Source organism: Cygnus atratus, chromosome 2, assembly GCF_013377495.2.
Source record: "Cygnus atratus isolate AKBS03 ecotype Queensland, Australia chromosome 2, CAtr_DNAZoo_HiC_assembly, whole genome shotgun sequence".
NCBI lineage: Eukaryota > Metazoa > Chordata > Aves > Anseriformes > Anatidae > Cygnus > Cygnus atratus.
The window spans coordinates 33,476,696-33,620,874 of NC_066363.1; the positions used below are offsets into that span (position 1 = coordinate 33,476,696).

Genomic DNA, 144,179 nt, shown 5'->3' on the forward strand with positions numbered 1-144,179 from the left:
CATTTCAAAATGTTTGATATATAATGTTGTCTTACAATTATAGTTAAAATAATTCCTTATAAGTATACTCATCCATTGTACGTATATTTGGTAGAACAGAATATTTATTACTGTTCTTTCCAGAGATGCTTTTTTGTTGTTTTCAAGATTATGGTGACAATTCATAGCTATAAATAACTGTAAACTTGGGAAAGGGTGTTTGTTCTGGAGGATTTAATCTTCTTTTAATATAAATTCAAACAAAGCGGTACCCTATCACGTTACTTGGCTTGGCACAGCTGCCTGCTGACTCGAGCACCCAGCTGTCTTCAGCACAGGCTCTGGTCCAGCGCATAGGATGCTTTATGCATCTGCATTAAACAGCGTTCACAGAGAAGTGAGGAGCAGCACAGAGCTGTCCAACTTCCAGGTGAGTGCCCCGGCTGCTGGAACACTTCCTCAGACTTGTTCCTGCTCCACCTGGCATTTTTGGCAGAAAAGCAGCCAGAGCTGCAGCACTGTAGAGCAGGGCACTGTCCTGGGGTCTAGGGGCTGCTGATTAAATCCCCCTGAGGTGGGGATGCTGCTGAACCCAGGTGTGCCCCCACACAGGTGTGTGCCCCAGCTCTGCAATGTGAGCAGTGGAAGAGGGAGGCAGCCCTGACATCAGCTGCAGGTTTCATGGTGTCTCTTCTCTGCCACTGATCCAAACAAACACCATCACAAGCAGGATTTAATCACCCCAGACAAGCTACCTTACCAACACACTTGTTCAATTCTGTCTGCTGACTGAGCTTCATTTGAATATTATTATTATTCGCTACTGGATGACCAATTATTATTTCTACACTTACACCCTCCCTCCAAAAAAATGCTCGGATCAGCTGGTTCTCCTAGATGTATCCCTGCCATTTACCTGTGGTTCTGACACCTGTGTGTACCCACAAGCCTTGCTGGGTTTGCAGAGGTGCAAACAATTTAGAGATGGGCTCAGCAGCCCTGTGGGTGGCTTTGTTGGCTTGTGGGAGCTTAGGCCTGTTCTTTTTGGTAGTGCAGTAAATGCAAGGAGCGTGTACTTTGGGTAAGGTGTTATTTTTACAGGCAAATTTTCTGAAACAGACCCAAATCTTAGCATTGTTATTATTTAAATAATTATTATTTAGGAAAGTATATAAATTTACTTTATATACTGTGTGTATGCATGTTGATTTTTCTTGCAAATATGTGACAATCTAGGTAATTAAAGATCCGGAAGAATGGGTGTAAACTAGATTTGAACTAAATGAATGGCACAGGTTTAATTCATGCAGAAGCCTTGCAAATTTTTTAATGTTTTTAGGGTAAGAATACTTGCAGTACTGTAATATCCAAAGCAAACCTTCCCATGTCCTCGCACAGTCAGGATTCACTATAATGTACCTCTAAACGTCATCACTCCTTGTAAAATCCCTTATGATTCACACTAAATTCCTGCTAATCCTTGCACAAAGCTACAAAGCTTCTTCAGAAGGAGGTGAATGGTAGCAGGGACATACTGCTTTTTTTTTTTCTTTTCTTTTTTTCTTTTTTTCTGTGGGTACAGGATGCTCTGAAGTCCTTGACTGTGGGAGCTGTGGTTTCAAGTCACCCTTTCTTGGGGCTGTATGCAGTTTTTCTGGTTTTGCCTTTATCTCAGGAAAGGATTCCCTGCATACTTGGCATATAAATGGAAATGTTGCTGAGAATGCTTGAGTAACGGCTTTAAACTGCTAGTTGAAGTGTAGCAATTATCATATTTACATAGATTGTAAAATGGTTGAGGTTGATCTGGTTTTGAGGCAGTGATTCCTTCCTTAGTGACTTGACTGACTTGGTGCAAAAGCAGCCTTTGTAGTGCACTTCTGAGCAATCATTCTGCACAGTGAGCTTGTTGACTTTCCAGGTAAAGCATAGCCAACAAGAGTTAGATTTCAAGCCTGAGCCACTCTTACTCATTCATCTATGCAGGCTGAGTGTTGACAGAAGACGTAAAAGTACAAGAGTAAGCAACAATAATTGTGTTGTTTTTACTGTCATTGCTAAAATATTTTTTAAGTCTCTTCAGAAAGTGTTTACCTTTAGATTTTACAGTATTAATCTGGGGCTGCTCCAAACAATAGCTGTCAGTGTGAAGTTAATTTGTTTGTCAGAAGCTTCAAGGTTCACGCTGTTCAAGGTATGATATTTGAATAGTGTCAAGATATTTCTAAGAATAAGTTTTATATACTTCTGAACAGGCAATGTGCTGTATGTTTGGTTAATATGTGGCTAGACTTGCCTGAAATCCAGAACACAGCAATGATTTTGTTTGTGATGGGACTGGGGATTTTGACCCTGAGGTGGACAAAAGGAAGTTCAGCCTTCAGGGTACAAATATGGACTTCTCAGATTGATTGTCTTAAGTGGACTTCTGAAGTGCGTATTTTAAATGCATATCACAGCCTGTGACAGAATTAAAACTGAATTTCCCTACTGGCTATGGAGAAGTGCATGTAGTTCATCCTGCCATGTTTAGTCCCATCTATTTTGAGTATATGCATGCAGTTTTCCTGCAGTGAGGTTTTGTTTGTTTGTTTTTAAAGCACATTAGAAGAAAGGTAGAAGACTCAAACAAGTTGGTTTGATAAGCCCTTCCATATTTGCTGGTTTTTATTTAAATGTCTACTTCAGCAACTGGTACTTATCTCCCCACCCCAAGTGACTTACAAAAAAAGAGATGCAGCCAAACAGTAAAGAAAAGAAAATATGACTACTTTCTCAGAGGTGATCAACATTTAACACGTTTAACAAAAGAACAAGGATAGCTTTACTAGTACATGTTCCTATTTGTGCTTTGATGTCCTTTAGCAGAAGGTGCTGGAACTCTCCCTTCACAGCTAGCATGAGAATGCATTAATATGCTCCTGTTTTTTTCCTGCTCTGTTATTATTTTTCCAAAAGTGCTCATCTGTGGATGTGGTTAATTACTTTAAGTATTAAGAAAGTACAGCTGTGATATAGAAAAGGACTGTTGTTCTGTTGCTTAGAACATGTGGTAGATGCAGATTCTTAAGATAATCTAATTAAATGTAACAATGAGTTAGTCAAAACATACTGTTTACTTAGTGAGTTGGCAAAGTATTTGAGTAGCTTACGTTTGATGCTCATAATATCCTGCTTAATGATAACATGCAGAGATAGTTGGGACTTGTTAAAACTTGTTGAGAAGGTCTTTGTTTAACAGAAGATTTAACAGTAGCAACATAAAAGTAAAGAGTAGTCTAAACTGGCATAGATGGCTATTCCTCTTAACAAGCTTCCTGAACAAAATATTGTAATAAGTTTCTTTCCTTGAATATCTATATCCTTGGTACACAGGTCTTGATCTTGCATTGTAAGGTAAAAATAATCTGAAATGTTAAGTAAATGTTTCAGTTATTAACTCAGTTTCTGTAAATAATAATCACTTAGATAACTGATCATTGCTCATTGGTTACAATAGGGAAGGAAAGAAGGTCAAAGAGTTGTAGGTCCCATGTCCTGCTCTAAACCCCAGGGTAACAGAAGAGCCATGACTCTCTTCATCCTCACCATTTCCACATGTGGAACTCCCTCATGTCCACAGCCTGTCCTATTTTTTTGCCCTCCTTCTGTATCATTTAGAGCTTGGGAAGAGAAAATGTTCTCAGAGGTGTTGTGGTCACTTTGTTTTGAGCAAGAAATAACATAAGGTGTCTGGTTTTTTTCAAATACAGTCAAGAAAACAGTTTTGTAAGGCCTTTCACAGGTTGTTTTATTGATCTGATACCTCTTGTCTCTCATGAGTGAGCCATCTTGACAACTGCTGATGTGCAACTACCAGATGAAGGGGTAGGACACCTTTAGTGTGGTTTTATTTTTCACGATTCCTGGGGATTTTTCAACACTTACAGGATTCCTCGTGGTAGACAATTCAGAAACACATGGCGTGCATTAATAAGCTACTTATAAACTGTTTTCGGTTATTTTTATCTACTTCATCTGAGGAACAGGAAATTAGCTTGCAAACCATTTAAGTTAATATATTCACAAGTTCACAATTCAAGTTTCAGGTTTTTCAGAGAGAAGTAGGTTTCTGGTGATGTACTTCACAAGAAGGGGATCACCTATCTTTAAAGAAAATACTGTATGTTGCACAAAAAATGTGTTTTGTTTAAGTACTTGCCCCTTCTGGAGATACCTTTGAAGTTTCCAGACTGGGTCAATGCTAGATAAGCTCACAAGGTAGAGTTAAATGCTCACATTCTCCCACAAATTAAGCGTGTTACCTTCACATCACAAAGTATTCCACTGTTTCAGGGAAGAACTCAAATATATACCTCAGCCTAGCCTCTGTATTTTCCTTCCTCCTTTCTTTCAAGTCATAATAGGAAAAGATTAATGAGAAGTATTTTTGCCTCAATATTTTCCTTGGGCAAGCAGGGAGGGAAATAGCTCTGTATCTGTGGTCTCTGGTGGTTATGCTTTAGAGGAATAGCAGATCTATATGTGTAAATTTCTAATTTTGTTTTCTTGGCACCATTAAGGGCATGATGACCCTTGAAGAAGACATTATCATGACATTATCTTTCTAACAATCTGACAGAAACAAGCGATAAGCAATGTTATATAAAATACAATTCGTGTGCTTCCTGAAAAGAATCATGGAGACTATGCTAATATATCCAAACGTCCTCCTGTAGTCATCTTGTGTTCATTTAGAGAGATGTTTTTAATGTTATAGGAGTTAGAAGATGATTATTTTGGATGTAAAACCAAAACCCTGGATCTTGACAGATGTCTTGTCTCAGTTCTTTGTGTAGGATTTCATGACTGCTCAGGTTTAGAATCTGTGTTCAAGGATAGTACTTATTTAGATAAAACTATTTTTAATTTATTAATAAAAAAAAATGTATTGCTTAAATTACAGTTTCTATCTAGGTAAGCTATTTGTGAATTGAATGCCTTGGAATATTAAGTACTTTGGTAGTACATCACAAGTGTACATAAACTTTAAGAATATGCCTTCAATTGAAGCTGGAAACTACAAGGGCACTATGGTTCTTTTGGAATAAATGTAATTTTTGTGAAGTATCTCATCTGCACAATCTGAGTCCTCAAAGTCTGTTTGCATTTTATGATGTTCAGAACACAGGTTCTTTCCAGGAGCCATAGCTAATTAAAATTATATATATATATATATATATATATATAATATTTGATAATTTGAAGAAACAGAGATTTCCTGTTCACCAGCATTCTGTATTTGCACTTGACTGCACAAGACATGGAGAATCTTATGGATATCAGATGCACCCAGGCTCTTCCATCAGCAATGTGGTGTACAGTTAATTGGGTAGCTAAAACATATTTCTGTGGTGGTATATATTATTCTAAAGCAGGAATAAATAAAATGTAAGATGGAGAAAGTTGATTAGAAACAGTTTTTCAAGATACAGATTAGGATTTGTCATATGCAGAGCCTGAGTCAATGATATCAAATTATTAAGAACAAGGCAAGCATGTAAGATGTTCAAACAGGCAGTCATTTTGAAAGACACAAGGAGAAATCTTACATATCTATTATTGCCCGTGATAAGGCCTCCAACAAAGTATTGTGTCCAGGTGTAAGCATTACATTTTAAGAAAGATGATCCCTCAATAGTTATTGAGGATAAAGAAGAAAAGGCTCAGAACAGACATAAATCTTTGAAGACATTAAAGATTTCTGCATACAGGAAGGAAATAGGCTGTTCCCTACATCCAGAATATAATGAGCTTAATCCAAAGTGCAGAAAGTTCAAGTGTAATAAATGAGAAAACTGCTTTATGGGAAGAATAATGAATCACTAGATTGCTAGGGGAAGTGACATGCTCTTCATTTCTGAAAACCTTTCAGGGAGGGTTAAAAAAACTTCTTTTGGAAATGGAACAGGTATAGCAGACATTGTCTTGGAGCAGGAACACAGACTTAATTACTCTTAAAGTCCCTTTTAGACGTGCACATCTATGACATTTTATACATAACACTCAAACTGTTTCAAATTATTGCAAATTAGTTAATATATTAAGCATAAGACATTAATAATTAATACTTAACTAATAGCTTTGATTAAATGAATTTTCCTTAGGTTGTCACTTTGGCATTCTTGGCAATTAACTGAGTATCTTGCATTAAACACTGGCGTTTCTTCTGTTTCTTTCCAAACTTCCTCACTGAATTCAGATAATACAAACAGTATCAAATCTCTTTCAAAAGGCAGATAACTTCTCCTAGCTTTAAACGTTGCAAGGAGAATGGAAAATGACTTATCCTCAGAAAATTCACTTCTGCTTACCTCTTGGTAATTTATTTACAGCAATAGACTTCTTCCAAAAAAAAAAAAAAAAAGGCATTGAAATAAAATTAAGACTTTGAATTTGCATGAGACTGCATGAAGAAACTAATGACATCTGAAAGAATATATCTGGAAAGAAGGAAGAAAATAAACAATTTAGAAACATGCAATGTGGTATTTAGAAAACATCTACAGTACAGAGTCCATGCCTGGATCTAGAAAACCTAGTTCCATACATTCTAGGATCTAAATCAAACTATCATACTTTAGATGAATTCTAGAATTCATCTGCATAGCAAAATTTAAGAGGAAATTTGGAAATATGTGGTCTGTTTCTCATCACTTGATACATACTGATAGTATAGCTTGGTACAATTCCAGTCCTTGTACTTGAAAAGCATTTTGAATGGGACTTCAAGGTGGGGGAAGAGTATTGCAGAGAGAACTCTCTAATAATTGCTTTTTCTTTTCTTCTTTATTTTCTTTTTAAGATTTTAACCTTCTTTGGAAGCCTTCCAAAGAAATAAATAAATAAAAATAAAATAAAATGGATAATTGCAAATATTTATGTGATGAACACATTAAAAAGGTATGCACAATGAAAAAATAAAAGCTGATTTTCTTGTTAATTCATAATGGTTTCATTTCTGTTCTACGAATAAACATGTGGAAGAAAGAGATGAAATAATTAACAAAAATATGTCAATTGCTTAAGGAAAATTTGAATGGTCTGTACAGCTAAAGGAATGAATAGAGACATCTTGGTCCTACTTCTCGTCCATGTCTCACCGGTAAGTGTTCATAATCACTGATTTAGTGGAAAGTTAATAGCTTTTAAATAAGACATAATTAATTACTGAAAAAGTGTGATCTGCACAGTATGGCCCTCTTACACAAGTGCATTTATACACTCGTTGTGCATGTGTACAGCTCAAGTTTATTGGTATATTCTGTTTCTGCAGCACTCTCGGAATTGCTTGTTAACATCTGTAAGAGATTTCCTTGATCGTTGTTTGGATGAGTCGATAACTAGCAAACCCAGGAATTTCTCTGTCCCAGGACAACACTACTATATGCCACGTAAACAGTATGATTGTGTTAATGCTTTCAAAGATACTTGTGTGGGAGCTAGATATCCAACTTACTTGAAAATTGTGTCCTGTCTCTCCTTCCTTTCCTGATCCTTCACCAAACATGATTTTAGGTTGGAGCGCAAAGGATGAACAGCTCCTGTAGCAGAGTTAGACCAACCTGAACTAAATTGGGTAATAACCATTCCACCTGCTGATGACCAGAGTATTTTAATGACTTTGTATCTGAGATTAAATACAAAGTAAACAAAATGTCTTTGTGTTGAGACTTCTGGCAGGATAAATGTGAGATTAACAGTTTATTTGCTTCTTCCAGCTAGTGGCTGTATTGAGAGAAGTGAAATACCTCAGATGTTGAAGCAACCCAATATTCCAGATTCTACTTTAGCTCCGTATGAGGGAAAGGAACACTTTTGCAAAGGTTTATGACTGGGGGATATGTTAGCAATGTGGGATGTATTTTTGTTTTTTTCTGCTCCCCACCCTCCCTGCCCTGTTGCAACTTGCATGTGTGTGAGCACATGCACAGCTCTAACTATCCCACTGTTTCGCTTGTTCAGAGGAAATACCACATCCTTGCCAAACAGAATCCTATCTGCAGCTTACCTTTCAGCTTACAATACTGGCCACAGACAAGTGTGAAGTACCTGGGGGCACTGCCAACCTGGTTCTTCCAGGCTGTGGATCCACTTGTCTTCCTCTAGCATGCCCTGCACCCAGCCTCCTGTTCTGTGTCGGTGAATTCAGGGACCATAGTTTCACTTGGGTACTGTTCAAGTGTGAAAGGACCTCTCTCAAATAGTTGTCTTGCTAAGCAAAGCATATAACGTTATGTGTGGGACATTCAAGGGATTTCATCCTGTGCATGTCTCTCCTGTGAACAGTTTGTTGGAAACCTTGAACCTGTTGCTCAGCTGTACAATAGACTAATGCAGACTGCTTTGGAGGTAGAATATCCCCTGATTGAAACAGAGCTGGGAACTATTGATGACCAGCTGAAAGAAGCAGAATATGCACATGGCAGGTGGAAACCTGCTGGGAATGTATCTAATGCGAAAACATTAGGGTGTGATTTGCAGAGAGTTCAACAGCCAAAGGACAACACTAGAACCAATCCACCAGGTTATGAATGCTTGAATGGAGCATGTACTCTTTTTCAGGAATGGTAAAAAAGCAGCTCTACTATACCTGGATGACAAAGGAGAAAAAATTGCTAAAATATACAAAATGCTGCTAAATGACATCTACTAATATATGCTTCTACTAATATCTACTATCCGTCTCGTAGAGGTAATGGCCAAGTGAGCTGTACTTTGATTTGGGTGTTAAATATTTGACTACTACTACTCTTATCATTTCTATGTTTTTATTTAGTTATCTGTGTAATTACACAAGCTATGTAAAAGTTCTTTAAGACTCACATTTGAAGACAAATAGGAAGAAGGGAAGAATTTTAGCAAAATTTGAAAAGTGCATTAATTGAAAAGTGCATTTTAAGTTGGTAGATTGGGAATGACTGGCAAGCTGAGATCATTGTACTGCTGCTGTGCTATTTATGTGCCCCTAAGTATGTTGTTCCCATGATCCCCATAGATAAAAATCATTTCTGCATCTGGAGAAGTCATCCAGAAACACTTTTTTTGTACTGGATATATTGTAAAATAATCTTGATTTGCAATTTCACTATTGCTTGCTTATATGATTATAATATATATATGATTAATTAAAAATATACATAAAATTTATTTATAAATGCTATGTCCAATTATAATATCCTTAAACAATGGCTTCTGTGCTACATAACTACTAGTGATACAGTAAACCTGAATCAAAGAACTTGAAAGAGATGTGAATGCAGAAGCAGGATTTTGACTCCTTGCCCCTTTTTGCAAAATTTTCTTGAGGGACCTGTTTTTGTTTCTATTGCAATAATTTTATGTTTGTTATCAACATTAATCTTAGTATCTAAAGAATATGCTTTAGTTCAGATTCAGATCTTATTTTGTATTATTGCCTTTATTTATACTATTGAGATTTATTTAAGAAGGAAATCAAAATAAGGGTTTCTTTTTAATGCTTAGTTAAATATAACAAAGGTTAGTACTGGAATGCAGTACAAACGTGCAGAGGCATTCTTATAGAATGTGTAATATCAAAGCTGCTGTATTGTATGACAGCATTGTACCAGCTTTTTACCAATCTCAGTGCAAGAGATACTTCACCCTTGTACAGTTTTGCTAGTATAAATATGATTACAAGGAGGTTCAAGAGTCTTCTACACTACAGATACAAGAACTATTATTGTTGTTTTGTACTATACATCAACTTTATAAAATAGTATAAAAACAAGGAAGCTTACTGAATGAAGGCATACATTAACACAACCATAAAATAAAATGCTTTTTTAATTGTGAGAAGGCTTGTTTGTTTCCTTATTCAGGGAAATTTAAAGCTCTTCAAAGCAGATTCTTCCTCAGCCTCTAGGAAAAGTTACATTGATGACATTGTGATTGATGGCTTGTATAACACTCTAATGCAGTCTTCAGACTTCTTTTTGGAGAACACAGAAGAAAGTTTGAAGCCAGTTCCAGTTTCTCAAGCACAAATGATCCTTAATGCCACAGAGATTCAATTTAAATCTTCTCTAGATAAAGAGGCTGGTGATGGCTTTCATGACCTTTGATGAACTCCTGGGTGATATTTTCTGAATGTCTGCCCAAATGAAAAGGTTAGCAGACCACCTGAAAATAGAATATTATCAGGTTCAGTTTCTTCTCTTATGCTTGAATCCAATTAATTGTAAATGGCAAGAAGTTTATTTTTAGTTACAAACTCATTTAATAACATCTTGAAATCCAGAGCCTCATGTGTTTTCTCAGTTGCACAGTTTATAGAAGTGTAGTCCCACTAATTTCCAAAGGATTACTCATGCTTTCACACAGTTCTGCAACTGTGAGCAGCAGAATGAAGTTGTCCTTTTTATGCAAGCCTGATTTAAATTTGCTGAATATTTCTCTCTGTCTGTGCTTTGAGATTCTATCTTGGATGTCATACTGAATTCTGTAGCCTGCATGTAATGGAAACTTAATATTTTAGGAAGATGAGTAAGGGAATATCTGCTAGACTGATAATCAGAATTATATATAGCCCATTTAGCTTTGAGTAACTTGAAAAAGATATGTAGAATCATTGAATGTCTTGAGTTGGCAGGGACCTTAAAGACCATCTACTTCCAACCCCCCTGCCATGGGCAGGGACAGCTCCCACTAGAGTAGGTTGCCCAAAGCCCGATCCAACTTGGCTTTGAACACTTCCAGGGATGGGACATCCACAGCTTTTCTGGGCAGCCTGTTCCAGTGCCACACCACTCTCTGAATAAAGAATTGTTATTAATACAGGAATCTGCAAAATTTTGTTTCTTTTACTTGTAGTCTGAAATAAGTGCTTCAGTGTTGAAAAGAAATACAGTTGCTCAAGAAAGTGTGGGATATGAATGGTTATATTAATGTAAATATGTTTTTGGAAAGGTACTAAAAGAAAAAGGAAAGGTTAAAATATATTCTGAATGTTATGTTCTTAATTTGATCCTAGAAGTGCTTATAGTATTGATTTATTTTTTTTTTTTAAGTTTTTAATATGTAATAATTTCATATTCCTTTTGTTTTTGAAATTATAGCTGCTATGTTTTAGGAAAACCAGATTAAAATATTTCTATTCTCAGGTTAACAAATTTCAGGATAATCCCAAATAAAAACAACTTTTGCAGTTTTACTTTAAGCTTATTTAATACCGATAGTTTGCTGGCATAATTAAAATCAGTGAGTAAAACTTCAGGAAGTTCCACTTCAGAACTGAGAAAAATGTAAAAGGCTACAAGCAAAGCCAATTCACCAATGGTTATATCTCAGATTCTGAATCCAGAAAAAGGTTGTATGGGAAATCAGCCTTCTGAAGTTCTATTTACATCAAAATGTTGGTTTTCATGGGCAAGGTTAGAAATATATACACTACTTTTTGTGTGTGTGTGCGCGCTTGTGGGTAATATTTGTATTGCCATGAAGAGAGAATGGGGCAGTTTCCCTCACATCTCCCAGCTACCTCATATGGGTGTGTTTAATAAGTATTCATACGTGTACCTTTATGGCACTATCAGAAACTGAAGTATGAAACAGTTTAAATGCTTAGCTTTTGGCTTGGATTTTGAGAAGATGGATCATTTTGTGTGCTTTCTAGGTAGTAGTGATATAGGGTTGGAAACAAGTAATAAGGTCCAGAAGGCATTTCTGCATGCTAGGCCTTCCCCCTGCATCTATCTATCTGTTATAGCAGATATATATAGCCGAAGCTTGTTTGTACCAAATGTTGTTGACACTTTTATCTGTACTTTCTGTTTCAGAGCATCACTGATGATTGGACTAAAACCCAGTGGAGACAGATTAATGGGGAACAGATGGATGTAGAGCTCAGAAGGTTTGCCAAGGCAGGTTCCATAGCTGTCTGCTTGTACAATTTATCTCTCTTGGTGCCACCCCTTCCTCACTCTTCCCACCCACTTTGATATTTCAGTGGATTTGTTGCTCATGTCCAAACTGAATGTTCTGGAACATGTTTTGGTTTGGGGCTTCCCTTTAAAACTTTATTCTTCTGGCTGAGTTTCCAATCCATGCGGAGGAAGATGGTAAATCCATGTTGTCACTTTTCTGAATAGTGGAGGTGTGTGGACAAATAATGAAAGAATAATAAATGACCAGATGAAAGTCATTATTTTTAGAGACAAATGGAATTTGCAGAGGTTTATCTGCTCTACTCTTAGACATAGCTCCAGAGTAGTTGGATTAGCTTCATAGCTTCAGCAAAGACACTCATTTTTTTAAAGAAAAGGCACTTTGTTTGAAGTATTTGCAATGTGTTGTTGGTAGTAGTCTTACAGAAGAAAGTTCCAATGGGACAGGGGAAGAATGAAATAAAAATAAGAACAGAAGCACCCCAGATGATTTGGAGGACACTAAAGGAGTAGCTGTAATCCACAGACAATATTAAACTTGAGTACTGAATTAAGAAAGTCTTGAACCTAATGGGTATGTTTCTCCTTATTCATGTATGTATTTCACTCAGAAATATAGGTTTCATTACATGATACCAGGAGTAATATGCTGTGGTAGGGGTAATAAAAGCAAGGACAAGACTGAGACCACTGTGTTGACCTTCTGCTTTCACATCATTCACTATGGCATATATGCCAGATCATGGAATAGGGAAGATGCTGATCATTGCCACTGCTGGTCCTAGGCTGATCGTTTGTGTCATGTTCATCACACTCAGGTGTACACAGAACTCTCCCTTATATCCAGAACTGCTATTCACAGAGGGTTATTAAATTTATGGATACTTTTATCTGCAGTGATATAATAAGAACATCGTTTAAGTTGTTGGAGCTGCAATGGAGTAAATGGCTCTGATCCAACTGGAATTATAAAATCATTGTGTTAATAGTTGTTATTTATTATTTAAAGTATCATACTGGAAAGTAAATTTTCAGAGCTTTTACTTTATCTACTGACCCCAATAAAATCTTCCACAGACTTATGCTGTCCCAAACATCTGCATATGAAACAGGAAAATAGAGCTTTCTGACAAATCTCATCATTTTTTCTTAGTTATCAACAAGGTAGTTTTCTTAGTAATCAACAGTAGAAACAAAAATCTCTTTACCTTGAGGGTGGCCAAACAGAGGAACAGGCTCCCTAGAGAGGTGGTTGATGCCCCAGGCCTGTCAGTGTTCAAGAGGCATTTGGACAATGCCCTCAATAACATGGTTTAACTTTTGGTTAGTCGTGGTCAGGCAGTTATACTATGTGATCTTTCAACTAGTCTATCCTAAGCTGGCTGTTAATAACAAGTAATTATTGTAGCCATTTTTATCCTATTCCATAGGAAATATATTCTTTGGATAATAAGGTTTGTGTCTGGGATGCATGCAGAGGCTTGGAGTTAAAGGTGAAGAATCTGATATCCTTGAGGGGAATATTGGAGCAGCAAAATTCTGCAGTCAGAGAGACATGATACCAGGTCAAGAAAGTGATGGGAGTAAGTATTCAGTTAAAGAGACCCCAGTAATGGTCTTTCATAGTCTACATATCAATGCAAAAGTACACTCAAGCATGTGGTAGTGCTGCTGCTGCCAATCATTCGATGTGGAAGTGGAACAGTGATTCAGGGTTCAGACAGAGCCATCTCAAGTATTGAGAAGAGAATCTGTGGTCTCTGTTCAGACAAAAGGACCCGACTCCCTGGGGGCACTCCCTGGGGGCATACCTGGCTTGCTAAATTAGAGGTTTGTTCAGTAGGTGTCTCTCTCCCTGCTGAGTTTAAGAGCAGCACTAAGCATAAAGAGTTCTCTGTTTTGTCTGAGACAGGAAATACTTACAAGTAATAGTTCATATTAAATATTTAGAAGAAAAGTAAGCAATGTGGCTAGAAACTTTCCTGGATAGCAAAGAGAAGGTTTCTTGATAATGACCAGAGGAAATGAGGGGCAGAGTAAAAATGGAAAGAAAGGAAATAAATAAGCCACCTGAAGCATCAGCCTACTAGTAAATTCTTTAGGAATTAGTTTGTAGGGAGTCTGACAGAGGTACTGTAGTTGTTTCCAGATTTTTTGCAGAAATCAGCCGAATGTGGGCTGTCTTGGAATTTTCTTATGGAGAACATCACAGGAACAGAGCTCCTTTAATAAAGTCAATTGAACAGCTGCTTGAAACTCTAGATAAAAAACAAGTAAGAGCTTAATAGAAATACTATTAGTATATCATTATTAGTTGCTCCTTTGATATGCTTGGTTAGTTAAAAACTTTTTAATGAATCTTTGTTAGTGAGTTACATTTTCTCAAGATGTTAGTCCTGTGAAATTATATGCATGCTATGTAACTGTACATATTCTAAGAAAATTCCTGTCTTGATGTAGGAGTTAATGAAATTACAGCTTTCTAAACTTATGTTTCCTTAGATTTTTTTTATCATTCGATAATATGCTGTCCATGTGCAGCATTTAAAAATGTGTTCTGTTATGATATAGAGTAATAACAAGAGAATTTATTAAACTCACCCTAGCCCTATTTCCTCTGATAAATTATTTTGATTAGTGCATTTTTTGAATTTTTTTTGTCTTTCTAGGTTCAGCTACAAACAATACTGAAAAGTAAATACGTGGTGTATTTCATTGAACAAATGAAAGGTTGACAAAATAAATTAAATGTGGCAGATTCTGTCATTTCCATTTGGATGGAAGTTCAATACACATGGGCTCATCTAGAAAGTATTTTCATTGTCTCTGATGATATCAGAAGCCATTTGCCTGAAGATGTACATAGACTTGACAAAATCAATACAGGCTTCAGAGTAAGTAGAGTGAGTGTGTTATGTTCATTTTTGTCTTGTATTTGAATTATATAGAGTGAGCAATTAAGCAGATATTTTTAAACAATACTATGTTGACAGTTTAGTTTGAGAATTTCTTTGATAGGTTTGTTTCTAACCCATTGAGTTAATGTTATTGCAGAAAGTATACTTAGGTGTAGTCTGCATTCTGTATTATTAAAATTAAAGTATTTATTTGCCTTGTTTTCCTTTCACATGGACTGGCATGCAGATTGGCACATTATCACAAACCTCAGTAGTGGAAAAAGTTCTGTGGATGGTTCTTTCACATGACTTTAATATCTTCTTTTAGTTACCCTTTGTTAGCTTTTTAATCTCCTGGAGTTGCACAGAGATATGATACTTCTCAGTTAAGGAAATCCTTTCTGTGAAACTTCATATAATTTATGACAGTGATAGGTGAAATATAAGGTTATGATATATTGTTTATTAATGACCAAAAATGACAGCAGATCAGCCTAAGCATTTTCACTTACACAAAATATCAGGTCTTAATTGTTCATTCTGACCAAACAAAAAAAGTCACTGAACCCTTGATGAGTAAAGAGAGTAACTTGCATTATGAACATACCTATAATTCAGTCTAAATATGTCAGGGAAAATTCTGAGGTCTCACTTTTCACTACATGTGTTTCTGAAAAGCTAAGTTATGATAATGATCATTTCATAGGTTCTACATTTAAAACTTCAAATAAATTTCTAATTGTTTAAATCTGCAGCATAAGCAATATGGGCTGCAACATGTCTAACTATACACACAAAAAAACCCTACATTCACACCTTTTGCATTAGTTGAAAACCTTGTTAAGAATGATGAAATTAGTCATAGCATTTAACATGCATGCTTTTCTTCATGATGCATATTGAAGAAGGCATGGGTCTTTCACATATAAGCAGAATTGTCATACAAGTTAATGTTTTTGGTGTAATCTGTCATTTTGTTAGAAGAGATCTAACAGTATAATCAAAGCAGTGTTTGTTTTTCTTCAATGGCTGTTCAAAGAAGAACTCAGTTGCCTGAGTTCCTTTTTCATTTTCTTCATGTTCAGTGTAAACATTGTGAAAATAAATGGTTGTGGATTTTCTTCTTTTGTCATTTAAAAAAAAAAAAAGAATCTTAAGCTGGTGAGGTTCCTTCTTCCACTTCCTTTCCCCTGTGCTTTCTTTGTCCCATTATACTAAATGGTATGAAATCGAAAAATGTGAGGGGAGTTCCACCTGTTGTAACTAATTTCCTCACAATTCTGTACAGGAATGACACAACAAAAACAAAAATGTGATAGAAGTTACCACCAAGCCATAGATGTATGAAAAATTGAAGATTTGCAGCACAGGTAAAATTTCCAGTATGACCATGAGTTGGAAATACAGTTCTGGAACAGTCGGGAAATGAGGGGTGTCAAGTCATGCTTGATTTTTGTACAGTTTTGAAATTATATGATAATATTTTTGTTGTTCGTTGCTATTTGAGGTACTGGACTTGTACAGTTTTTTGTATGATTAATTATATTTGAGGTATTATTTTGTTATTTATGAATTGCATGATGTAAAACTTTTTCAAATGTCTTAAAAATATTTTCAGTTTTTATCAAATTTATTTTCTCCCTACACACAAACTTGTAGCTGGGAGTCTTTATTTCCCACTTTCAGCAGATTTGTCATGCACAAATAATTGTGGTGTTTGTCTTATTTCCCCTGCAGATAGGCATGTAATTGAGCATTTTGAAGCTTAATACTTCTAGTGTCAATACCAGCATTTATTTTTGTGTTTGTTATTCTTTATACATGAAAATGTATCTTAGGAGTCACTTCACTCTCTCATTACAGTGGTTCATTGGGTTTTGCTTTTCCAAAAATTTCTTTTGTCTATAAATATCTGTCCTGTCAAAAAGAAATCTTCTTGTTTCTTGTTTCCTAAGGCTGGACACTTTGGAAGAGTTGAAGAGGAGTTTCCATGTAGCCAAATGTACTTTCTCAGAGACTTCTCTGGTAGCATTCCGTTCTCATAGACTTCTTGGTCTGAAGGCATGAAAAGAGCTGTTTTGAAAATATGTAAAGTTTGCCACTTTCCAGCTGTTTCTTACAGCTGGATCCATTGTTGGTACTTAAAAGTAGACTGCATTGTTCTGTTTTACTGTTTCGTCTGATTTCCTCCTTAACTGGAAGAGAATTCTTGGTTTTAGGGTGGTTGAAGTCAAGTATCATTAAAATTTCTGTTGTCATTCAGACTTCCTCTTTGGGAAAAAGCTCTGGGTGGATATTTAGAAACCAAGGACATAGCATTTCCTCACTTCTATTTTGTTTCTTCAACAGACTTGCTAGCTATTCTTCCAATAAGAACACAGGTGGAACAGGTAAAATTCTTTGCATATTTTTGTACTTCATGTTGTCTATAGAAGGATATATTTCCAGGTAATGATGTGAGAAGATAGTATCATAGTACCTCACCTTTATTTTTGAATGTTGAGTGTTAATTTACTTATACAAAATATTCACATTTCTGAAGTAACGCAGTAACCATTTCCTGACAGCTAGGACAGGTACAAGGTCTTCATCAAGGAGAGATTAAACAATCATTCTGAGATATTAGAAATCCTGTGCTGTCTCTTACTGGAAATTTAGCTGTGTATGATTTGAATTTGTATGGATCATAACTTTGCAGGAATTAGAAATGGAAAAGGCCAATAAGATCATCAAATCAATTCTGCTTCTGGTGCTGACTGATCAAATTTCAGAAATGTTATGCATAGTGGTGATAAGTAAGACTGAGAGATCCATGGTCTTTGTTACATTGTTAATGGCTTTACTGCTGACCATTAATGTAAGCAATGTTTTTGTAGCTATCCTTGTTTTCTCCCCTTCAACAATAATCTGTTAGATTTTGTGACACTTTGAGACCAATTTGTATTAAAACACAGGCATTTTTCATTTCAGAAGCTCTATACTCTACATGCCAGATATATCTACGTGCCAGATGATACTCCTGGCCTCAGTGATGATCCAGCTATGGCCATTAATTCTCTGAGTACTAGAGCTATTGGTGTCTCAGGCAAAGTTTTTTTTAGGAGGGATGAGACATGTAACAGAAGAACTGATATTTTCCCAGAGGATGAATTATTTGATAGGCCTGAATATTGAACCTTTTTGGACATGATCGTAGATTCTCCCATCTGCTTTACCTAACTAAATCTTAGTGACTTGTTTCATCCATTAATTGCTCTATGTTACATATAAGAAGAGCAGCCGGACAATCTTTTGTTCTACTTGTCAGGAATAGACCATGCCAGTGTGTAGACAGTGATCTTCAAAATCTATGGTCTTTGGAGAGGTGTGTTGTTACATTTAGACCTAAATCAACGTTTTTTTGTGAAATAATCACTAACCATAATTAATAACAATTTCAAGACATCTCGGTTTCATATTGAGCTTAGAATTTCAGTCTCTTTGACAACTGACAATAGTGTCATTAACTCTATTCACTACTTGCTCTGTGAGCGTTTCCACCCAGCTTTTCCCATAAAAACCTCTTATATAGTAATCATGCAACAGTCAGTGTTGCCGTGTCAGGCTGTGCCACCAGAGGAATCAGAAATACTCTTCTTATTTTTTTCATTGCCGTAAGTGTTCTAATGTTATCAAAATACCATTTAAAAAAAAATCTATTGTTTTTAAAACTTACAATTGAAATGCTGTTAATCACCCCACCATTTGGTGCATTTTATTTGTTACAATTAATTGAATGTAAAGAAACATTTTCAAGAGGATGTAGAGGAATCTACAAATACTGCCCTTGGAATGTACAGCAGAGAAAAAGGGGCATGTTCCTTTCCACGAAGAGTGTGGTTGCAGTGGTCAGGTACATTGAGTTATATGAAATTTAGTTCATGGATTTTCCCTTCTTTGGTATGTTAATTAAATAGACACTTAGACTGGCATAAAATGTCACTTTTTAAAACAGAAACTTTAAAAAAAAATCATAACAAAAAATTACAAATATCTTTTCCAAATTTCAAAATATTGTTATCATTATTACATTGCTCAGAGCTGCCTAATAAACTAATAACTTAATAAATAATCTAGTTGCCCTTTGTGTGGAAGCTTATAAAGAAGTGTAGAGAGTTAAGCGTTTAGGAACAATCAAAAAAGAAAAATTGTGCTGAAAGCCACAGAACATTGAATCCATACTAATAGTTCATACTAATGAACCCTATAGTTAAATGTTATGTTCCTCATACTTCTCTCTTCTGCATTTCCATAACAATTTCAGTTCTCCTCCTCTCTAATCCTTTAAGGCACACCTCTCCAGACCTCAAGCTCTCTCCCATGTCCCCTATCAGCTGAACATGGGTTTAGCTCTTTTTGAGCCTCATGTTTGCTAATTGGCCAGCCAGTATGCATACTAACTGGGTAGTGGTAGGTCAGAAAGAACAGATCAGCAGCTTCTGAGACAATAACTTATTGTTCTCACAACAGTGCTGAATGGATAAGCATTCACATTGCATAAAATTGATGTTGCATGTAGTTCTAATGATTGATTGTCTCAGCAGGGAAGCCACAGATTGAATGGGCAAATATATGCAGCTTGCCTCTTAGAGATAGTTTCTCCAAGACACAGCTACGTTTGAGTGCCTGGAGACATAGGAAAGACTGTATTGTCTGTGTTTACTCTGTCTCTGCAGAACAGAAAAACTTCAGGCTTTTATATTTGGAGCTCTAAGACAGCAGGTCTGTGTGCTTCAGTCAAATGGATATGTAAAGCAAAACAATATCTGGTATCCCAGTAATTGGGAAAGGCTCCTCAGAATTAAATCCTACTGAAGAAGCAGTGTGGAAAGAGAAAATGGGGAAAAAAAAGAAGAAAAGCAAACAAACAGAAAAACTCTCACTTCAAGCTTGTAAAGAATGTTGATATGAAGAAAATCTTTTGTAAGGATTAAAGAGATGAGCTTCCTATTTTGTTAATATAAAACATAGCACTTATGCTATGTGAGTAGATTTATGCTTTTTTTTTTTTTTTTCCAAAGGTAGAGTTTTGGTTGCAACACCTTGGTGAAACTGCATGCAAAAACAGTGCATCTCTTCGTCAGGAAGGTGATAGTGGCCTATGAAGAAAAGCAGAGAGAACTTCTTGACTACTCAGGCTAGGTTGCACTTACCTGTTCAAAAATCTGGTGGGTTTGGGATGTAGAAATGGCATTCACTAGGCTGGAAGAGGGTTTGGAATCAGCTCTGAAGGATTACCACAAGAAATAGTTATTGATATCTTCTTTTTGCTTAATTCAGGGAAAATTAACACAGTGTGAAAATGGTCTCATAAAAAGATATTAGTGGCATATTTAATAATTTTAGTCTTATAGTAAATTAACTGCTACTAGCATCTACGGGGAGGGGAAAAAAAAAAAGAAAGAAAGAAAGAAAAAGAAATAGGCCTTTTGCTTCAGTTTTTGTCATCTCATGGGCCTTTTGAGTACATCTTGGTTACTGGGTTTTCCATGGGACCATTCGGAACTGAGATGAATGGTAAAAGCAAAGACTACCAGAGTTCATCCATGTTAGTGTAGCAAGAACAAAGTATGAAAGCAGTATAGATATAAATATTAAACCCATGTATTTGTTTAAGGAAGCAGAAACTGTTGTCTTTCTTTGAGTCAAACCAAACAGTTTACTTCTAATATTATTTATTTTAGTCCTGCTTCAGAAGAATAGCTTCTGCTGTTTGAATTTTGTTTCACCTTTGCTTACCTCTGCTTCCTTTGAATACTTAAGTAGTCTGGTTTTCTTTTCCAACTTAGAAAATCTGCCACATTGGAAATACAAATCAGAAAGACACCTGTAAGGAGAGGAAAATCTGATAGAGGTATCTAAAATTATCCCTATAATAGAGGAGATGGACAAAGATTCATCTTTTGTTCAGTGTCTCTAATATAAATGTAAATAGGCACTACCTGAAACTATTAGGCAGCAGTTTTTGTTTTCTTTTTTTTTTTAAAGAAACACCTTCACACAGTGTGCAGTTTAAAATACAGAACAGTTGGCTACAGAATGACACAAGTATAAAAAAGGGTCAAATAAAGGGTTAGTCATATTTCAGTTCAGTTCATGGCTATTAAATATGATGATAAAATTGGTAGAGTGGTTTGTGGGGTGTGTTTTTTTTCCACTGGTTTGAGTTTGGACAGTTTTTGTTTGTTTTTGTATGTGTTTGTTTTGTTTTTGTTGTTGTTTTGTTTTAGTAAATCCTGTCTGATGTGTCTGTGGTATATTATGGCATATATTCCCAGGATATCCATCTCCTGGGCTTGCTTTTTTTATGTTTCTTTTCAAAAATAATTTCTGCTAGCTTCTATGAAAGACAAAGGGTGATCCACAATGAACCTTTGTGTGATGCAGCAAGGCTATGTTTCTGTGGTTGCTGCTGGTTCTGTGACTTCAAGCAGAGCACAGCACTGTCTCACATTGTCTCTGCTTCCTGACTGGATGTAGTCTGAGCTGGGGACTCTAGGACTTGTTCTGTTTTAAAAAAGGTGGGCAAGGAATGATAATCTGGACCTCCGTGCAGATGACATCTTCCTGCCATAAAGAAATGGAACTGTGGTGTCTTTAAAACAAACAAATAAAAAACAGATACCTTTTGGAATACTAGACAATTTCAGTCTAAGTGTCGCTACTGATACATCCTTTATAATTGCATTGGTACTTCCATCATGATATGATACAGAAAAATAAGAAGCCCAATGAAATTATCTGCTGGTTTTATTTTTGTAAGCATTTTCAAAATCTTTTAGGATTTAGACTAAGATTCTTAAGTAACTAATTTTCTGTAACTTGGTCCTGACAGGAGCTTGGGTATACTTTGAATTCAATTGCATCTCAGCAGAACTTCTGTTGGTGGTGGCAGTACAAGTAAAGATGATTCAGAATGCAATTAGGGACAAGAAAAAGTATTTTTTTTCACTGCTTTTTTTTCTTTTGTCCTTTACAGACCATGAATATTAAATCAGTAAAATCTTGCAAATTTCATCTGAAGTCTTTTGTAAATGCATTAAGGGAGTAGAGAATAACATTAAATCACTCGTGTAATATACTACGTCAACATAACTTCCTCTTCAAGATGTAGTAATAAATGAGTAACCTCCTGGCCCTACAGGAATGCAATTAAAGTTTTGCTGTTGAAATTCTGGTCTTGTTCAAGTCCCGCCATGTGAAATCATAGCACAGTATGGGTCAGAAATTTGTTGGGGTTCATTTTTTCAAGAAGTCTCAGGTTCCAGGGTTTTCCAGTGTTTTTGAGACAGGCCTTTTGTTTCCACTGTACCACATCATTCTCCTTCCTCTGTTTCTTTTCTGCAGTGCTGTCTCCTGGCCTTTTCAAGACCACCTCATCCCTGTCAGTCTCAGTCCTGTTTTATTGGCAGGCTCAGAGAGTTTATGGACTTGTGCTCTATGCTTGCTTTCATCTTCAGTTCTGGCAGCTGCCTTGGCTGTATTGAGTGAGTGTACCTCTGTCCTGTACCATGTGAAGAACTGACCTCATTATATTTTCCTCAGAGAAGCAGCCATCAGAATTTTCCTTTTTTACTCTTGTTCTTTGCATTTATAATGCATGTTTTAAAAGTTAGTTCCTTCTATATACATATTTCAGCTGTAGGCACTCTTTGTTGCCCTAACTGTACAAACTTTTCTATCCAAATTATATGCTGGACAGTAGAAAGACAGGTTACTAAAAGCCGGTGCCCACCAGAGAATTGCCACTATGCTTCCTCTGCTAGCATAAACTTTCCTAAGCGTTTGCTTTTGGCCCTTGTGAGACATGACCTGGGGAAAGATGAATCTTTGTCGTCTGATGACTGGTTTTGTATTATGCACTTGTTTACATCTAATCCAACAGTAAATATATGTATGTATATATATATATGTAAAGGTAACAAAGATTTTCTTTAGGTAAAACATTACACTGAAATCATCAGTTAGAACATTTATCACTGTGAACCCAGGATATGCATATGCCTGTGAGCACTAAAATATACATACACACACAAGAATGTTTGCTGTCTAGTGGTAGGGATAGATTCCATAGATGGGAATCCTTACAGCTGGTTTAACCTAGTAAATTAATTACTTGTGTAAGTGCCTAGCTATCACATTCTGCCATTAGCACAGGTATGCCTGCACAGATGTTTTGTGACTACCAGTTCCAAGTGAAGCTGTACACTTTCCTAGTAAGCTACTGAATGTGTGATTGGCGAGAAGCTGTGAAAAGTATGGTACACAGCAAACAATTTCATATGCTTTTGGACACTGCAGGACAGCCTGTTATCTCTTTCTTAAAGTACATATTTATGCCTTATATCTTAATGCCAGTCTCTCAAGGAAAAAAGTTCAGATTTTAAAAGATCTGACTATGTTTTGCATGTTGCACTCAGTGAGTTAATATCAAAATGGTGTTCTGGGACTGAATTAATGATGCCAATTTATTCCAACAAAGTGTTGGAGCTGTGCTTTAAACTATGTGATGATGGTCTTTGAGCTTGCTTAAAAAGAAGTTGTAACTTGCCTTGTTACTTGAAATCTATGCTCTTGCCTTACTTTTCACTGATTTAACCAAGAATTGAGAACAATTTGATTCACTGAATTGATTTCTCAACATATTGAAGTTCAATAGGGCAAGCTGCAAGGCATTGTCAGGCTGTCTGGAGAGGCGTGAGTATAGACTTGATATCTGGGATTGCTTTTCTGAGCAGTAAACCCCTTTGATTTTTAAAAGATAGAAACCTAGGGCAGAACTGGGCCTCACATTGGTGCTTCTGTGAGCAAGCTAAAATGGACGCTACTTTCTTATCTATTAAAATAGACCAACATTTTGGTATTTGTATTATTTTTGCTTTACCTATAACACCATACTCCTTTGTGCTTTTACAGCAGAAAGACACAGAAGTCTGCTAAAGTTGGAAAGCTGTTTGCTCAGGCACATCTCCTCTCACCAACCAAACATCCAGCTTCAGATGGCAGGGCTGGGCGGCAGCAGCAATTAGCTTTCTTGTTCTTTGGACCTAAATTTATAACAAGCAGGAAGCAACATCTGCTTATAAGGAGGAGGTTAGGATTTGAATTCATCTGCCTCTGCAAAGACAGTCGCTAGAGAGGTTTCCATCAGTCCTCTCTTTATCCCAAGCAAGGTGGGGCAAAGCTCTGCTCCTAGCAAAAGGATTGCTTTTTCTTCAAATGCTCTTGTACTCATTTTCTGAGGTGAAATCTTCCTAATCCAGACGACCTTCATGTCGTGAACCTTGGGGAATCTTTCCCCAGCTGTAACAGGGTGCAAGAGACAGCAACATAGATGTAGCAGTAGCTGGGCTCTGAAGGATGCAGCTAGCATGCAGCATTGCTATGGCATTCTGAGTAAGGCCAGTTGTAAACTGGTCTTATAAGACCCTAAAGTTGGGTCTTAGCAAAGATTGGAGGGACAATATCTTTCCCCACAAGTGCTTTTAGTGAATTATATCATTAGAGTTGTATTTTTGTTCCAGAAGTTTGAACTAATGGTTAAATTAAGGGGAGAAAAAAAAATAAATAAAAAAGGAAGAAACAAACAAACACTGGAACCTCCAAAGGCAAACACAACCTTGTATAAGAGCATTAAACAACCCCCAAAATCCAAGTCCTTTAAAAAAAAAAATAAAAAAATGGCCATTTCAGCAATGGCAGGGTGTAGCATCTGACTTCCAGACCCTGCACAGCTCCTGGCAATATCTTTTGGTCCTTCACGGCAAGTGACACTGCAGCAGACTGCCTGCTTGAAGTATCCCTAGTACCTGTCTTGCAAGCCCTGCATTTCTCAGCTGCCTCCTTTGTGTACAGCAATGTTACTGAATGCTAACAATCAACGGTTCCTAATTAGCTCTTTTTGCTTTAAAGTAAGGTCCTTGTTAGCTTTGACTGACACTCTTAATTGTGACTCTCTTGAGCTCTGTTTTTAAAAATGTTTGCACACATCAGTCATTTGATTTAAGTGACTTATTCTTACCATGTTTAAGTACTAATCTGTGTATCTGGATTATGGGGTTTGTTTTCTTCCTTAGACCCTGTGCCATGGTTGTCCCTGACATTGAACTGATCTGTGAAATTTTGTTGGTTGTTGAAGGGTTTATTGATGTGTGCTTGTTAGCCAGCAAGTTTAGCACCTTGTATACTCTCTGCAGGGAACTGTTCTCTAAACAGGTGAGGGTCTCTTTGGGCTTCTGGGTTTGCTACGTGTTAATTAACACATATTCACTTGGAAACAGTGCAGCTGGACATTGTATAATAATTGTTGTGGTTTTCTTATTTTATTTTAATTATATGGTCTTTTTATTTTTAAGACACTTTAAATCACATGCCCATCCCTACTTTATCGTCAGATATGAATTTATAATAAAGTGCCCTTTTCTCTGATCTTGGTACATTTGTAATGCATTAATTTCATGTTTAAAAATTTGTAAATTGCTGCCTAGTACCTGGGATGGCTGAACTAAATTGTGTTGTTGTTTTTGTATTAGAAAAAAAAAATACCTCTTGGAGAAGAGAAAAACTTTAAAGCAGGGTAGGAATTATTATGAATAACAATTTATTCTGTTTGGGTGAATGTTTGTTTAAACGTTTGCCAGTGAATACAGTGGAGGATTGTTCAAAAAAAAAAAAAAAAAAAAAAAAGAAAAGAAAAGAAAGCAGTGCTAAGTAATTATTATCCTAGGAAGAATTTATATTCAGAATAGCTATCCTAAAAATCTACATTTTTTTTAAGCCCTTCCCTCACCATATGTTTCTAAGCTGTTTTTAGGCTGAATAGCTACCTGTGTCTCTTGTCCTTTAATTTTGGTGTTTGATGTAAAATATGTTGCTAGTCTACCCAGTCTTCTCTTTTGGAAACAGAAAAGTACTGTTAACATCAGGTCAAATTAGATGTTTGGCAGCAATTTTTCTGCTTGCCTTGTTTCATCATGGAGGCATAGTACTACTGAATACAATACTTTAAAATATAGTGGAAGATATATGAGGATGTAGTTAAATACAGCCTGTGAGTAAGTGCTGCAAATGACTAATATAAAGGACAGCTTCCCAAGAAAACTTGGTATTTGACATCATTTCTTCATAGTTCCTACCCACAGCTTACCCCTGTGATAGAAAAATAACAGACATCGAAGTGACCTGAACCCAAGGATTAATAAGTTATTGAGTTTTTTAGAGTGCACCCTGACATTTTAAACTTGAGCCAAGTAAATGCTCAATCTGCGAGAAGAGGAAGGAGACATATTGCATCTGTGCTGGAAGAACAGTGTGGGGCCTCCTCCTGAAATCCATCCCTCCAGAGGAGTCAGCTCCTTGTGGTTGTAAATAATGTCTATTAGTGTGAGATTGTCACTGGAGGAATCAAGGTGGAAATGGATCCAAAAGTTCATGACATCACATTCTCAAAGTATCATCCTGGACATTTTACTTCTGGTGCAAATCTGGTGCCATGTAAAGATAGATGGGATATTAACAATTTGATAGATATACATATTTCACCCCTTTTATGCTTTTACTTTGCTAGACTTCCAACACTGGCATAAAAACACTGCAAGGCTACAGCATAAACAGGGAACAAAAAGGAACAAAAAAAAAACCTTTAAACTTAGTGTTTTCTTATACATTAACACTTGGTTTATTTTCCTGTACTAACAAAATTCATTAAAATATTTTCCCAGGACCACTGTGACTGGGGACTTCGTGCTATCAAATCAGTTCTGGTAGCTGCTGGCTTACTGAAATGGAGAAACAAGAACAGACCTGAGGATCAGGTACAACCTTCATTTAAAAGCGTACAGGAGTAGGAGCTGTTCCTGGTGTTCTCTCTTTGAATAAAACCAGAATCCTAAAAAGAGAAGGGTTTAACACTCTTGTGATCTGTGGCTTCCCATCCTTTTCCAGGTGCTTTTGTGAGCCTTAAGAGACTTCAATTTGCTTAAAATAGTGACAGATGATATCCCAATTTTCATGGGCCTGATCAGTGACCTGTTTCCAGCTCTGGATGTTCCAGGGATAAGGAACCTGTAATTTGAACAGATGGTTAAACAATTTACCCTGGAGCTTGACTTGTAGCCTGAAAAGAGCTTTATTCTCCAAGTAAAAGAATTCATTGCCTTTAATTATTCCCCTTAAGAGTTTCAATCAAAATAATTGCAAATGGGTTGTATTAGACATGAAGGTTATTTTTGAGTATGTTACACTATTGATAAGGCATCCTCAAATTCTCAGTATTTCAAAGGCATTTTGTCATGGCAGTACAGGAACTCAGTATGATAAATATATCCATAAGGAAAATATATCTTTTCAAAAAGGCTGTCTCCACTGACAAGCATGTTTGTTTACAGCACCAAGTTCTTGTACACAGTAGCTTAGCAAATGTTGGTGACTATTTATAGGGGGGGAAGGAAGAAAAAAAAAGAAAAAGAAAAAATATAAATATGAAGATATAGATTTGGAATGTGTGATTACCTGTGGTTTTTTTCATGTGTGTTCTGCTATTTCTGTATAATACAATGCATAATTAAGAGTAAGAACTCTATGCTTACTGAAAACATGCATGTGATTTTATATTCATAAGTATTACTCATCTATAAGCTAAACTGAAACGCTAATTTTAATTTAAATTACAGACGGGTTGAAAAGGTGAAACTTAGAGATATTGAAACACTGTTTTGGTACAGACCAAATAAACTGTGGTTATTTGGACTACTAAGGAAATACTTTCCCACTGTCCTTCAAACACCATCTACATCTGAGGTGTACAATAACACACTGCTATCCTTTATTAGGCTTTTTTGGAAACTGTAATAACCAAGCAGGTTAAATGTGACTGTCCTCAGGATTTATAAGGGACTTTCTGCTCCAGTCTATATTGTTCCTTTATCCTGACAACAGGGACAAAAGACAATAAGTTATACCTTGAAGTATTGTGAACTTTCCAATCAGTCTTCTTTAGGGTGTTCTGATTTCTGCTAACTGGGCGAATCAGATAACCACTGAGGAACGTGAACTCACTCCTATTATACTTCAGAAAGTCAGTGTGGATGCGCTTCACTAAGACAGAAATTTATAAGCAGCCAGACTCTTTCCATTCTGCTTCTCACAGAACTAATTCTTTGGAAGAAATATTACTTTAGTGGGCTGATATTATATTTTACCAAATTATACGTACACAACTGTTCTAACTTTGGAATGCACTCTACTGAAGTGATCCTCTAAAGTGATGGCAAATTTGTGGTAACTCTTCTGTATCCCTGGTTTGGCACAATATTGGAGTGTATAGGTGTATAGCAAAATGATAAGATTTGTTCTCACTCATTGAAGTAACTACGTTTATTAAAAAAAAAAAAAGAAAAAAAAAGCCAGTTATCTTCCCATTTTGTGGAAGGCAAATGATGTTGCTTGATGCAACATCGCTATGGCAGAGATAAGTGCTGAGAAGGTCTAAGTTCCTATTTCCTGTTAAAGGGAATAGGAAGGAGAGGAGAGAGAACTTTTGTGCATAATTCCCTCTCTTTGTTAAGAGGACAACAGGAGAGCAAAGGGTCTCACTGTATCCCTCCTGTGTGGTAGGCTGTTCAGCTGGAAGAGCAACTGGCAGTGTGTCACTCCATGTTTGCTGCTGGAAATGCAGGGACTGGAAAGAGCAAGGTACCTGCCGACCTACACAGTGGGTTTTTGATTTCACATTGCAAAGAAATTGCCTTGGTTCTTGCAGAAAACATTCTGCGGCATCATGATCTTTGTTTTAGGCTGTTGCATGGTAACATGCTGTTCAGGCCATCCAGTCAGCCACGTGGTGTGCAATGGCAAAACTCAAATGTACAATTTGCTCATAACATTTTATATGTTGTTTGCAAATACCAAAGGAAAATTAATAGTGGCAGCAAGTAATGAGCATGCTATTTGACAGATAGACTAAGTAATACATTGTTCTGGAAGGAGAAGCAGGATGATTTAATTAGACTTCTAGACAGAAATAGTGGAATATTTTGACACAACACTAGACAAGTATTTCTTATAGTGCCTATTTCTTATAATGCCAATTCTATAATGCCTATTTCTTATAATGCCTATTCCTGTTACAAAATTTTGGCCGGTATGAGGTTTTCTTCACTTTTCAACATTTTCTATTAGAGAAGATAGACTGTGGAGTGCAGCTGTATCAGAATGGGATTCTCCCTTGCTGTCATGGAATCACAGAATCATTCTGGTTGGAAAAGACCTCTGAAATCACCTGGTTCAACCTTTAATCTAGTACTGACAAGTCCACCACTAAACCATGCTACTAAGTTCTACATCTACGTGTTTAGACTTAATGGAAATCAGGTTTAATGTCATTAGGCTTAATGGAAATTTGGGGCTAAACTAGCACAGAGGCATGAGTAAATGAAGGTGAACAGTTGACTGAGTGTAGGCATTTGCAGTCAGATACCCAGTTTAGAAAGGAACGCGGAAATTCCTACTGTGTCAAAATTAACACTAATGCGCAGCCTCTCCATCTCCTTTAGGTGCTGAAAACTGCATTACACCTACGTGAACACGCAACAAAAGTCCATTTGGAATGGCCTCAACCCAAAAGCTCTGACAGCTGATGAACTGTTTGGTTTTATACACAGTGCAACACAAGAGTAAAAAGATCACAGAATCACAGAATTGAAGGGGTTGGAAGGGACCTCGAAAGATCATCGGGTCCAACCCCCCTGCCAAAGCAGGTTCCTTAGAGCAGGCTGCCCAGGTAGGCGTCCAAACAGGCCTTGAATATCTCCAGAGGAGGAGACTCCACAACCTCCCTGGGCAAATGGCACATGTCCTTCTTATTAGGACCTGTTCCTAGAAACATAGTTCTCTATCAAAAATAGGCAATGCCAGAATTCAAGAAGGTGTTAGAGACTGAATTATTGTGTTGGCTTTTTTTCTGTGTTTTAATGCAATATGATGTGAATGCAGAGCACTGGTAATTGTGGAAAGACTGGAGACAGGACAGGATGCTAGTAGACAGAAAAGTACTAAACTGAATGATGCTGATTCAGCTGCCAAAGAGGGTGAGTTATTTTCTCTCCAGACCCATGAAGCCTTCTGTATCTCACCAATATTATTAAGACTAATGACATACTCTCCTGTAGCCAAAACAGAGATAGGTCCTTATTATATAAAATTGTCCTGGTTTCAGTTAGGATAGAGTTAATTTTCCTCCTAGTAGCTGGTAGGGTGCTATGTTTTGGATCAGGATGAGAAGAGTGTTGATAACACCCTGATGTTTTAATTGTTGCAGAGCAGTGCTTACGCTAAGCCAAGGACTTTTCAGCTTCTCGCTCTGTCCTGCCAGCGGGCAGGCTGGGGGGTGCAGCAGGAGCTGGGAGGGGACAGACCCAGGACAGCTGACCCAAACTGGCCAAAGGGGTATTCCATACCATCTGACACCACGCTAAACAATATATAGGGGTGGCTAGCCAGGGTGGGGGGCCGGCTGCTCAGGGATAGGCTGGGCATCGGTCAGCAGGTGGTGAGCAATTGCATTGTGCATCACTTGTTTCGTATACATTATTAGTAGTAGTACTGTTATCATTATTATTGTTATTATTTTCCTGTCTTAATAAACTGTCTTTATCTCAACTCAGAGGCTTCACTTTCCCGTTTTTCTCCCCCATCCCAGAGAGGGAGGGGGGAGGGTGAGCAAACGGCTGTGTGGTGTTTAGCTGCTGGCTGGATTAAACCACAACAAAAATGCAGTTATTCTGCTGTATCAAGAGTTCACTGAAAATATTTTTTATTTTACTATGAATAACCATTTACTAAGCAAAGCATGGTTTTCTTATGCTACACAAACTTCTTGTTTCAGTGATGCATTAGGAATCCTGAAGTTCTAATTGCTGTACGGTGCTATTATTCAAGCACTAAAGTGATGAGATTTTGTTGAAATACAATTTATAGTGGAAATTATATTCTGCTGTCTTTTCTTCTGAGAGAGCAAACTAATATTAACCATGAGGGGTCAAAATGGTTAGTTTTGGATGGGGATGTAAATTCCATGTGGATTGAGTCACTTAATACTGTTATAGCTGATAACAAGGTGAGTAACTGGGAAGCAAGTGCACTAGATTCTTCTCTACCTGTTTTCCCCTTTATTTTTCTGAAGACAGTTTTTTCTTCCATTCCTTTCATTTCGTTTGGTTTTCACTATTAGTAAGTGATGCTTTGGCATCTGAGTAATACATTGCTTGCCTCTATGTACAAGAAAAAGTCTTGAAGTTTCCTACATATACTGTAAGGCTCATTGTGCCTCCTAGTGTATAAATTGATGTAATTCAAGTTGTCAATCACAAGATTATTGAAACCAGCATTTGGGAAACCTTCCAGTAAAACAGATGTGAGATTTCATGGATTAAGTCCTCACATCACTGTAGCAAGGAAGGCTAGCATTAGGAAATCTAAGTCAGTTTAAGAACTAACAGTAGTATCTAGACTTTTTATTCTCTTCTCATTAGTTACACAGTGAAACCAATTTTGTTGTATGGTCAAAATGCTGCAATGTAATTAAATCCAAATCTAAAATCTAAATGTAACTTTCGAATGATGATTGTAGTTTGGTCCATTCTGTTAAGTTTTCCTCTTTTAAGAACTTAAGCCCATCTCCATGTGGTGACCTTCTCAGGTTACTCTGAAAGGTGCCTGTCTGGGGCTATCTGCATAGCCTGACTTTAGCTAATGAACAGAAAGTGTCATTTCCAAGGGAAGTTTTGGAGCACCCAAATTTAGGCTCCTCCTCTCAATCATTTTCTGTTTCTTTTTATTGACATTGAGAAAGATTTAGCTTCTCCTGCTTTTAGCAGCCTTCAGGAGTACTCTCATTGGTGAAGCAGGCTAGTCTCCTTTGTTTTTTGAATTGTTTAAACTGTGGAAAAACACAAGATCAAGTAAAACCTTTTGAACTTGTTCTCCTCTGTGTTTCTGAAGCAAAAACCATAGCCGTGTTTGAACAAACTTTATTTAGCTGCATTTGAGATGTACTGATTCTTTCCAGGTTCTGACCCTTACAAGCAATGAACATGTGCTGGAGACTCCATCGATGCAGCTACTGTTTGAGGTGCACCATTTAAAAGCTGCAGCCACAGCTACAGGATACAGAGCTGGCCTCCTGTCTGAACACAAGGACCTGGGCTGGAATCCGTGAGTATCTGATGACATTAATTAACATTTTTAAGATACATCCTGAAGATTAATGGGAGTAGACGTTATTATTATTTTACTATGATAATAGGGGGGATGAATTAGTTGATGGGTTGTGTAAGTTGTTAAATACAATTTGGAAGATTTCAGCATAAGTGTTTTATTTTTCCCTCTTATCCTGAGTGCTCAGTAAGTAAATAAATTGGCTAGTGTTTCCTGTCTCTTTTAATAATAGTTGCAATCTTTGATACTGTTAAGGACATTTTGGTTTACATCGGCTTGGTTTTCTTTACCTCCTACCCCTTTTGATTGCAGTACTACTCTTTTGACTTTTTGTATGTGTGTTTTATTCAAATTAATCACAACAACAATTTTTTTAAAGAACATGGGTCTCCATGTATAAAAGGGAATTTAGTTGTTAAAAGCACAATACATTAATTTAAGCAGTCCAGTGTGATCTTTTCCTTTTGTCTTTTGTTGAGCTAAACCAAAACAGTTGTACAAATTTTAGTAAAAAGGGAGCTGAATATTTTCAATCAGTGTTTTTATTTTCAAGCAGCATTACTGCAGTTTCATGACAAAATTTGATTTTTCAGCACTCCAATACGTCATCAACGTATCATCAATTTTAGTTCTAGCCATCCATTTTTAGAGTAGTGTGTCAGGATAACTGGAGAAGCCTTCAGTGCACACATTTCCCAGAGAAGTCTTGTCAGCAGGAGAATTTAATTAAACAGCTTGAGTTGCTTCAAGCTGCCCACCTAGGGGGGTCAGGATCAGAAGGCTGGTATGGACATGGAGAAGCAATATGATCTCTCACAGCAAACAGGAGTGTAGAGATGGAAACAGTAGGCAACAAACTGTTCAAGCAGAATAGCTGTGAATGAGTAAATAATTGGTTTAGGCAGTGTTTGACTAATACTGTGTGAGCACAAGTAGGGGATAAAATTGCCTAATCCTTTAGAATAGAGACAGTAAGGCATGTGGCTGCTAACCCGATAACCCGAAGCATATGTTATAGTTAGCATAACGAAAAGGACTTTTAGGCCTTTGATTGTGATAGGACCTAGCAGATGAGAAGAGTTACATTTTTATTACAATTGTCTTCAACTGTACTCAGCCAGACTTTTCAGCTAGTCTGGGTTTTATAGGAATTATAGGAAATATATATAGACTGTAGATGTCTGCAGTGCAAGTCATGTTGAATTTGGGTGTCACATAATCATTGGTCTTGGGTACTACTTACACACTGGTATTTTAAGTATTTTTTTCTAAAACCACAGAAAAAAATATGGAATCCTTGGTCCCACCTGCTTTTTGTTGTCTGGCCCCCTGAAAGTAGGAGCAAACCATCATCTGGTTCCTTCTCCCTGCTCTCCCTAGAATAAAGGATGTAGCCCAGGAAAATGGGTATAACTATATGCCAGTATACTCAGCTGTCAAAGTAGCTCTCAGAAATACAGTAGGATGGTGACATTCACAAGAACAAATAAAAATAGTGTAAGACTGGTGACACCTATGTGTCACAAACTACTGCACTGGGTGTGCATTTAGTTAAAGGTGGTTACATACAGTTTTCAAAATTCAACAAATCAATTTACATTTCAAATCCGCAGGGAAGAAATTTTGTTTTTCAAATTCTCCCTCATTAAATTGGAAAACAACCTTTTGTTTGTTTGTTTGTTTTGAAAGTATGTTGCCAGCTGGATAGAATAAAGGATACACCAATCCAAAAAGGCTAACAGGACTGTTCTCTTTGGTAAATATGTGCCTCCTTACTTGGAACAACTCAAAACAAACTCTAAAACTGTTGCTCCTATTCCTGAAAATATTATGGTACATATAGGCATTAGGATTAAAGCTATTTATTTTTTAAGGAACAGTATTTCTGAAAACATCCATTTCTGAAAACGGTATTTCTGAAACATCCATTGAGCACGTGGCCCTATGCAGAATAAAATAAAGCTTTATTTATTTATTATTATTATTATTATTTAAAATTACTATAAATATGATAGGTATGTGAGGTGAAGCTTAGAGACTCAGTACTGAAGTATGGCACATACTTGTGAGTGGAGAATTAGAAAGTGTCCTGGTTTCAGTTAGGACAGAGTTAATTTTCCTCCTAGTAGCTGGCAGGGTGCTATGTTTTGGATTAGAATGAGAAGAGCGCTGATAACATGCTGATGTTTTAATTGTTGTAGAGCAGTGCTTACACCAAGCCAAGGACTTTTCAGCCTCTCTCTGTCCTGCTACCAAGCAGGCTAGGGATGCAGCAGGAGCTGGGAGGGGACAGACCCAGGACAGCTGACCCAAACTGACCAAAGGGGTATTCCATACCATCTGACGTCATGCTGAACAATATATAGGGGTGGCTAGCCGGGGTGGAGGGGGGGGCCGGCTGCTCGGGGATAGGCTGGGCATCGGTCAACGGGTGGTGAGCAATTGCATTGTGCATCACTTATTTCGTACACATTATTACTATTAATACTATTATTATTATTATTGTTGTTATTCTTTTCCCTGTCTTAATAAACTGTCTTTATCTCAACTCACAGACTTCACTTTCCCGTTTCTCTCCCCCATCCCGGAGAGGGAGGGGGGAGGGTGAGCGAACGGCTGTGTGGTGTTTGGCTGCCAGCCGGGCTAAACCACAACAGAAAGCATGAACTATTAGTAAAAAAATTTAATTGCCTCATGGGGCATTTAGTTAGTTTTGCTCTTTTTTCAGTATGATTCACATTCAGTATTCTCAAGTGCTTTACAGTGTTTTGATTACATTATTTTTTAGGTCTTTTTAAATGCTTAGATAAGTAGGAATTTTCCTTGGGGGGATTAAAAGTTGATGGATATAGAAACAGAGAGCTGCTGATCAGAAGACGTTATCCATTATTGACTATCCTGAAATAAGATTTTTTTGTTGTAGTATAATATTTGGTAGGAAAATATAGGGCTTGGAAAAGAAAGCTGTATAAGGCAGCGAAGGTTTTAGGTGCTCAGAGTAAGTAAGTAAAGTTAAACTGTTGCCAACTGCTTGCTGAAACAGTTTTAGGTATGCTGAATGCCAGACCTAAAAGTAAATGAAATATTAATTGAAAAATTAAACAAAATGCCTGTTGCACCAACCTTTTGTTTCTCTTACCAGTTTTTGAGACACCAGAACTCTGTAAAAGTTGAGAAGGAATTGACACATTTCAGTTAAAACCTGATTTCAAAATTTTCCTACTACAAAAAATTGAGCACAAATTTTCAAGTGGAAATACTATGAACAAAAGAAATAATCCAGTAGAACATTCTGTTCCAGCAATTATGTTTTCAAATGAAAGAACAGTGTATCCCATTTCATTGCTTTTAGAGTTCAGTCCTAGGCATATATGGAGAAAAACAGAAATCAAAATTGGCTTTTAAAACTAAACTGCGTTGTGCAAGTGTTTTTCTTTGTTCCTTTTCAATTTCAGTTAATTTTTGTCCTTACATCTGAGGAGGCACCTCTCAGATGTTATATTGATGTACTTTTAACAGGCAAACCAGTCCTGCTTGTTGGAAATCCTGGAGTAGGACAAACTGTTTGTAGGCAGTAGTCTTTGGAGAGAGCAGCAAGGCTAACATTCCTCTCAACTGCTATACACCATCGGCAATGCTACAAAGTAAGTTCCATGCAGATGCAAGAATCTTATCTTCCCTCAAAGGTGAAAATTTTTGTAGAGTTGTTATTATTGAATGCAGCTGTTTTTCAGGATGGTGGATTGCAGAGGGCAGCAAAGAATTGAATGGCCATGGCCTTCCTACCTGTATACCCAGTTGAAAATTTCTCAGTTCCTGTCTCTTTCTTGCATTACTGCTAGTGAATCAGATTGTCACTAGGCTTAAAAAGTATTAAATCCACAAATGTCTACTGAATAACTTTTTACCCTGCTTTTTCATTCCTGCCTTCTGTTGATTACTTCTATATTTAGGTTGGATAAGCAAATACCACTTTCAGTTTACTTTGTACCTTCTTTGAAGTGTTTCCAAGTTCATACTAAATTGGAATCCTACGTTAACACAACTTAACCTTTCTACCCCCAAAATGGAGAGATCTGAAGAAATCTGATGTGCCTCAGAGAGAGATCATAAGTGAATATAAACTGTCAAAATGTCTTTAATGGAGAAACAACCTTAGAAAGTTTTCAGATATTCCTGTTTTGGTAAGGATTGTTTAGCTAAAGATTGCCATTCCAGCAGCAACCATGGCCAAGGCACTAGAGCACAAGAGCATAACACTTCCCATTGCAAAAGGAAGCTGATTAAAAAATTGGCAACTGATGCCAAAGGTTATATATTCTTTGTGCAGGAAATTTCTTAAATAAACTAGATAGGTGAATGCAGCACCACAGGGGCTTTCTATGCAAGTGTATAGCAGCACCCACTAACTGTACTATGGTCTAAAACTTGGGAGTTTATGAAGGTTTAAGGATTTGCTATGAAATTTTAGTATTATTCCTTCAGATTTTAAGTTGATACTGTAAAACATCTGCTGCTCCTTTTAACAGAATAACAAAGAAACGGACTCTATCTGCAGCTTTTCCTTCTCTCCACTGTTCTTCAGCCAAGTCCCTCTTGTTAAGTGCTCTTCTAGCAAGTCTGAGCAAGTTCCTAGCTGTGGGTGAAGAACTGCATGACAATGCAGACCAAATATATTGTGTTTGCTTTCCATTGTGTTTACAACATCTTTCTGGTGAGCTGTAACAATATAATTTTGTTCTGTCATGTATCGCTCAGAATGACTGCCTCTTATGTTATTTTTGTGTTTGTGGATACCAGTGCTTCTTCCCATACAATGAATTCAAGTGATATATTTTGAAGCCTGCCTTATATATTTTTGGCTACCTCTCCAAGAAATTGTTTGGAACAATCAGGTTGTTGTTGTTTAAATGGGAAGAGGCATCCACATCAAATTACACAAATGAGCAATTAAGTCTCAGCTCAAAAACAAAAGCTTAAAAGCTGAACTTTTTGAAGTACAGCTATTCTTCACATTGCCATGTTCCTTCCAGAGTTTAGAGGTTAAAAGATTTTTCTTACATATCATATCACTTTTAATTTGCAGTATTTTCTGCCAGCTCCCATCTTATCTCTATCTGCTTAACTTCGTTTGAGCTATCTGCTAGAGTGGGTGAGATTAGCATGAAGTGCTGGGTTTTATTTAGCATTCCCCAAGGCATATGACTCATCTGCTCTCCCTCTAGAAAATCAGAAAATTTCAAAATGTTACTTGATGATGGCAGTTTCTAATGCAAACTAATATCGGTACATTAAGTTTGGGATCGTCAGTAGTACTAAAGTCTGGAACGGTGCCACAGGGAAATTTGCATAAACATTTAAGTACAATGGGGTTTAGTGAAATATATTTCCTTATTGTACTGTAATAATGCAGTATTTGAAAAAATATAATGGGATCAATAGGTTACAATTGTGGACACTTTAAAATTTGAGAAAGTTTAAGGATCAAGAAGAAGTGTTCCTAATTATGCGTTTAAAAGTACAGTTATATATGTACCTCTTCTAAATGAAGAAAACAGTGTTCTTTTTCCTAAGATATTAAGGCAACTAAGATACTTTAGACCTTTCATATGCACACAGTTTCTGTATTTTTTCCCCTTTTGTGGTAGAAAATTAGGATAAGTACAGACATACATCTTATTTTTTTCCCCAAATTTGATCATCCAGCTGCAACTACACTAAGGTTCTTCATTTTTGTCTTGTCCTCCAGTGCACCTTCACTCTTCATGTGCTTGCTTTTGTTCTCCACAGTCAGTAACCATTCTTTTAGCTGATTGTGGCTAGACAGAAGTGTATTTGAAAGCGTTTGCTACCTTTCTTGAAGTGGCATGACAAACTCACTGTTGAGGTATGCAAAGGATTTATATCACTGTTTAAAGAATCTGAGATGACAACACAATGCCCCTTTTGTTCTAATGGAAGCTGTTTGCAGTGATATGTTTGTTCATACTGCTTTGCCATGAAACAAAAAAGTCTGTGACAAGTCAGAACTACAGTAGAGTTATGACATAAAGCATTTATATGTCACTACACAAGTGCTGCTTTCATTTCCTATAAGATCTCTTGATTGTGTTGCCCTGTTGTTAAGAAAATAATCAAGACAAGCTTAAAAATGTATGTTTACTTTTCATTTTTCCTATAAAGCCAAAAAGATTTTAACATATAGCCTACTATAATGCATTTAAAAAACAAAAAAAGTCTGTTGTCCACAATGTTAGGATATACTGAATGCATAATCTATTTAAATGCATAATCTGTTCTACTTAGTATACATTGAAATAATCCTTCATTAAAGTTTCATAAACACCTTTGCTTCAAATTCCTGCTATGAATGAAACCAAGAATGGTTCCAAAATTAGGCTGCTGACCAAATACATTAGCCATTTTCACTAGAACATGCTGAGAAGTTTACCTTGAAGTCCACCTATTCCTGTGATTTCATTTTCTGCAGAACATTTATATGATCATTTAAACAACAAAACTTAATGACATAGGAAGGGAAATGAGATGTTTTGATTCCAGCCCTGTTGTAATAAATTCCTAGTGATTTCCGCAGGATCCTATTTCCATGCACAAAATAAAAGCAAGATTTGCTTGTGCGGTTGGAAGTCAAATTTACATAAAGGTTAAATCCTGTGGAATACTTCACTAAGTGACAAAAAATGAGGATCACATTGTACTAAAATTCAGTATTTTAATAATGCCTAATAAAAGTAGTTTTCTCTTATATTTTCAAGATATCTTATCAGCTTTCTCTAGTTAATCTTCCTCTTACGTCTGTAAGGAAAGACATGCAGCTGGCTAAAATCTGTACAAGCCTCAAATTCATGTCATAGGATTTTACAGATATAATGAATACGTGAAATTATTTGAATTAATTTGCTCACTGTTGTAGTAAGTTTATCTGATGGTCTGCATTCAACCTTATGTAAGCACCTCTGGGGAATTAGCTGAAATTTTATATAATCAGCTTAATATTCCTTAGTGATTAAATGATAGTTATCATTTGTATTTTTATACCTTTAGATATATTAAAGTTCTCATTTATCCTTCTCAGGAGAAGAAGAAAATAAACTACTTCAGTGACAGAATTGCTGAATGTCAAATACTTGGGGATTTTACATGCAAAAGCATCTCAGTTCCAAAGGATGCAGATATGTGGTGAGACTTTCAAAAGCCATGAAGTAGTCAAATTAAATCAAACAAGAATTTTCTGGAATTCAGAAGAACAGTCTGATATTTTTAAAGGCATTTTGTGAGTATCATTGATTCCTAAGGACTTCGATAGTTTGAAAACCCTCATAGGTTGTGGAAATATTTCATAAATCTTAGCCAGAATGATTTTGATTTCTTGGTTTGTTTAGTTTCAGCATTGCTTAGTATGGTAATCATTTTTATGTATGCTGCGTGATCTTTCAGAGATGCTTGAAAAAAAAAAAAAAAAGGAGGAAAAAGCTCGTTGTAACTGTGGCCCAGTAGGAAATAAACTTATCTATTTTATGGATGATTTGAATATGCCTAAAGTGGATAGCTATGGTCTATACCTCATGTATTGATTCAGCAGCATATAGATTATGAACACTGGAGAGTATTTAATTCTTACAAAAATTATAGGATAACTTTCAATATTGTGGTCCATGATAGGCTCGCTAAACCACATAGAAATGAAAAACTTGAAGAATTACTTCAAAAACAACAATAAAAAGCATACTCTCCCTGGAGTTTTAAACAGTTTTAGAAAAGAGAAGAAGAAAGTGGAGAGGCTGTAGATAGTCTTGGAAGGAAAGTATTCTTCAGCTGCTCTTGGTGGAGCATCCCATGGATGGATGTGATGAGAACATACATCTTTGAGGTATAGAACCTGATTCCCTAAACTACAGCTTGACAAATGCTCATCTCATAATACCACCTATCTCTTCATCAACCTGTAAAGACAGCAGGCAAAATCTGCAGAAACTTTACAGTACTGGTTCAAATGAACAATTGCTCTTTCTCTGTAATGAGAAGAAAAACATACACAAAAAAAAAGCATGCTGAAGTTGATTTGGACAATTAAGGCTACTCCCCCCACCATCAAAAAAAAAAAAAAAAAAAGCAAACCAACAACTGCCAAAACAAAACAAAATCATTTGGAAATTAAAATATATTAATATATTAGTATCCTGTTCCCAGATACTGTGAAAAGAGGAAGTTTTCAATTTAAAATCAACCAATTAATGTTTGATTTTGTTCTGATACAGGATCTGTGTCATATAAATATTTACAGTTGCTGTTATAAATACAATTGGCTTCTTCTTGTTACTGTACAAGCATGTCACTTATGTTCTATGTTTTCTTCATGCCACATGTAAAGAAAATATTGTCTGTTGAGTAAAGGAAAGAAGTGATCAACAATAAAAAAAAAAAAGTTACATACAGATATGTCAGTGTAATGTCAAAAGGAGGTGGACAGAGTGGCAGGCTATATGCTTACAAACAATGATACTTCAGTATTAGGAGGCTGAGTGTATCTGCTCTGTGTTGTTCTTTGACACGTTCAGGTTGGTCTCACACACACATATACACCATCCTTAAAATACCCATAAATTTTTGTTTCATAGAGGACTCTTTTCACTGTCACAGGTCCTGTAAGGAGGATGGTTGGACCAGTTGATCTTGGAGGTCTTTTCCAACTTTGATGATTCTGTGATCTCAGTAGGGTTGTGACCAACTGTGACCAATAGCATCCATACAGTTCTTGCTCTTTTAATGTATGTTCAATTGGATTGTATAAGCATTTTATTAGGTAATATTTCATCTCATGAAAGAACAATAACAGGTTTCAGCTGAATATTTTGTTACGGAACAAGGCATAAAGAGAAAAAAGGAAGCAACTGCTCAAATCTAAAGCATCTCCAGCTCAGTGATATGAACTGGGTCTAATTTAGTGCTGTGCAAAGCTTGTGTGTTGTAGTGCCTTTGTTTTCTTGCCAGAGTTATATGCTGTTAGAGCCTGTAATCTTTTTATTTCTCAAAAAATTTTCAAACTTTCATTCTTAACGGTTACCACTGCTAAAACTATTCATGCTTCTCTGTTTTGAATTGTTTCTTTTGAAAGAAAACATAAAATTAAAAAACTATATTTTATAAAGCAATTCAAATTAGAGGAAGAGTTGACCTCGCCACTTAAGAATTCTAGACATAACCATCTGACAATTCTAAAATAGAGCAGAATTTAATTGAGTTTTGTTGTACACATACAGGAAAAAAAATGCAATTCTTTGAGAAAGAGATGCATTTAAATATGGAATTGTGGGAAGGATTTATTGATTTGGTAGGGAATGCCTGCATTACTTATAAATTTTCCTCTTATTGTTGTTTTTTTGTTGTTTATTGTTTGTTGTTGTTGTTGTTGTTTGCTTGTTTTTGTTTGAGCTGCTTGGCATCCTTCAGTTGTATGCTGATTTCTAAAGAAACAAGGCTGTCAACAGATTTGGGCAATTGGAACTCAAAATTGCCTGATACTGAAAACCCATTTTAAAAGTAGGCGACTTTTATTTTTAAAATTTACCTAGATCTATGCAGTATCATTTGGAGAGCCAGAAATAGTATTTATTGTATTATACAGCAAAACAGGAATGATCTTTTAAGCTACCTTTTTTAATATATAATGGTTTCTCTGAAATGTGCTTGGTTCCAATTGTTTTACACAGCTCTAAGAGACTTTCTTCATTCATGTGAAGATGATCTTTGCCATTTTTTTCATAGTGAAATCTGCTAATTTTATCTGTTATCTACCATGGCTGCACTCTCAAACTGATTTGAACCTCCATATTTTGCATTAGCAGCTGGGGGGGGGGGAGGGGGCAAGGGGAGTTGCTTGTTTGGTTTTGTTTTTAAAGTTTTTAAATGACCATCCTAATTTGATACTTCCACGGCCATTTGTATTCCAGAGTTTCCTGTAGGGCAGTAATGTTGGCTCTTCTACTGAGGGTAAGCCTGAAAAATGTACAGTATTTTGGCTCTAACGTTAATCAAGCTACATTTTCTCTCAGACATGATAAGCAGAAGCTAACTATTAAAGAAGTATGTAATTGTCAATATATTGCCTGTATGAATCCAACTACTGGGAGCTTCACAATCTACCCTAAGCTCCAGGTATGATTTTAAGTGTCATAACAATTCTGCGTTTATTATTTAATACATGAGATAATTATCATTTACCCTATCACTGTAATAGGTAGGAAACTAATGGGGATAGGAGAAAACATATCTATAGTTTAGCACAGGTTTCAAATCCTGCTCTTCCTATAGCTAAACAGAAAGAGAGAGAGAAGCCATGTGTATGATGATACTGAGAATCCACTGAATTTTATAGCAATTGCAGTCTCATGAAATTCACCTGGCAGATGTGCCCTTGGGGCTCTGAGCCAGACATGCAACTGCTGTGGAACTGCACCAAGGATGAGGCTAGAAATAAGGTATGTCCTGTGACACGCAGGTGACTGTGTTTTCACCAGGCTGTATTGTCATTTAACACTCCATTGACTCTTATCTGCTGTCTTGTGATAAGGAATCATTCTGTCTTTTTCCCTTTTCATTTTCAATGACATTTTGCAGTATTTGCTTTGAACTTCCTTTCCTCGGATTCCCTGACTACTATCTATAGCAAGCTAGTTTGTTTCCACTTCCAGCAGCATGCTTTCAGTCCACCAGTACTGAAGAATATTCCAGCCATCACACAAGTAGCCACACGGCTTCACAAGGCAGTGATTCAAAACTTCTCACCAACTGCTGTTAAATTTCACTATGTCTTTAACCTGAGAGACCTCCCCAATGTCTTACAGGTCTGTATCATGGTTTTTTTTTTTTTACTTGAAGACTTTCTATTATTGCTGTCCTTTATTATTTAATGAGATAAATCCCTGTGGACCAATCTGAAGAACGGATGCTCTTTGTACAACGATAGTGCATGCCCTGAGGTGATTATGCTCAAGTAGACAGAAAACTAAGATAGAAAAGATATTTAATGAAAGTAGAGTAACGGTTTGCAAATTTTGTTATGCTTATTATTTTGACAAGAGAAGGTCAAAATCTGTTCCAAGGGAAGAGCAACTTTCTGGAGACTAGACTCCCCCAGAATAGTTTCCTTGTCTGCCCACCCCATGGACAGAGTGAACAAGGGGTCATGGATTTGTCAGGTTTCCTGATAACATTGCCCATTGCCCTGTATAACACATTCTCAGTTTGCATGAGGAGCTAGGGCATCTCCATCATACCTGAACCCATACTGGCATGAGATTTCTTAAGGAAAGAATTCTGGGTAACGGTTTAACGGTTTTGAAGGTGCTAATTTGTTCACTAAGAACTGTGTTTTGTTTGTCTGGGGGGGGGGGGGGGGGGGGGCGTGGTGTTGCAAAATGGGGCTAGTGAACACATAAGATCCATAAGATCCTGGCAGTATGTGTCCTGTACTGCACCAGGTTGTCAGACCATGACTGACCTCGTGCCAGCCCATGGAGAGCAGGCATTTGTTTTAACTATACTTTTGCAGACTCAGCTGGCTGAAGAACTTGCTAATTTACAGAGATGTTCTGGTTCATTTTAAAGGCTGTATAGTTTCAAGCGTAACACGTTAGATATCTAGTCAGTAGGGTTAATGTCTTTAAGGAAAGAATCTGACTGATATTTAAACTGGTGGAAAACAAAGACTATAATTTCCTTCATAAAATGACGATGGATGCTATGCACAGGCATTTTGAGGTATGTGTGAGTAGCTTGAAAATGTTTTGCCTAATGCCAATGAATCGAAAACTGGGTAGAGAAAGCTCTTATTTACTGAAACTGTAAGTAGCAGTAGCATGCTATCTTTTCATTCTCAGCCCCCATTGTAAGCATCTTCTTTACCAAGGAAAAGCAGGTGTCAGAGAAAGTGATAAGGAGAAACCAAGGAAGCTTTCCCCTTGAGAAGATTGGTTTTAGTCTTTGCAGAGGTGGTAATTTCTTGCCTTGACTGTAATGTCAAATACCTCTGTTGCGGTGTTTTTAGCAACTTAAAGCAAACACCTGAGCCTTTGCTAGGATGGGGATGTAGCAACATGTCTGTGGACATGATTCTTCATGTCCTTCATTATGTATGGAGAAATAAATTGTAGTCTTTATTTTCTCAGTTTCCAAATTCTGTACTTCCAACCACAAGAATATACTTCTGTTTTTCCTGACTTATTGTTCCTTCTGTTTTATTTTTCCTTCCTTGAATAATTTAACCTGAGTGTTAACTGTATGCGTACGTGTGTATATGTATGTATATGTGTATGTATATGGGACCGGATGGGATCCACCCGAGGGTACTGAGAGAACTGGCAGAGGAGCTGGCCAAGCTGCTTTCCATCATTTATTGGCAGTCCTGGCTATCAGGAGAGGTCCCAGTCAACTGGCGGCTAGCAAATGTGACACCCATCTACAAGAAGGGCCGGAGGGTAGACCCGGGGAACTATAGGCCTGTTAGTTTGACCTCAGTGCAAGGGAAGCTCTTGGAGCAGATTGTCTTGAATGTCGTCACGCGGCACTTGCAGGGCAACCCAGGCGATCAGGCCCAGTCAGCATGGGTTTATGAAAGGTAGGTCCTGCTTGACAAACCTGATCTCCTACTATGACCAAGTGACGTGCTTGGTGGATGAGGGGAAGGCTGTGGATGTGATCTGCCTTGACTTCAGTAAGGCTTTTGACACCGTTTCCCACAACATTCTCCTCAAGAAACTGACTGCTCGTGGCTTGGACTGGCGTACGCTTCGTTGGGTTAAAAACTGGCTGGATGGCCGGGCCCAAAGAGTTGTGGTGAATGGAGTCAAATCCAGTTGGAGGCCGGTCACTAGTGGAGTCCCCCAGGGCTCAGTGCTGGGTCTGGTCCTCTTTAATATCTTTATCGATGACCTAGACGAGGAGATCGAGTGCACCCTCAGTAAGTTTGCAGATGACACCAAGTTAGGTGCGTGTGTCGATCTGCTCGAGGGAAGGAAGGCTCTGCAGGAGGATCTGGATAGGCTGGACCGATGGGCTGAGGTCAAGTGTATGAAGTTCAACAAGGCCAAGTGCCGGGTCCTGCACCTGGGGCGCAACAACCCCAAGCAGCGCTACAGGCTGGGAGATGAGTGGTTGGAAAGCTGCCTGGCAGAGAAGGACCTGGGAATACTGGTTGATAGGCAGCTGAATATGAGCCAGCAGTGTGCTCAGGTGGCCAAGAAGGCCAACAGCATCCTGGCTTGTATAAGAAGCAGTGTGGCCAGCAGGTCTAGGGAGGTGATTGTCCCACTGTACTCGACTCTGGTGAGGCCGCACCTCGAGCACTGTGTTCAGTTTTGGGCCCCTCGCTACAAGAAGGACATGGAGGTGCTCGAGAGAGTCCAGAGAAGGGTGACGAGGCTGGTGTGGGGTCTGGAGAACAAGTCTTATGAGGAGCGGCTGAGGGAGCTGGGGTTGTTTAGCCTGGAGAAGAGGAGGCTCAGGGGAGACCTCATCGCTCTCTATAGGTACCTTAAAGGAGGCTGTAGAGGGGTGGGGGTTGGTCTATTCTCCCACGTGCCTGGTGGCAGGACGAGGGGGAATGGGCTAAAGTTGCGCCAGGGGAGGTTTAGGTTGGGTATTAGGAAGAACTTCTTTACTGAAAGGGTTGTTAGGCATTGGAATGGACTGCCCAGGGAAGTGGTTGAGTCGCCATCCCTGGAGGTCTTTAAAAGACGTTTAGATGTAGTCCTTAGTGATATGGTTTAGTGGAGGTCTTGTTAGTGTTAGGACAGAGGTTGGACTAGATGATCTTGGAGGTCTCTTCCAACCTAGACAATTCTGTGATTCTGTATATATATAAAAGGAATTAAGTTATTTTTCAATTAATTTTAAACTACATTCTCCTTTGGGCATCAGAGTACATCAGTAAAATGCATGTGCTTTTTGAACCGTAAGCATTGTTGGTAATCCAAAAAAAAGTATCTGTATTTAGAATTAAACTATAAGAGAGAATGCACTGTAAATTTCAAGACATACATAAAATAGGTATACAGGTTTCATTTTGGTATTTCTGCTCCATGTGGATGAGGCATAATACAACTATCCGGTTTTCAGAGTGGAAACACTGCAGATATAAGCTGGGATACAAGTATGTTTCTTTGCCTTGATGTTCTCAGTTAAGCCTTGTAATGTATGCCTTTTTTCCTTAACTTGTCATACATAATGAAATACAGTACTTCTCAGTATTGTTCATTTTATCAGACATGGCAGAAGGAAGACAAAATAGTGTCACGTATTATACAGTAGTTATGGCATATATAGTTTCTTCTGGAATTAGTGCATGTTGGTGCCAATACCAAGTGAGGACCATGTTACTGTTTCTACATGCCCTTCAAAAACTTTTCACTTCAAAGCATGCTCGTTTTGCACCAGACAAAGCAGCAGAAACATGAACTAAAATAAACATATTGAATTCACGTGTTTGACTTAAAAAAAAAAAAAAAAAAAAAGTTTTTCTTGACAGTTTGGAATAAGGGGGGGCAATATTTGAATTTATTCAATAAAAAGGGAAACTGAAAAACATCAGCTTTGTTTACTGACACTTTTTTCTTCCTTTCTATTTTCCATTTGCCAGTGAAAAAGGAGTGAAAGAGAGAGAACAAGTATATAAATGACATCAAAATAGAAAAATTAAAATATTTGGTAGTCTGTGGACCTAGATTGAGCAGCGACTTCCTGTCACAAACTTAGTTTTAAATAGTTTAGACATGAACAGTTAAAGGCATAGACAGCTTTGCTAACAGTTGCTTGAAGCCTGGCTGTTTGGAGGCACTGTGTGAGTGCACTGATAGTGCATGGGTATGTCGATCACTACATTACCAGACTACTCTTTCAGAAAACATTTTTGTGCTATGTTTTGAGCAATTTTTAACTCTTTTTTTTTTTTCCTCTCACTTTGTGGTAGAATGTGGAAGACCAAGCACTGCTGCAACTTCTGTTCATCTATTGCCATTTTGCAAACAGCAGAGCAGCCCCTTGCTACAAACCAGTGAAGGGATGGGAAGTACTAAGGAATGTACTTAAGGAGTTCCTAGAAAGCTACAATGAAATGCATGCTTTGATGAACCTAGACTTATTTGAGGGTAGCATGCAGCATGTGCAAGTAGAGTACCTATAAAATTTCCTGTGGGGAGCAAGTAATTAATGATGATTCTACTAATGTTTGCATGAAATCATTGCATTTTCTCTTTAGAGATGGTTGCAGTGCTGACTCATAACACTCTTAATGCAAGGGTTATGGGAGGACATCATGCAGCAATACTTCTGCTAAACATAGTATATTGGTGCTGCTATGGAAAAGTAGATTGTGGCTCTGTGGTTAAAGCTAAGCTCCATTTTGTTTGTTTAAGCAGAGATTCATCCTTTTTTTGTGCTGCACAGATATTAACAACACTTACTCTCCAAGTTTGAAAAGATAATCGATAATTCTGTAGTCTGCTTTATTAGTTAATGAAGTAATTGGCCTTTAGAAGAAAAGTAATATTTATCTTTTATGTCCAAGAAAGGGAAAATGCTTTTAAAATTAGATTAATTCAAAATAAGAACAAGAAAATACCTTAAACATATAGATATTGAATGATACCACTGCATGGCAGGCCTTAAGTTGCCTAGCCTTGTGTGTTTTAGATCTAATCCAGCCCAAACTTCCAAGTGTGATCATATTTTTTTTTCACCTGTAGATTTTTTCATATGCATTCTTACCTTATATCAATTTAATGTACTTTTTCTCATGTTGGGTAATATCTTAATGTCACCATGGCCCAAAATAGCAGTTTCTGTTTCTGAAAAGTTCAAAAGTACATTTGCTTTGTTTTCCTGTGCTGAAGAAAAACAGCCTATTTTCAGGAGATGAAGTGAAGATTTTGCTGAATCGGTGAGTCACAGACATCATTATTGCTCCTTGTCATTATTTATAAACCTTCTTCAACATATTCAGTCTTTCTAGTTATATGTATTATCAATGATTTCCAGAAAGAGAGAGAGGCCCATGCTGGCAGAGCTTAGTTTTGTTAAAACATTTTCTATTATTTGCAGTGACAAATAATTTAACATGGAAGCTTTTCTTATTGAGTTGGACTAGAATTTCAATGTCATTGTTGTTTTCACTTTGCACATATTCAGGCGGAAACTATATAAGAGAAGGCGCTCTTGACAAAGCAGTCTATTGTAGTAGTTTCTATCCAAGAGGATTAACAAAGAGATTAAATTACAAAGATAATCGTATGGATCTTTCATAGGGACTGTAGATCTTGTTCTGACGATTTAGAGGTTGATGTGATAATCATCAGCAGTTCAGACAGAAGCCTTCTCAGGTATCACCAGTTTTGCTCGCAAATGTTGGTAAGCCATTATCTTCTTCTCTGAAGTCTAGTGACCGAGGGTAGTATCCCAGTTTGGCAAATGAAGTGGCACGGTACATTAGCTTTACAGTTTGGCAGTCCCCAAAGAGTAAATGTGAAATTAAATCCTGTAAAGTTGTGGTGTTTTTTTCCCCCACCTTTTATCATTTATTTTCATGGTTCCATTGTGAAATAATGAGTAAGGCTGACAAGATTCTACCATGAGGTCAGAGAGGATTGGCTTCCAGTAATATTTGGGTTGAACAGGTTTCTACCTCCCTATTAGGTTCATCAAGATTAGGTACATTGTTTTTGTATTTATTTATTTACAATTTTTCTTTTTTTTTTGGGGGGGGGGGGGGCAGAATTATTTTTTTCAGGGCATGAGATATTAAGAGAACGAGGAGGTTGATATCCAGCCCCTTCCCCATCCCCCCCCCAGTGGAATTCTCATGTGTTCCTAGGACCCAGCTAACCAACCCTTCAAGTTAACTAGGTTTTTATTCTGAAGATAACTAATTTTTTATCCTGAAGCAAGTCAGCATCTGTCAGGATCTTGGAATGATGCTTTAGAGCAGCTCAGTGTAAAGAATGAGCTGCCAGACAGCTCTGGTCATTGTAAACCACTACAGTTACCTTCAACATTTGACCAAGGAAAGCATCTCTTTCTGCTTGCTCGCATATTGGAAAGAAACTGAATGCTGACATGAACATAACGTACCTTTGGGTGTCAGGAGCACATTGGCACAAAAGTGAACACATTAAGTTCAATGTGCTAAAAAGAAGTTGAGAAAGTTTGCAGCTAGGGTTGCTGAAGTCTACGTTATGTTACTACTTTTTGTCACCAGCTGCCAGACTGGTCATATTCTGGAAGTCCCTGGGTTACGTACTTCTGGTTGGAGTAGGTGGTAGTGGTAAACAAAGCCTGCCAAGGCTGGCAGCATACATCTACTCCATGGAGATCTTCCAAATCACACTGAAGAAAGACTATGAAATCCAGGACCTGAGGGTAAACTGATAGATATTATTTGAGTCTGTTGAGAGTTAACTACTTCAAGAATGTGTTGCTTTGTTATTGCACATGCTTGATAAAATCACAGGCGAGGCAGTATAGTTCACAGTAACAAACCCTGTGGTTCACGTGGTTTTCAGCTGTACCTCTTATTTTCTTTATCTCTGAAAAATGGGGTGGTCAAAGGATATCTTGGGAAAAATGGGGTGGTCAAAGGATATCTTGGTGTCTGTTTATGCGTTTCACAGAAATTTGGTAGTTTCTTCACTTCCTCCAAGACAGATACATCACACACTACCAAGATGTGTTTGAAATTCTGGTAGTTAAAGTTAACTGCTTGCTACAAATTTTTGCACATGTATTGATTTAGTGAATAAAACTGCTATGGGTGAACACAGGGCAAAATTTTGTCCTTGTTGCATGTGAATCATTTAATCAGTGAAACTGCTCATGCAAAGATAAGGAAGGTTAGTAGAATGAGGTGCTTTATCGGGCTTATAGGCCTCAGGGCTTTGCAAGGCTGAGCCTTATCTATGTGAGCAAACATGGAAGGAGCAAAATGTTTTCTTCCTCTTCACTCAACGTGTACAACAATCAATGCTTCTAAATCTCAGACAAGGCTGAATGAGGATATGATTATGGCTAAATTTTGTGCTTGGCAGTCTCCCCAGATGCTATATGTTAGCCTTGCAGCCTGAGACATCAGCTTTCAGAGAGGGGCGGTATGCATTGTTCTGTTTTGGCAAAGTGGTGACTACTCTTCAGTATCTTACATGGTCTCTCAAGTGTGCCCTCTTTCCCAGGGCAAATGATATGCAGTGCAAGGTGTAGGCACAAGTCATCACTCCACCTGTGCTGTTTCTGAGTGGGAAACTTATAATACTCTGCTAAAAAAAAAAAAAAAAAAAAAAAACAAGGATTTGCTGTCTGCTAGGTCATGTGGCAATATGTTCATATCAGTCAGCATTGACCTTATTCTTTATTTCAAATGTAATTACACTCCATCACAACTGATGGCAGGCCCAGCATGGGCTCATGAAAGGCAAATCCTGCCTGACCAACCTCATTTCCTTCTATGACCAGGTAACCAACCTGCTGGATGAGGAAAAGGCTGTTGATGTAGTATACCTAGACTTCAGCCAAGCCTTTGTCACGGTCTCCCACAGTATTCTCCTGGAGAAGCTGGCAGCTCATGGCTTGGATAGGTGCACTCATTGCTGGGTTAAAAACTATCTGGACGGCCAGGCCTAGAGAGCAGTGGTGAATGGAGTGAAATCCAGCTGGTGACCAGTCACCTGTGGTGTTTCCCAGGGGTCGGTGTTGGGGCCCATCCTCTTTAATATCTTTATTGATGACTTGGATGAGGGAATTGAGTGCACCCTCAGTAAGTCTGTAGATGACACCAAGTTGGGGGGGAAGTGTCAATCTGCTGGAGGGTAGGAAGGCCCTGTAGAGGGACCTGGACAGGTTGGGTCGATGGGCAGAGGCCAACAGGATGAGATTCAACATGGCTAAGTGCTGGGTCCTGCACTTTGACCACAACAACCCCATGCAGCACTACAGGCTTGGGGCAGAGTGGCTGGAAAGCTGTGCAAAGGAAAAGGATCTCGGGGTGCTGACTGATGCTCGGCTGAACATGAGCTGGCAGTGTGCCCAGGTGGCCAAGAAGGCCAACGGCATCATGGCTTGTGTCAGGAATAGCGTAGCCAGCAGGACCAGGGAGGTGATCGTCCCCCTGTACTCTGCTCTGGTGAGGCTGCACCTTGAGTACTGTGTTCAGCTTTGGGCCCCTCACTTCAAGAAAGACATCAAGGCTCTGGAGCGTGTCCAGAGAAGGGCTACAAAGCTGGTGAAGGGCCTGGAACACAAGTCCTGTGAGGAGTGGCTGAGGGAGCTGGGGTTGTTTAGTCTGGAGAAGAGGAGGCTCTGGGGAGACCTTATGGCTCTCTACAACTACCTGAAAGGAAGGCGTGGGGAGCTGGGGGTCGGCCTCTTCTCACACACAACCAGTGATAGGACTAGACGGAATGGCCTCAAGTTGTGCCAGGGGAGGTTTAGGTTGGAAATGAGGAGACATTTCTTCTCAGAAGGAGCAGTCAGGCATTGGACTGGGTTGCCCAAGGAAGTGGTGGCGTCACCGTCCCTGGGGTGTTTAAGGAAAGGTTGGACGTGGTGCTTAGGGACATGGTTTATTGGGTGATATTGGTGGTAGGGGGACATTTGGACCAGGTGACCATGGAGATCTTTTCCAGCCTTTGATTATATGTTTGTACAGCTGCTAGCACAATGGTCCCATGTCCCTCTCTGGAGCACCAATGTGTTTTGACAGAAAAAGTAGCAGCTCACTGCTCAGCCTTTAAGTAAATTTATTTAGGAGAGCTTTCTCATTTAAAAAAAAAAAAAAAAGACTCATGACAGTAGGGCTGCAATATCCATTTTTAGAATATTCATGGGAGGATTTCCTTCATTAGTGGCCTGTTCTTATCTTCACCACTTGGTCATGTCAAAACCTCAATGCTTGTTAGTAGATACAGAGGACAGAGGCAAGCTGCCTTTCACTTTGGATGTTATGCAGCAAATTACCAATATGTAAACAAACTGAAAAAAGGAAGAAGTCAGCAATGCGTTGCCATTCACTAACATGCATTTCACGCTTTCTCTGTATCGTTTTAACAGAACATGAATGATTGCTTACTTTCCTTACAGGTAGATCTTGCCAGTTTGTGCATCAAGACTGGTGCCAAGAACATGCCCACAGTGTTTTTGCTGACAGATGCCCAGGTTCCAGATGAACGCTTTCTTGTGCTGATTAATGATTTGTTGGCATCAGGTGATTAGACCAACACATTTCTTGAAAGATCTTCTCCAAAGACAAATGATCTGTGGTTTCACTGAACTTTGAAGGGATTATTTCTTTCAGGTATTTGTAAGGGAAACCTTTAGAGAAGCCAAATCAACCCAGCCAGCTTGAGCATTGAGTCTAACCTGCCTAAGAGAATATAGCCCGCTGAGGAGACAAATTGCTAAGGCTTACCACGCATAAGTGCATTGATTTGGGGGAGATGGGAATCTCTCTCACTTAATATCATGTTTTCTTTGGTATGATTTCACTGACTTCAAGCAATTTCCTTGTGACTGTATGGGTGTAACAGACAGTAACGCAGTTTCACCCATCTTTTGAAAATAAGAGAATCTGGATTCTGAATGTGAGGATGTGGAGAAAGGAAGAAATGCTATACAGTTGAAGACCATCTTGAAGGGTTTTAACTGCTATTTATTTTTTTTGCAAGCAAACTGGAAAACATTTTTCTAACAGCCTGAAGGGGGGGAGGGGGGGGGGAAGAACCACTATTCTGTGGGTTACACCATTAGAAGGTGAATTTCCTATCGGCAAGTATTTTTGCCTTTTTGAAGCAATGCTATTTCTTCTCCCTTAAAAAAGATTTGTTCTCTTTAGGTGAAAAGGTAAGGGAACAGGAAGGAAACTGTTTTGTTACTTGATCTATTATCATAACATATCTGTAGTTGTGTTGCAACCCCTTCAAGCTAAATACCATGTAGATTATTTCTCTGGGTGTATTGTGTAAGGCTTCTCCTAACTTCCCCTTTGTCTTTTCATAGGAGAGGTTCCAAATCTGTTCAGTGATGAAGATGTGGAGGGTGTAATTGCAGGAGGTCGAAAAGTCCCAGACGTGGGATTGACAGACACCAAAGAAAACTGCTGGAGGTACTTCTTGGGTACTTCTTGTTGAACTTCATTAGGTTAAAGCGGTTATTGTGAGGTTAAAGTGGTTATAATATACCACTTTTTCCCTCTTTTTTTTTTCTCCTGCTCATCTTCTCTTTTTTTCTTTCTTGCTTCAGTTTTGCTGATGTTCCCTCTTGTGCCTAATTTTGTTCCCATCACCTCTATCCCTCCACAAATTTATTTTAAGTTATAGACCTTAAAAGCCAGTGGAGAATTGTCTAGTGTGACATATTCTGTCTGACTTATTCATACTGTTTTTACCTTTCTGGACTTCAGTGACAAGATCAATAGCAGTGCTTACCCTAAGTATATCTGTTTCTAGTCAGTACTATTTGTCTATGTTTCATGACCATTGCACTTGTGTACATTTTTAAAGAAAGGAATGGAAAAATATGGTGTCTAATATCTCTTCATTTTCTTCTTCCCCGTTTTTTTCCCTTTGTGTTTTCCTTACCCCCCCCTACATTTTTTCTCTTTGTTTTTCTTTTTAAGAGCTTTTTGAAAGCCAGCTTTCAAATGCCTTTTACCTTGCAACCATTTCACCAGTCCACCCACTGTGCAAATTAGCACTTTTGGAAGCAAGAACAGGAGATATCTATTCATATTGTAAGGAAGCAAAGTAGACACATTATAGTACTAAAGGAGACATAAATTTCATGAGTTAACGCACTGGCAGACATCTGTATGGACTTTTAGTTAGCGCTGGATGACCTCCTGCCTCCTACTTTCCCTGGGTTTGAAGAGTAAAAGACCAGTAAAACATGAAAGGGAACAAAATGGGAGAATTTAGTTTCAGAATGTTGAACCTTAGTGAAGTGATATAGTCTCATTTTCCCATTTCATTTAAAAAAAAAAAATCAGGATCCTGTGCTAATCCACACAGAACCCAGCTCAAGAATCCAAACTATACAATGCTATACAATGCCATTCTTTGGACCATCATACCTCTTTGGTTTTGTGTTGTTTTTGTTTGATTGTTTTCAGTCTAGAAGTTACAATCAATTCTGATATTAACATACTGCGAACATGCCATTTATGTAGGTGTAAATTTACGTCAGTGTAAGTTGGAAGCATGTCAGTTGAAGACAGTAGATTGCACTATTAGAAAACATGGGTTCACAGCTGAAGTGTGTGCAGGGATGTATATGCACCTGAGGATTTCAAAAGCTTTGGTGATGAACGATGAAATAAATTAAAAATATGAATACTCCTTAGGCAAACACTACTGATGGCTAAACACTGTAAGTGGTAATGTACTGACAGAGCTAAGGTATGCCATTGCATAGGCTAACAAGTTTCTAAGGCTCACAGTTTGCTGGAGGTCCACTTTTTTTAATATGCCACATCTCTGTGCAGTAACCACTCTTGAATACTCTGCAAGTTACTATAATTTCTTAGAAAGAAAGGCAAGGATGAAATGCTTGAAAGAGCAAACTTACCATAAAGTTTACATTTAAAAAGTATGTTTCTATAGGCCATGTGAGCTCCAAGGTGTTTAGGCCTGGTCCCAGTTTGGGGAAAAAGTTGAAAGGTTGCCAAAAACAAACAAATTACAAAATCAGATGGACTTCAAAGGACAGCAAGGATTAGCTGTTCTTGCCTCGTATCCATGCCCTTGAGAAATAGTTGCTTCTTCAGGTCTTTACTTTTCTGAGTTCTACATTTCTTAATAGTTCTCTTGGTTTCCTCAGTGCTCTTAAACTTTATTACACATTATAAAGCCCTACATATTATGTGGCTTTTTTTTCTAACTGAGTCTCAGTTATTCAATCTCTGTGTAGCCAGTTTTCTTCATGAGCTGCTGATCTCTGCTACAAATGTTTTCTCCCCTTTCTTGAACAGGTTTCCTCATTGACTGTTTTTCTCGCTTTTCTAAGTTTATGGTCTCTCAATTCTGGCTGCTGTGAAGTCCCAGCAATAAGAACTAATTATTCTCCTGTTTGGGGGGAATGCCATTTCTCCAGTGCCTTTCCAATACTCAAACTGGACTGAACTACTTTAGCCATCACATCCTTATCACGTTCTCCTCCTTGCATAGTCCTCTTAGTATTTAGCTGGGTCCATATTTTCTAACGGACTCAGCAGTCCAACATTTTCATGCTTCAGCCAGAATTAATATAAAACATAGGCAGGTTCCCTGCATCGCATCACCACAGGTAATCTTGTAGTGTAATTAGTAATGTTATCACTAATACCTTTCTTTTAAATCATTATCTTCATTTCCAAATCCTCTTTCATCAGGGTATGTTAGTTTTTTCTTGTGGTCTGTTTCGCAACTGACAATATCTTTCATCTGTGAAGCAGAGAGGCACTTGTGCAGCCCCAACATGGCCTGGCTTTTGGCCAGCTGTCACAGTTGTTTCTTCAAGGGGATAAATGCCTATCAACTTGAATGTTTTAATTCCAGCCAGAGTTACACGTTTTTAGGGATTCTGGTTCTGTGTTAGACTAATATTAGCCCAGACAAGATTATTTTTGTCTGATTCATGGGGAAGTAAACGTACAAGAGATGGTGTGTGATGGGAAGAGATCGATCCCACCTCCCAGATAATTTCTGAAGTTACGAACCAGTTGCCACCAAGGAGGCAGGTGGACCAGGGAGAGGCAGATGCAGCTACTGCTTCCCCAGCAAATGAAGGCTCAGTTATGCTGTTAGACAGCTGAGAGCCTATTCAGAGTTCGTAAGTTCTGTAGCACAAAAAGCAGCTTCTCCTGTAATTGGCAAGCTCTTATGAAGTTCCTGTTTCTCCATGAAAAGCTCCAAGCTTTACTTATTTATTTGGATGTTGGCCTTTACATCTTGAGTGCTGTGGAGAACTGATTTTTAAGGATATATCTATGTTAGTAAATTTGAAGTCCATTTTGTGATGCTGAAGACTAGTGTCATGACATGGCTGGCATCCATGTGACATAGCTTTTCCCTTGCTCTGCTCACAAAATGGCAGTGTCATTGCAGAGCCAGCTAGGGGTGATTCCTGGTCTATACAGCTCTTTCCTCCTGCCACAGCACCACGTAGTTTCCCAGGGAACAAAACCATGCAAGTGAGTGTGCTGACACTTAAATGGGATGGGCTCTATCAGATCAATGGTCAAGCCTGTGCTGTGGCTCTCTTTAGTTCGTTAGTATTAAGATACTGTATAAGTATTAAGATCTGTCCTGCTTTGTTTGAAGCACTAAATGAACCTAGAGAGCTCACATATCTGAGAACAACAGGAAGAGGCTGAGCTGAGAAGTAACATAGTGACATCTGTAGTACTCCATCCACACTGATTGTCTTTGTTATACAATTGTGCCAATTTAAATCTTAAAAATGTCATATGAAAGACTTGTGTTGTACCTTTCAATCCATGTTTCTTTCAAAGAAAGGAATGGATTTACCTTGGAGAACTTCATAAGCCTTTCTATTACTGTATGAGATACTCACTGTAATTTTTATATCTTGGTCGTCTGCATGAAAATGATTCACTTGTTATGTTTACCAGCTTTTGCTAGATACTTCATCCATTTTTCTCCTGTCTGCCTTCACTCATCAGTCTGTTTACACCCTGTTCCTTACTTGTTTGTTATGGAAGTGTTGAGAGCCTGTGGTAATCCACATGAGCTCTAGTGCTGGATAAGCATGAGATTAGAATAAATATTAGAACATACTACTATAATGTACTCTAAAACTTTCAAATTTTTTTTTGGTGGGGTGGCCAAGATCAAGGAGCAAACAGATGGATTCTGGGTATGATTTACTAAATCTGACATTTAGAGACTAGCAGAAAGTTAGTAAGCAATCCTGAAATGCCACTATTATCTTCTCAAGGATCCGCAGTGTATTTAACTTAATGCAGCTCCTTATAGATACTAGATCTTTTAAATCATTCCCATCAAATGACATTAGAGAAAGTACCTTCTCCCCTAAAGCTCAACGTAAGACTGATGTAAATAGAGCAGGAATAATAGTCATTCATACAAACAATTGTGTTTAATATTTAGGAAGCATAAAATGTTACATAAAGCACAAAATTAAGGAAAATGCTAAATACTGATTGCTGTTTGGCAAACAGCCCCAAACTTTGATTTGGACTCTTCTTGCAGCCCAATACTTAGAGGGTTAAGTCCAAATATGAGCAAAGTGAGCAGTGTAGGAGGGTGGAAAAGATAACTTCCAGCATGTCTGTGTGTTTTGCAGCTTTGAAGGTGTGATAGACTGTTTGGCACCGCTGCTACAGCAAGGGCACTTGTAAGAAGAACATTAAAGGGTGGACAGATATCTCTAGGCTCTCCACTACTGTTGCTACTGTATCAAGGGTGGTATGCAGATCTGAGAAGGTGGCTGCTAGAGGAATCAGAGGAGAAAATGAGGTGCCCCAAACATGAACATTTTTCACTATGTTTCTGATAACATAACTGAATTTAGAATTTTATCAGAAATTGAGGTGACATGAATGAGAATGTCTAATCAAAAGGTTTATGGTGTAACAGAGAAGAAACTCCAGAAAGTTCAAAGATATTTCTAGTGTATTTGAGAATCCTGAAACAGACCTAGAAGATTCTTCATCTATATTACTTCTCTAACTCAGAGTTTTGGGGTGGAGACAATTTATTCTTGCATCTTTTTGATTACTTCTTCCTTGTTTGTCTCTCTCTCTGATCAGCATGATAAGATCTTGCTGTAAGTTCCAAGATCTTTCTGTGGTCTTTCTAAAATTCTATCACAGATTTCATTACTTTGCTAGAATGGACTTCTGTGTGGATATTTCTGCCATTTGCTTCTCTTGAATACGTTCAAAGTAGATGAAATCTTCTCTGTACCTCTGACCACCTTACTGATCAGGTGGCTGGTCTTTGTATTGTCCCTGGACAACCCAGACTCCATTTTCTTTTTGCATGAGCATAGACCAGAGGTTATATTTCTGCTGAGACTCTAGAAGACAGCATTGGACATTCTTCTTTCAAATGTGAGAATGTGCACTGATGCTTGTAATTCTTGTCAAAGGCCACAATTGATTTTAAACCATTGGTTTCTCTTGCTGACACACTCTCAAATACATTCTAGGCAATGTGCAAATCACCTGTGGTTAGAATTTTAGGCTCACCTGAGAGAGGTATTTTTTCTCTGACAATAAACTAGATCAGTAGGGGGATTCAAAACTCTGTTTTAACTTGAGATATTCTTCCACATCTGGTTTTATGAGACAGATTAAAAATGTACTGTGAGATGTTGTAGCTATGGGAAGCTGGTAAGCATGTTGAAAATAGACTAGTGAATACCCTCCATTTAGAAACATAAAGAATTAAATGGATTTAAAAAGTGGAACATGCAGTTAGCTCACAGTGCAGTGGGGCTGTAACTTATTTAATGCTTATGGTTCACCCATCAGTAAAGATTTCAGTGAATTCTTCTCTATTTTATGCCCCATGTAATTTTCATCTGTATCATTTCTCTTCCAGTCTGCCACAACATGGAAGTCCATCATTACTTCTCTTTGCCTTTCTTGCTTCTTCCTCATACCCTTTTTCAGCTTTCTATCTCTTCTTTCTCTTAAGATTGTTTCTCACTTCTGCCTTTCCTGCTTCCACTGTGATTCCCAACAGAAATAGACCATTTCTGTTTTTCTTGCTGTTACGCTTCTGAAAATGGTGTCATTGATCTGAAGCTTTCAATAATCTCAAAACTCATTTTATGCTGCTATGAGAAAAAAAGTTTCTCTGAGATACAGACTGACCAGTGCTTGTGACCAAAGACCACTTCTTAATTGATTTTTCTAAAAGGAGTGGAAATAACAATGCAGATTGCCTATGGTACAGCATAAAATCCAAGCCTTGCAAAGTTATACATACCCTAGGAAACATTTTTCTGTCTGAGGGGGTTTCTGAATAATGGTAAAAGATTTTCGTGTTTTGACTCAGCTCTACTGAAACTTAATCATCTTTGCTCATAGCCAAAACTTAATTGCAGAAATTATCTGGTGTTTTCTAGTGCAGAGATGCATTTTAAAAACTACAGGATAGTAGCAAATCTTTTCCATTTTCTTTCAAGAATGCATAGAAGCTTTTTCCGCTGTTACTCTATACTCACCACTTTTTCTCTCTGACTGCTTTAAAACCCATTGAGATATTGTCTCAGGTCAACCTCCTCCTTTTTTCCTTCTTTTCTTTCAACTCTCTGCACTTCTGTCTTTTTCATCTGGCTTAGCTTTCTTCCAGATAGTTTTCTCTTAACATGTAATGTCACTTACAGATTACTCCAGAGGTGGAAAAAAAAAAAAAAAACACTTCCTTAGTGTGCCCAACAAGACTGTCCTGCCTCTTGTGGTTGTTGGGGTAGTGATAATCTGTTCTGATACCATTTAGATATTTTGTGTTGAAATGAACAATATCAATGCTGTATGATTTGATTTGAGAAGTCCTGTACAGAAAGAACAAAAAAAAAAACTCATTTCATGGTATTCAGTGTATAAGACATTAGTCCTATACACTTCAGTGTTAAGACAGAACAGTCCAGACCCATCTTAACAGCTTGATGTCTGTCATTTTGCTAATTAACCAAAAACAAACACAATGGCCAAAACATGTGCTAACTGCAGTAAGTAGATCCACAGATAACAACTAAGAGACTGGAATAATCCTTTTTAAATGTGAATTGCCTTGGATAAGCCAAATACAGATTTAGTCTTCTCTGACTATTTTAGCCTCATTTGGGCATCCCTTTCCCCTTTTGTAAAAAATGGCTCCTAAACATGCACATAGAAACCAAGATCCTAATCTCATTTTCTTTACATTCTTTTAATGGAGTTGCAGTGTGTGTTAGAATGGCTGGAAGTGGCTTGAATAGGTTTAGGAACCCAAGAGCTGGCTTTGCGTCAGAGGGACTATCTGAATGCGTGCCTTCTGGCTGTCTGCGTGCCAGTGCAAGCGTGTGGCTGCATTCCTACTTACAGACATCAAACTGAGCGACTATCCCCACGTGGAGGGACGGGGCAGAAACGGTAAGTATGCAGTGTACGTACAGTGGAAAAGGAGTAAATACCTATTTGCCCAAGGTAAAATGCTAGCTGACTGAATTTATTAGCTGCCAAATTGGTTCGGAGCCTCAGCTGCGAGCTGGCTCGCACTGGCGCGGGGCCATGGTTCACTGCGTGCCTTTCTTTGAAGGCCTCCACTCGCCGTGTAATTCCTTTCTCCCTCTCTTCCTCCCTCCTCCCTGCAGATCATTCTGTGTTTCTTCCCAGCGGATGCATGCTGAGAGCCCCAGCTCGGAAGTTCCCAGCCATCATGAGCTGCCTGGCTATTGACTGGCTTCAGCCGTGGCTGCAGGAGGCCCTGCGCTCCATCCACAGGAGGCTCATTGAGGAACCAAAGGGGTCGAGGTACAGAGCCTCCAGCTTGTCAGCCTTATAAGAAAGCAACAGAGATCATTGAAAGATCAATAACTGAATAAGCAGGAAGAAAAAAAAAATACAATGCTTTCTTTTCACCCCTTTTTGCATACCTGTTGTCCTCAATTTTGTCCAAGCTCACCCTGCTGGAAGCTGCATTTTTGGGGCATGTCACTGTTCCGGTCCTTCAGAGGAATTTAGAGAGGTCTCACAGGCAAAGAAGTGAGTGGAAAAAGAAAAGAGCATTGTAATTTATAGCACACTCGTCTTTGCAGAATCGTTTAGTTCTAGAATGTTTAGGATCTTCATAGGTTGAGAATATATTTAACCCTTCCCAACATAGTAAAATATATATACTAGTGCTGTACCAATGAGGCTCCAATTTTGCAATGCACAGTCCAGGCTACCTAAAGCAAGGCTGCAAGTTTTCCTTCAGTTCAGCAACCAAGCAGGTGAAAATTTCCCCTGGAACCACACGACAAATGCATTTAGAGCTTTAATATCTGGGTACTTACTCCCTCGTTGCTCCTGATCAGTCTGGAGTGTGACTTTTTGTGAGGGGGGGGAAATTAAAATAATAATAATAATAATAATAAAAAGCCTGCAGGTGTCTGGGCAGGCAAGTGCTGCGGGCCAGGGGCAGAGGCTGCTCCGCGGCGTGCTGGTGCCTCCTATAGGACTGCAAGGGAAGCAGAGGGCTGTGCTAAGCCTGCTCGTTTGTGTTCTCCGCCAGCACCTCCTGCTTTATTTTAGCAGCTTACAGAAAATTTGAAGTGTGAGTAGAAGAGCTATTTGCTGTCCGGTGCGCTATGTGGGGTTTTTGCCCTTTTTTTTTATTTTAATATGATACCAATCTGCATATTCCCATTTATTTCTAAAGAAACTGCTAAGACAATGTGGAGAAAAAAAGGAAATAGATTTTTTTTTTTCTGATCATTAACTAATTATATTTTGCTCCTTTGAAAATACATCTGGTCATCAGAATTTAGGCTTTTAATACTGAAACTTTTTTTTTTAATAGTTAAGGACTATATTTCTATATAATTCCAGTTCTTTAGGAAAGAATTCACTGATGTCAGCAACCATTTATGAGTCTCTTTTGCACATAGGTGCTAATTGTTCCCAGTAGATATCTTTCCTGTTCAGTTCCCAGCAAGTGAAATAAATGGCAGGTAATGAAACAACATGATGCTGTATTGCCCCTGAGTGAAGATTTCTGTGTCATCAACATACATGGTGCAGTACGTGGTGCCTGAGTCATGCCTGCGTGTGCAGCCAAATAGAAAAGCAGCAAAGAGAGCAGAATGTAAAAAAGTATTAGGAGGAGACAGGAAGAATTGGAAAGATGGAAAAAGTGAACCCAGAGCACAGAGGTCATAAGGAGGTGTGGAAATAAGAGACGCTATGACAACGCTATAAGAGAAGAGGCTCAACTGGAGGAGAAGAGGATCAAAACTGAACTAGGAAGGTGAGAGAGGTGTACAGTAGATAGAGGATGAATAAATGGGAAATGAAGGGAGAATGGTCACAGGAAGGTAGGTAGTAAAGGGAGCAGGTTCAGGAGCGTTGCAGAGGTATTAGGCTATCAGAGTAAGAGGAGCAGGATGGCAAAGGACCACCCCAACGTACAGGGAATATTGGCTGCAGACTGCCATCTCTGGTCTGTCAGAGATTTATAGCAGGCGGCCTCCTTTTCTGGGCCCTGGTGCTGCTGTGTTGATACAGTTTCTCTTGCTCCATTTCAGATATCTCAGGAATTTTGTTTGTTCCTAGTATAAAAATTGTTAGCAACAACTCATGTGTGCCTGAAACATACTATAACTGTGCTGCCCATTATGAAGAGCAGTGCAAGATCAGTAATTATCTTGGCATAATTGACACCTAGCTCTTAATTATCCTGTTTCAGTATTAAAAAAAATAAAAATAAAAAATAGTAATTGTTATATTTTTTTTTACTGTATAATTATATTTCATATTATTTTTAATTACGGTAGCTTGATGTTAAGCTAATGATTTTTTTTCCTCCTAAATGTTCTATACAGATATGTCACTACCTGATGAGGGTGTGGGAAATATCTGGGTTTAAACGCTAAGGGAAAACCAGGAAAAAATCAAGGTGATTGTGAGAATTGGGAAGGAAGTCTGGCATTCTCCGTCTCTGTATTTTCAAATCAAGTCCAGGTACTTTTCTGGAAGATACAGACTATCTGGGGAAGGAGGCTGCAGACTGAGCTTAGCAGGGAGATGGTGAGCTGCTCTGAAGGATGGTGTGAAAGTCCTGTCTGCCTTGCATGAAAGTATCTGGACAGAAAGAGGTGGTGATCCTACCTAGTTCTGGTGCCAGCTGAAGCTTCCCGGAACATAGGTCCCGTGCTCTCCTTTTCACTCAGGACACTGGCCAAATTGTGGGTTAAGAGGTAGTCAGTTCAGAGATGGTTGGAGGGAAATGGAGAGTATTAAAAATTTAATTGATTTGGATGTCTTCAGTTTCCTTCAGAGAAAATAAAGGAAAAGAGCCCTCTTCTGTTTCAGTACTCAAACTGCTGAACTTACATGTAAAAAGAGCACAAGCAAAGAACACTGCATCAATACTGAAATACATATACTGAGCTTAATGAACTTACATACCTCATTTGGTATAGAACATGATCTAATGTATTTTAACATAAATATTTCATCTCTGTATTCAACATGACATAGTCTCCCTTATTCAGCTACTTTCACATATCAGCACTGAGTACAGAATAAAAGAACCAGAATTATTTAATCAATCCCTTTTAAAATAAATTCAGTGTACATCTCTGCTATATGCTCTGAATGTATATTTTGCTGCTGCTGTCTTGCGTGCTGTTTTTTCGTGCTTTAGCACTAAACATCACATACTATTAAGCATACCAAGGATAAATTAATTATATTCTTAGTGTATCATACTCCAAAGTGTTTTACAACATGTGATATGGGAAAGAAGTCTGAAACAACTTTTTCCCTTCTCCCCTTGCCTTTTATACTTTTCCCCATACACACATATACTTCACAGTTTTCTCATCTTTTTGAAGCTGGATTGGTGTTACTCCCAGGCTTGATAATGGCCTGCAGGATGCATTCAAGCTCAGGGATGCTGGTCTTTCTTGATTTATCATGATTTGATTTGGTAAGGACAGATTTACATCTTTAGGAAAAAAATGGAGGACGACGCAGGCAAAACTCCTGTCTAAGCTCTCTTAGAAACTTCAAATTTTCACTTTTGCACGCTTAAAGTCAGTCAGGCAAGGCCTAGAATAGCGAGATTGTATATGAATGAACAGGCATCACCCTTATAGTTTCTTTCAGATTTTATATAGCTTTATTGCTCAGTAGTTTGGGGAACTATCGAATTTGATTCAGAACACTATTCTTCATTATTGGCTTCAAGCTACGGTATACTTTCTAGTGAACTGCAGTTAAATCAGATTTTCTTACTGCATCAATTCTTTTTTGTTTGATTTTTTGTAATAAGGCTAAATTAGCAATAATAATTTCCTTTGCCTACAACCCTGAATGGGCATATATTGAAAAATACAATGTAGTATTAGGGGAAAAAAAAAAAAGAGAAATGAATGTCAGAATAAATAATTTATGCTAATGAAATTACTGCAATTAGTAGTTCCACAATGACCCTTTTAAAAGCCACAGCTGTTAATGTCAGGAAGTGCTGTCACTGCTGACCTTATCATAAGAGAAAGTGACAAATTGGAAATGCAGGAAAGACCAATCATCAAAGAGGTCTGTTCGGGAACGATTAGTGTTTTCTGAAAAACAGTGTGAATTACAACCAGCTGCTCTCTGGCTCGGCATGTCTCCCATGCTGTGCCATTTTGTTAAGCTCGATAACAATAGTTATTTTGCCCCATTGAGACAAGTTGTCTCGGGCCACTTCCAGCTCTACCAAAACCCACTTCTTCCCTCGCTGATTTACAAATGAAACTGTTGTTAGAGGGCTTTTCAGGGTTGCTGAGTAGAGACCTCTCATAAGGATCATGTGTGAGAAGGTTGTCTCTCTTAGGAAGATCTGTATGGCAGGGTGTGCGTATCATAAACAACGGGGAAAGGAGAGAAAGGCCGTAAGAGATTTAAGTGTGAAGCCAAGTGCTGGTCAAATCTGCATAAAATGTCCAATCCTACTGACCAGTCTTGCTTTTAGAAACAGCTTTTTTTGGAAGTGTGTGTGTGATATTAGATGAATTTATGCTGGTTTTGCTTCAACTATTATTTTTAACTTGTAAAACAATTTATTTCTGCTTTCCCCAAATGCAGATCATTCTTTGTTTAGTCCTTGCTTTAATTTCTGTTGTAGTAATCACAGGTGAAATATGTATTCTTTCAAACTAGCCTTTTAAAGTCAAAAGAAAATAGTGAGGTTTCTTACTGAGAAAAAGGGCAAGCCTTTCTGCACCAGCCTGATTGTAATATTAATGATGTAGGCTTAAAACATTTAACTGCATCAACAACTACTCATGAGCAATTTTCCCAAAGTTCTCTAAGCATTATTGACAATGCTTTGGTAAATTATGTGTGACTTTCCTAAGAGTTGGTGTAGCTCATTTAATTCATATTAATTGATTTTTAGGCTTCCCTTGATTAATTGAACTGGGTTCATCTTGAACAGAATGCAATAAATAATCATTAAAATGAGGGAGATGTGACTCCACAAATTATAAAGTTAAGTATGCTAGAAGTCATAGAGGACAAAATGAAAGTTTGTTACAATGATGGAGTTAAATAGGCTTTCTTAATATTTCTCTGTTCATTTCACATACAGTATTCCTGTTTAGACATGTAAATGGATATATTCTAATAGTATAGGTAGATAGAATCCTTTAAAACAAACAAAAATTAATTTTGGGTGTTTCTCACTACACCTTTATCCAAGGAAAGTATACTGTAATTCAAAGCAATGTAGTAGCATCTTCTATTTGCTAGTTTGGTTTTCCAAAAATTTAGGAAAAGAGCCATTGAGCTTCAGCTCTCAGCCATGCCTTCCCCTTCTAAAGACAGGGATTTTACCTCTGCTCAGGACCATGCAGCTAAATGACCACCTGGAGCCATTTTAAATACACATAGCCCGTTTTGATTACCATATAGTCTATGAAAAGAGTTTTCCAGTCCCACTGTTGCATTTTCCTTCCCGCAATGGGAAGGAAAGCTCACATGATTCTGTGAGGTATCCAGTACAGCCACCGCAGCTGACTGAGCTTCTGACCTGCGCCCTCCTCCACTCCCACAGGTTGCCCTGGGGCCCTTCTGCAAGGTGCTGCCAGCTTCTGCTCTAAGCTGGAGGCGTGCTTCTTGGGCTGATGCATGGGTAGCATCTGGGGAAGGGAAAAATGCCAACTCCAGTTCTGTCCAATCCAAAGTTAATGGCATAAAAAAATCCATTTCCCTCTGAATAGGAATTTGATGATATACAAGGAATATAGAGATCAGCGTGATTACAGTAACAACTGCATTTATTTTTTTAACCTATACAGCATTTTTTTATTATTTTTTTTACGCAGGATTTCCAGAGGTGAAATGGAAAATTAATATGGTTTTAACTCTGCATATGGCAGCATAGAGACTGACATCATCTCTGGTTTTAGCTTTTAGGGGTATTTATTAAGAAAATGTAAGCATGGTGAAGCACTTAGCTCCTATGGATCTGAAGACTTTACGAATGCCAGCACAGAATTAACTAACTTATATGCAAAAAAGTTGTGGGGAGAGTCACTTAGGTTTTAATAGTTTTTACATGCTGACAGAATTATGTTTTGGGTAGACTCTGAATGTTTTTGTGAATGAGCCATCTTTAACATAACCTTTTCTGACATTTTTGAAACATTTCTTTGCTCCTGTGTTTCATTTGTTCTTGTTCCTTGGGTATGTGCAGCCACTCGTCCAGGACTCCATCTGTGATTTCATGGCTTATGCCCACACCAGTGTGAAGACGCCGATTGCCAAATACAATCGGAATAAGAGGCGATACAATTGCACCACTCTGATGAGTTTCCCGGACCAAATCGAACTGTTTAAGAGCCTATTGGGATAAAAACATGAGAGGATGTTAGAGCACATGGAGCACTTGGTGAATGGTATACAAAAGCTGAAGGCAACAGCTTCTCAGGTAATCTGTGAAAGTCACAACCTTTTCTTTCATTCTTTGTAAATAATCTGGATTTTATTGCTAATAAAACATAGTTGAGACTGCACCTTTTAACTAGACCAATTAGTTGCAGGATGGCATCTTTGTGTTTCATTGAAATTACATAATTTTGGAAACTTTTTTCTTCACATGGAAGCTGTTTCAGCTTTTTAGCTGGCTGTGGAAGGAGGGGTTTATCCATTTGAGCAAGGACAAAGTCTGGACAGCCTTGGGGGGGGGATGGGGGGGGAGTAGAGGGTGTGGTGGTGGTGGTTCTGCCTGTGGCTCATTTCTGGCTAGTTGGTCCAAAAGACAGAAGAGGGTGGAGACTGTTTTGAAGTCTTTCCCCACCACACAACCTGTTCCTTAGTCTTTTGTGCAGCTGCTCATGACAAGCCATAGTCAAGGAATTTCTTTATTCCAAGCAGAAAGTCTGTGTTTTACGTGAAGATTGCAAATTAAATGCTTGGTTACATCCTCGCGTGGCATTGTAGCTTTGCGCTGCTGCAATGCGGTTAACAATGGGAGCTGACTGGCTTATTCCCACGTTTCAAGCTGAAGCTCTGCAAAAATAAATGGTCAGTGGAAAAGGATGACTGCTCTTTTATAGTCTATTTTTAATAAGATATTTTCAGTAAATGATTAAAACATTTTTTCCTCTGAATTCTAATTTGATGATGACCAAATGGTAATTTGATAACTTCAAGTGCAGAATGCTCCTATCTAGCCAGCTACCTGAACACTAAAGCATTTCTGTCCGTGTACTCTGGAGCTCTGGAGGAGAATATCAAATGCAGCACTGTTTAGATTTTCAGAAAGAACTACACGTAAAGTTAAATCATTGAAAAAATAAAGTGAGTGGAGAGGTTTGGGATCTCTACAGTCATCTGTTTTGACAAATTCACTTTTACAGCTTTGTCTGCTCACTTCAAGATGGACAAATTTTGGAAATACGCATTTTGTAGGTTTTGTAATAGAATTCAGGAGTCCACCAAAGATGAACAATGCTCAAGATGAACAATGCTTTCAGTGTGACAAAAGTTTAAGGCCTCTAATATTTGTCGTCTTTATCACCTCTATCCAGATCAGGTCAATGAGAGTCCCTTCTGATTAAAATTTAGCTTTTTATCACGAAGAGCTGTAGGCTAAAATGCTTGGAGAGATAGGGAAAAACTAAAAAGCAGGTATTTAAAACATTTGCATTACATGTGGAAAGATAGTGTCACTGGATATATTTATACAGGTTTCTAGCCTGGCAGGCCGTAAGGTAAGTTGTTCTTTCATCAAACTAACAAGTAGTCTTTGTTAATCAGTCTCTGAGTCTGTCTTAACCTTTCAGCAAACCTCTGCTTGAATTGTCTGCTCAGAGTGATTACTAAGCATTTTCCAGAATGTCCTCTTGCTTTTTCATTTGTACCTTTGCTCAGTCCTGCAGCAGAGTCTGGTTGCACTGCTGAGACTCCTGGTTACAAAACCAGCAACTGGACAGACATTTGAGCACCCTGAGGGAGCTGTGGAGTCCCTGGTGGGTGCAGTTAGACTGTTCTTGTTAAGTTCTCCAAGTCATCAAAATCCTGTGTGAGCTAAAATGTGGAGCTGTCATATGGAAATAAAAGAGGAAAAGGTGACACTTTCAGTACTAAGACCCATGAAACGTATGTGAATCTTATTTTCATTTTCAGCTTTTTGGGGCACATGTGGTAGAACCTCTCAAGAGTGATACCTAATCGTCCTCACTCCCAAATAATGCATTACCTTTTGCCCTGTAGGTAGAAGATCTAAAATCCAAACTTGCTTCTGAAGAGGCAGAACTGCAACTGAGAAATCAAGATGCTGAAGTTTTGATTGCTAAAATAGGGTTTCAGACTGAGAATGTGAGCCAAGAAAAGGCCATTGCTGATGCAGAGGAGCAAAAGGTCAGCCTAATTCCCCCATTTAGTGCTGTTGAGCTATATTTAGCACAAAATAAACCTTTTTAGGTGAACAGTTTTGAACAACTTCCTCTCCAGGGAGCATAAAGTCTAAAGAATTATTATACTTACACATGTAACAGCATTTCACACCATGATTACCACTTGACCTTTCTTTACATTATGCCTTTTCCCAACCTTTTAGCTGTTTTAATGAGATGAAAGAACAATAAATACTGAGCTCATTCAAGCATTTAATGGATGTGGATCTTGAGAATCAGACCTATTTGTAATACAGTAAAGGTCAGAGAGTCATCTCTGAGCACTTCAGATTTCTAAAGGCTTTAAGGCTCTAGGTGAATTGAACAACTCAATTGATACAAAAGTCCATTCCAGTACATTGCAATGTTGCAAGGTGCAAACGTTGAATTTTAAGCTTATAATAGCATTTCTAATAGTATGTGTCATCAGCGTTGAATCTTCCTCCTTTTCCTCTCAGTTAAGCCTACTAACATTAGTTATCAACTTCCATATTGGAAACAGAGAGGTTTACATCTATTAGCACTCACCACAAAATAGATAGAAATGTCCCATCGCAATTCTAAAATTTTAATCTAATTTTAAAGGCACCATTTTTAAAATAAAACATCGTGGTATTGAGTGCTATGAACTGAAGTTCCTCTGTGTTAAAATCTGAAGGGCTCACTCAACTCTTGTCACTTTGCTACAAAACCTAATGTCCATTGTGCCATTTATCAATACTGCAAAGAGGAAATTTTAAATGACTCACAGTAGCACTTAATACCTGATTTTGAGCTATGGAAGCTTCAAGTTGCCAAAACCTTTGTAAACAGTCTTCAGATGCTGGTGAACAGGGAAAACTATATTGTCTGGGAGCAATTAAAACTGTCTTTCATTCTCTTCTGTTTTGCTTCCTTAAAATTTGTTGTTAGGTGTTATTTAGTGCTTTCAATAATGACCTTAAGTCTCATCTTAATTTTATTGAAAGAAAAGTGATTTTTGCCACTGATATAAATGAAGACTAGGTCAGGACCTTTACGTTTCTCGGGTTTATGTTAATTACAGACTTCAGCCTTTCACTGGTCCATGTCTTCTATAGGGTTTAAAAAATTTAAATTTTTGAAATTTAAAGTCAAAATAGTGCAATTAATTAAGCTTGCACAAATTGAATCAGAAAGCTCAATGTCCTACCAACCACTTTTCAGTGATGCTTTTCCCGTATTGGTTCCATATGCTGCTGATGCATTTGGGATGATCAAAAAAACACCCTTAACAATTCAAATTACTTCATTAAGCAACTAGATGAAACACAGAGTGATTACTGTGGGATAATCACACCTTTGGGCAACTTTGTTTCAGGGATGAGGTTCAGCACATAACACAAATGATTACTGTACTCCTCCGCTCATTGCTTTATTGCACTTCTGAAATATTTCCATTGGAACGGAAGCATCATTTTGTGATACATTAATCTAAAACTATTTTATAAGGTTGATGATGGTTTCTAAATATTAATCTTCTCCTATAATTTTTGTTACCAAAAAAAAAGTGTATCAGCAAATTAAAATTCATCTTCTGGGTAAGTAATATGTGAATAATATTCATAATTGATTAAATCTGCCACCGTTTTAAAAATTATCTTGGTTTATCTTTTCTGTAGGTTTCAAACTGAAGCTTATTAAGGTGGTGGTTTGTTTTTGTTTTGTGGTTTTTTTTTTGCTTGTTTGTTTGTTGAGTTTTACAGCATTTAAGCCACTAAACGTCCTAGAGATAGTGTCTTAGAGTTAAGCATTACCTAGGAAAAGATGAAGAGTGGAAGTCACTTTAGATCAGACTCATCAGGAAAAGTGGGGTCAGTCTGGATACCCCATAAACATGGTAGGGCTACATATCCATACAGTAATCAACAAGGGTCTGATTATGAACGTCATGCTGCTGAGGTTTAAAATAGCGAGCAGTAATGCTGCTGTCATTTTTCAGACTGTTTATGCTCTGTGAATGATGCCAGCCAGAGAGATTTACAGATGATGATGCATGTGCCATTACCTTTTAAAATGGGCCCTACCCCTTCAGAGGAAAAAAATAAGCAGAGTACAGTGTAGTTAGGATGGGGGACAGTGACATTAGCTGAGGATTAGGAATAAAGATCAATCCAGACTGACCAGCATTTTTGATTTAACTCCCTCAGCTGAAGTACACTCTTTATTTACATAGTATGTTTGAGCCACTCTACTCATGGTCTGATTGCTAAGGGCACACACAAGGGGCACACTGCTTCCAGCTTTTCTAACAATTTAGCTGTCATTTAAGAGCTCTATACTGCTGAAATTATTGACGTGAAGGGGACTAAACTTCTTGAGAAAGAATGAAAAACTCCTTCATCTCTTTGTGAGGGGAAGTAGATTTGAGAAATACTTTTCTAAGCCTTAACTGCAACCTACCCTGTTTACTTTTTCCTCCTCTAAGAAAAATAAGTGTAGTACTTGTTCATCTGGCTAGATCTTTAATGAGTTTGACCAAATGAGCATCTTAGCTAAGTTTTAAACTTCTTCCTTTAAATTAATTTCAATTACATGGGTGTCAAACCATGTTAGAAACCATATAAACAGATCCAAAGCTGTAACTGTATATGCACTATTCAATTTTGAAAATATATTTTGGATAAGATGCAAACCAATAAACATTGGGAATTTCATCCTAAAAAGTACACCAGTTCTGTTCAGCACTTTTCTTTCATAAGAGACAGGAAAAGGATTTAACATTGTTAGTAACATTTGTAATGTAATATTAATTTTAATTTTTTGTTGTTTCCACAGCTATAATGTCTGTGTGTGTCCCTTGTAATAAATGTATACATGGAAAGTTCCCCTGATAATTGTACGGCTAAGTTTTGTAAGGATATCAGTCTTACAGGGGCTACCTGTAAGATTACTACCAATGCATAATGCTTGATCCAAATGTTAACGTAGTGATCATTGTAATATCTTCTTTCTCTGTAATTAGACTTTATTTAAGCAAGACCTAACAGAAAATGTGCCTGTGAGATGAGCATGAAGCAGAAGGATAAAGATGAGCTTCAGCCCTAGGCAATGTATCCTTAGAAGTGTGCACGGTAATCTCCCAAATATGCAACTGCAGATGATACAGAATGCCCTCCAGGGTTACTCTACCAGATAGATTTGCACCAATGAAATCATAATCAGCTTTTAAACAGATAATTAAATCAGTGCACAAAGTTGTGGAAGCACTCAGATTTCACTTAAAACTGATGCTAACTGATGTAAAGTCACTGATCTAAGCCACTGCTAAGCCAAAATAAGAGTTTTGACAAATATGCTTAGATTGGTATCTGCTTAATTTCCAAACCTGAAATTAAGCAAATACTGTTTTCATACAGGATATTTCCTTTTCTTCTGTTCCATTCCTTGTTTGAGGCCTATGGTTTCAGATACAGCACTGAAGAATTAAAAGAAAAAGTCAAATTTACCAAAAGATGGAGGCTGTTTTTGATGAATCCGATACATTTACCTAGACCTAAAAAATGCGGTCAGTGTTCTATTGGTTAGGGAAAACCATATTGCATCACCTGAATTTACTGTTGGATCCATGGTATTTTCTCAGATTTTCTAAAAGGGAACCCTTTAGAGAGGAAAAATAGGGGAGTGAGGGGAAAAAATGTGATGGATCTCATAATCTCATAATCTATTGAAAAGTCTTCACTTCACCTTCCCATTTCTTGTTTATCTCCAGGTGCTGCACTTCAACATATACCTTTAAATGCTTTCAGCTTACCTATTGAAATGACGTAAGCTGGTGAGTTCTCCTGTGTGTTTGGTAACTCCTCAAAAGTAACATGCTACCCTAATATTCTCCAATTTTGTATTTCAAATACCTTATCTGGTCTCCAGTTCTTCATTACTAAATCTCACCTTTGCATCCTACACTGTTGTATAGAGTCCTGACCAGGAGTACTTCTCAATTTTTGTATCTCACACAGTGATCTCCAGGTTCCTGTTGTAAACCTGGACCATTCACTATCTGATGTGTCTTCAGAAGTTTTCAGGGTCCTTTTTCCAAGTAATCTATATAAATAGGTGGTATTCCACATCCATATGGACATGCTTGGTCTTCTCATTTCAGCCTTCAGTGATCAACTTCCATATCGAAAAGTGAGGTTTACAGCTACATCTACCAGAAGGACAGTCTTCATACTATTTATTTTTCAGCAAGAGCTGTTAAAGGCTTATCTGGGGTGGGGAGGGGAACAGGATATGTCAATTGGTCTTGTAAATATATATTACCTTTCTCACAGCTGTACCTTTTTTATGTCCTTTGATATCAAGATGGCAAATAATGCATTACTTGCGATATTTTGTGTCATGACGTTCTAAGCAAGAACGAAATTGGGCATCACACATAATCTGTTAATTCAGTACCCATTTGAAAAACATATACAGTTTATTATGGTCTCACTGAAATGAATAGCAATTATACAAAGCTGATGCTTAGTCCTCCCATGACAATGGTATGATAGCATGTTGTACTTCCTTACCCTGAAGGCTATGCTAAGCAGCAGTTGGTTAACCAAACCAGGAGGCTTAGTCTTACAAACATCAAACAGGACTTTGAGACAACTGTCTTCCTTTCTGCTTTGATCTAGAGAGTGCTACCAGAATTGTGCTGAAGTGCTGTATTTTCTTCAGTACAACAATGGTGAAACATTCATCAGGTTAACTACACGTACATCTAATATAAGAGTAAGAATAAGGCAAAGTTCAGAGGCTGGAATCAGAGCATCCTATGAAAAAAAGAATTTGAAAAATAAGTATTTCATATGTAGACCATTTTTAGCAGGTAAAGCAGCTAAAGTTTCTTGATTTTCTATTTGCAAAACTGAGCTGTGAAGGATAATGGTGAATACTCTGTTATTATAAGAACCCAGATAAAGAGTCTTTGATGATACAGGCAGTTGTCCATAAATATAAACAAAAGTTATTTCAGGTATACCTATCTAAAGCTATTTGTTTCCTACCTCCTTAGTTTATGTATTCATCTCTTTCATATTCAGTCTGTATTTTCTCCAAAAAAAGGGGGAGTCAGCAGGTTTCCATCTCATGCTGTTGTCCTCAAGGGCAGAGCAACATGCAGAGATGCTTCATGATTCAGAGCAGCAGGGAGGAAAGGAACTTCACATACCAAATTTTCTCTCTGACTCAATGAGAATAAATGTGATCTAGCTACCCAGAGGTTAAAATACTGTTTTGGTAGAAATAGCAGATACAATACAATGTGATAAGTAGTTCAGAAACCTGTTGACTTCTAGCAATTGTAGATGGCTGATTTGCCAGCACGTGACTCTATCTCCAGCTATTCATTACCTTATCCCCAGAAGGCTTCCCTCATGAGCAGCTGCATGGGTCAACTAACTTTTTTTTACTGATTTACTGATTTTTTTTTACTGATTTACTGACACAAGCAGGGCCTGATGGAACTTCTGGTACTACAGAACTCAGCTGTAATTGAAGCTCCATTCCCCGAGCTCTTCTGTCATATGATGGCACAAACAGGAGATGTTCATTCTCACAATGCAGAACATATGGAGTCGAGAGCCAGGCACAAACCTGCATAACTGTCAGTTGTAGATATCTTTTGTTTTGTCGTTGTTGTTCTTTGTCTGGTTTGTTTCATATAAAATAAAATAATCTGTTCTAAAATCTCTTTGCATATACAGACATTGCAATGCAACTGCGAGTGTTTCAGCAGCTCTGATTTGATTTACTGTCTTAGTTTTCAATATAAATCTTAAGTTTCATTGTTTTAATAGGTGAGAGCAATCCAAGCAGAAGTACATCAGAAACAGAAAAAATGTGATGATGACCAGATGCAAGCCGAGCTGCTTCTTGTTGGTGCTACAGCAGCCTTGGACATGCTTAATAAGGTAAAGATTTCAGTTTGATGTCTGAAAACAATTTGTGCACTGTTCAAAGCTAAAAGGTCATTCCAGTGTCAAGTTGCCCAACATGATCAAACTTCGATCATCTCTGGGCAGCAACAGGTACCTGACCTGGCTTTAAACTTTGCGTCACCCTACTTTGTCAAGTTGCACATAGGATTGTAGAGCAAGGAAAGGGCTGTGATCATGCATATTTTCACCTCATAATACAATTAGTGATAGTCTTCAAATTGCTGGTAATCAGAAAGCTTCTGCAGAACAACATTGCCGTTGCACACTCCTACAACTGTTTCTCAGATCTTCTTTTTTCGGGTTAATTTTACAGTATTGAAAGCCTTCATCAACTCACCAATGTTATTGCTGCAGTAATGATTTTACTGGCACATAAAGGGATGTGCTCAAAGACCAAAGCAGGAAAGCTGCAGAAGTCTTTATAGGAAAGGTAACGATCAGTGAGACATCATAGTATCTGAGATGAGAGAGGGGAAAAAAATAGTTTAAAATTTGAGCCAGAGATGGAAAGACTAAATCACATCTTTGTTTTCTCACAGTTTGAGTCTATGGGGATAAGATCTGACCCTGCATTGTCCTCTTTTATGTGGGCTTGGTGACAAGCTTAAGCCAGCCTGGGCTCCATTGCAATTTATTAACAGGAAAAATAGAAGAAAAGTCAAAGGGAGAGAATTTCATGATATTTGTCTGATCTCTAAAATTTTCTTAAGTGAGTCAAAAATCACAAAATATGTTTGTGAGGGTTAATATGTCCAGCTTTTGGGGGAGATTGTATTTTTGTTTTGCATAACATTTCCAAAACAATAACCTAGTGCAGGATTCCAGTTTTGCGTTTGCAGTGAAAGTAAGAGAAAGCTTCTGGTTATCTGAAATGGAAAAGGGTTAACGTACTGGAACTTCTGTCAGGCTGATGACTTCTTGCAAACTTTAATCAGCCATGATAAGGAGGCATTCCTGAGAATTGTCTGAAAGTCATCAAGGAACATTTATTGAAAGATTTCAACCCAAGTTATCTTCATACAAAATCCTTTGCAGCAGCTGCTCTCTGTGCCTGGGTTATCAACGTAGTAAAATTCAATGAGGTATATGTATTGTCAGTTCCTTTTCTTACTAGCATTGATGGGAGAATTTCTCTTTTTAAAGGTCTTTATTGTCTTAGTAAGCTTAGTGTTCTGGGGAGAATGCAACAGCAACCACAGATAGAGAGGGAGGTATTCAGTGCTTAATAACATGTACGCATGTGTTTATTTCTTGTAGAAGGCTGTAAAAGATGTGTGGCTGTCCCAGTCTTTTCAATTGTCATTATGACACAGCAGTTGGGAAATATTCATCTCCAGATGTACGTTTCACTTGATAATGTCCATCTGAGTCTGGCTGTCTAAAATGTAAGACATGGAGTTCATCAGCAGTGATTCCCCTGAGCATGTGGTAGGATTCCTCCATTCATCCTAGTTTGATAGCTTATAAATACCTCATATGATAGCATGTATTATACATCATGATATCATGTAATTACAAAATAGCAAGCAGCTAATCAATTTAGATATCTACTTAAACTTAACGCCTGAATTCCACCTGTATTCTAAAACCGTGAAAGTGTTGCATATAAATTTATTTTAGCTTGAGAGTAGACCCACCTGAGGGATGTACTCAGTTCTGCTTAAGATATACTTATATAAACTATAATTAAACCTCCTGTAGTCTTTAGGTAAATATTGAAAGAAATCTCTGCATGCTTCACTAACGTGTAGAAGGATGACTCTAAAGCAAGTATATATAATAAGAGACTAGCAGGATTATGTGAAAGACTTTCATCAGGAGTTATTTGCAATTTCAATAATGAATGTGAGACCAAATTTTTGTCTAATGTACTTACGTTGCATGCCTTCTCAAGCTGTATGGCGAGGTAGAGTTGAAGCGCTGTGTGTTGGTCCAGGCAAATGCTCAATTTGCAGTGGCTACAGAAAAACTAGAAATGATTGGGAAAAAGCTTCTTAAGTACTGCTTTATTAATAAGCATTCTTCTCTAATATCTTGAGACCATTTAATTTTATTGATTTGTTGTTGTTGTTTAATTTAGTTGTTTTTTATTGATTTTATTACTTCCTAGTTTCAAGTATTAAGGATACCTTCACATTAAGCATTGTCACTATTTTTTCCTGCAAACCTGCTGAAAAACTTGCAATGGTTTTGGCAGTAGTACACAAAATTGTTCATAAGAAATTCACTGAATTTCCTCAAAGCCATATAGGCACATTATACCCAATACATTAATAAACCAAAATGAGAATTGATATAACTAGTTGGCTATGATTTTTACTAGGTATATATGCCAAGCGTTATATATGAGTTAGGACCTATGGAACTATAGGAATAACTTCCAGAAAGGGTTTGGTACCTCATGTTCGTCTGTGTTTATGCTTGTCATTAATCATGTCATAAAAATGTCATCAAATCTCCTCTGATTTTTTGAATGACCTCCATACACATACGCACATCTCCACACTCATAAGAAGTGGAAACTTTGACTATAGACTTCTACTGATGAAAGTTTTAGCTGTTATCTGAACAGAAGACTAGGTTTATTGCCAAGTATACATTGAATTTTTCAGAGGGATTATTTGTTGTTTATTAATTATTCATTTAATGGAGTAGCTGCAACACAAAGCACTCTTGAAACAGACAAAGACATGTTGTGGTATCTTGAGAGCTGGTAGGTGGAAGGAGTTCCTCTACTGCAGATAACTACCCCGACTTAGCAAACAAGGCTTTAAATCGTTCAAAAGACATGGCATTAACAGGCTTTAGAAGACTTTGACTTGCCTGAAGACTTTTTTTTTGTAATATTTAGATATGAAATCCTACAGCTTTAGCTATCAAGCAATAAATGAAGGCTGAAAAATTTTGTAATGAGGGGATTATTCTCACTGTTTTCTCTTAAGGTATCAATTTAAGAGAATGAGTGAGATTTTCTTTTACTGAAAGACTTAGAAATTTTGGGGCAATCATATCTGAAAGTTTCATTCTTTCTTTCAACAATTCCCTGTTATTCCTTCTGCTATCACAGTACCCAATTTTTCGTGTTCTGAAGGAGATTCAGATTGAATGATTAAGCAAAGATAGCATTCATTTCTTTTCCTCTTCTGGTACAACATGTATTTTGTACAACATGTTATACAGCCTTGTAACCTTGAAGTTGCCTATTCGGTTCAAAGCGCATCCGCACTAATGAAGCTTGTATCTACACTAAAAAATAGCATGACTGAAAAATCATTTTTATTATTTCACACATCTATAGCAATGTATGTCTATTAAGTGCAAATACTTTTTGGACAAAAATGCCATTAATGTTTTCTTATTTATTTTTTTTTTATTGTTAATTTTAATACACAGCAGTCACCCCTAAAACTCATGGAGTCTTATTTTTTTCCTTGTCTGGCCATATCTCAAAGCACCTTCTCTTATTTAAGGAATCTTGCTGTTCAGTAAGCTTCCAACTTAGAGTCTAGTCCTGTCTTTTCATATTTATTTACTTCTCCTTTCATCTCTTCATAAATTTTGCTGGAGATGGTTAGCAGCAGTTTTTTTTCTTAGCTGTACTGAGTTCCTACTGGGAAGAATTCTGCACCACAGACAAAGCTGCAGTTCCCTCTGAGTTATCTGTTTCCTGTGTTAGGCTAGCAGTTGTCACATTGTCATTTAATATGAGTATTTTTCCTAACTACTTTATACAACCCATAGTGCAAGTTCAGACAGGCTTCCTTTTACAAGGTGGGAGGTTCCAGTTAAAAGTATTATTTTTATAACTGATTCATACAATAGCTGACCAACTTGATGAACATTTTTAGGGAGCAGTAGCTATAACTTGTGATTCTCCAGTAGCTATTACTCATAACAGTAGGAGCTCCTGAGCTCACAAGTCTATTGAATGGAGAGTACTATAGAATCATAGAATGGTTTGGGTTGGAAGGGGCCTTGAAAATCATCTAGTTCTAACCCCCCTGGCATGCCACACACTAGACTGGGTTGCCTAGCGCCCCATCCAAGCTGACATTGAACACCTACAGGGATGGGGCATCCACAGCTTCTCTGGGCAACCTGTTCCTGTGCCTCACCACCCTCTGAGTGAAGAATTTGCTCCTAACATCTAATCTAAATTACTCCTCTTTTCGTTTAAAAGCTTTCCCCCTTGTCCTACCATTATCTGCCCGAGCTGGTGAAATTCACTGTTGATAAATGTAAAATAGTGTATATTGGAAGGAAAAAAAATGAGCTGTTTGTGAATACGTCTTGATTATTGTTCATTCATTATTCTTGGACATTTTTAACCTCATCAATCAATGAGGTTGAAAAGTCAAGTTCAGCCAGATGCAAGTTTGAAGGCTTGTTTTGAGCGGGAACTTTAGTTCACTAACCTCCAGGGGTTCATCTAATAATATTTAAAAAAAAAAAAAAAGTTTCAGTAAAAGAATAAAAAAGAAATATTTGTCTATGCAGTTTGTAAATAATGTGTGCTAAAATGTATTTGTAACAAGAGAGAAAGGTAAGAGAATGGTGTTTTGGTATAGTGAAAAAACGCTGCACACATTTTACTCAGAGAAACTTGCCTTGTGACTGAGTCCAGAAATCTGAAGATAGCAAAATGGGATTCAATTTTTATACGTGAAGGAACTTAAATATATATATATATACTTCGATAATTCAGATTTTAATCTACCATTTAAGTACTGAGGATATTGATAAAATCTTGGTTTGAAGGCATATTATTCCTATCCAGAAAAGTCTGTTTGCTTCTCACAGTCCACATGTTGTATCTCATCTCTCAAGAAAAATGTACGTCCTTCATTTTGTAATATTTTGCCATGTAATCTCCAAATATTTTACTTCAAAAGCTTCAATTACAGCACAATTCTTTGCACAGACCAATGCAAAATGATCATTCAAATGTATTGCAAATAGTCCAGCTGGCAATAGGGTTCTCAACTCGTTTGTCATGCCGCTTTCTGTACTGATTGAAGTAGTGATTGAAGTTGCTTATTTCGACAAACTACTTACCTATACATATTCTGTATCCAAATAGGGCATATCGTGCATAATCTTATGCGTACTTGGACTAATGATGATTTATATATCTATTGTACTGATAGAAAGAGTGTAATTTCTTGTTCGTTGGGAGAATTTAAAATGTCATTTAAAGAAAAGACTTGAAAGTGATTGGAGTAACTTAGTTTTAATTACATGTTTAAATTATGCCCTATCTGATAGCTGTGTGCCAGACTGGAAATGAGCAACGTGGCTATAAAAGCATAGTACATATCATGAAGATGTGTATAAAAGCCTTTTTTTTTTTTTTTTTTCCCCAGGACTGGCAAATAGATGAAAACATGAAAACAAAGTTGTAAATTAGCATGCAACAGAGCTTTAAAAAAAAAAAAAAAAAAACAACAAAAAACTAGAAATCTTAACAGGAAGTTTAAGCATCTCAAATTATAAGAAGCTGGGGCTGTGTCACCCACAGAATGTTAATCCAAGAAGTTTCAACTATAAAAAAAAAAAAAAGTGTATGGCTGACAGATGCATTTCCACTGCCATCCGGTCTTTAGTGCCCAGTTTTCTACCTAGAGGATTGAGGATAATGACAGGCTGAAACATTAATAAAGTTCAGTTGGTGGATTGAACCCTGCAGATTGATAGGTACAGAGCGGGGTCCTTTCCTGCCTTTGCAGTTCTGCTTTTTAACAGAATTCACATTCATTAATTTCATGAAATCCAACAATAGTCTTGGTTAGTTTTAACCATAGTTACAGCTGGCATTTCATAGAGCCTCCATGTAGCTTTCAGGGTTTAGTTTTTTTCTCCACCTAAACATGCAGAAGACATGGTCAACAAGGAATAATTTAGTCTGCGGTTTTTCATTCCTACTAAATATCCTACATGTGATTGAGGAACTGTAGTGTCCAGCCTTACATTTAAAATCAGCTTGAGTTCCTCAGCTGGAAACTTGTATTAATCCCAAAGCTAAAGGACATGATGTTCAATACAATTTCCCAAGGTGAGGTCTGTTATGTACAGCAGCAGCATTAACCATGATTAGCTGATGAAAAGATACAAGTTCAGAATGAAACTTCTACTTTCTGCTGGTTTCCATTTTTAGAGTTAGCATGCTGTATAAATATTCACCAATGTCTTCCTCTTTCTCAGAGGGACTTACATCTAGCAAACTTTCATCAGCTCCATTTTTCCAACCGTGGTAACTTCTTGATCTTCTTCATTTAATATTTTGATTCAGTGTTTTGTAATATGCACCTCTGTCCCGTGCAAACAGTTCCAAGTGGCTCATATCAGGCATCTTAACTCACTGTATAAGGGAGTCTGTGAAATGAGCATACAGAGAAGGCAAACTTGTATTTATTCTGAAAAACAATGTACAATGCAGGCATTTCTCAGTGCCTAGATTTTGTTTACCTTAGCTGCTGATAACCCTATGTGCACCATTAGCCTGTAGAAAGCTCCTGTTCCTTACTTCAGTTGTATGCATCCATAGCCTGTAAAAACAAAAAGTCCTCTAATGCTGAAGGAAGGTCACAAGTGCTGTGCAGGCATTCTTATATATTTCTCTCTATCTGAGCTGCCTGCTGGCTGGATCTGATCTGCAGGAAGTTTACATCTCAATGGTACTTCTTCAGAAGCAGACATGCTGTGCTGCCCTATCGGCTGTCCACTGAGGAGCCGAATTTCTTTTAAGCTTGTACAAGGCCAGTATGCAGAGCTCACAGGAAGAAGGTACTCCACCAGTGTAAATCCATTTGTATCTGCACCAAATCAAGCAGTAGGGCAAAGATAGAGATTTTGTTTGTCGTTTATTGATGCTAGCCTTCCAGTAGTCCTCTCCATTCTGGAGCTAAACAAATTCAGTAAGAGTGATGAACCAGTTACTCTTCTACCTTGTCTCTTTCAATTCATCACATTAAAGTGGCATTAAAGTTTTTCTTATCAGTATCCAGACATCAATCCATACGTTCAGTTGCCCCCTATCCTTCAATTCATTCCCTGCCCTTTTCCTTCTGGTCATTTATTTATCTGTCTCTTTTCCACCTTCGTCTCTCTGATTTTCTAAAGAATAGACTTTGAAGGCAGAGTATCAGTTGTTAGTGATGTTAGTGTCTGTTCCTGCATTCACGGATGTGGTGTGCTCCCTGACTCATAACTCAGCTTCTTTCTTCTAGCAGGGAGAGAGAGGAGAGTTATACATATTTTTCATATGGAAGTTTTTGTGGGCAGCAGTTTTCAGTAATGATAATTGGTGCAGCTGTTAGTAATCAATAATACATCTTCAGCCTAGACAGCACAGTAAACTAACCTCCTTTCACTTTGCATGGCTTCGAGAACATATCTTTAAATGACAAATTAAATTCTTATCAAACTTGGGCAATATTGTAATAAATATTGTCACAGCATTTTTTTAATGTCAAACATATACAAACTAGTACTAATATTAATACAGTATGTTTTTTTAAATATTTAGAATGTTTTAAAGATGACTGAAAATAACTCTGAGGATGATGGTGATGCTTACACATCCTTTATTTTATATTAAAACTTAAACATTTGTCCATCCCGTTGAACAATTGCTATATATTTACACTAAATGGAAAGAAAAACAGGTTAGGAAATAGAAAAGAAAAAAGGTTTTTTTCATGAACAATTGGTTTGTAAGCATATTGAGTGAAATGAAATCAGATTTCTATCTTTAGAGACTGTAGTTTTCTACTAAAAATATTTGTGAAAACTGTGATTTTACATTCACATATAAGAAGTACAACTTGCATGCAAAAATAAAAGAGAGGATGAAGTAGTATGCTTATTAGAGTTAAGGCTAAAAAACATTTGGCCAAGTTAACCCTTTTGCAGAAAGATTGTGTAATTTGTACTTAACTACCACTATTTTTACATATGGACACATGAATACTGTGAAATACTCTGTGCCTGAAAAGAATTGTGCAAGGGCACAATCCAAGCAGGATCAGTATGGAGAGTAATGGCTCTCTGCTGTGAGATGAAGAGCATAGTTCCCAGCAATAACTTTCTCAGTAACAACTGATTTTAAAATGTGAATTATCCCAAAGATATAAAATGCAGTATGTAATTCTGTTGTTGTTACCCTTAAATTTTATTTATGTTACATCCTATGAAAGAGTGACAAACAGGAATGGTGTGTTTTGTTGTAACACCTTACCTATCCTGAGGTCGTGATATAGAAAGTGCTCTGATATAGGAGAATATTATGGACCAAAAAAATTGCAACAGACCTTGCTGTTTTGCTCACTGTAGAAGGTTCTTACCATCTATCCTGCTATTTACTACCTGAGCCTGGAGTCTTTGGATGAGTGCATCTTAACTATGGTCAGATCTGTGTTGTTGTGCAGGCAAACTTGGAATGCTGTAAATAATAGTACCTGTGTTTAAAAAATAAAATAAAATAGAAAGCTGTGGGGAAGCTTCGTGGAGCTATGCGCTCCTTGCTCTGGTTGCTATTCTTCCATTAAACCTGAGATGGAATTTTTTTCTTCTAAAGTGGAAATTACCATCCTTAGTTCTGTAGTTCCTCTAGAGAAACAAAATAGTTTGCTGAGCTGGAAAGGAGTCTCTTTTTAATTCTGAGTAGGAAAGAATGGAAATTTTTATCTCCTGATGACAGGAAAACAAATAAATACAGTGGGCATGCTTTTCCTCTTGTTTATTCTTTTTATGAACAAAAGCAATAGTTTGTCATTTTTATTTTTTTACAACCAGAAGAAACTTTGCTTTTTTTTTCTTTTTCCCTCTCCCGTTGACTACTCTTGACTGATTATTACCATATTTCTTAGACTTCTTCAGGTGGACAGGTTCTTGAAAATTCAGCAACAATAAAAAGATAGCTCCTGTTCCAAGTGTATTTTGACATAGTTATATAGGTGTTAACAGAAAAAAATATTTATATTAGATGTTTTATCTAACAATACCATGTCATCCTATGTTCTCAGTTAAGCAAATCTGGTTAAATTCTGCAGCCTTGTTATATGGCAGCTGTGGCTGATACTGAGTTCAGGTGCATTGGGTAGGAAATCTCTGAAAGCAGAGAGATGGCACATTGCTGTCTTTTGAGCAGAGTGCATAAGGCCGTGGTTCAAGTCTGGATCGTCATCCAGGACATCTGCCTTCTTTCCTACCACTAGTAAAGCCATCCTGTCTGCCCACTAGCAAACTGCTGGATCTCCTTATGCCATCAGGCTCCATAAAAAATAATAATAATAATAATAATAATGTGTCTTCTTGCATTTTTTTTTCTCACTGGTACAATTTTAAATGACACAATGCACAGAGCATAGTTACAATGCCCTAGGACACTTGTACTGTATCTAGCACAATAAACTTGCAGTTCTGTCTGGGATCTCCAGATTCTACAATAATACAGATCATTGTCATCTAGCAGAAATATTTCCCTTCTTAAAATCATTTCCAAATGCCTAATCTACATCATTTAAATAAATATTTCTTAAGGGATTCTAGTGATGGTTTTGTTCTCCATTGTTTTTATTTATCTTGTGCCAGGAGTTGTAGAAAGAACAGAGTGCAATAAACCTTTCCTCAGAAGTTTGTATCCTTCAGACTTAAAGGTGCTATCTACTAGTATTGTCATTCATATGTTATTTGAAACAAAAACAAAACAACAAAAACAAAAAGCAACCTTAAGCTATAACATTTTACCCATCCTTTTTCAAAATAGATCCTGGGTGGCAATCTGTGCAAACTCACAGCTTCATCATTTGAGAAAGCAGTTGCAGAGAAAGTCCGATGTCAAGATGATGTCAACCAACCAAACAAAACTATTGAGCTGGCTGAAGTGTCGGTCAAGGGCCTTGAGGTAAGAAGATTTCCTGAATGTTCTAGGTAGTGTGAGTTTTGAAATATCTGAAGTGTTTTGTTAAACATGAAGTTAAATTTTGAGGATAGTGCATGGAAAAAAAATCTGGGGTGACAGGCGACAAGATGACCCTCATTAGAAATAATTTAAATGGAAGGAAAAAAAAAATAATAAAAATAAAATTCTGAGGAATAAAATGTGCTGCACCACACCTGAGAAATACTACTCTGCATTTCCTGTTAAAAACAAAAAACAAAACCCACAGGTATTACTGAATGGCTGATATTGGCGAGATTGCTAAGGAGAAATCTCGATAACTAAGTCACCACATTTATATACAACTGAGAACACATTGTGACAGCCTGGGCAGCCTCTAGTTAATGAGCAGAAAGACTGAATAATCCTCTAGGTCAGGATGGAGTTGCCCTGCATCTGCCCCCACTGCACTTTAGATTGTAAATAAGTACAAGGCACCAATCAGATATTTGCTGTTTGCTTTTGTTTTTTTTTTCCTTTTGCAGAAACCATTCATCTTTAAATAAGAATGAAATGCATTTGTGTTAAAATTATGCATATTTCAATGTGGTTATTACCTTTATTTGTAGACAAACATCATTAAAGCTAACACGTGCCTATTTAATGGTCACTAACCATTCAAGTCGGCCACAGCATTGCTGTGTATCCTCTCCAAAGTCTTTGCAGAAATTGTGCTGTCTTGATTCATCATCTAGAATTTTAACAATTCTTTTTTGATGGATAAATATAAATAACACTAAATTAAAATTACAAAGAATAACTACACTACTACATGAGTTTCCACAGCAGTCTGAATAATTTTTTCTTAAATGTTTTAACTTGGATTTCATAAGATTCCTGTGACTTTTCTTTCTGTGATCTTAGAAAGCATATTTTTGTTTCTGCAAATCTCTCAGCAGAATTTAGCAATTAAAAAGATTAAATCAGTTTGGAAGAAAAGCATTGTAGGAATATAGAACTAATAATAATAATAATAATAATATAATAAAAAGACATCCATTTTTTATACCTGATTCTAAAATGAGTATAGTTAGAAATTTAAAGCATGTGAATAATCTTTGTTTTGATAGAAAAAACAGTGAAGTCAGTGATGTGTAGTGTTGTTTTCTGCATATGAGAATTTCTGTTTGTCTCAAGATGCCTTAATCAGTCACTGTTGGCCTGACCCTGCAGGCCCTCAAAGCCTTTGGACACCCTGTGGAAGCCAATGGCTCTTGCCTATAGGTAGTCTCTGAGTCTTGGGTTTTGAATGTTTATGCGTGGTTAAAAGTTTTTCTCCAAGATGAGGTTTTATTAGCAATCTTATTGTGTAAGTTAAGGGGAAAAATATTTAAAAGGATTAATTGAGAATGTCACATCTTTTCTGCTGAGAATAAATTCTTTTTGACTAGAACAGGAGACAGTTAACTTCTGAAAAGCATCAAGACTGATGATTTTGTCTATATAGCATTGACCTGGAAGCTCAACCATTCAGACTAATAAATCAGGCAATTTATATTTAATCATTAACTAACTCCCGAGCTGAACAGCTGTTCAAAATTAGAAATGGGTCACCCCGGCCAGGATGACATTACAGGCAATCTATAATGCATTAGAATAAAATTACAGTGATTTTTAACTGTCTGGAAATTTATTACACTGCATGTTCCAACTCTTAAACCCTTGTTAGCCAATGTCACTAGTGATTTATGGTGCTTGGGCGGTATGGTAAAATTACTGAAGATTTAAATAGACAATCATTCTATGTTTAGTAAATCTTCAAATTTCAAAGCTATTTTGGAGAATGAGGTGGGTGCTCTTTATTGTTTATGACTTACCAGTCAGTGATAACAAGAAGAGAGAATGGATAAATCAAAAGCCTTCTTGTAAATTAATGGATTTATTGTCTTGTTGCATTCATTTAATGATTTAAAGAAGAATCCAATGACTTCTGTAGGAAAAATGGATGTCTAAAATACTTTAAAACAAAACCGCTACCTTACAAAGATTGTTGTTAGAGCTTTCAATAGGAGTAGCCCTTTACTTGTCATTTTCTGGGTATCTCTTTTGGACATAACTGGGGTTTAGGAAGTCCTCACATACTGAGTTCCTGCATTTTTACTGTGAAAAGTTTAAATGCTAATTCTTAAGCACTGAATTTTAAAGGTAATTCCATTTCTTTAGTGGATATTTTATATTCCCACTTTATACTAGAAGAGCTTGAATCTTCTGGTTAACCATTTTAGTAAATATTTCTGATTTTCTGAAAAACATAGATGGAATAAATATCAAGTTTAGCAGTTATTCTGTTTGGTTTTGTACACATAGAAATTTCTATTTTTTTTAATGAAAGAAACTATGGGGGATGCTTTCTATTCCATGGTTTTCACTGATTTTGATTAGATCATATAAAGGACTGGAAAAATACGTTTTGATTAGTCATCACTCTGAAAAATGAATGTCCCATAAAATAAAAGAGTCAGTCTCATTTATGCTTAAAGGTGGCCTGTTCTTCCTATGTATTTCTTTTAAGTATTTGACAATCATTCATTTTTTCTCTCACAAGTATAATTGGTATAGGTGCAAGTATCAGAAAGAAGGTAAAATTTGTGAATTTCAGATCATTACAGCTCTTAGCTCAGTAAAATTTCTGGAACTCATAGGTAAAACAAGCCAGACAAATAAGAGGAAAAAATATAGAAACTCTTTTTCTCTGCCCCATTCTTGGGGAAATAAATAAATAAATAAATAAAAGTATAAGCCACATCTTTGTTGATGTTGAAACAGCTTTAAACTTTTTTATTTTTTTTCCTAGTAGTCTTCTTTCCTTATGCTGATTTCTGAATCTGGCTGGAAATGATTGCACATTGCACAAAGCCCCACTGCCATGCTGTAGCTGCCAGCAGCATACCAGATGCTGCCAATATTGCAGTATGTCTGCTGTACTGTACCTGCCCTAAACAAAAGCACCAATTAGAGTGTGTGTGTGGGGGGGGAATGACATAAAATGCTTTTGATGAAGAGCTCCATCCTAATTTTTCAGATTCAAAGGGTTCAAATTGCCACCAGAAAGCACAGATTGTTTTCAGCCTTATGGCCTTAGGAAGTTTATCCCTCACTGGCAAAGTACATTTCCTATAGTGCTTTTGTTTATTTAACATGGAGATTAAATGTTCTGTCACTTCTAAGTTGTTCAGGAGCTGTCATTTTCTAATTTGGCTTTGCAGTTTGAAAATGTGCATTGGAGCCAATTTGTTGAAAACCTCAAAGCACAAAAGAAAACTTTATGTGGTGGTGTCATGTTAGCAGCAGCATGTGTGTCTTACTTTGGACCCTTCACAAAGCCATCTCTCCAGGAACTGATGGAACATTTCTGAATTCCCCTTCTAAAGCCACAAGTGGTAAATAAGTAAATAAATAAATGTACAAAATGTGAGTCTCCAGTGAAGGGTCTGGTTTCCTAAAGTCACTGTTTTTCACAAAAGTGAAATATTTTTATTGATTATTGACCATATTTAAAAGTGTCTATAAAATACCTATTGCAGTCTGTTTGTTTTCTAGTACATATATATTTTCCTCATTATTTTGAAGGGAATGGAAGAGAGAGGGGTAAGAAAAAGTAAGTTCCTTCCCTTTCCAATTCTCCATGTGAAATTCTGCTCTTTGTGACAATTGTGTAATAGCAAATGCGTGAATACTGATAGCAATGTAGAGATACCTATTCGGTTTAGCTTTTCAGCTCCAAGCAGTGCATGTATTGCATAATGCTCCTTTCTCCATACATGGAGGAAACCATGACAGTATTCAATAAATGCAGACCGGCTCTAACTCTTAGAGTTGTTTCTGCACATCTTTCTCACTTCTTGGCCTCTTAAATATATGCCTTGTACCTTATTTCACCAGCTGCTGCTGCTTCATCTCTCTTAACATTGCTCATATAGTATGGCTATAGCATAATGTGGTATGAGTAGCATGAAATTTCTTCAAATGCTTCTGTTTCTGTACACTCTGTACTAGGATGTTCTCATGTCACCATCTTCACAGCTCTGTCACTGTGTCTTCCTCACTAATCCTTCTTCATGAAGCTCTGGACATGTTCCTTTCCTCCTCGCTGCTCTAAGTGCTCCTGACTGGCTTGCTTCATATTTTGCATGTGCCATAAATCACAGTATTGTATCACAATCAATGCAGTTGATTCTCTCAAACATGTAAAGGGTGGAATGCTTTCCCCTATTTCAAGTCACAAAGTTAAGGCACACAAATGAGTTGATCTGCCTGAGGACGCTCTAGAAATACATATTTAAAGCCAAATCCAAGTTTCACAAGTTCAGCAGTCAGTGACATCTCTTTGCAGTTTTGTTTGTTTGTTTGTTTGTTTTTGCAAGAGTTTAACAATTTGTGTGAGGAAAAATGTCCTCTCTTTATTTGTTTTCACTAGTGGGGCCTTGGAAACAAACATCATTCTTCACTCTCTTAAGAATCTCCTCACATGGATGGAACACCTTTATAAATAAAAATAGTTCATACTCTTCGTATTTTTTAAGATGCTTTCACTGAAAAGTATTGAAATAAAATAACTCCTTTCAGATTTGATTGTTTTCCCAAAGGTGGGGAAGAGTGGTAAGGAAGAGAGAAAAGCATGTAGGAAGTGATGTTAAAAATAGATGATCATTAATAGTAATTTTTAGAAAGAATACCAACTAGTTCTGTGTCACAAAGTATCCGTTTTGTGCAGATGTAAGGACAGTAGATGTATCAGTATACTAAAATACATTTCTTGCATTGTGTCAAAATGTGTATTAGAAATTCTAATAACACTCCAATGCTAGGTTTTTCCACAAGGAAGTATTTCAGCTCATGGAGCTGAACGTAGTGCTTTCCTTGCAGTGCAGGAATAAGAGAAAGAACATTGTCAGTCTCTTGGTACATATAAATAAATTATATGCAGGGAATTAATATGTTAAATATTTGCAGGAATGTCTGTCTAGTGCCTTTGTGCTTGGATTTTCAGCAAGTTCATCAAACGTTAAGTTTATTTTGGACTCTGTGATTAGAATCAGGGTTTAGACAATTGTTTTCCTAGTATGCTAACTATGACATTTGTGCTACAGAAACTCCAATGGATATATTGTTCTATTATTATTAATGCTAATGTGCAAATTTGGCTCAATTTAAATAGAAGAAATAATTTTCTTTATTAAATAACCATCACATTTGCATGTTTTTTGATTTTAGGGTGCACTTTTAAGATAATCTCAAATCTACAAGCCAGTAATAAGGACTATACATGTCTAATGAGGAGGAAATTTTTTACAGGAGTATTTAAAACACCTCTGAATGGTGTTGAAGATAGACAAATATGGATTACGCTATACTTTCCTTTAATTTATGTTTTTAGAATTCAATCCAGAAATGAGAAATAGGGAAGCCTGGGATAATGTGGTGAAGGAATTGGTGAGTTTGTCCTTTATCTCAGTATGGAAAAATTAGGGGCTACCAGTAAAAACCAGTAATATGTTGGTATCCAGCAAGGGGGGCTGTCTGACTGCTTTAGTGTGCATGGAGCTCACAGCTTCCTTCTCAGTGAGTAGACACTCACATGAGGGCTGCTGCTGGTGCTACACAGGGCTGCCTCTGCCCTCTCTTATAAGTTTTGAAGTTGACCTCGTTAACACATAGCTGCGCTGTATTAATAAGATCCCAGGGGAATCCTCTTTTTAATTTTTGTGCTACTAAATACATATTTATATACCAGAAATACCTGCTCAAGAGCATACTTGAGCAAGAAATTTGCAATATCAGAATCTAGATACACTGAAATTTATGATGTATGGGTTTACTTTATCAAATATATTTTATAAATTAAATGTCTTAAATGAAAACACATCTTTTAAAACCCAAGATAAATAAAATAAACTGATTCTCATCACATTTCCTAGTACGTTATTTTGCATCTGATAGTCTACGGAGGTCCTCCTTACTTTCCTGCCTAGAAAATCTTAATTTATATCAGTCTAGCTCTGTCTTGTGTGTTGCACTGAGTCATGCCTTGCTGCTTGGTAACCTGACTGGTTTATTATATTTCACTCTGCTTCAAAGGTTCCTGTTCCTGTGATGGAGGGCCTGGACCCAATTGCCACATTGATGGATGATGCTACGACTACAACATGGAGTAACAAGGGACTGCCTGCTGATCGGATGTCAGCAGAAAATGCCACCATTCTAACACACTGCAAGTGCTGTTTTGTTATGATAGATCCCCAGCAACAGGGAATTAAATAGATAGACTAAATACAGAGCTGACCTTAACGTCATACATGTAGGACAGAAAGGGTATGTGCATGCTGAAGGATCGTCTTTTGCATTCACTAACCCGAAGTTCCTCTAAGTTTTGTAAGGGATTGATGCATCTTGGAATGTGTTTACTTGAAGACTTGAGATATTACAACACTGCAGCTTATTTATCCATAATATCATTTTCTATTTGAAACAGTACATTTTTCATTTGAAATGACATAAATGTATTGAACTCAAAGATATAGAACTCTTAACAACTGAGAAAGTCTTTCCAAACAGTTTTGTATGGTTTAACCAAGCTCTTTCAGAAAAGCTTCTTCAATTCTATTATAGATGTCTTTCTATAAGCATCACTTATCTAATATTTGATATATTTTTTTTCATGGTAAGTTTTCTGAAGACCTTTGTCTTGTGGAGAGATTATACTAATCAAAACCATGGTGATTTTATTGATCCCATGCCTGATCTCCTGATTGGAAGGCATACAGTTAAAAAGGGAAGGTAAATATAGCTTGAGTAATCAGAATTTTTCCATGATGACTGGATCTACAATGCTTTGATTTTCGACTTTTTGCTTACTGTTTCATAACACTTCATGCAGTTATTTATTCCTTTTAAAAATGCTATGCTTTAAAACTGTTGATGAGTAAATATTAAAATGTTAGTATCTGCATCTGATTAGATAACAAAATTATTTTCTCAATTCTCAAATTGGACTAGAAATACAATATAGACATGCATGAGAGTTTTCTCAACCCAAATTGAAAATGTTAACTTTTTTTTTTTTTGAGTATAAAGGTATTTTCTTTTCTTCTGAGCCAAAATATAATAAATGTTTCTTGACTTCCATTTTAGGCATCTATAGAAAATGGGAAAGTATTGGATTTTCAAGTATAGGATTTTCAAGCTGGAATATCGGCTTAAGGAAACCATACCTCCACTTTGCAGTGTGTTGCCATAGCTTTTTGTTGGGCCAACCCATGAAACAAACCAAGGAACTGGTTTAAAAATAAATAAATAAAATAAAAGGCTGATGAGGCAAAACTGATGTGCTACAACATGGGGCAGAGATGAGCAGCCAGTTTTTGGTTGGTATGATGGCCAATGCCCTGAGTGTCAAACCAATCCAGTTGACAGTGTCCTCAAATCCTTTGAGACAGACATAGTGGTGGTGGTAATGTCTCTTCAGCTTTACCTAGAAACCTACTCTGTTGTCAACAAAAGTCACATGCCCCGTTTCTTATGCAATGTCTGAGGACAGAGCCTGTCCCAAACTCTCACTCCTGATGGCAGCAACACAGCCCTGTGAGCTCCAACCCAGAGGTCTGGAGGTGGGTATTCAAGTGGAAGATACATGTTCGAACCAGGTAACACACAACTCAGTTTATTGCGTCTTCCCTCTCTGAAATTGCTGTGGCAGGAGTGTAGATGGTACCAGATAAGCAGTCAGACATCGTATTTTGTCCTTTTCAGGGGTTGGCTGCGAATCCCATCTGTTGTCAAAATGTTTAGAGAACATCATCAAAAATATTTCCTGTGATCTAGTTAAGGTACCTCTAGATACATTTTCAGGGATGATAATAGGAGAAGTAATTGAGTTTGTACTCAAGCACTTGGTGCAAGAGCATTTTAGTCTGTACTCTCTTCCATCACTTTTCATGAAAGCTTCCAGTGTTGAGTCTCCAATGCAGCTGTCAGCCTAAAGAATAATGTTGATTTTTGGTAGCATGAGAGTAAACCTGATAAACCTCATTAAATACCTCATCTGGTGAACTGAAATGTTATGTTAGTTTCTCCACTCAAATGTGGATTTATTTTTAAGACTTAAAGTATTCTTCTGCTCTATTCCTGTTTTCAAATAACATATTCATGAACTAGATCTTTCAAGTTTGAGAATATGATGCTTATTCTAATAAAAAATCAGAGGTAGCCCTGAAGCACTCCTGGATCATTCTCAAATGTTACTCAAAGAGCATTTAGACTACTTGCACAGATTGATTTTTCAAAGAGAAAATATGAAAGATATATTAAATAAAACTGGTTTCTAGTTTTGGAGAAATTACTCGAGCTTTTCTCCCTCCTCCTCCCTCCAGAATTTCAGGCTTTGATGTTCACACAGTAAATTTAAGTAACAGCTCGCGTCTCTGTGAATGTTTGAAGCTCCTGGAGGATACACTCTTACCCTGCAGTGTCCTCTTGAAATGATTCTTTATTGTTGCCTTTCTATGTAATGGCAATAGTATTTGAAGTACTTCAATGTAAGACCATACAGGTTCATTTTTAGAATCTCCAGTGAAGACATTCTACTGAAAATTAGAATTATACTGGTCTGAAAGAGAGATGAGAGTCAGATTGCAAGGTATAACAAGGCTTAAGTCACAAGACAGATGGATGTAAGAGAGATGAGAGTCAGATTGCAAGGTATAACAAGGCTTAAGTCACAAGACAGATGGATGTAAAACAGTAGAAAAAAAGTTGGACTGAAGAGGACGGGGGGCCCAGCAATAGAAATCTGCATTTACTCAGCAGAGGTTTCCATGTAGCACAGCAGACCAGTACACACTCACACAAGCATGAAGCTGTTGTGATACAAATATAAGTTCTTTGTGTGAATATTTTAGCAACATTACGTGACCTAATGTTCCATTGCTCACTGAAGATGTAGCAGGTCTCCTCTGTGGGGCAATAGTAATATATACACCCCTTTATTACCAAATAAACAGTTTTCCTCATTCTGGATTAATTTCTGTTATTTGTTTATCTTAGTAGTTATGTCAGGCACTTTGGATTTTTTTTTCTTCCTAATAAAGAAGGACTAGAAAGGTATTTGTGATAGATATGGTGCAGTCCAGCAGTTGAAGTTCATTAATAATTGGAATGTTGCAGAGTATGAAGTAATGAATACTAATTACTCCTTTCATGTCTGACAGCACCCCGTGGACCAATACATCAGCCCAGACTTTAATTTGGTTCTAGTAATGGTTTCATCAATAGTACATTAATTCTATGTTTGAAAAGATATACAGTTGAACCTGACCCACACAGTAGATACCACTGTCATAAAATGGCCACATACTGACAACAACTGGATAATTACAAATAATTAAATCCACTGAGCTTCAGACAATCCTAATTTTAAGTAAAATATATCTTATCATATTAATCGACAGAAAGCATAGCTAGGGAGATTTATCAACTTGTACTCCTTCCAAAGCAAATTTACTGGCCTGCATATTAGAGAACTTGCTGATCTGTGAAGCAACTTCATAAAATTATATTCCTCCCCACATTGTTTACCAAGATTGTTCTTGCGTCAGACACTTGATATTCTGTAACATCAGCTTCTGGTATTGTTTTTGAATGAAACCTGCAAAAGGGATTGTGAGCTTCAGAGAACTTCAGATATATGTATGAATTTACATTTTTCTCAAAAGTTGGGTGATTATAGTGTGAACTTCAGTTACTTGTTATCTCTGCAAATCAGACTTTTTACTTGAGTGCTTTAGTTAAGAGTTAGAAGCCTAAGAAGCTTTAGGTGTTGGAGCTTGAGTATTTTAGTTTAGTTCAGGTTTCTGGACCTGCAAACCTGCTCAGTGGGTCTTAATATATATTAGACTGTGACCTGATGTTGACAATGGCTAAAAATTGCTAAGATTATTATTAAAATAATTTAGTATATTTTCTGAGAGGATGGAGAAAAGACAAAAGTGAATAAAATAATTTCAAAAACTATCTGTTGTGGTACGTGTTTGTATGTAACCATGAAAGGCATGGGGTGGGGGGGTGGAAATTAGGTCTTACTTAATAGCAAGGTATCCAAAAGTGATTCAGAATGCACATACTGAGATCTAATGGAGCAGATAAATCAAGGCATGGAAGTAAACAGGTGCCAATTCAGTACAGATTTTTTGGCACTAACCTGCTAGTTCAGAAAGAGAAGTGATGCTATTGAATAGGTTTGGTCTGGACAGACCAAAGAGTGTTATCTCCGTAATTTATCTCTGCAATTCCTATGCCATCTCCCCAGAACCACTGTTTTGGAGATAACTGGATGTAGGCATTTAACTGTATAGATCAATATCATTTTGACTCATATGGGAGAGGGTAGAGGAATAAATTTGTTGTTCATAAGACCCTGTATGCACCATATGAACTGTTATACCCACTCATCTATTCTGCACCTTCACAAAGTGGTAGTCATGTTTCTTCAGTTGAAAGATTAGGTTATTCAGGGTTATTTAGGATGTATTGAAATTTGATTTATGTGCCAATGTAGCTTGTATTAACAAGTTTCCATTCTTATGAGGCATGACTATTATTCATGCACACACACAGCAAGACAATTCCTTTGGTTTCTCCACAGGGATAGCTTTCCTTGCCTTGAACGTCTCGCCAGCTGTGCAACTTTAAGGCAGCATTTTCCAACTGAACTAGTTTGACCAACTTACACAGTTTGCCTACTGAGATTGCCTAGTAACAGCTCCATTCTGCACTTGTTTTCACCTGATTTATTCAACTGCTTTCTCTACGTTACTTGTTGGAGTTTGAAAGTCTTTTCCAGAAGCTTTTAATTTTAAGCAGCAGGAAGTGAAAGAAGGCTCCTTTGGAAAATGTGTTTATCCCTCTTTCTTCAAACAGAAAAATATTGTTTCCCTTTCCTTTTCTGTCCAAGAATTTATCACTTCTTTTCATTCTTGCTGAGCTCATACAAAACATTTATTTATAGGAAGCTATCCTAGTTTTTGCCATTTAGAGTCACAGCATGTTTTGGAGAACATCCACCCTGAAAGGTACTCTTTTTAATTTTGAGTGCATGAAAATGTTTGCTAAGAAAAATGTTTGCATAAACTCAAGCCGTTTGATGAAAAGAGGTCATGTTTGTATGCTGAAGATTTTTTTCATCTTCATCAGATGCTCTTTTTGAAAGTCCTAGGCATTGTTTCCTTAGGCAGTAGGTGACAAGGGAAAACCAGTTCTTTGTGCCGGTAACTCAGATTTTGGCAGACTCATTCCTAGACTTCTCACAGATGAGAGTTTGGTGCGTGTGTAAGCTTCTGCAATATATTCACTCTTAATATTTGTTTTTGCTAAAACTCAGTTATTCCTTAAAATTTACACAGGATTTTAAAAGTGCTTTGGAAACCCCTTTCAAATCTCTTAATCCATTTTTTCAAGATCTATGAGTATTTTGGCAGGAAAACACTAGCAGATAAGAATTTCTCTTTAATTTACTTTGCATGTTCTTAAATAACAGAGAGATACTTTGTTTTTTCCTAACTAGAATGGTACATTAATTCAGTTCATTCTAGCAGCCTCTGCTGGTGGAATAGGAGATTAAGAAGAAAAATTTACTAAAGACAAAATCTACTTTGGGTTATTTCTTTGGAGTAAATTTTTTGCTATGTCTTCTATCAAGGGCTTCCATAAATAGTGCCTATACCTGCTGCATTTCTTCAGAAACCAGAGTCAACCTTTAAATGGATGCATTTCATTTAAAAAAATGAAGCAGTTGTTTAAATAGTTGTTGCTTATACTCCTTGAACCATGTGAGAACAATAACAAAACATTTATTTTTCCCAGATCTGTAATTAACAAAACCTAGAATAGCAGCAGTAATAAAACCAACTGAGTCATTATGTAGTTTTCACCTTTCATAGATGATAATCACAGAACTTGGTAATTTATCGGTCCTGTGAACTGAGAACCCATAAAGTAAGTACTCGAATCCAGAACTTGAAAGCTTATTATATCACTACATAGACCTTCTGGAAGGTAGTATGACTGTCTTAGTAAAGTTTTTCCACTGGCAAAGCAAACTGAAAGTCACCTTTTGTCAGATCTCTGCTTCTGTCTTTTGCCTTTGTGTGTGTGTGTGTTGAAGGTGCAGCAAAATTGCTCTGTGTCAAGCTCTAGTGTATCATTCTCTACAGCTGTAGCCAATTTACAAAGGTATGAAGGGACCACAGTGTTGGAATTGAAATCCAAGTTGCAGAACTGAACAGTGAATTCAGCTCTATCTAAGGAAGGCTGAATTACCTGAAGGACAAAACTGTTTGGCTGAATGTGTCTGGCTGAATGTGGCTATTATGCAAGCACAAGACAGGAATGCTCATCTCCAGTAGTTTGAATTGAATTAGTATACAGTGTGCACACATCCAATGTTGTCTTGTAGAGTCATGGGTTTCCTAGGACCAGTCGCATTAAGTTATTCTTAGGAATTCACCTGCAGTGTATCGTAAGTGACTGCCTTTTCACCCTGGTCCTTGGTGAAATGCAGAAGTGCTTTCAGCACACCATTTTATTTAGCCTATGTCTTCTGGCTAAGGGGATGTCAGAACCAGACAAGAATGTTGACAGTTGAAATATATGCCCCTGACTCTGGCAGTGCACTGTGATATCCTAAAAAGTAAGCAATGTGTAAGTTTGTACAGAGAATTGCTTTATTCATGTACTGATGTGACTTTCATGAGTTGTGTTTTAATATTAAGTATCTGTAGTACTGCAATCACTTTAAAAATTGATTGGGCTTAATGTGAACTTGAGTTTTATGAAATTAGTTTCCATCTACTTGCATTCTATTGCATAAATGCTCTACAGACTTCTTTAAAAAAAAAAAAAAAAAAGATATTTGGAACTCCTTTCTTGGAAGAAAATATTCAAAGCAGCCATCGCTGTACAGAATAAATAAATAAATAAATAAAACTGTATTTAAAGAAACAATTGTAAGAACTAACATCTATTTGATAAAGAATTGTTTGAAAGCTCTCTTAAGCTTGTCATAAGCAATAAAGATAGAAGTTTACCCCTAAGCCACAGACTCTTCAGCACAGCAGTGAATAATCTACCAGTGTCTACTGTATGTGGAAAGGAAGCTATGCCAACTAGGAAACGCTGTATGTATTTTTCATATAGTTTTGGTGTGCTCAGTCATCATCATTTTGTTCCTTAAGGTGCAGGCATATAAAGTTTGGTTTGTATCCACTTCTTGTGCTGCCAAGATCACACAATGCTCATCTTTTTGTAATTAGGATATTTATGATTTTTTCCCATTCTTGTGCATTTTATTCTTTCTCCAATATAACCAAATTGAAGAAAAAGAATGTGAATTCTACAGGAATTTCTGTCTCATCTTTCACACTAAGTTGGCTAACTCTCACTACAAGCCAGAACTGCAGGCTCAGACCACTCTCATTAATCTCACTATCACTAGGGATGGGCTGGAAGAACAGTAGCTGGCTGTGTTGCTCGGTGCTGAAAGGCCAGACTTGGAAAATCGTAAGGTAAAGACTATCTTTTGATCTGTCCGTTGCTCCTTTTGAGATTGTAAGGCTAACTTTAATATGCCTGTTTGAATCTGCTGTACAGTAATTGCTAGTAACCCACATATTAGAAAGATTTTAAGGGTCAGATACCACAAAGTGTAGAAAGTGTTTCTATAGATTTGCTCAAATTGGTGCTCCAAGAGGGCTGTGCTAGACCTAAAGTTTTCCTAGAAATTAAATGTATTGTGATCTTGTTCCCCCACTTCTTTCTACTGCTCAGTTTGCTCTGTGCATTGCAATTATTTTACAGTACAGTATTAAAGCCTTGTACAGTGCTTTGTGCTTTAGTGATATTCAGCCAATAAATGCAAATAAAACTTCATGCCAGTCCATAAGAGGATATGATGGCATTTGGTTAGGACCTGGGGTACTTGGTTAATAAACTATAATTTATTCCTACAGAGATGCAGTTCTGTGGTTCTTGCAGTCATAGCCAATGTATGGTACTTTATGAACAGAAATACTTTTATATATGATTATAAAGAGGACCTTGAGCAGACTGGTCTAAAAAATGGAAAAAGTACTTAAGGGTATGAAATGAGTAGTAAGAATGCTTCCTATTTCTCTGTCCAGTTAGCTCTTACACTTCACAAACTTCATCGGCGAAGATTAGCTGCATCTCTTTGAGGTACTCCTGCTTTATGCAAGGGCAAGCTGGGTCAGAGAGCTTAATTACCCCTTGAAGAATGAAAGCAATATACTTGGGAACACAGTGTGAAAACAACTTTCCATTTTCTTCTGCATCTGCCCATTGCTCCACATGTGGTTGTACACTTCCAACACCTACATCATATAGGTTTTTTTAGTGTAAGGGTCAGATTCTGATGGAGAACTCCCAACAAGACTGGTCAAACTCTTGCAGTGTCAGAGGGCCCGTCCAGCAGAGCAGACTGACCATACTTCCCCACCCTACTTGCTCCCCTAGTGGGGTTCTCCAGCTTCATGCTATTCTTGGTTTCTCAACTGCCACGTAGATTACCACTCACCTTCTCTGGCAAGATCCCAATCCTTTTGTGTAGTCTGAGGAGGAAGGAAGTTAGGAGAGAACTGAAGTTCTAGTCCATGGTGAATGTGGTCTCCTCCTTGACCATGATCTTGACATTCTTGCTTTGGGTGTCCCAGAACTTTAATTCTAATGTACTAGGACAGAAGATGAACTACCTCCTTCAGAAATTAAATTAAATCATCTGGTGCGATTAAATAAAAATAGCTCACAAATGCTATAAACCAGCATTTTTACTGCTATTTTTTATTGTTTGAGTACAGAGTTTTCATTCTCTCTGCTAGTCAGTGCTGGTCAAGCAGCAGAACTGCTTCAAGATTGAGCTCAAGCAGCTGGAGAGGGACATGCTGCTCAGTCTGTCAGCTGCCAGGAAAGTTTCTTAGATGACAGTAAAATTGTAGAAAAACTCTAATCAGCAAAGTCAGTTGCAACAGAAATACAGTGCAACGTAATAATGGTTGAACTGGTTTTAACAGCTTGAAGTCACTTGGAAAATGTGTATTATTAATTATTTTTAGTGAAATAGGTCTATGAACTAGAAACTGTCAAACTCCTGTCTGTCCAGCAAGTGCTGTCCACCCACGTATTCACAGTTTCCTATTTATGGTATGTAGCTGCCACACAATTATTTTATTTTCCTTTTGATTTAGGTGCTTGAGTTAGTACTTGTAAGAGAAATACCAGCAAGAAATGTGAATAAATGTATTCATATGTGATTTCCATGTTTTTACTAGTGAACAGGCACATTGCTGTGGAGAAGTTATTCCCTAATGTTTGTCCAAGCAGAAGCCTGCTTACCCTAAATATTTGCTGCTGTCTGAAATAAAGTCAGTTTGGTAGAGTGTATCCATATTTTTTTCTTGTACTGATAGGAATGTTTTGGTAATTGTGTGGGGTAATCATGATGGATTAAAAAATAAGTGAGGCAACTGTCATCCTATAGATAGCTGAAGCCAAAGAAAATGAAGTTCAAATTAATGTGATGAGACAGCTTTACAGACCAACAGCCATAAGAGCGTCTCTTTAATTCGTTAGTAATAGCCTGGGCAGCATCAACCCTGTCTACCGGTACTCACTGAAGGTAAACAGTTATCTTGTTGATTTAGTTTTGCAGTGCAAGGAGCAAAATCCTACCCCCAGCAGTGATGCCCAATGTGTTGGTTATTATTTGTAGCAGAGGTGGTACGACATGACAGTAGCAAGGCTGCATGTCTGAGAAAGGAGAGTACTGTGATTTCCTGCTGATTCCTAGCACAGTACCTCCCCACTGGTCTCTCGTTGTTGGCTGCCTCTGTTCTGATGGTGTTTTCTGACTGTGCTTCTGAAGTTTGCCTGCCTTTTGTGCAGCTGTCCTGCAGGGTCAGGTAGCAAGAGTTGTCAGGGGTTCTCTATAAACAACCCGCTGTGGCAAATCATCCAAATTATTTGATGCTATAAGGAAGGAAGATAACCCGCTGCAAAATTATCATCTTTCTTGAGTGAGAGGGATATTCCTGCTGAGTTAAATAAGGAAGAAGAAGAGTATTGCAGTTTGCAGCCTTCATTCCTGGATTGCTGAGTTTCCTCAAAGCTTCTTGTCAGAAATGGTTCAACCCCTAGTGCCTTGCATTTTAGACTGCTAAGGACATCTCTTTCTAGAAGCCTACAGTCAGAAACTGATTGGTTATCTTGCATGCAGGAAAACAAACAGAATTCTGGAATTAAATAAATTAAAATAATTTTCTTTATTTTCAGGCCTTCATAGCAGTCTTCCACAAAGCAATCAAGCAGGCTGAAGACATTCAGTAGTGTATCTCCAGTCTGACAGAAGCTGTCACATACTCAACGTTTGTTTTTATGATCCAAGGACTTTTTGAAAAGGATAAGCTCATCTCCTGGCCCAAACTGCTTCTCAGGTGAGGAAAATTTTTCTGATTGATGTTGCTGATATTATTGGTTTCTGTTTCTTACCTTAGAAGGTGATGCCTCTGCCTAAGCAAGTTATCTTTTTGCATGATGGCTGTGCAGTTTCTCACACAGTGTGATTTCTGCTTCAATGTAAATCAGAATTGCAGAAATTCCAAAGATGCTTTTATCCAACTCTATTTATTTAAAATACTGCTGTGACTTTATGAAGCTACATTGAGGATAGATGACATGATTTAACTGCTTGTGGTTATATAATTAATATTGGAATTGATGTGGTATAGTAAAATAAGAATTCTCTTAATAATACACATATCACATTCAGGCTGCTATTTTTCCTTTTAATTTTATAATCTGTAAATCCTGGAAAAAGATCAGGGATTACTTTTTCTTTGTGGTAGATTTTGCCCTGAAGAGCTTGCTCCAAATGATGTTGTATCACAGAGCTGATCAGTAACAAAGGTGGGGATTAAACTAGAAGCTAACCATTCATGAAGGAAGTAAAAAGTTATAAATTGCGGAATCCACTTGTGGGGGTGATAGGAAAAAGGGAATCACTCTACAGAGCGTATAAATGGAAGTAACAAGCAGACAAATATTTGGAAGAGAAAGGAGAGAGAAGGGCGAGGGGAGAGAAAACTGGTGATTTCTCTGCATCATAGTACAGATGGATTTCTTTGTATCACCCAGGCTTGTAGCACTGTGATGCTTAACTTTGCCTTTTTTATAGCAGTGGTACTGGGATGGATCAAGAACAATGGAAATCTATACAAGAACTGAAAAATAAGCTCTGCCATAATTATAGTGTAGACAGAAGCCAGAGTATGGGGCACAATAAATTTCTGATTTTTTAAATACATTTTTAGATGGAAAGAGAAGGGGCTATTCACAAAGGGAAAAAAATGTATTTATGTCAGGAAGCAGAGAGACTATAGAGTGCCATGGCAAAGGTGTCACTTTTTTCTTTAATATATGTGATTAAAGAGAGAAAACAACTAGAAGAAACCCTACTAGAAACTGAGGATCCTTTTTTCGGTATGCATTCTGTTCATGTACCAGAACTGATTCATTCAGTTGCTATAGTTCTGCAGCCTATTTCTACAAAGTCTAAATTGCCATCAAAAGAATACTGGATCTATCCCTCCAACAATATTTAAAAAGAAAAAGAAACACTACTACAATCATCATCAAAAAAAACTCAACTCAAGATTTGCAATTTTCCCAAAGCTTTGTGAGTGCTTGCAGTATACAGAGGGCCTAGAATGAAGATGGAGACAGGAGTGCACTATTTGTCCTTTTCTCCATCTTTCGAGCCATAAAAAGGACACATGGAGATAATTAGATGGAATTCAGAAGTATTTACTTTTTCAGTAGTAAAATAATTTGTAGCCAAGTTTGCATAAGGTTAACTTCAGTGTGCAAGACTTATGTTTTTGTTTGTTTATGTTCCCACAAGCTAAAGGAAAAAAATGCTGATATTGTTTAGCTTATTTTAAAACTTGTGTGAATTTGGCATTCAGTACGTAAATGAACAGCAATTACATTTTCTGCAAAAAGCTTTGACTGTCACATTGAATTTGATTTTCAAGGTGTCTTTAACAGTAAAGGTAAATTCAGCTCTGTGTGTGTGAAGGAATGGTTTGGGGAAAATCTGTCACAACCTTTAAAGGCAGATATATAAGATTACTCTATTTGCAATAGATTTCAAATCAATGTTTTAAATCAATCTTAAAACAAGATGTTAATTCTTATATCAGAGATTCAGAAAATGCAGCAATAGGAATTCTTGTGGCTTTGAGCTCCCTACTCGATGAGACTTTGAGTGGTGAATACTTCAAGGCAGAAGTGCCTCTGAACCAAGTCTGATGACCTTTTTCAATTTTGTACACTGTCAAGATTCTTCTAAGAAGTAAAGAGATAGAAGCACTTGAATTGGATTTCCTTCTTCGATTCAAAGTTGAATGCACTTACAAGAGTCCTGTTGACTTCTTAACTACTCAGTCATGGAGTGCCATTAGGGCAGGTTGTGAAAATTGCTTTTTAGTTCTAAATCCTTTTTGATGTTATTTCTGGAGGCAAGCTACAACTAGACAATCTCAGATAAAGTAATACATTCCACAGGAATTTGTAGTAGAAATAGTGATGCTTTCAAAGAGTTGTCTTTGATTTTGAATATATTTTTCCTTAGGCATTGTGTGTTGTGGTTTATGAGGAAATCCTGTTATACTATAATTTGTCGAGTTGCCTAGAAATATAATATTGATCTTCATACTGCTTCTTACTATAGTAAATGTCCCTTACAAGGTTTCCAGTTTGTCATATCTTGTTATTTAACAGTAAGCAGACAGTATGGTAATACTGGCCAAAATAAACTCTTATAAATACTATTATATAGTAAAATAGTATTATATAGTTATAAATACCATATATATGTAATTTAGTATTTTAAAGTAAGTCCTGAGTCCCCTGTAATTGGTTAAATGAGACTTTTTGACATATCCTAATAGTAACAATATTTATCTTCCTCTTTCAGCCTTCACGGAGAAGGTACGTCCTCTGCATTTATATCTTTGGTATGTTTCCAGGCTATGGCAGTGATGGATGTGCTCAAGGGGGTAGATAAAGATATTGAAGTATCCACCAAGAGGTGGAAGAAGTAGGTAGACTCAGAATGTCCAGATATGGAAAAACAAAGGCTTTCTAGAGAAACTAATCATACTGAGGGTGCTCCATCTGGACAGAATGATGTATGCTCTCAGGTATGAAACCTGACAGTACATCTGCCAGGGTGAGTATGTGAGAGGGTGGCTTCTGTGTATCAGTGTGGAGAAGACAGAGATCTTAAGAAGCAGGCAAATAACTTAACTGAGTGGTCAACCAGAATTTGGAATCAGTGACTGTGGCCATTCCCAGACAATGTTTTGCTCGTGATGAATTTACGTAGAGATGGTGTAGTGAGACACAAGTTGTGGCATATTTGGAGAGCTGTGTTTGTGATTTCTTTTAGATTGCATATAGGTACCCCGAGGAGAGTGCTCATTAATAAACAAAAATAGAGTAAGTTATGTCATTAATAGCTGAAAGTGTTAGTTCTCATTATCATATCAGGACTGTTAACTAACCCCATGGGATGAAATTTTGGGGGTCTCCCATTTTTAAAATTCTGTTCTACAACAAATATTCAGTTGTGGATACTTACATGATCTCATCTCAGTTGTTCTGTAGTGCTGTTTTAATCCTTTGATCCCAAGTGATGGTCTCATAGACCTGATCCTCCACACCACACCATTACTGTTCTTACCTATTTAGATGCCTTCTGCAAAAGCAGTTTCTTTGTTCTGGGTGTTTATTTTGCCCAGCTACCATAGCTTTACATGGCAGCATTGCCTGCATATAATGACTTCTTGGATTCAGTTACTGAAAAGGTCCTCTCTCATTCAAAAGTAGCTAGTTTCTGTCATGTGGTCTCTATCCCATAGAGAAAACAAACTGACTGTCCTCTGTCTCACTTTACCATCTGGCTCCCCTTTTTGCCTTCAGTTCACTTTCCTGACGCTGTCTTTAATGAAACCACTTAGACCATTGCTGTCAGCAGCTCCAGTCTAAGAATAGTGCAGGCTAGAAACCTGTAGCAGAAATCATTTCTGATCTTTAGCACGTTTTCTATACATATAGGAACTTTGTGGAGGAAAAGCTTGGCTCAAAATATGTGGAAGGCATGAGGATGGACTTAGCAAAATCATACGAAGAGAGCCGTCCAGCCACTCCTGAGTTTTTTCATCTGTCTCCAGGAGTGAATCCACTTGAAGACATGGAGACACTAGGTAAGCTTCTTATTTGCTTCTGGTGCAAGGATCACTCAGCTGTGCTCCAACTAAATAAGAAAAATTCAGCTCCCACTTGAAATGGAGCATACAGTGTCATATATGTAGATATATCAATATATGATATCTACGTATATGTTTGTATGTATGTGCCTATAAGCATGTGTGTGTATGAGTGTATTTTTACTAAACAGAACAAAGCCTTCTGGAATCATCTCACTAAAATGGAGTACACGTTAATATGGGAAAGTTGGGCAGGGTTTATTTTCAGCAGAAGATTCAAGTTCTAAAGTTTCTTCCACCCCGACCATATTCACGGTAAATTGGGTGGATGAAAAGTGTAAGGCCATAAGTGTTACAGTAAGAAATTCTTAGACTGAGCATTCCTGTGCTTGGCATAATGCAGGTTTCCTTTGTACTGTTTTCTACCTTTTGACTAGATGAGGGCCAGAGGGCAATTTTCTCCATGCTCATGCAATCTTGTGCCCCCTGTGACTAAATAATGGTCATTATACAAACTATATTCAATTGTATAGCGCTCCGTCGCTTTATACTTAGGATTGCTATTCCCTGCAGACAATAGTGAGAATACCAGGTTAATACAGCTGTGACCTCACTGTGCTCAATTTAAACTCAGGCCTCACAAGGTGAGAGGCTTGTGCATTTACCCACTGAACCAATCAGTTAAAAAACTGATGTGGTATCTACCACATGTTGCTCCCTTTTTCATAACGGAATTGCTCTGTACCCCCTGTAAGAGTTTCTAAAGCTCAGTAACAATGCCGGGCATCTATCAAAATGTCAAAAGGTTCATTATCTTAAAACCAAGGGAACAGATTTCTGCAGGCTTTTTCTAATACCAGCAATAAGGCCACTGTTGAGAGCTCGCAATTTTGCTTGTTGAAATTGTAAGGGTTTAGTGAAGTGCTTCAGAAGAAGTAATATGTATTGCACAAGTGATAGTGAAATTAATGGGGGCATTATCATTCTTTTTCCTTTCTGCTCTGCTAATTTTCCTATCTCCTCCCCCTCTGTCACTCACTCTCCCCCAATTACTTCTTTTACAGGCGAAAAGCTTGGTTTCACTATAGACTCTGGAAGATTTCATAACATCTCTTTAAGACAAGAGCAGGAGATAGTTGCAGAGGAGGCAATCAATGCCACACATGGCCACTGGGTTCTTCTCCAAGTGAGCGTTCAATGGCCTCTCTGATGGTGGGTGTCTGCTCAGTTGGAAGGATGTTCCCAGATTACACACAAAATATACAGCGGGTTACAGAAGAAGTGTTAAATGGCTAATAATCTTCTTCTTTTTAGCTTGAATTTGTAAAAGGATAAACATTATATTTATATGTTGTCATATTTTGCTTAACACTATCCTCACCCTCCCAGGAGGAGCAGGAGAGATAACACAGCCTCGGGTGGGTAGGCAGAACCATCTCCGGGAATACATTTCCCCCGCATAATTAAGAACTCCTGGTCTGTTCAATGGGCCATGATGGAGACTTTAATAAAGCGGGCCTGACTTGCTCTTGGGAAACTGTATAATTACCGCTGGAGCGCTGCTCTCCCGAGATAGGAGCAACACCTTTGGCCAGCATTGTATGGATTGAGAACCCACACTGCAGCAGACAAAAAGACCTGTGCAATGCCCTAGCAAACCGTGACCCCTGCCTTAATGATGGTGTTGACAGGGACACTACAACTGTCAATGCTACTGAAAGAAGGTGCTTTCCTCCCACTGTTTCATGCTAAATAGCTAGGAGATATTTGTAACAATCCTTTTGTCCAGAAACCTAGGAAAAATGCATGTTCCAGATCTTGATATTTAGGAGGTTATTCCCAGTGATCACCTCCTCCTCTGGTTTTAACCTCAGCAACACACATTTGGCTGTCAACCAGGTCGCCCACCACAAATGAGGAGACGGGCTGGACTTAGGGTTGTCTGCTGACTGAAATAATGTCACTGAGGGGTCTTAACATGCCAAGCACTGTGCAAACATGCAAACTGACCACTTCATCCACATTTCAGCTGAAAGAAATCTTTAACCAGGTTTCACAGGAGTAAGCTAGTTGCACTTGTCTGAAAATAGCCTGGCTTTTCCTGTAGTGAGCATAGAAGTGTTGCTATGAAGGAAAGAAGAGAGATGGTTTTCAGATGTATTTCAGAGTTCCTAGCTGCTCTGGGGACTGAACGAGAAAATGGGAGATGGCAGGGACCTTAAACCAGCAGCATGGCATGTCTGAGGTCACAGGAATAAATGGGGAACAAGCAAGAGGCTTGCAGAACTTCTCCATTTTCTAGTCTGTTATATAAGCCGTGCTCCTAAGGGAGGAAGGAGGTGACAATTCTGCTGTGAAGATTTTTGGTAGTGAAAGGTTGGGGAAAGTCCAAAAGAAGACTAAATAAAGATTTTGAAATAAATCCCAACTGGTGGTAGGCCAACTGCAGCCAATGGGATTTGGATGTACTCAGTAATTCTCAAGCTTTAGTCTTCTGCGTTTTGATTCAAATACCTATAGCCTCCACCTTTATGTTAAAGAGAACTACATGAGCAAAAAGATGAAGCTTTTTACTATGGATTGTGTTGTATAATTATACACAAAAAAACCTTTTTGCTTTTCTGACTAACCTGGCATCACTTCTGGGAAATACTTTAAAAATAAATGAATATATAAAATTGTGTTGGCTTCAAACATATGCCCTTGAAGCAGGTAGGAAATTTATTACCTCCACGAGGTCAAGCTCTTATTTAAGGCTGTTCTTTACATTATCAATTTATTTAATAATAAAATGATGCTTTGAATTAAATAACTGTTTTTCATTATAAACCCACAATAATTATGTCTTAAGGATAACAAATGTATCTGTTATCTTACCATAAACAGTGTCTGTTTTCCAACAGAATATTCATCTGGTAGCCAAGTGGCTAGTAATCTTGGAAAAACTCCTTGAGCAATACAGTGAAGTCACTCTGACTTCCACATCTGCATTAGTGCTGAACCAGCTCCAACCCCAGAAGAGCACATCATTCCTCATGGAATACTAGAAAACTCTGTTAAAATTACCAGTGAACCTCCTATGGGGATACTAACTAATCTACAAATTACACTCCACAGTTTTGACCAGGTAAAAGCAAGATGGACTTTTTTTTCATTAGTTTGTTTTAAATATTCCTTCCTCTGTGGGGTGAATTGATGGTGTTCATGACTGTTGTGTAGCAGTCCAGAACTTTGGGATTTTTGTGTTTCCAAACTAAACGGCAGCTACAGGATGTTGCCTGTGTCCTGTGCTGCCTCCATGTTTTCTGACAATGTTGGGAAGAAAGGTGTGACAATAGTACCTGCATGCATATTATTAAATATCTAGGTATAGACATGCATAACTATGTTTAGAAAGATAGAAAAAGGTGCATTTATTATATGAGCTTTACCCAGTGGTGCAGTCTTACGAAAAAAAAAAATGTTATTTTATTCAATAGTACTTGCTAACTTTGTGCAGCTCTTAATTTTTGGTAGGTTAAACCACATCCATTCTCCCTCAGTGTAGATTTATGCATCCAGATGTTCAAGCAATTCCTCACTACCCTATGTATGAATTCCTGTGGTTAGGCATAAAGAAGGAAAATTATGAGCAAGGGTTATGTACTGTTTGTTGTTGTCTTTTGCTCTTTTCCTGTGCAAGAGTTGCTTGGTGAGAGGAAGAAGCAGGTGAAGTAAGAGGTAAGAATGGGGAAAACAGGAGTGTCCCTGGATGGGCTCAGCCTGCATCCCTCCTAGTCCCTGGTTATCCCTGCTCTGAGGAACTTGTACAGAGATCTCCAAATTTGGTGCAAGTCGGCTGTGGAGGTGCTGCAGTAGCAAGCTTACTCATGTCAGCAAAGCATACCATGGTAAAGGTAAGCAGAACTTTTTACTTTAGCCATCTAGTAATATATTCAGGCTCCCCAGGGAAGTCCTCACAACACCAAGCCTGCTGGAGTTCAAGGAGTGTTTGGACAATGCTCTTGGATGTGGTTTAATTTCTAGGTAGTCCTGACTGCAGCCAAAAGTTGGATCTGATGATCCTTGTGGGTCCCTTCCATCTTGGGATACTCTGTGATTCTATTAGCATGCATTTATGTAAACATAGGCTACATGAAGGCAGAGCTTGGATGTGAACAGGGTAAGAGTTGATTCTAAGGGGAACTATGTCAACCAATACCCAGAAAAAGAAAAAAAAAAAAAAAAGAAAAAAAAAAGAAAAATTGCACTAAAAGAGCCATGTCAAAGCTGCCTTGGCTACAAATGCGTTAATTATGGTAGTATGAGGTGATCTGAAAGATTCTTGGCAGAATGGGAGAATGTCTGTGGTTTTCTGGCTAAACATACAACTTGTAACACAGCTCTTTTTTTTTCATTTTTTTAATACCTTATTTTGATAATAATTCAAATGGAAAGCTGAAAGAAAAGGCTAGAAATTTTTAATAAAGGCAAGCCATATGCATTGTTGACCCACTTCGGACTACAGTCAGTTCAGGTATATGTACATATTTTAATTGGCTAATTTCTAAGCTCAATGCTTTAGAACGTGCCCTCTCCCCCCATTATTTTGAGCCATTGGTGTTTGAGGCTTGCTACAAAAAAATCCTGTACAAAGACTGTCTTTAATAATTTCTGATTATGGTATTATAATTTTTTAGAAAAAAAAAAAAAAGCAGAATTGTAATGAGAAAATCAAACTATGCCTAAACTATGCCTAATCTAGGTGAAATAAATTTAATGTTTTGTGTCTTTAGGATAGAAGCTTGCGTTGCTCAGGCTGTGCTACGTGTTCAGTTAAGGATGATATATTTTCTTTGGGCAGCCAAGAGGTTACCCCTCTGAAGTTTTTTTCCACATATCTATGTTTCCATGGGTATCAAAAGTCATTTTTGTTATGTTTCTTCTCAAACTAAAAGAACATAGAAAACTGTCAAAGAAACAAGAAAAAATTTCTGCAGGTTTTATAGGAAAATTACAAACTGTTTGTCTCAGTAGTTTAAAAAACAGTTAAAGCCCTTCAAAGAGTCTTATTTTGCCAAGACTCTTTGCCAACACTACAAAAGCAAAAGAAAAGTGATTAAACTTAACTTTCAAACATGACTTTCTGGGAAACAGTGTAAAATCTGAAGGAACAGTGTGCTTTTCAATAAATGTTAAACTGGTAAATATTCTACTTGGAATAAGTAAAGTCTATGGAGTTTTCTGCTAAGAAACTACAGTGCTTATCTGAGTGATATTTATAGAGCTCTACTTTCATTGGTTTCAGTCGTACAACAGGTCTCTTTCCTAAGGGACATTTGTAAATAAAAAGGTAAATAAAAATCAACAATTTTGTTTCTGGGAAATACTGCCAAAAATACTGCCTAATAGTCGCTTATCACAGTATCTCACTCTTCTTCAGACCTCAGGCTTGTGAGTGCTCCCTTTCGGCAGCTGAGGCAGGAACAGCTATCAATTACATTGCCAGTTGTTAAGTGGATAAATGTATTCCTTTTTTATTTTGGCAGGATACCCTTCAACTGCGTAGCAGAGAACGGGAATTTAAAAGCATCCTTTTCTCTCTTTGCTATTTTCACACTTGCATTGCTAGTAGACTCAGGTTTGGCCCTCCAGGCTGGAATCAAAGATACCTGTTCAGTACTAGAGACCTCACTGTTTGCCTCAACGTCCTCTGCAATTATTTGGAGACTCATACAGAGGTAGGATGTGGTCAAGTAAACCACACACCAAAGTTATTTCAACTCAACTGTTTATACTGAATAAGGGGGACACAATTTTTCTCTGAAGCTGTTATTTAAATATCTGGCATTATGTGATTCTGTTGCTGAGTATGAAAATAAACCAGATCAAAGGTTTTTTTTTTTTTTTTTTTTTTTCCTGGTGGGGGATGCTTGAACTTTATATTATAGGTCAAACCAGTTCCACATCAGTAGCTAAGGGGGGAAAAAAATGCCCTTCATTATGTTAACAAAAACAGTGGTTTACATGTGCATATATGCCAAATTCATTAGGCAGGTAATGAAGCATTTGCACAAATGTAATTACATACAGCAATTTTGACAGTTCATAACACTGCATTAATAATCACTACAATTAGTTCTGATGATGGAAGCAATTTACAGCACGTCACATGTATAAATAATGGTGCATTTCCTGCATGTGTCATTATTATGTATTAAGGATGCCACCTTGTTGTGACTTTCTCAGTAATGTTCCCCTTGAGTCGAAGTTAGGGGTAGATGAGTGATTTTATTTCTGAGCTACAGCATATTTTACACTTGTATAGTTTAAACACTCGGTTGAGGTCATTTATGTAAGTTCTGCAAATGCAATGTCTAAATAATTGCAATAGTTATTTATTACTGAATAATGTAGGTAGTACTGAACAAGTCCTCCTATGTTCATAATTTAAACAAATCTAAAAGATATCTATAGCTTTAAAGGAAAAAAATAAAAAGAGAGAGAGAGAAATGTTACCCCTTGGTGATATGCTTTTCTCTGTACCTTCCAACTTGTAATTAGTCTTAGAAATTAATTTTCCTTTTTTCTTTTTCCCCTACTGACCTTTTTTTTCTTTTTCTTTTTTTCTTTTTTCTATTTTTTTTTAGCTAATAGAACTTGAAACTGGTTTTCCTTTCTGTGGTACTTCGTGTCACATTGAAATAATTGCTTAATTTTATAGTGATGATTTAATAATGCTTCCCATTTAGAAAACAAGTCTATAAAATCAGCTTATTCCAACCCTTAGTTTTCTTTGCTAATAAATCTTACTGCTCTTTAAGCTTGGTTCTTTTCAAAACATAATTCATAAGCTTGATAATTAATTCTGCTAATTAATGAGAGGGAGGGTTCTGATGGCAGGAAGGGCTAGAAAGGTCTGTAAGAGCAAGAATCACTTCAGCTCTCCTGTTGGTAATACTGCTTATTGGCCGTTTTCATTGTATTGGTTAGCGATTCATTATATTGTGGCTTTATATGCATTTTAAACATAGATATTGTAGAGAGCGGAGAGAGAACAGATTTTCAAGATGCAACTTTGTATGTATATACACATGTGCATATGTGTATACACACACACACGCACACTTACATATATTGCTATAGCTCTCATTTGGTACCTTTTGGGGACAAATTTATTTAATACAGGTAGGGAATGACCAGAAAACATAAACTGGAAAACTTTAGCTAGCCCATCAGCTAGTGGAGTGTCTTAACTCCATCATCATTGGTACCGGTTTTGCTCTTTCCTTGTGAATATTTAACCTCCTTGCATCTCAGTTTGATTTAACCCATTTTCCTATTGCTAAGATGAACTCCACTGTTGTCACCTCTGATAGCTAAGGTCTTTTCAGGTGAAGTGCAGGATGCATGATCCTACCTCACTGTCCCACTCTTTCCCTCCACTTTCTTGTCCCCATACACGTGTTCATGGAGTCGTTGTTCAGTGTTGAGGGGAATGTGGACTCCGGCCTCTCTGTGTCCATCCAACAAGCTATGTGTCAAGGGCTTTTTGAGTTCAAACAGACCATTTTCCCCTGGATTACAACAACAGCAGTTATGCAAACCTGACAGCCTAAAAGATTTCTAATGCAAAACCCTCAGTTTTCTCACATTAGTAAAAATGTCCCTCTTCTATTGCAAGCTTTGATTATTCTTGTGTTATTAATGTCCCCAAAGGTATGCAGCTGAATGAGCTTGTAATGATGGAATATTGTCTTCTAAAAGACAAAGGCAAACAACCATTTATTGAGATAAATATATATGAAATGAGAAAAATATTAAATGTGTTTCTATTGTCAACAAAGAGAGAAGCAAGTTTCTTCTTACTGAAGGAACATATTATTTTAAACCCAAGTTGGCATTTTTTACAGCGATTCTCTGTCTGGGCTTCTCATCACCAGCTTGCAGCATTGTCCATTATATCCTGGTGGCCTTTTTTTTTTTTTTTTTTCTTTCTTCCTTTTTTATTTTTTTTTTCTCCATCCTCTTCAACCCAGTTTAAAAGAAAGATGGATTAGAGTTTCACATATTCAAACTGAAATAAACTTGTAACAAACACACCGGAATAGCTGCAGCTATTTTACATGTTCTGTTCTGTCACATCATGCAATATTTAAAGTCTGTAATTAAGTTTTTACTTGAACTGTTGGGAGGCAAATGCTGCCCCCAAGGGCGTAAAGGTTCCCATCTGGAAAGGCTTCATCACAAACTGGCATATTTTGCAAACCAAAGGGTAGCAAAAAGAAGCTTCAAACTCTGTGAAGCCAAATAAAACAGAAAGACAGTAGTTCGTGGAATAAAATGTGTTACCACTGCTAATCACAAGCTATAAAATCAGCATTATGGCTACAGCTCTACAATAAACATAGTGCTTACATGATGTGGTAGTAATGGGATTAATATTAATTCAATTTTTACTGAAGTTTTTGAATACATCCCAAATTCAAATAATGTAGAATTTCAGTTACTCGGTGTTTCCTAGTGAGGAGATATAAAAGGCTGCAATCAGATACAAGTTTTTTATTTCTCCTCTAAGAAAGGCACAGTAGGTTACCTTCCTGTCACTCATGAGGATTATGTTTTTAAAGATCTGTATAGGAAAATACATGCACTTGTTAATGAGTTATGTTCTCGTATATCATGCAGTGTTTTGAAAATGTACTATTCTCTTAAAATCTTTTTATAAGGGGTAAGGTAGAAAATAACGACATAAGGCTCCGATGATACTGCTTTATGCCATTAGACAATTTTAGTCATAAACTCGATATTTTTACTCAGGTATTTATAGATACCTCTCACTGAATTGGAAAAAAATAAAATAAAAAATAAAAATCAAAAAGGGGGGAGGGGAAGGAAGAAATAAAACTGTTTCAAAGTAGTTATTTTCGAAACAACAGCAATAAAAAACAGCAACAAGAATGCATAGCCACGAAGCTTTGTGGAAGGATTTGATTTTCTTTGTTTCTCATAACAGTGTTTATTCTGAGCAGCTTAGGTTTGTTCTTTTCAAAGCTTCTGTTGTTTTATTTAATGTTGTTAGCTTGGGTCATTCTAGACTTGTGTTTTCTCTTTGGTGAAATTTTGTATGGTGGCCACATCACTAATGCCTGGGACCGCAGTCTCTGCTGTATATATCTGCAAGAAGTCAAGGCCTCATCTGTGATAATATCTTTCATATATATAGCTAGAGCTCTTGAATGAGTATATACTTTGTTAACCCTGAGAGAAATTCATCTTTCAGAAATGGAGTCTTTTGGGAAGACCACGAGCTTTCTTGTCTTTGCGGTCCCACCCATACCAAGGTCTTGTCTAGCTGTCGTGGAATAAATGACCCAACTTCTAATGAGTACCATGACTCATCATGTGCAGATTTTGTCTGCAAGGGTTTGTGACTTGGCACATGGCTTGTTTAAACACTTCTGCAGGCACTTACTTGGCACCTTCAGCTCAGTGTTTTGTAACACGGCTTGTATAGCCAGCCTTATGACATTAGGGTTCAGTGCATTTAGGTTTTCATTTTCCTAGTTTAATTACTCTCTTTATTAATAAATTAATATAATTACTTAAAGGAGTTGCTGTTTAGAAATGTCTGGGCAGGCATAAGGATGTGTCTTTTATAAAACTGTGCTTTAACCAATGTAATTGATAGATTCACCAGTTACAGCAGTCCAGAATGGCACAATCCTCAAAACTTGCCTTTAACTGTTTGCATGCCATCTTCTCTGAATACATTATACATTTCCTTGGGTGTTTTCCTGTTCCCCAAATAGGAAAAACAGCTTGTAAGACTACGCATCATTTTTCATGTCCCTCTCACACATCTGTTTCTGTAGCTGCAGTTTTGTCAGATCATCGCCAGCTGACGCATACTGCATGACTTGAATTTCGTCTTTGAGATTTGGTCCTGGACAGCAGTACATGTGGAGCATCCATGAATCTAAGGTGCAAGACTGCCAAAACTGCTCCTAGCCGGAAAGAAGTGCCAGAACTTTGAAGGGTACCAAAAGAAAATGTTACTTTTTGTTCTAGAAGCTTTGCATGGTAAATACTTTAATCTGTTTTCATATGTACATACATATAGATAGACTTATATCATATATATATATATATATATATATAAGCAAAACAAAACAAAACAAACCTGGCTGATTCTCCTAAGCTGCTAACTAGTCACTTCAGAGAATTTACTGAACAATTTGCTAAAATCAGCCGAGAGCTTTCTCAAGAGCTTTCCAGACTTGTTATTTTTCTTTGTCCATAGGTAAAAGGCCTATTTGTAAGAAAAATAAAAAAAATAAAGAAAAAAAAAAGAAAGGGGAAAAAAAAAGCACGTTATGTTTGAGCAGGCCATTTGTTGTGGCTTGCTAGCTTAGGCAAAGCACGCTTTTCGCCCTCAGCCACGCTGCTGAAGCCTGCCTTAAGGCTCCGGGCGAGATGAGTTTTCTCGTGTCTCCCCCACCCGTACCGAGTGGGTTTTCCTATGTCAAAGAGCCACGTGCAGATTAACACAATTGGAAGTAACTGCTCCGAAGAAGAGGCCCGAGCACGAGTTGCCATGGAGATGGGGAGGCTGACCTCCACTGTACTTGTGACCTCCGCTGAGGCTGATTTCTCCAAATGACAGCTGGGGTTGCGGGGGCGCGCTGAGAAGCTCGTTCTGGCGGTCCCTTCTCTGCATCTAGCCCGTGGATGAGTAAAGAATTACTGCTTCCACTTTAGGCAGTCCATTAACCTTCACAAGCCTGAACTTTCATTCAAATAATTGTAAAATAAGTATAGGTGGTGAAACCTGAGGAGAATCACTGCTATTTGTATGGCCTTTGGAAAGTTTAGGGACCCAACCCTGAGCGGGGATCTGCTGATATTTCAAACAGCGAGATGATATCTTTCCAAGCATTTTGCCTTAAGTGGAATTGTTACAGCACCAAATTACTGGCAAAAACAGAAACCTGTGCATTGACTGGTGGCCAAATGAATGCAAACAGGATGGATGCGCATCTCATCAGTGCTGGTGTTGTGCGTTGGCTGGACAGATTGCCTGTTTTACCTACCTGTGTTGCTGAGCAATTCTTTTAGCTGTGAACCCAACCAGAAGGTATGTTAGAATAAACCACACAGTACCTCACGTGGGATCCGTCATAGGGACACAAGGGTGGCGAGTTCCTGGTAGGAGCTTCAGTAGCCCCCAGCCTCCCATTGCACATGTGGCTCCCAGGAATACAGCACAACACATCCTAAATGCCAGCACAGAGAGCAGTAAGTGCCGACTGACTGTCTGATGGAATTGATCTTTCACTCGAGGTGATTAGCAGGGCTTTTTTCAACACCCAGGCACTGCTTCAAAGTGGGGTCTTAAGGCACAGCTTATTGTGGGTGAGGTTAGCGGCTCCGGTGCAGGTAAATAGCTGGTTGCAGAACCAAAATGACTTCAGAAATAAGTGCTTACTGGTATTAGTGGGAGCAGCAGCTTGTTGTTGACTGTTCTAAATGCCAAAAGCCTTTAAATTTTATTGTGATTTTGTGGAGTGGACCCTGCATTAGGAAGAAATAGCTCCTGTGAAAAGCACCACTTACAGCCAGAAATAGGTTGCAGCAAAAACAACCTGCAAGTAAAGCCTAAATCCCAGACTGGTCTAGTCTGGGCTAGACTAGGCTAGTTCAGAGGAACATTTCGAATCCAGTGAAGTCCTTACTGCACAAGAGCTGGGAGACTAGAAAACAAATATGACTGCTACAGCTCTTATTCTGCTCTGTCATCAGTTGGAGGGCAGTTGTGAGCACAGTGTGTGTTTGTGCAACACCCCTAATTAGCTGCACACTGAGCAGAATTAAAGCTGTGGCTCATGTATTGGGTTCAGGTGGATTGAGGCTCTTGCCCTGCCTCTCCCACAGGTGTCCTGTGTGGCTTTTACCAGTGCGTCTCAGGCCCTCATCTGCAAAAATGGCATAAGAATCCTTGCTCATCTTCTGAGGGGATGCAGAAATTCAGTACTAAAACTAACACTCGCCTCAGTAGGGGCAGTCCTTAAAATAAACTCAGAGCATCCTCATAAAGGAAGAGGAAGCGGTATCAGTCCTTCGATACTATAGAAAATGGGAATGTCATAGAAGTGTGCAAATAGCAACCATCTTAAAATAGTTTGATAACCCTATTGCACCGTGGCGGAATGTATAGGTGCCATAATAGACTCCAGACATATTTCTGAAACTTTTTAGATGAAGAAGAATGAAAAAGAATGGCAAAGATGAGTTGAATGTTAACAGTAGTGGTGACAACGTGCCAACCTGTGTGATGGACTGCACTAGGGAGGAATTTGGACCAGAGGAGTTTGGATCAGAGGAACACTTAGCTCATTATGGAGACTGTTTCTTTTTAGCTTTGAATTTAACATGGAGTGTGAAACAAAAGATGTATCTATCTTGCATTTTTGTGTGCTTTTAAAAACAAATGTGGCAATAGTAACTCGGTAAAAATATGTTAGGGGTGGCTGAGCTGGTAAGCCTAGCCTTCACCCCAGTGCTATGTTCCCACTGCTGCGTGACAAAACCTCCTGTGCTGAGCCCAGCCTGTACTCCTGCATTGTCTGCCACATCCACTTCTCTTCTCACAGGTCACTAGTGATAGGACTAGAGGGAATGGCCTCAAGTTGCACCAGGGGAGGTTCAGGTTGGAAATGAGCAGACATTTCTTCTCAGAAGGAGCAGTCAGGCATTGGAACAGGTTGCCCAGGGATGTGGTGGAGTCACCGTCCCGGGGGGTGTTCAAGGAAAGGTTGGACGTGGTGCTTAGGGACATGGTTTATTGGGTGACATTGGTGGTAGGGGGATGGTTGGACCAGATGATCTTGGAGGTCTTTTTCAACCTTAATGATTCTATGATCCACCACCCGGCCTGGCCAGGACGAGTCAGGCCTCCACGCTGGGAGGAGCAGCCAGGGCAGAGCACGCTCCCACCAGTCCCAGCCTTGGCCCTTGCTCTGAGCCTTGGGGGGGTGCTTCCCTGGAAAGCTGTAGTAGAGGAGGAGGAAGCTTTCTGGGATTTTTAGCTTTCTGGTAGTCTGAAGGGGAGAAATCTGAGCAAGGAGGCTGTTTGATTACTTCTCAGCCTCAGCGCCTCCCTTATAGCACATGTGGAGTTTAGCAGAACAGTACCATCAAGCCGTTGAATGCTGTGTTGAAGGGTATGGGTACTGATATCTCACATACCCAGATACCCTAGTGTAGCCAAAATGACTGTGGAAACATGTGAAAGACTGGGTTTTAAGCATGGAACAGTGCTACTACTGCACTTAATAGATTAAATGAAAAAGGATGAGCAGGAAAAGAAATTGTAGTTAGCAATCTCTGCTAGCTCTGTTCTCAGGCCCTGCTGTCTTCTGTACCTTCCTTTCCGAACGTAGCACAGAGACACAATGCTCAGATAGCCCAAAAGCTGGCGTGACATGAGACAGCCTTCAGCTCCTCGTTTTCTTCATCCTTACCAGTTAATGCAATTCCTCTGTGACTGCCATTCTTGCTCTGTAATTCTCCAACCCTTGCCTTCCTCCCTCATATTCCTCTGGGCACCTATTTTCACCATTAGGTCACAGAGGTTTTGCAGATGCGAATGCAACAGCTCTGGATACAATCAGCAAAAACGTCCTTCAGTCTCACATTTTCCAGGGGAGTTTGCACTGTGCAATTTTTGGTTCCTGTTCAGAGCGTGGAAAATTATTTATGGCATTCATCATTAATTCTGCTAAAGCCAAGGGCTGAAATGGAGCTGCATTACTGTTTTGGTTTCAGTTCTTGGTCATTAGTGCTGTTAGGAATTGTTTTTCATTTGTGTTCTGACTCGATTCCAGAGCAAGCCTGCAGGGGAGAGAGGCTCTTTTAGGGTTGAGACGTGCGTGTGCGTGCCTGCGCTGTATTCTGCCTAATGCCTGAGATACCAAGGACTGGGGGGAAGGTAGGAAGCGATGGAAGCTACTAGGCACTACAGACATATAAATCATCATGCTTGCAACATGATCTCAGCGTACATCACTATAGCAATGGTCATCCCAAGGCCAGGGACATGTTGGCAGGACTTGGTAGTAACATTACTTGAAAACTTAGAGGTAAATCGAGGTTGTTAAGTGTCAGTTGGTTGCTGAAGAGTCAGCAAAGATGGGAGAGCACTTCTGTTTTTTATCTGCTTAGGAAACTGGAATGTTTGCTCACTCCTGTAGAATGAATGAGACTTTCAAAAAGGAGTTGAAGAGTTCCTCACAGCAGTGATTGCTAATGGGTCTCTCTGTATTGGCTTGGAAAGGTTAGGAAATGTGCTGGGTGATATTCTGGAGATGCTTCCTGAGGAGTTTAACATGGCAGAAATCATGCAGAACAATACTGCCAGGAGCCCCTGTACCCTTGTTTGCCTTCAGGAGTGTGAAAGGATGAACCTCCCCCTTTCAGACATCTGAAAGTCTCTTAAGAGCTGGACTCAAGGCAAGTGACTTTATTATTAACGGTATTGTTGCTCTTGTATGAGTTCTGGGACTTTTTGTTGCTTGGTTTTGAAGTGAAAGAATAGCTGTTCTTTATGATGCCAGTATGCTTGTTATTGTTCTCCAAACAAAGGGAGAGCTGTTGTTTTCTCCTCACATGGAAGAGCTGCAGTCTGCACTCTTCTATGATGCTGTGCCAGACACATGGACTAAGCTAGCACCCATCCGCATAGAGCCTTGCCCACTGGTAAGTACACTGCCCTATCTGCCAACAGCAAACTGTGTTTAGCTAGCTAGTATGCAGTTATTCCAGGGAAGTGCTGTTCGTTTCATTTTTGTCTAACACTTGTCTTAATGGAATCAGTTTTACTTTGAAGTGAGTTTTGCAGAAGCGCTAAGCACTTTGCTAAAGCAAGGCTTTGTCACCTCCTGTTGTCAGTAGTGGTAGGGTTGTTCAGCATCTTGCAAAATTCCTTTTCCCCTTGCCAGCAGCAGTATTTACTTGCAGGCAGAATGACATGGAGAAAAACAGGCAGTGTTTTTACTCTGTTTTTGGAAATTCCTTTGACATCTCTCAGCAATGTGCGCTGCACTAAGCTGTTATGCCATCTGTCAGACCCTCTCGTGCTCTTGATTTGTATTCGTTCTGGCTTATCTTGAGGTTTTAAGTGCACCTCTGAAGATGGTACCAGACAATTTGCATTTAAGAATCTATCAACTGTTGTTACCAATTTCAGGCAGTTTCTGGGCGTGTGCTAATGTGACTAATGGTGATGCTCAGGTTTCTCCCCGAGACAAACATTACATAACTGAGCACACTCACATATGCTATGGTCAGCAACCTTACTCATGCTGATCACCTTCTACAATTGATTTCAGACTTTCAGACATGAAGACAACAGGGAAATAGCTAAAACTGTGACCTTATGCTTATGTAAGCATATACCTTCTGCTTACTTCAGCCATGTATCTTCTCCATAGACAAAGGAATAATGACTCTTGCACTGGAAGTTTGTAATTTATTTTGTCTAAAAAAAAAAAATCACAGTACAAACAGTTTAAGGCAGAAGCTTTTGCTGCTTCTCTGTTAGGGTGACTGATCTTCTGTGGTATGGAAAACTTGATGTCTGGACACAGGACCTTGTGCTGCCAGCAGTGGTGTGGCTTTCTGGCTTGTTCAATCCTCAGTCCTTTCTGACAGGTAAGCAGTGATGTTTATAAGGAACCAGGTATGTTGTTCCACTGCCAGACACTGATTTTTATTTTATTTTTTTACCTTTGGTGTTAGCTGTGTTTGTGCTGCTGTTTGGAGAGTTAAGTGCAGTTTAAAGGAAAAAAATATATATATTAAAAATAAGCCAAATATTTAAGCTGAATAGAAAAGTTAAGAAATGACAAAAATGGCAGGAAAACTAAGACTGAAATGTCTTGGTTGTAATCATGTGCTATAAATTAACAGCTTCTTTTTTTTCTTCTTTAGTAAGTCTCTCTTTAAAGAGAGACTCCTTTTTATCAGGGACCCCTAGCAGAGAGTTGTCCCGTTTTTAAAATCCTATAGTCCAAGTTCTTCTCCTGTAGACTTTGTTATCAGAATAATCATCTCTTAAAAGCAGGGGGCACCCATTCGAACTATCCTTCAGTCCTACATAGAAGCGAGAAGACAAACCTGCTAAGGAAATAAATGCTCAATTTCATAGTTTAAAAAGGTTCAGTGCAAGTTTTCCTGCCAGAATCATTTAACCAATTCAGTGTGCATGCTATAGTACCATTCTGTTTTATTTGTTAGTATTAACTGACAGTTACCAGACTAAGTAGGGAAAGCCAAGCAGTCTGCACATCCTCTTTGTGCAGTTGTTGCTACAGTAGGGAATGAAAAATCTCCAGCAGTGTACTGATAACAGCACATATCAAATTCCATGTGGCCACGTATTATTCCATGTGTACTTAAATAATCCTTCACTAGCCTAGCCAAAAGGGGTCCAGGAGCTTACAGGACACTTTGTCCAGGCTGCCATGGTTCCCTGGAGAAGATGGGCAGTGGGGGTCCAGGCCACATTTGCAGCCCAGCTACTGAAACATCTCCCCCTGTACATGAAGGCAGAAGAGGGAAGGAGCTTGAGGGCTGACAGCAGCTGCTGCTCTGTGCTGAGGTCCCCAAATAGTGCTCACTTAGTGCCACAGGCATAAAGAAACCCCAGGGTATTTTTCATTCCTCTTACCGTCTGTCTCCAAGCTTTCTGTTCAGGGCTCTTTTTCCTGTTAAGGGATGGGGGGATGTAAGGACAATATGAAGGCTACAATATATTTTAACAATGGCTTGTTCTGAACAGGGACACAGCTAGAGAGAAGCCTGATTGTGGATGGCAAAGCAATCTTGCTCTCTTGCCAGCAAGCTGGGAGGTTGGTTTGTTCTATACGGCGCAGAACTTGTTTCAAAATAATTGCATTCACACTGCTTTTTTGCCTTATTTCAATTAATGGCCAAAGGAAAAAAAAAAAAAGCACACACACAGACACACACACAAAAAAAAGACAGAAACAGTCATTCTCATTCTTGTGCACAACAGGCCTGAGAAGGACATGTTTACAGTTCTGGCATCAATATTATTGTCCAGATACTGAATTATTGTGATTATTATTTTTAAAGCTGTTTAGCAGAGCATGGCGTCCAAGAACAACTTGACTTTGGATAAGGTCTGCTTGACGGGAGATGTTACCAAAAAGACCAAAGAAGATTAAGGCCACAGGGAAGAAGCCTGTATCTGCCAGCTTTTCATAGAAAGAAAGAAAGAAATTTCAATTTCTTGATCTCAGTAAGCTATTACAGGGACTGCAGCTCCCTTCAAGTAAGTTCATCAGGAGCTGGACTCAAGTGCACAAATGAACAGCACTGATGATGTTTAGGAATGATGGTGGATTGTCAGCATTGGTCCATTGTGACTTTAAATTTCATACCAGCTTGGTGTCCTTGTCACTGACCACAGTTCATGCACTTAAATTACTGTTAACTGAGACTAAACATAGTCTGCACTGTAGAAAAGCAGCAGCTCTGATCTAATTGAGGATTGGAAGCCTAAAGTCCAGAGATTTTAAACTTCAGTCTCTGATACTGGTCACCTATTTTCTGCAGCTCTTAGTCTTACCAGATGTTGGTAACCCGGATCAAACCACCTGCACAGCCCCCCCCTTTTTTTTTTTTAAACTATTCACAAGATCATCTTTTTTTCTTCCCCCTGGGCACAAAGTTATCACTCAACAAAGCTGATCTAACTCTTTTCATTTGCTAGATTACAGTACTTACAGGTTGTTGGGGAAACATACCAGGAAACAAGGAAATAATTGAGAATCCTGTATTAGCATGAGGTATGACACACCCAGACGGTGATGTGTATGTACAACAAGCATAGAGCTTTAACCTGGGTTTCTAAGGAGTCAATTAGCGCAGGAGCTAGAACATAGTTTGAGGATGTCCCTGAACTTTTGGAAATCATGTTCAGCTGTAGAGCCATGTTTTAACAACTTGCAGAGGATAAACACCGTAGCTTGCACTTTTGGAACTTTATTCTTCCTGATACTGAGGTATCTAGTTTAGGAATGACATGTAAGGCCAGCAGTCAAAATGTGGTTTTAGTTTTAACATAGAAAGGCTGTCAACTAAGTTACAGCTAATTAGAAGAAAGGTGCATGACTCCAAGAGGCAATTACAGAAACATAACTATTACTCACACTCTTCACTGGGCCTGAATGTAATCAAAGGAAAGCAACTCTTCTGAAAGGGAGTTGCTTCTTCAGAAGATAAAACACAAGGGGAAACCCAGGGTGGGGGATTGTGGTGATGATGAGCATGTAATTCAACTAGTGATTTTGAAAAGATAACATGGTTACTCAAAGAGCAATACTATTAATTCTGCCTCCAGCTATGAGGCACCGTGTGAGGCTGCAGTCTCTGTGCTTGTGTTGGTATTTGCAAACATAATCTTTCCTACATAAACTCCTAAAATCCCCTACAAGCAACACTTTCTATGCAGGTTTATATTAGAAGAACAAACAGTAAAACCTAGTACCATTCAGAAAGTGCATAGCCCTTCACCAGTACAGCACTGATCTGTCATAACTACACTGAAGCACAGTTAATGTCTCACTATCAAACATTCTAGTTACACTTCAGTGCAGTTCTCCAAGTTTGGGAATACTTGACCACATACTAGTGAAGAGCTAGGAGAAAATCTGAGCATTCGACTGTGTATGCCTGTGACCCAGTATGCGCATCAAAGTCCCAACTGTAGGCAGTTTTCAGTTTCTGCTTTCAACAAAAGGGCACAGATAAAAATAGAAGTCCAGTCCAAACCTCATATTCATCTTCACATTCATACAACAGATGAAGCAAGAGGCCATGTTACAACATTCCACATTAAATTTGTATGTTCAAGTGTAGTTTTAAATATTTAGCAATAAGCAACTGTTTAGATTTAAACGTTTCTGGTAATCTCTGTGCCTATGTTTACTGCAGGTGCCAGGTGGGACATCCAACTGGAGACCGTAGCTGAAATCCTGCTCAGGGAATCGAATCCAGCAATGCCAGTCATTTTTGTAAGAACTATTCCCCTGGATCAAAGGGAAACTAAGGCTGTTTATGAATGTCCAATTTATAAAAGCAAAAACATTTGGACTTTTAAACTGAGAAGCAAAGAGAAGCCAGCTAAATAGGTTCTGGCGGGTGTAGCTTTACTCTTGGCTTTTTAGGACTAAGCTTTCATGCTTAGTCCTGCTTAGTCGATGCTGCTTTCTCAATCTGTCTTGTAGTTAAAGCAAAAAGAGATAAACATTTTTCACAGTCAGCTAGAGCACATTTGCCTCACAAAAAAACATTCCTCAGTATGACAGTTAGGTGCTATATTTCCTAATCGTTCAAGTGTTGTGTTCATATGCTTTTCTATATAATTATTATTGATCTACAAACATTCCTTCATTACACCGGTTATGGGAAAGCAAATGCAAAACACTGTATCAGCTGAGTGCAGTTTCACTCATAAAATGTTCCTCTTGATTATTCTTTATTGTCTCTACATAAAATGAAATATGTATCTTACATAAATTTTAACATAATCATACTGCAATACAAACATATTGCTTAAAATTGTTTGAAAGCTTAGTTGCACAAATGAAAAAAAATCTAACTATGAATTGTATTTCAAAAAAAACATCGTGAACATTGTGGTTTAAACCAATTAACTAGTTATGATTGCTGTGCTGGTTCAGGCAGCAGGTATATCACATAAGATTTTTTTTTTTTTTTTTTTTTTTTTTACAAAACACTTCCACTTTCATGTTTCAGTGGTTAATTGCACTTTGGGTTTAAAAAAAAAAAATTCATCCTCCCACTGGTAGGTTACACCAGCTTTGGCTGGAATATAATGGCAATCAGATGAAAAGTACCCTTCTCTTTGCAGGGATAAGTTCTAAATATTACAAGTGGAAGAATAGGTTCAGAAAGCAAGGATTGGAAAATTGAGTCTTTGTGGTCAAATTGGAACAGAAAGAGTTTTGGGGTGTTGTTTTGTTTTTGTTTTTTTTTTTAAAAAAGGTAGACTTTATAGGTAGTTGTTAAACACCCTTTTTGCAAATTCACACAATTACATAAATAAAAATATTGCTCAAATCACCAAAGTTTTCCATCATGTAGTTGTGTAGTAGCCCTATTAGAAATTAACCACTCCAAGGTTCAAGAGTGCCATTCCACTTAACGTATAGGTCTGTGCACGTAGATTTCTCTACCAAACATTTTCCTGAGAGATCTTTTGCATAAGACCACATTAATCAAAAAGTTCCGCACACAGAAATGTATATACTATACTCTAAAATTCTATCTTATATAAAACATAGTAACAACCTTTTGAAGTAAAAACTTGTGAAGATATTTTGCAGGCACAGCTTGAGTTCAGTGTTCTCAATTGCCGTCCGCCAGTTGTTTTTGTAAACTAGAATACATATGAGAAAACAGTGTTAGTAGTTTTTAGGAAACTCAGATTCCCCATGAACAGGCGTTTTCCACTTTTGAAAATGACAATTTCCGCAACAATACTGCTATATACTAGAAGCAGCCTATACTGATTTCAAAATAGGGAAAAGCATTTCAATTTCTATAGCAAGTTAGTTGTTTGCACAGGGATATGACTCACTCCAACAAAGATGATTTCAGCCCAGGAGAAATCTGAAGAGACTTTTTTGTAAAGGTACAGGATCTGCCCCAGGCCACAGAAGTCAAGTGTTAAAGGGCTTCAACATTTTAAAAAAGGAACTAATATGACTTTCACCTTGGTTTAAAGCCTAGAAAGTAAATAATTGTTATTAAAGCAAAACCACCCACGATTAAGTTTCCAGTGAGACTCCAAAATAAAGAAATACTCCGTACAGTTACTTGTTGTCCCAGAAACTAATCCTCAAGCTAAGTGTAAGGTCAGATAGTAATAAAGACTTGTAAATCTATTTTGGAGTGACAGAATCAGAGACACTTGTAACCAACTATGTCTGTAATGAAGACGCATTTCAAAAGAAAGAGCTCAGCTCAAGCCTAGGCAGCAGTCTTGGAGTAATACCTGAGCTCACAGGATGCCCACTGGGCACAACCCTCACCTTTCCAAGTATTCTTTCACATTGTTGTAGCCATAGAACTTTGCCAGGTGGATGAGCATCCCCGTGGCACAGCGACCGTCGCGCCTGCGGCAGTAACTGCAGTTACACACCCCACGACAAGGAGGGCAGATCCAGTCCTGCAAGGAGGAGTGGGGGGAGTTAAAGGCAAGCGAAAAGTAAGGTTATATTCTCCTTCGCATTGCTCTACCAGACAAGAGTATGGCTTCCTTATCACATTATTATTCAGGGTGGGATTTTAAAAGTCTGAATCAGAAGCCAACCACACTTGTTACAGTTTCCAAATTCTGCAGAATTAAAGATACGATCAAGTACTACTCTCTTTGCTTGAATACATTTTACTCTTAAGACTCGGAGTCCCTGGATGAATTTCTCAATATTAATTCAAAATAGACTAAAAGCAGCTGTAATACTGCCTAATGATAATCATGCTGTGCTAGGCTGACCATAGTGAGCTTCCCAGAAAGAGATGGGTACCCACTGTTAGAAGTTCCATTAGATCTGCCTGCTGCATAGCATGATTCTTGAGACCAAACTAACCAGAACGTACATGAAGTCAGGCGTCTCCCAGCTGCTCAACAACTGAACACAGAGGTTCAGGTGCTAACAGCCTGCATTACAGCGTATCTGTGCCAGCACACTGGAGACCTTAGTTCTTAGTCTTTCAGAATGGATCGTAAGACTGTCTCTAAAGCAGATGTGAGGGAAAGACTGTATGAGAACACACTGTGCATGCTCCTTGTTCAGCACCTTGGGGGGAGAAAACTTGCATTCCAACAAGATCCATGTCAGTCATAATGGTACTACAGACCTTCTTATGCCAAAAAGCTTCAAACACCATGTTACCATAAGCATACACTCATCACAACTAGCAAATCCGTATTCATAATACTTTCTTTCCAAATCCAAGAAATGATACTTACTGGATCGAGCAGTGCTGATTTCACATCTTCCCCATATCTATTTCGAAGACACGGTCCACAAAACTGCCCCCTTACACCTCCACAGCCCTGGCTGCGGCAGATGGTCTTTGTATCAATTGTCTTTTGACGACACTGGTGGCAAGTACTACCCTAAAGAAGTCGGAGAGGAGAAATAAGTATGCTTGAAGGACCTTAAATGCCTGTTGCCAAACTTTCGTAATACGTCTGCTAAGAGCAAAGCACAGACTTCAAACCAAAGTCAAGTCCAGCAATGAGAATCTTAGTAAGAACTGTAAGTTCTGTCATTATAATCAATTATATAGTATTTCATAAAACGATACAGATTTTACAGTGACAGTGCCTGTCCTCACTTGCTTTGGAGTCTCAGACTACATGAACCTTATTGCTGCAGTTCTGATCACCCCTCCTTCCCCAATCTGGCAAAAAGCTTATGTATGCTTACGGTATACGCAGACCTTGTGACTCAGCTCTGCAAATACAGTGATGCATAAAACATAGTAAGATGATCATCTAGCTCTTGATGACCATTAATAATAGCAAAATAAGATGAAAGCATGGAAGAGGAGCTCCAACATGTGCTTTGAAAACTAGCCAACCCCTGCAGAAACGTAGTTTCTAGGGGGTATAAAGAGTAGAGATCACTAACATTTAAGTGTACGGCCACCACAACAGCAAAAAATAAATTAAGCAAGAATAAAAGATAAGTGGGATTTCAACTCTTTATCACTGATGAGTCATAGCTGTAACAACTTCCACTTAATTCTATGGCAAGGAAGCACTTTCCAGAGGCAAAAACTGTTGAGGTGTATTAACCAGCATGGGCAAGCCCACGGAAGTCTGGCAAAGCTTTCAAGTCGTGCTTGTGCAATAGCGAGAGCTGCCCTCTCCAAAACTTCCGGAAAGCACACCTTTTAGCAAGTGCCAGATGAACTATTAGACGACAATAGATCCCATAAAGAAAACAGCTGCTACTTACTAGAACTTTGTCATAGATTTTGTCTTTAACAGTGATTGCAATGTTGTCCAAGTCCTCATCAGTAATATCCTCTACTGGACGGTAAGATGAATACTTTGATGATCTCCTCCGTTTGCGCACACCACAATTCCCCTGCTAAACAAACTCATCTCAACACCTCCGTGGCATGAAGACTGTCACCACACTTGGTGACAAATTCTGTCATTTATAATGCATATGCAGCCTAAAGGGGGTAGACTACATGTTTGTGGACCACTGGAAGAACAGGGAATAGAGTTGGGTTTCCATCCAACCCACCCCCCCAACTCTCTTCTCTCCCTCACCTCCCTAATCCTCTCTACTCCATATACTATTTATTCTATGTTCTTCTTTCCCATCATTCTATCCTTGTTATTTCTACTCCCACTATTTTCAGATAATAAACACTAGAATAAGTAAACTGCTTGTTATGCTTGGACAAGACAAGTCACAAGCAGAGCCCCACTAATGGATGAAAGATGGGGCAGGAAGGCCTGAAGGCAACTTCCTCTTGCTAATTCCAAACGAAAGGTTCTCATCAACTAACTTGCTGTAGGATATGATGTCTGCTCTAAGTGCTGGCCAATAATCTACATGAATGTTCCCTAATCCCTGACTAGCAGAAATATCAAAGTCTGCCAAATACCATGCTCAGTCTTTTCTTTAAGAGGTTTTGTTGTTTGTAACTATGGAACTGTTCTGCAAATCTGATGGCCGACACAGTAAATTTTTCCAAGGCAAATTTCTCTGGTGGACGAGCATTTCTGGTTGGGTTCATGCGACGTGTTATCTGGCCTTCGGAAAATGCCCTCCTTGGGATTTTCCTCTGTTTCTAGAAAAAGAAAAAAAAAATCTATAGATGGCATATTAAGATAGAAGCTAGTTCTCGCTATTCTTCAGCGCTAAAGGTTCGGATTTTCCCACAATCTGAACACACCTAAGGATCTAAGCATGTAAAGGATCTAAACAAAAAGGACAGCAACTACTCTTCCTAATCGGCACATACACAGGCATTTGTCTAGCATCCCAAAAGAACTTACAGGGCAAAAAATGACAAAATAGAACCTTGTCTTGGTCTTTTTATTTGTTCACACATTATCTTTTCAAAGTCCATTTCCTCACATAACCTTCAGCACTTATTCAAGTGCCGACCAACAGCAAATACAGACAAAGTATTGCTACACCTTGGTGAAAGTGTTTCATGAAGAAACGCATTAATCACAAGTCTAGCACAAATGTCTTTCATCTCTAACCAGTGCACTAAGACTTACCGAAGGAGTTGAGGCAGGTGTCTTCACTGGGAACAGGTCAGGTACAGAATTCAGTTCTGCTAATAACTGGGCAAGCTGAAAGCAACAGTGATACCATATTGAAGTCACTGTGAACTTGCACATATTTGACACACATCATCCCCTCTTTTTGTATACACTCTGAATTACATCTGAACACAGTAAGTTGAAGTGCCTACAGTAAGGTTTTGTGCACTGAATGTAGGTGGAGCTCATTTATCCCCAGTGATAAAGTGAAAAAGTGATAAGTGAAAAAAATTTTGCATACAAAACTAACTTCACAGCTCCAGACAGTAACGTTAAATACCCATCGCTTTGCATATACACACCCAGCAACAGGCGTGCACATTCATTTGCAAAGCTATAAAGCAACTAGGCCCTCTAGTCCTTTCCCTAACCATGGTGTGTGCAGTATCAGAAGTACTTCAGCAGGAAGAGCTTGCTGCCTCATGTGGGAGATGTCCCAGATGTGCACTTCAACAGAAGTGGTGGCTGATAGGTCCAAAACAATTCGGCCTTGTTCTGGAAGGCCAGAATGAGGCTACTTACCAAAAAGCCGGCAACAGAAAGGGTTAGCCAGGCTACTAGCCACTAGCTCCTGGTTTAGCCATGCTACTAGTTGTCTCTGACACAGCCAGAGCAATCACGAGATTAGCAGCACTTCTCAATAAGTGCTTCACTGTGGTGTTTATTACAAGTGTCCTCAGCTAGGACACTAGTGAATTTTACAGTGGTTGAGTTGAAACGAGAAGGAAAGCTGGGAGGTAAGAAGGAACAGCAGCAAGAACACAACAGCAGTGAAGAAACAAGGTAAGATTAGAAACAGATACAAATTAAATCAAAGTTTTAGTTGGGAGCTGCAGGCCCATACACCCAAGAGGTGTACAGAAGACTGCCTGGAGGCTGCAACATAGCCTGGAGTACAGTAACACTGAAGGAGTCACAGAGGACACAAAATGAATACAGATTTGCACAATATTGTAATAATTAAGAGAGCTAGTAGAATTTTAGACAACAGAACAAAAAAATGTTCAGGAGCGATCGGAGTCTCACTTCTCCCTTATCTGTATGCACATAAACACACACTTTCAGTAGTTATATAGCCAAGTATAACTGTAAGCATCACATCCCACACAACTGAAACGTTTATAATACTCAGTGGTTTTGGGTTGGCTTTCCAATCCGTAACTGCAGAAGATCTCTCAGACACAAATGGAAAGTAGAAACTCTATTGCACAAACAACACCGAAACACCTGAAAGGACGAGCTGGTTTTCTGACAGGTTCTGAATATGACTGTGACCTGGATATCTAACTGTGTTCACATCCACATACAAAATGTTTGGTTCGACATTGCATTTAAACTTGAGTTGACTAGTCTTACTTGAGACTATTCTAGCAGGAAACGTCTGAGTGCTGATGGTTCTCCAGAGTCCTCCCTGGTTTAAAAAAAAAATCTACCTCAAACCACCATGAGATTTTCCCACATCACCAGGAAGGACCCTAAAATTCAAGTGTGCCAAATTCAAGTGCTCAGTTGTCAATGTCTGAGAACAAAGCACTGCTCACAAGTCTTACCATGGCTTTATTTTCTTTAATATTCATAGCTCTTTTAAGCAGAGCACTGGAACTTTCTTCCTGTGTTTCTTTAATGTCTTCTTCAGATTCTGAAGCAGAGCCCTCTAGTTTATCCCATCGCTTGCAATTTCTTTCTTTTGAAAGAGCAGTGGGGGATTTACTGTCCTTTATAGGTAACTTAGAAAAATCCTGTTCAGGCACTTTTTTCTCAGAAGACTTTCTAGTTGGAAACTGAAAAGCAACACGAAGACCAAAGCTTCTTCTCTTGGGGGAAACTTTCTTCTTTGACTCTTCCTCCTCTTCTTCCTCGGTACCCAATAAATTATCACGTTCTTCATCGCTCATGTCTGACTCCATCTCCTACAGGAAGCAAGAATGAATCTATGTTACATTTTGCTGCTGTGAAACACAAAAGGGCATTTTTTAATCACTAACTTTAAGCAGCAGTCTCACGACCTAAAACACTGTTATAAATTCACCTAAATCAACAGATTTTAAAGAGTTACTAGTATGCAAGCTCTCCCAACACAAAATCTTCACGTCAATGTTGTTTGGTATACCAACAAGGCTGTTTTCAGAGGAACAGCATTGCCTATCACAGTCAGTCTGCAAGCAGGGGGAGAAGTTCTCATTTCTTATGTTATATTGCATTAAATAAAGGTCTTTTTACTTTTTCAATATAATACATATTTTTCTTCGGTATGAATAATGAGCATCATAGTCTATCAGAAACATGCTTACTGGAACATGAAGTTTACATGGAAGAAACAGAAAAAAATATATATACATACTGCCTTTACCAAAACTCCTTTTTTCTTCACATCCACCTCACTTGAAGCAAAGCCTTCAAACGCTTCAGTTTCAGAGTCAGTGTCTTCAGTGAAAATCTTCTGCAGTTCTTCTGTAAGGTATCTGGGCTGATATTGAACACCCTGTAAAAATACCAGCCAGCAGGTATGAGAAACAGTCACACACAAAGTAGTCACCCAGTCAAAATCAACAGGTTCTAAGGCTTAAGGAGGTACCAACTAGATTGCATATACTGTGAGAACACTTTGCAGACAATACTCTTCAAAATCAGAAAAAAAAAAGAAGACAACATTCAGAATTTCAGCACTGAGTTATTTTAACTTCACAGGATTTTCTTCCTTCATTTTGAGCACAAGACAAACTGAGCTGCATCTCATGGAAGAAACTTTCTTCTTCACTTCCTCCTCCTCCTCTTCTTCACTAGTACTCAATAAAAATAAATTATTCTTTTCTCTTATTTTTGAATTGCCAGGTTGTTGTGCTTGTTTCTTCTGGATGTAAGAAAAAAAAAGCAGGCCTTAAATGACTTTCTATTAAAGAAAAAAAAACACAAGCAACAAACATAGTACGAAAGCCTTCAACAGTCTCACTAAAATCCCTCCATCTTCCCACTTCTCAACTTTGTTTTATCATTCAGACATGTTCTAGCCTAGACAGATCCCAAACTTCTGTCTTCAGACTAGGAAGTGAAACGTCAGTCCATGAAAAAAATTAAGTCTTATTAGAACACTTTCCAGGATATCCACATACATGCCAAACAAGGGATAAATCCAGTGTTTGCTTTTGACATCTCTGAACACATTTACTAAATCGGAAATATACTTCCACACTTCTAATCAATATTAGTAGAAGGCCATCTGACAACTCATCCCTGTTAGTCCCCTGAAAGACGTGTTCATAGTAGGCATGTTCACACCACACCTGCTTTTTGAGAGCCTGCAACATTCACTTCAGCTTGTTTCCCCAATTTTCCTCTGCTATTTCTTCCTCCCACACAAGATACAAAAATGACCTTTCATATGATTCAATTGCTAAATATCTTTATTCTTCCTTTCAATTCCCTCCCTTCCCCGACTTTAATTACACACTTCTTTACATTAAGATAATATCTGGTGAAAAACAGATACAATACATTGAGTGGAAAAACTTACAGGGGAATGGGAGGGGGAGCTACTGCATGTGCTGTTTCTTTACACTTAAACATCTAGAAATTATTAGGGGTAATTGGAATGAGTTTTCTCTGAGCAAAATTACTTTATTCCTTTGTTGATAGCTGCAGTGCAGCAGCTTGAGAAAGGAACAAACACAATAGGGAAGTTACTTTAAAGTTAAATTGCATTTCTTGGAGGGAAACTGAAGTTTGTATGTATTCTGTTTTCCTGAAATTCCACAGTGAAGGTTAAGGGGTGGGGGGTGGGGAAAATCTTAACCTGTTTGTTCGCTAAAGTGACTGAAAATAGCACACCTAGAGCTAAGCTGTGTTACACCTGTGAATAATGGCCTATGCATGGTGAAATAAGCATCAGGGATACCTATAGCAGAAACTGCTGAAACTCAGCAAAGCACAGAGATTTCTGCAGTAGGACTGCAGAAAGCCTGGAGGAGAAAAAACAGACACACACAGGTCAATACTTATGAATGTATTTGTGCATTGACGCCCAAGGGAACACCCAACACACAAACATCCCACTCATCACCCCTGCAAGGCAGCTGCCTCGCCTCCTCCTAACCATCACCGCTTTTTCTGAACTTCTCATCATTTTGCTCTTTACACCAAAACCTTATTGTTTCTTGCAGATAAAGTACCCGTGGTCCTTCACAGAAACAGTGGTGTCTGGCATCATAAATGGATGGAATCCAGGGGAAAAAAAATGAAGATTTTTTTTTAGAGTAACATTTAGTAGCAAAGGAATTAAGCTCGCAGTGATTTAAAATAATCATTAGCCCAAGGCAAAAAGAAATGGTGAGAGAGGCTACACCGCCAGCCGTAAATCCTGAACAAGTCTCACTTGGGGCAGGGAATATTAGAGGATTCGCAGTAACTCACGTTAATAGTACCTAGTTCCTGCACAACATTTTCCACCAGAGGATTTTAAAACGCTTCACGGCTCAGATCGTTACCATAATCTCTTTTTCACACGTTAGGAAACCAAGGCAGAGAGAAGCAACGCAAGGCGCCTGCAGTCACCAAGCAGGCAGCAGAAGCGCAGGCTGCCGCACAAGGCTCTTGCACAAGAGCAAGCCACCTCTGGGTTGTCCCCAGTTCCCTGGCACTGCCACTGAGCAACAAGGTCACAAAGTGACTTAGAGCCCGGTATGTTTCACTTGGGTTTAGACACCGTCTATCCCTATAGCACAGGCTGCAGCTCTACCCCAAAACCACTTCCACGCTTTGTCCAAACCTCTCCTGACAGCATTCCCTTCTGAAGGCTCAGAAGTAGTACGTCCCTGAACAAGCCTCATTCTGCTTGTTCCCTTTGCTAATGCTAGCCATTGACTTCAGCAACTTTTAACCTGAGGGGCTAAAAACATAACACTGACATTCTCAGTTTTGTTATTACGGCAATGGAAGGACCTTGGCTGTGACGTAGCCAACAAAGGTATCTTTTAGCACACTGGACCACATTAAGTATGTAATTATAAGCTCCTAAAAGGCTGAAAACAGAACTTCCTGGCAGCCAACACAGCACACCAGTTCTCCTTGCTTGGGGATTCAGCTGATACTTCCAGTTAACAAATGAAAAAGATTGCAAAATATTATTTTTTTATGATAATCCAAGCTATTTCACCACTAAGACACCAGAGAACCTGCAAATCTCACAGAGATGGCCTCTGGGGCCACCACCGCTAAAATAGCAATTTCAGTGAAGAAACAGCAACAGAGGGATATTAATTTCTGAAAGAAATACTTTGAAGTTTGCTGGGATACTCACAAAACCCATCTATTTTCATGCCTTTCCACAAAAGCAATCATCAATACAAAAAAGAACAGACAGTTTGTATAAATGTATTTTTTAATATGAGGACTGCAGATTCCTGGTTTTGCTGTGAATTTATGGCTTGTGCAGCCTGGACGCAGGCTCAGAGTACAACTGCACCAGGAGAGCACAGCTGGGCTATGGCAATCCCTTCCTACTTCTATTCCTGACTCTTGGGTATCAAAACTACCATAGCTGTCCTCTGACAACAACCTCTGTCTGGAAGCATCCTCTTGGAACCCCAGAAAATCTTCCTTGCCACCTGGGGCATTAAAAATGACAGCCACTTCTTTGGGTATCTGTCTCCGATTCAAAACAAGACAGAAGGTAGAAGTCAGAGACACCAACTTCACAGGAAAACAAACTGGCAACAGCACAACTGTTATTTTTATGCTCGTATTCAAGCGCAAGTATGTATTACAAAATACGCCACGCATAGCAGAACTGCATCTCATTTAGCTAAACTCCAGGATATTTGGTGCAGACTGTTTTAATCCTTAAATGCAGACGTCAGACTTGGGACCAGGGAGGGGATGCAATATGCAGACTGTTAACTCCACACAACAGCACTTCTCAGACACAAAAATGAGTGTGCACCCTTGCAAGTGCATGATCAGGGCACCTTTCTCTGCAGCGAAACCCATCTCACTATCACTACTCCTCATCTCACTGAGCCATGACGGCTCAGAACTGAGGATCACGCATTCAGACACAACGAAATGATGAACAAGTACAGAGAAATCTTACCATTGCATCTGGTAACAGTACCATTACTTATTTTAGCAAACACTTAGCTAATTCCAAAAATAAAACCAATGCAACTCCTCTTTCGTCAGTGCTTATCCGGGGTTCTTTCTGAGATACTCAGTAAGAAAGTGAAAACCCCCACTGATCGAGAACATCTCTTGTTTGCCAGAAGCTCCAGATCGAGCCATCAGGAGGCACTGCCAAAGGCAGGCTGTGGCACTTCTGGAGGTGACCAAGTTCACCATGTAAGAGTTCGCCAAGTTCAGCTCCAGCTCCAAAGGAGACCCATGTCACCAGAGCTCAACATTTCCCACTGTCAGGTACTCCATCAGCCACTTCAGGCAGGCCTCTCTATGTAACAGGCTAGTAAGGAGCCTTCAGCCAGCTCTCACCTAGGCCGTTTTAGGATTTAGTGTGTGGAAGGATAGGATGAGCAGAGACAGACATTTAAAAAAAAAAAAAAAAAAGAAAGAAAAAGAAAAAGAGGCAGAAGGCATTGTTTTGTGCCAAGGTAACTGCCCAAAGGCAGATCATTCTCCAAAAGTAACACTGCTGACGAGTGATACCACTTCTGTTGGTACCACTTCAAGCAACATCTCGACCAAAACTTTGCTCCCTCAAATAAGCTACAGCTAATTTTAGTCTTGCTTTGCTTTTACAAAACCAGTGTAGACTGATTCAAAACTGATTTACCACTCCTTGAGCAAGAGCAGAATCCACCTCTACACAACTGACCCTTGCAGGCATATAACGGCACGACCCAGTGCACTGCTGCAGAAGTCCTGCTGTCTGCGTTCGAAAGCTTTTGGTATTTCCTTATCCCCGTCTCTTAAAATGAACAGCCAGAGTCCAGCCCCATTGCTGTGATGGAATTCTCTCAATACAGAGCAGCCTGAAAAATGAAGCATTATGCATTTTAATGGCAAAACACACAAGGAGCTGTGAGCCTCCTTGCTATGAATAAATTGCTTCCAGGAGCCACTGCATTAGTTCTCGCGCTATTGTACAGCAAGTTAGCCACTGCTGCGATTACTGTATGCCTAACTAACTCCTTCTTCTTCGTCTATTACTTCTGCATCTGCACCAGAGGAGCCATTCTGGGGGTGTAATTACTGATTTTGAACAAAGAAAAAAAAATGCTTTCCCAGTATTAGACCTTTTTTGATCTTTATGCAATCTCAAATACTAAGGTACTGATTTAAGTAACTTACTGCAGAACTTCAGAGAGCTTTAGGTTGCGACTTGCTCCCCACACTCTGACTACAAGAATCCCATTAAATCATTGGCGAGCCCTCATTTCACCGAAATGGCTCGATTTAATAGCAAGGAACACACACCAACGCACATAAGGTAGACATACTGCAAGAGTTTGAAAAGAGTACCCTGGCAACACACATTAAAAACTGTGTTCTTAGCGCCAAGAGCTGTCGTTTTCTTCTTTGCCTGCTTTAAAATATATGCTTTAAAATATTTTGACCTGTTTATTCAGTTTATTCATGATTTACTGACTACCGTGAAGAACAGATACAACGCTTAGCTGTGCAGTTAGTCTTGCAGTTTGATCTTATAGTATCTAAAAACCAAAGAAATAGCAAGTTTTTATTCATTTTTTTTTAAATAAACATAGGAAAATGAGGGCTTAGAATATGGACAAAAGGGCGATACCGAATTAGAGTGCTTGACCAAAATCTCAGTTCTCTCTACAAATACTGGTAGTTTTAAAGCAGAACTCTTGAAGGTGCCAACTGCTAATTTACATAAGACTAATTAAGACTTGTATTCCTACAGCGCCGTGTCTGTCTGCAACGTCAGAAATGTGATTAACACAAGTCTTATTTCAAACAGCCCTCAGAAGGTAACAGGATGTGAGTTACTGAACTATTCTGCTCTTACACATGGGTGCAGGCTTTAGACAGTTCTTATTTGCTGTAAAAAAGCTGTGCCTCTGATCTTCTAAACAGGACTTTGCTGATCCTGAAACTCTAGACTGCGGGTTTGCTCGCCCATACCAGCAAGGCACACACACCAACTCATCACACACACCTCTGCATCTTCCTCATGACCAAGCTCATCAACAATATCTTGCATCTGAAATCACAAATCGAGGTCATTCCCAACATCAGCCCACTGCCATCAGCAGCCAGATCTCAAACAGCAGCTTGCACTGGAAACCTCTGCCACGATGGATCCTCCATTACTCACAGTGCAGTCCTGGAAGCCCCAGGCTTTTTTCATTATTAATTTTCAGTTAAAGCACATTCAGAAACTGATTTTATAATCAGCAACCGAGCCTATCATTGCAACTCTGTCCACAAAGTAGCATACACCAAGGAATAAAATACACACATGCTTGAAGAGAGATGTTAAAATATTAATCTGTTCTAAGCACTTGAAAGATGCAGGCACTTCGAGACAGGGTCTTTTTGCTGCTAAGCCTCTAAAAAAAAGTGACAGAAAGGCAGAGAGGCGATGAACATTTCAAGCTTGCACAGGGAAAATATTTCAACATGAGAAAACCCACGGGTTCAGAGAAAATGCAAGTCTGCTGTAATGTTGCAGATTTGAGAAATGTTGTCTTTTGAAGATAACAGCTACAAAAAGCACTGAAAGTCTAGTGAAAGCTGGAAATAATTCACAGCTGCAGAGAAAGTCTAAATATCATTCCCGGTAAGAAATCGTATGCCTATCAAGTTCAGTTATTTTTGCAAATAAAGTTACAGTTACCTGGTTATAATACCCAGAAGGCACTTTTCAAAAGCAGAATAAAACACTCCCTTCTACAAACAGCACACAACCCAACAACTTCCAGAATAACCACACCTAAGTATGTTTCTTCAGCAGAAGATCAAAGTTCATTATATTCCCATTGTCGTTTCTTCTCTCTGAAGAAATATTGCCAGTACAATCAAGGCTGCCCTCAAATCTGGCAGCCTGCAGTGAGAATTATCGGGAACTGGGAGCATTTAAGCTCATTTGTGTCCATGCAGGCTGACAGACCTGTCAGCAGAGGCAAAGCATGATGGAGAGGGAAAACAAGGCTGAGAGGGATGTCAGACCTGTTTCCGCTATGCTCTGGCACTCAGCACATGACTGACAGAAAGTAATGCACCTGAGGTCTCCACCAGTCACAACACGACTTCTCTCACCGCCGTCCCCACAAATTCCACCTGTCTCGTTAGGCAAGGAGAAAAAGAAGAGCCCGAGGTGAGACATTTTACTTTCCACATCAACAGCAAGAATTCTGGCGTCTCAATTTAAAACTCAGCTTTACCGACACCAAAGCCAAGCAACTTCCCCTCCTGCAAGTCAGTGCCCTGCTAAGCCAAGAAGAGGGCTGCCTGTGTACACACCCTGGCTTCTGGTAGGAGTCATCAACATTGTTTGAACGCCACTGTCAGCTGTATGCACAAATGCCCCTTAACAGTTTAAAATATTGGTTTTGTTGACAATTGACCCACACCAGCACTTTCTTCTGTAACAACATATCAGGAGAATGTCATGGGTGAGGGAGCACAGAATGATGTAACCCACTATTTTTGCTTCTACCACTAAAAAAAGAAATACTTCAGGTGTTTTCCCCTCATTGAAATGTATAGAATGCACGGACAATCCTCTGTGAAGCAGAGGACGGGTAATTTCACCAATGTTCAAACTTTGTTTATTCATTTTAGTCCAACCGAAGTAATCCCAGTTTAATATCTAATGAATATTCACACAACCTAAACTTGTCCAAACCTGCACCTCCATCTCATGCTGGAAAACCTCTCGACTTGTTCCAGGCTCAGTAGGCAGGCGAGCCCAAGGAACGCCACCCAGGGCTACAGGCGCTGCCCTTGGCACGCATCCCCAAAAACAATTGAGCAGAGAAGTGCTCCCAGGCTGACAATTATCACCAGCACTGCAAGAATAGAGGGCCCCAGCCAGAACGCTGATAGGTGCCAAACCAAAACCCCAGAACTATTCACAAGTCAAGATCCCAGTCTTTCCACTGGAACCATAATGGTGCACAGCATTGTATGAAAGCTTAATTTTAAACATCCTACAAACATGACAAAGAAATGGAAGGCAGAGGGAAGCCAGGTCACGTATTGCTGTGCAAAAGGAACACCCGACTACACACATGGTCAAAAGGACCGTGACCACCATCCGACCAGCCTGAGACAGAGAGGGGAACAACCCTCACCCCAACGAAATATTGGAAGACAAAGATGATACCAGACGATCGCAGCAATTTCTCAAAAGCATCAGGGCACAAGAGCCTGGAACCTCGACAATGAAGTATACCTGGCACAAGGTAGCATGATGAAAGGCAAGCACGTGTTCAGAGAAAGGGAGAAACTCGCTGAACCAAACCATAGCAACAATTATTTCTAAATTAATTTTGCATAATTCAAGATCATCCCCTTTTATCTGTGGTGTCTAATTGTTTTCCAGGTCCTGGTGTTCCAAGCAAAGCACTTTTGTATGACGCCACTGCCGCGAAGACTTGGCCACCACCCACATTTTGACAGCACACGCAGAAGCAGGCACAGTGGTTCAAGAAATTCTGTAAAACCACGCCACTTCATGGGAATTCAGGCATGCAACGCATCCCCTCTTTGTGTCCAGGCTGCCAGTGCCCAGGCCCTTTGGGTGCCAAGGCTTAGTCCATCAGCGCCCCTTAAACAAACCCCAAGAACTGAAGCGGTGGTGCCAGAACCTTTCAAACCAGCCCCTGGGACAGGGACCAGATCCAGCCACAGGTCTTGCGATTCAAACCAATTCTGTACTACTGACTTGGCAGTTCCTTGCAACGGGGACATGTGTTTACTTACAAATTTACTTACTAATTTACTAGTCAGCAGATGCCACATCGCTTCAGAGAGACAAGGAAGCCTTGGCTGCCAAGTCCTTCTGGCTCAAGCCCGAGTGACACCCATCGTTTGCTTACCAGTGAGCTGCAAGGAACAGCAAGAGCCAGCAGAAGACCACAGCCCAAAACAAGCCCCCACAAGAAACGTAAGAGCACTGACAACAGACTGCACCTTTCTTCCCTTTGCTGGGCCTTAAGGAAGCGTGATGCAACAGCTTTTAGGTACAGCAGGAAGGATCGCTATAGGATCGGAGGTGACAAGTGCCAGCTGCATCCACTGTGCCATCGATTAAGGCTCCCTAAGAGCTCCCCAGACTGGCATGCGATGCTGTTGTGCCCGCTCTGCCCTGGAGAACGTGGGGCTGTGCACTGCTGGGAGGGTCACCGAGTCCCTGGGAGGTCAGAGGTACCACAGAGGTACCGACAGGCATCTCCATAACACTCCCGTATCCTTCTGCTACGCAGCCAGCCACGCAGCCTCCTTACCTGCTGTATCAGCAAAAGCCGATTAGCATGATGATAATTAAATCTGGTTATCCTGCCTGCCTCCCACTGCCTCGGAGGGTCCTGATGCTTGTTGCCTCCCAAGACCCGGGCCATCCAAGCAGCCTGGCGCATCCACGCTGAGACCAAACCACGCTTGGGGGCACGCTGGGGGCCTCCCCAACCACCCGCCCGCACCCCGCGATGCAGCCCTGCGGCACCACGGCACCACCCCCTGCGGACAACACGCGAGGGCACCACCAACCCAACACCCATTCTTCCTCAAACTCCCACTCCCAGCCCCCAGGAAGCCCCTCCCCGGCCCGCAGCGCGGGTTTTTGGGCAACCCCACAGCACCACGGCGCCCGAGCTCCCCCTGCACCGGGGCCGGGGCCGCGCCACGTGGAGGGCCCGGGCGGGTCGGGGCGCCCCGGGCCCCTCGCGGCCGCCCCGGCGGACGAAGGCCGCCTCACCTTGCCGCGGCCCGCCGCCGCCAGCCTCACCGGGCCCGCCGATTCCGCCGCCGCCTCCGCCGCCCCCCGGCCGGCCGGCCCCCGCCGCCGCCGCCGCCGCCGCCCCATCGCGCCGGGAGCCGCCGGAGGAAGGAGGGAGGGAAGGAGAGGGAAGGGAGGAGCGCGGGGGGCGCCGCCGCCGCCGGCTGCGCGGGCAGCGGGAGGCGGGCGAGGCGGCGGCGGGGAGGAGCCGGCCGGCGGCGGCGGGAAAGGCGGGGGTGGGCCCGGCGCTGAGGGGCGGCCGCTGAGGGGCTGCGGGGAGGGACCGGGGAGGCGGCGGGCAGCGGGGGCTGGGGCCGCCCGCAGCCCTTCAGGGGGCTCCCGTGGTGCGGGGAGGGATGGGCGCGGGGAGCAGCCTCTCAGCCCCTTCCTTTGGCTCGTACGCACCCCGTGAGGCCAAAGCTGCGGTCTTGCCTGGCTCGGGTCCTCCCTTAATTTAAAATGTTTATTTCTGTGCTACACGCATGAGGTGTTAGCCTTTGGAAAGCGCTATAAAAGGAGATGTCACTTCCAAATGTTGAGCGTTCCCAAACTTCCCAAGTCCTTTAACTTACAGTTATCATGCCAGTGAAATGTGAAGATGAAACCAATGTGAGGCAGCGTTGTTCTTCAGCAGCAAGTCAAGAGTTCAGATTCCATAATGCCACAAATGGTGGGGTGGAAATCAAATTATTAAAAATGAAATGGGAACACCCTAATTTTAATTTTTAAAACATCTTTTCTCCAAGCATTTTCCCATTTTACTGTATTCTTCTGGTATTTATCTAGCAGGAAGAAAAATGACCACAAAGACGTGGAAACTACTTTTCTTTGAATAACCTTCTCTACTCCTCAGCTAAGCGGTTTGGTTTTTATAGAAACTTGGAGTATTTCATGTATACGTGTATTAATCCAAAGGGTTGCTACTAGGTTAGGCACTTTATCTGATGGTTGCCCAGTAATTCAGTAAGAGAAACAGCTCTTTGCTGGTCGCAGCTGCATGCCCTGGGCAGTGGGGTGGAGGCCAGTGCACCCCTTCACCCTGTCCCACGGATGCTGTGAGTCTTGGGGTGCTCAAGGCAGTGTGAAACAGGCCCAGAAGAAACCTGCTGAGATTATAGATCATAGAATCATTAAGGTTGAAAAAGACCTCCAAGATCATCTGGTCCAACCATCCCCCTACCACCAATGTCACCCAATAAACCATGTCCCTAAGAGCCAGGTCCAATCTTTCCTTAAACACTTCCAGGGATGGTGACACCACCACCTCCCTGGGCAACCTGTTCCAGTGCCTGACTGCTCTTTCTGAGAAGAAATGTCTCCTCATTTCCAACCTGAACCTCCCCTGGCACAACTTGAGGCCATTCCCTCTAGTCCTATCACTAGTTAACTGTGAGAAGAGGCTGACCCCCAGCTCCCCACACCTTCCTTTCAGGTAGCTGTAGAGAGCAATAAGGTCTCCCCTGAGCCTCTTCCCCAGACTAAACAACACCAGTTCCCTCAGCCACTCCTCACAGGACTTGTGTTCCAGGCCCTTCACCAGCTTCATAGCCCTTCTCTGGACATGCTCCATGGCCTCAATGTCCTTGTACTGAGGGGCCCAAAGCTGAACACAGTACTCGAGGTGCGGCCTCACCAGAGCTGAGTACAGGGGACAATCACCTCCCTGGTTCTCCTGGCTACACTATTCCTGACACAAACCAGGGTGCCATTGGCCTTCTTTTTCACCTGGGCACACTGCCAGCTCATGTTCAGGGGAGCATCAATCAGCACCCCCAAATCCTTTATCCTGCAATTTCTGATGGTGCAATTTCCAGCGTGGCTGTAACTAACTTTGCTCTTGTATTTAGGGCACGCTTTTGTAAGTCCCCCTCCCTTTTCCCATTCTTGCATCTGAACGTTTCTCCCGTGGTGACCCTGAGGAGTGTAGTTCATATTGACAGTATTACAGGCACACACACCTCCTCTGCTGGGGCTGAAGCCAGCTGCTCCTCAACCATCTCACCAAGATGGCATCTGCAGGCGGCTGATAGGTAAAGAGCCCTCTCAGGGTCAGCAGGGAAGTATCTTCTGTGTCTGCAGTGCCATGAAATACATGTCTTAACCGTTCTCTCCCTGGGATTTGAGAAGATAGAATAAGACTCAATGGCTATGTGTAAACCAGGGCATGTCAGGATAAGGTCTGGGGGCATGTTCCACACACAAGTTTCTGTCTAGCAGCATGGGGGTGTGCTTCCACAAAGTCACGGGTCTGGATATTTGGACTAGGAAAGTGAGGCATTCATCTGCCCTCTAATCTAGCTGAAGTAAGCCTATGATTAGCCTATGATTACGCTTACTTCTATCTTAGAGGTTTTGCATTGATAAAAACAAATCATATGAACTGACTGTGTTCTTCCATGGCTTGCCTTCAAACCCAGTAGTGGATTACCACACTAAAAATAAATTCAGTTGTTTTGACTATTTTAATATTTTCTGAATAACATAGAATTATATGTTATATATAACATTTTAATTTAGGGGAGAGCTCCAAAATGCGTTGTGCAGTTTGCCTACTATCATGGGTTCCCAGTCCTGACTGGGTATTCTAAATACTGTTCTGTAAATATTGGCTTACAATAAAAGTCAGAGAAAAGTAATTGTCTTGTGGGAAAGTGAAGGACAGATGAGAAATTATCTTTTTCTGCCCTTCTCTGCACAACCACTATAAAGTGTGAAGGAAGAGCTGCCACATTTGCCTCTGTGCAATATAATATCTGATCCTCGGTATAACACCCACTAATAGATTCCCAAGGTGGACTACCCACTGAAGTTCTTCCAAGCCTTTATATTCAGGCCTTGTGGAGAGTATTTGTTAGAAATGAATGTGAGGAAAGTAGTTACATGCAAACAAAGAACCGTTTAGCCAAAGCAGACCATTTA

The 144,179-nt window shown here is 38.7% G+C and overlaps 2 protein-coding genes across 5 annotated transcripts; one reads left to right on the top strand and one right to left on the bottom strand.

The window, feature by feature from the left end:
- The first annotated feature begins 13,398 nt into the window (after positions 1 to 13,398).
- DNAH11 (dynein axonemal heavy chain 11) lies at positions 13,399 to 114,174 on the top strand. The gene is given in 54 exon segments (XM_050708440.1): positions 13,399 to 13,510; positions 14,597 to 14,621; positions 24,940 to 25,078; positions 26,584 to 26,676; positions 26,807 to 27,001; positions 28,478 to 28,578; positions 29,416 to 29,535; positions 30,839 to 30,977; positions 31,929 to 32,078; positions 33,767 to 33,910; positions 39,517 to 39,655; positions 39,658 to 39,704; positions 42,161 to 42,254; positions 42,704 to 42,942; positions 47,064 to 47,257; positions 49,347 to 49,376; positions 49,378 to 49,507; positions 52,217 to 52,340; positions 53,132 to 53,248; positions 57,477 to 57,506; positions 60,458 to 60,635; positions 64,669 to 64,726; positions 66,532 to 66,765; positions 68,553 to 68,699; positions 74,539 to 74,693; positions 75,002 to 75,057; positions 75,060 to 75,109; positions 75,586 to 75,625; positions 75,628 to 75,761; positions 76,574 to 76,677; positions 83,106 to 83,121; positions 84,446 to 84,583; positions 87,826 to 87,996; positions 90,698 to 90,882; positions 90,884 to 90,952; positions 91,296 to 91,333; positions 91,336 to 91,396; positions 93,168 to 93,187; positions 97,988 to 98,175; positions 99,505 to 99,589; positions 99,592 to 99,668; positions 100,164 to 100,301; positions 100,955 to 101,087; positions 101,090 to 101,115; positions 103,022 to 103,144; positions 103,711 to 103,805; positions 103,807 to 103,884; positions 104,801 to 104,949; positions 106,017 to 106,138; positions 107,856 to 107,913; positions 107,916 to 108,079; positions 110,481 to 110,679; positions 112,426 to 112,431; positions 114,029 to 114,174. Coding segments are annotated over 54 exon segments (6,003 nt in total).
- A 10,304-nt stretch (positions 114,175 to 124,478) lies between these two features.
- On the bottom strand, positions 124,479 to 141,362 carry CDCA7L (cell division cycle associated 7 like). Of its 4 annotated transcripts, none has more exons than XM_050709014.1 (9): positions 141,270 to 141,362; positions 131,688 to 131,828; positions 130,897 to 131,256; positions 129,302 to 129,376; positions 128,677 to 128,862; positions 128,013 to 128,147; positions 127,016 to 127,165; positions 126,075 to 126,211; positions 124,479 to 125,419 (listed from the first exon to the last, which is right to left on the bottom strand). In XM_050709014.1, the coding sequence occupies exons 1-9, from the start codon at positions 141,345 to 141,347 to the stop codon at positions 125,389 to 125,391; spliced, it is 1,293 nt and encodes a 430-aa protein (XP_050564971.1). In that variant the 5' UTR covers positions 141,348 to 141,362; the 3' UTR covers positions 124,479 to 125,388. The 4 variants fall into 4 exon arrangements, with proteins under 4 accessions (XP_050564971.1, XP_035418395.2, XP_035418396.2 ...); XM_035562502.2 differs by having other exon boundaries at positions 131,697 to 131,828; positions 141,240 to 141,362; XM_035562503.2 differs by having other exon boundaries at positions 128,013 to 128,144; positions 141,240 to 141,362.
- Between the last annotated feature and the right edge of the window lie 2,817 nt (positions 141,363 to 144,179).

Coding starts and splice junctions, on each gene's coding strand:
- CDCA7L (XM_035562501.2), bottom strand. CDS start 141,347: ATGGGGCGGCGGCGGCGGCGGCGGCGGGGGCCGGCCGGCCGGGGGGCG. Junction 131,257..131,687: donor AAGGAGTTTTGGTAAAGGCA/GTATGTATATAT, acceptor TGCTTCCTGTAG/GAGATGGAGTCAGACATGAG. Junction 128,148..128,676: donor TAAAGAAAAGACTGAGCATG/GTATTTGGCAGA, acceptor GAGTTTGTTTAG/CAGGGGAATTGTGGTGTGCG.